Source organism: Pinus tabuliformis, chromosome Q (genome assembly GCF_031772625.1).
Source record: "Pinus tabuliformis cultivar Carrire ecotype Pingquan chromosome Q, CPIR1, whole genome shotgun sequence".
Lineage (NCBI taxonomy): Eukaryota > Viridiplantae > Streptophyta > Pinopsida > Pinales > Pinaceae > Pinus > Pinus tabuliformis.
Window position 1 is genome coordinate 883,323,954 of NC_142296.1, and position 144,179 is coordinate 883,468,132.

Consider the following 144,179-nt stretch of genomic DNA (forward strand, 5'->3'; position numbering starts at 1 on the left):
ATTACCTCACCTCATGGAGGCTCTACATGCAATGGGGACTATTGCTTCCTAAGGAGGGAGGACTAATCTAGGTGGATATTGGTGGCCACCTGCCTATTCCACCTAGACCTACAATTGGTTTCATTTGTTTCCTTATTTATTGCATCATTTACTATTTTTAGTAGTTTTTAGGTCTGGAACTTCCGGAGCAGTTTTTACCCCCTAAACGACATTTTTTTGAGGTCCGCAAGAATGCAATAACGAGAGAATATGACCAAGTTACGACCCCGGGAAGTTGGCTTCCCAACTAACCCTAATGGGGCCCACAAACTCTTTGGTGTTCCATCTCCTAGGGTTAGGGTTTTGGTTGTTTAGGGTTTTCCCTTGTTTTTTAATAATAAATAGGCCATTAAGCCTCATTGTAACACATTCAGAGGCATGTAGCCGCCACATCTCTTCTAAGAGATAAGCTACCATCACCCGAGCTAGTTTATTTTTATTTCAGTATGTAAGCATATTTAAATATTTACTCCTTCATGGGTTTTGAACCATTCGAACAAATCACAATGATTAATGGCTTCAATATGGAGATTCTTAATACAACTAGATGGAATAAAAACGCACTTTCAAGGATATTCCATAGATGAGAATCAGCCCACAATTACACATAGTCCATAAGCAAACAATGATAGGAGCCATGCTTCATCACACGATATTTGGCCCGTACGCATAGGTAAATATATATTCATCCCCAAAATACATTTAATCCAAAGCATATTTATTTGATATAAAAGCATACAACCATGATACATTTATTAGCACATTTCATATTCTTAACTAGTGAAAACAAACGACTTACTTAATAATAGACAGACGGATAAATTACCAACACAAAGGCACATAAAGATATTGTTCATTAATCAAATTCCACATACATTAGACTAGCCAAATTTACAATTTGGGCACGTGCAGCCCAGACCTGTCATCCTCTGCCTCTTCTCCTAACATAAGAGTTTCTCCTCTCTAATGTTGCACACCTCCTCTGTTGCACAAACTTCTCTTCTCAACATTATTCCTCTTTCAAAAGAGATCTATATGGGATAACCAAGAGTCACAAGTGATGATTCATCTCCCCTTCTCTCAAATTAAGGGAAACTGAAATTACATTTACATTAGGAAATACTTCATCCAACTTATTTTAAAAACAGAACTCACATCCTAATGCAAATATCTAAAAAACATTCAAAATCTCTCCTAACATCATCATGTGACCATCCCATCACATTAGAAAGCTTTGTTCTAGTCTTCATCGAACTTTGTGCTCCATCTATACACCTGCATCATATTGATTTTAACAAGGAGTCTCATCAATTTTTTCTTGAATCTTCAATGTGGATATATATATATATATATATATATATTCCTTTAAAACACCTTACTAAAGAAATAATAATTTAAACCAATTAAAATAGGTGTATAGCGCCATTTCCTTCCGAGGACTCATCCCTTCGATTCTGGTATTTTTGACTTAGGAAAAAAAATATTAGCTCAGACTTCTTGGACGTCAAAATTGAGAACCGCCCACGGATCCTTTCCTCCCAAAGAACACAAAACACGTCATCGGCCTCTTGGGCTTTTGCATATTTAATACCTACTTTACGTAAACATTGAACTAACTTGCTAAGTCTCCCACCCATCTTATAACCTAATATTATAAACATATATAATAGGTGTTACACTTAATTTGATTTTATTGTATTTGAGATCCGACAATTTTAAGGATAAATATAATTTTAACTTTTCATATTGATCGTTTGATTTTTAACATTAAAATTATATTATTTGAATTTCCTTAAATTTATGATGATTATAATTTTATTAAATTGATAATATTAATAAATTATATTTATGATTATGAATTTACTTAAATTTATGATGATTATAATTTTATTAAATTGATAATATTAATAAATTATATTTATTTATATTTATGATTATTACAACCTTAAATATTCGATAGGCATGGAATAAAATCAAGTGTTAATAATTACCTTTGTTCCATAAACAAAATCCTATCGTTTACATAAAATAAATATCCAACACTAATCCTTATAAACTATAGCATTGGAGATTCAAAGAAATAAGAAATTAATGCAACTGTGAATGGGAATTCAACTATGATATCAAAAAATCACATGATAATGCAACTGTGAATGGGAATTCAACTATGATATCAAAAAATCACATGAGATTCAAACAAATAAGAAATGATGTTGCTAGGATATCAAGTAATAATAATTTGGTTGATGAAGCGAAGAATTTACCGTCTCAATTTATATAACAAACATTGAATTATTAATTGCTAATTGAGGGAGACATGGCAACTAAAAGCCAATTTCACAAAAAAAAAACTATGTACTGTGATCCATATTTTGAAATGACCCAGATACTCATAGCTAACTTCAATGACATTTTAAACCATTTCATTTCCACATGGTAACAAAAAGCCAATTTCACAAAAATAACCTTATAAAAAACTTGTGTAGTGTGATCCATATTTTCTAATTACCTATATCTTTGAAGAAGAGAGTGGCTTGAATTTCAAACTCTCTATGGACAAAGAACAAGTCATGGCGCAACTTCCAGTTGTGGAGTCGGTGCATCGCATCGTTCTCAGTTACTAGATACGAACACTCTGCTCCCTCGCCAAAGATCAACACCAACACCAAAATTTGCTTCTTTCTCTTTGTTTTGAAAAACAATTGAAGGAAGGAAAGACTGAGAGAGAATTTATAACTTATGAAAATTACATTTAATTCTGATTTCAAGAAACCCAATTTTTTTCCATTTTCTGGAATCCCCTTGAAGTGATTTTTCAAAACTGGATGGCTAGTAACACAGTTTTCATCACATTGGATCCTTAGTTTCTGCTGTTATATATGGACTGCACACATCTATTGATAAATGTGTCTTTTTGCATTTTTTATAGGCTCATCATAAGTTGTTTCCTCAGGATCACTAGATTATAGGTGATGATTTTAATTTAATTCATTCTCTAGATGAAAAGAAAGGAGATTTACAATGACTCGAGAAAGAATTGATTCTCTTTTTGCCTTTTATGGATCAACAAAAATTAGTGGATGTCCGAACAAGTAATGGTATTTTTAATTGGAATAATCAGCGAGTGATCTGGAATTTATCCAGGACAAAGAATTAAAGGTATTACAAACTAATGTGCATGGAAGTGCCTATGTTACTTTATGCAATGGATCGATAAAATTGCAGAATACATAGACACTGAGGCAGTTAGAGAAAACATAACAGGAAAACATGTAAACACAACAAGTTTAATAAGGAGTTCACCTAATGCTCCTGGGCTACGTCTCCTGGTCCAACCTTCAGTGGTAGCCTCTCTATTATGTTTTCAAAGCATAGTTTTACAACAATGAGCTCAATTCGAGTCTCACTAAACAGATATAAATCAGTAGGATTGGACTTGGATCCCCAAAGTCTCTGGAGTACACAGACTCTCCTTACTGGAACTCGACCTCTATTGGTCACAGTAGTATAAGCCCAATCTAGGACTCATACATGACAGGACTATGCCGAGGAGTTCGCTTGAACCTCTCAAGCCTTCTCTGGAGTACACAGACTCTCTGACTCTCTCTGGCTCTGTTTGGCTCGATGTTGCCTTCAGGTCAGCTCGGCTTCTTCTCTCTATTTTCTGCTCTTAGCTTTCTTACTGCCCTCTCTGCCTTCTCTGTTAGTTCATGGCTTTAAAGCTAGTATGTTCTTTGACTGTCCATTTCCGCTTCCCGGCTTTCTGGTTTCCCTGCCTTTGTCCGTTTGAATTCCTCTGCTTTGCGTCATCATCACAATGTAACGCCTCACAGGGAGGTCATATTCGAATGGTCGTTATTTCCATTTGCTCCAATATCGCCCGCGAAATATAATTCTTTGCCAACTCATCGTCCACGTCGAACTTCAAATCCCTTGTAATCTCGCCTTATAACCTTGTCAAATCTGGTCATTTATCGGGACATGCCTTTGCTGTTGATCTGGGTCCCCCAAATCCTACAGTCTTCGTTCATATTGGGCGGGTAAGTAGCATGACGTTTACCCATCCGATGTGAGTGGTTTTCTCTCTCTTCCGTTAGATGCGTGTCACTCAATGTGTGGCATCGGGTGGGACTCGGTTGAAACTGCTTACCGCCTCGAGGCCTTCCGATATCCTGCCGGTTTTGTGGAATCCCGCACTACGGAACCAAATGAATTACTTTTCCGCATTTCATATTCATTTCGGGTCTGGGCGCTTCGAGGATTTCTTTCACTAAGGGGATGCCCTGCAATATGCAATTAGCGCTAATCACGTATCAGAAACTACCCCTGTTTCTTGAATTAGCCTCTGGTTTTGCCAATTTTCGCCAGCGCGCGTTACCATGAGCCAACGGTCTGCGCGCTCGATCGAGGGTCCTCATTGCTCTGCACTCATCACAAATTGCAACTGTCACAAGGATTCCTTCTGATAGCTTGATCTCTCTAAGATTTGAATCTTTGGCACAATTTGAAAGAATTTATGGAAACTGAGAGAGCGTTTAGGATCCAATTCGGATCACAGCCTTCCCACTGAAAAAGCTTTTGGACCACCAAAAGTTGGTTTTTAAGCATCAATCAAGTGAGGGTATAGATTCCTCGCTTGCCCAATTTCTATCCATTTCACACTACTTGGTTTTGAACCTTTGAGTCCAATCCTGAGGTACTCAACATCCCCTCTGCATGTGGTTCCCACCTTCCTATCCAAAACTGTGTCTTCCTGTAATTCGTTAAGATATTCAGGCAACAGATCATCAATAGAAGGAAAATGACTCTGCTCTTCGATATTTTCAATTAATGAAGGTTCAAATAGTCTCAAGCTGTCTACATTAACAACTAAGTAGATGTGCATGTAAGCTGATAAATCAAGGCGAAAAGCATTCTCACCAATTTTCTCAAGTATTTTGAAAGGTCGATACCTTATTGGCTTTAGCTTTTTATCTTCACCTTGCATTTTGCCTTTGCTGATATACAGCCAGACTTGATCACCAACTTGGAAACTACGCTCCAATGCTTGTCATGCCTTACCTTGTACTTGGCTTGGCTCTTTTCTAGCTGTTCCTGTACTGCCTGGTGAATCTCTTGGATTTTTTCAATGAACTTGGTTGCCTTGTCCATCAACTGCTATGTCTTTACCAAAGACAAAATCCAAGGGAGACCTTGGTGTGAAACCAAAACAGGTCTCAAAAGGATATCTCTGTGTAGAATAATGTTTGGCTCGGTTGTAAGCATGTTGCACATAACATAAATGTTCATCCCAAAGCTTGGGATGCTTGCTACAATAGCCTCTGAGCAACTAGATCACTATCCTGTTGACCACTTCTGTTTGGCCATCTGTTTACGGATGAAAAACCGTGCTCTTTTTTAGTATGGTGTCCATTAATTCCCACAAACTTGACCAAAATTTCCCAACAAATCGGGTATCTCGATCAGATATAATGGAAGTGGGTAATCCAAAATGAACCCATACATGCTGAAAGAACAACTTTGTAGTTTGTTCAGCTGTAATCTGTTTGTTACAAGGTATTAAAATACACATTTTGTTGAACCTATCCACAACAACATATAGATAGTCATGACCTTTCCTAGATTTAGGCAGTCCTCCAACAAAGTCCATGGAAACACTTTCCCAAGGATGAGAAGGAACTGGTAGTGGAGTGTACAAGCTTAGTTTTCTATTATTGGGCTTGCATTTAGCACACATGGTACACCCTCTTACATATCTAGAAACTGTCTCATTCATTTTTAGCCAATAACAAAATCTTTGCAGCGGTGCAATTGTTTTACTTACACCAAAGTGACCTGATATTAGAGAAGTGTGTGCTTCTCAAATTATCTTTACTCTTTCAATTTGTGGAATGCATAACTTCCCAAAATGATACAAGAGTTGGTCCTTAACATGATAATCCAATTCTCCTACTCGTTTTCCTTGACTTAAAGTTGCATATACATCTTTAAAATCTATATCTTGAGCATATTGTTCAATGTAGCTTTCATGCAATACTGAATTATGCTTAAGTATAGTAGATGCATTTATGATTGGTTTGGACAACATGTCTGCAACTTTATTGTGTATGCCCTTTTTATATCTGATGACAAGATGAAACTGTTGTAGAAAATCCATCCACCTATAGTGTCTTGATTGCTGCAACTTAGTTTGGGGGTGTAAATATTGAAGTGGTTGATGATCAGTGTGTATAACTGTCTCTTTGCCCTTAAGTAATGTTTCCACTTTTTCACACTCTGTAATAATGCATACAATTCTTTATCATATGTGGGATAGTTAACTACTACAGAATTAAATGTCTCAGAATGATAACATATGGGTTTATCGTGTTGCATCAACACTGCTCCCATGGCATAGTCATTGGCATCCGTTTCAATCTCAAATGGTCTTTGAAGTTCAGGCAGTGCTAGTACTGGTGTTGTACTAATATTTTCTTTCAAGGTGTCGAAGGCTTTCTGCTATTTGCCTCCCCACTGAAACACCTTGTTCAAACCTGTTAAAGCATGTAAGGGAGCTACAATTAAGGAAAAGTTAGAAATAAACTTTCTCCAATATTGTGTTGCTCCTAGGAAGCTTCTAACTTCTGTAGCAGATTTGGGTTTAGGCTAGTTTACAGTGACTGCAACCTTAGAGATATCTATCTTCAATTCACCACCTCCTACAATATGACCCAAATATTTCAAAGATGTTTTTCCAAATTCACATTTTGAGAGTTTAACATAAAGATTTTCTCTTTTCAAAACATCTAGAGTCTGCTTAACATGTTTTAAATGTTCTTCCCACGTTTTGCTGAATATAAGAATGTCATCCAAATATACAATGACAAAATCATCAATAAAAGGTTTGAGTACATCATTCATTACTCTCATGAAAGTAGCAGGAGCATTAGTTAATCCAAAAGGCATAACCAGCCACTCATACAATCCCTGTTTTATTTTGAAAGCAGTCTTCCATGCATCTTACTATGCAACTCTGACTTGATGGTATCCACTATGCAAGTCCAACTTGGAAAAATAAACATCTTCTTTCAACTGATCTAATAGATCATCTATGCGAGGAAGAGGATAACGATTTTTTATCGTTATTTTATTCAGTGCTCGGTAATCAATGCACATTCTCCATGAGCCATCTTTCTTTCTCACCAAGACAATTGGAGACCCACATTGCAATGTGCTAGGTCTTATGAACCCTTTCTCAAGAAGCTCTTGTACCTACTTCTTGATTTCTGCATTCTCTAAAGCGGACAACCTGTACATTCCTATGTTAGGCAATGGAGCATCTTGTTGCAAATTAATATCATGTACTATTTCCTTTTTGGGTGGCAGACCTTTAGATTCTTGAAATAATATATCATATTCTGAAACAACTTTTTCTAAATCACCTTGTTTTTTAGCATCACAGCCCTCAAATACATTGGTTTTATCAAGTTTATTTTCCTTTACAACCATCAGTAAAAATTGTTTGCATGAATTTACAATTCTTTTCATCTGCCCTGAGTTTATGAGAGTATAATTATTCTTGAGCTTATGAGCTCTTACAATATATTCGATTCCATCTTTAATGAGTAGAAACTTGTTCTCAGCTCTATAGAAAATATATTTTCTATCATACAAATAAGGACTTCCTAAAAAAATTCCACATATATCCAAAGGAACTATATCTAACTCAACCTCATCTACAAATGATGACCCAAAAGAAAACTTAAGTTTGCATTATCTAGTCACTTGTAGCTTTGTTTTATCACATAACCAACCTAATGGATATAGTTTCTTGTGAGGTGTGGTTAGTAATCCCAACTTCTTTACAATTACTTCAGAAATTAAATTTACTTGTGAGCCACTATCAAACAAAGTATCAATCTTTTGATGATTGGAAATAACTTGAATATGAAAAAGCTCATGTCCTTTTCTCTCATTTTCTTCATTATCAGTAGATTGTGCAGAATTACTAGTAGATGCTTAATAATTTTTACCTTGTATACTTGTGGCTGCGATTGTTGTTTCATCCCCTAAGTCTGACCCCAAATCCTTTTGAATAGCCGCAGCAACCTTCTTCTTTTTTCCCTCGTTTTTCTTGGGTTTCAGCTTTGGATGCAGAATCCAGCAGTGTTCATCATCATGCCCATCCTTCTTACAGTGAGTGCATGAAGACTTGCTCTTCTGTACAGTGTTTTTCTTCCTTTCTTTCCATTTCTGTTTTCTTTTCTCCTTATTCTTGCTTGCAATGGGTTTGGATGTTCCCCCAACTTCTAGGTTCCCATTCTTACCTCTAGCCTCTAGATGTGTAGCCTGAACGGATACCTCATCTATGCTAATGGGATTAAACATGAGAATAGTGTGCCTCATGTAGCTATGTAGACCGCCTATATACTTCAGTAGAGTTTCAATTGAGTCTAAAAAAATTCCTAGAATCAAAGCTCTCTTCCTAAATTATTGAGTGTAACTTTGTACACTTTTCCCTTTTAATTGGTGAAGAGTTTGCCAGCTCATCATGGCTTGCTGCATATAGGCTAGTGGATAGAATTTCTTTTTAATTGTAGAAACAAATTCACTCCAGACAGAAATAATTTTACCATGTTTCTTCATGTCAGCTTGTGTCCTGCCTTCCCACCATACCAAGGCAATGCCTCCAAGGTGTAGGCTGGCCAGCTGAATCTTACTCTGGTCTGAATTGATGCTCTGCACTCTGCAATAAACATCAATCTGTCTAATCCAATTATCCAACTTCTCTGCATTCAACTCTCCATCATAAATCGACAAATCAAATTTAACATCTAATTTAATCAAAGATGTTTTCTTTTTATTTTCAGGGCTATTACGAGGTGTGAGAAATTTTTCTTCTTTCCCTTTGCCTTTAGAGTGGTCATGGAGGAGATATTCTTCTACTCCTTTGTATTATTTGGAGTTTGATGAATCTTCATCTCTACCTTTCTTAAATTCCCTATACATTTCCTCCACCATGGCTTTCATGGTCATAAAACTATCCATGAACTAGGAGTCTGATTCCAAAGGACTTTCTTCTGACATTTTCCTCTTAGGATAGACTCTTCCAATTTCTGGGTTAGCTTCAACCAACTCTCCTCCTAATTTAAGCTTTGATGTAGTTAGCATTCAACAATGAAATCCAACACAAGCTTGTCTAACCTTAGTAACCCAGAGCTCTAATACCACTTGATCTAGAATTTATCCAGGACAAAGAATTAAAGGTATTACAAACTCATGTGCATGGATGTGCCTATGTTACTTTATGCAATGGATTGATAAGATTGCAGAATACATAGACACTGAGGTAGTTAGAGAAAACATAACAGGAAAACATGTAAACACAACAAGTTTAATAAGGAGTTCACCCAATGCTCCTGGGCTACGTCTCCTAGTCCAGCCTTTAGTGGTGGCATCTCTATTATGTTTTCAAAGCATAGTTTTACAACAGTGAGCTCAATTCGAGTCTCACTAAACAAATATAAATCAGTAGGATTGGACTTGGATCCCACAAGTCTCTGGAGTACACAGACTCTCCTTACTGGAACTCGACCTCTATTGGTCACAGTAGTATAAGCCCAATCTGGGACTCATATATGACAGGCCTATGCCGAGGAGTTCGCTTGAACTTCTCAAGCCTTCTCTGGAGTACACAGACTCTCTGACTCTCTCTGGCTCTGTCTGGCTCGATGTTGCCTTTAGGTCAGCTCGACTTCTTCTCTCTGTTTTCTACTCTTAGCTTTCTTACTGCCCTCTCTACCTTCTTTGTCAGTTCATGGCTTTAAAGCCAGTCTGTTCTTTGACTGTTCGTTTTTGCTTCCGACTTTCTGTTTTCCCTGCCTCTGTCCATTTGAATTCCTCTGCTCTGTGTCATCATCACAGTGTAACGCCTCGCAGGGAGGTGGCCACCTGTTTTGTAATGAATTGAGTGTGTCAGGTTCCTTGAATCATATTAGAATGGCCATTATTTATGTTTGCTCCAAGATCGCCCGCAAAATACGATTCTTTGCCAACTCATCGTCCACGTTGGACTTCAAATCCCTTGTAATCTTGCCTTATAACCTTGTCAAATGTGGTCATTTATCAGGACACGCCTCCGCCGTTGATCTGGGTCCCCCAAATCCTACAGTCGTCGTTCATATCGAGCGAGTAAGTAGCATGACGTTTACCCGTCCGATATGAGCGGCTTTCTCTCTCTTCCGCCAGACGCGTGTCACTCAATGTGTGGCATCGGGCGGAACTCGGTTGAAACTGCTTACCGCCTCGAGGCCTTCCAATATCCTGCCGGTTTTGTGGAATCCACACTACCAAACCGATGAATTACTTTTCCGCATTTCATAGTCATTTCGGGTCCGGGTGCTTCGGGGCTTTCCTTAACTAAGGGGGACGCCCTGCCATATGCAATTAGCGCTAATCGTGTATCATAAACTACCCCCGTTTCTTGAATTAGCCTCTGGTTTTGCCAATTTGCGCCAGCGCGCGTTACCATGGGCTAACGGTCTGCGCACTCGACTGAGGGTCCTCGTTGCTCCGCGCTGATCACAAATTGCAATTGTCACGAGGATTCCTTATGATAACTTGATCTTTCTAAGACTTGAATATTTGGCATAATTTGAAAGAATTTATAAAAACTGAGAGAGTATTTAGGATCCAATTCGGATCAGCAAGGGGAAATAATCAGGTGGATAGTCAACTTGATCACTTCTTAGTTTGTGAATCCATTGTAGACAAGGATATCTTCTTTGAACATGCTATCTGTCAAAACTAAGAATCAAATTTATTAAATCAAACATGAGAAGCTCACATGTGTGGAACATCACTTGTAAGACAGCCTCTGTAGAACACGCTCTACCTTACATGCTTTACATGAGAGATATATCTAGTTTATACACATTTAGGGAAGTTGAAACAACACCCTAGAAAAGAAGAACATAATCTTAATCTAAGGCTCAGTTTGAACTGTTACTCCATTAATACATTTCAACATTAATCTCAACACTCCTCCTTAATGGAGAAATGGATTCAAACATATGCCTAAGACTTCCCTAACAATTCAAATTTGATTCTACCAAGAGGTTTGGTAAAAATATCAGCAACATTGTCACAACTATTACAATACTCAATATGGATTTCTTTTGACTGAACTTTCTCCTTGACAAAATGAAACTGTGTATCAATATGCTTTGTGTTCTTATGAAATATTGGATTATTTGCAAGTTTGATGGAGCTCTGGTTGTCACATTTTATCACTATTGCAACCTTCTATTCTTCTGCAACATCAAGGAGAAGTCTCCTCAACCAAACTGCTTCACATGTTGTTGCACACATAGCTTGATATTCAGCTTCCGTAGAAGACAAGGATACTGTGTTCTTCTTTTTGTTGCTCCATGTAATGACCCCGGATCCAATGCTAAATGCATAGCCTATTATGGATCATCTGTCATCTACATTTCCAGCCCGATTGGAGTCTGAAAAACTTGTCAATCTAACATCACCCAAATCAGTATAAACAATACCAAAATCTAAGGTTCCCTGGAGATACCTCAAAACACCTTTTGCTGCAACCCAATGGCTCTCAAGGGGCTTTGACATAAATTTGTTCAATGCACTAACTGCATAAGAAAAATCAGGCCTAGTTGTAGTCAAGTAGATTAGACTCCCAACCAGCTGTCTATACAAAGTCGCATATGCCTCCTTAGATCCATCATCATTTTGAAGTTTTAAGTTCTACTATAAAGGTACTACTGCAGCATTACACTGATCCATTTTGAAATTTTCCATAAGCTCCTGACATACTTACTCTGTGACAGAAAAGTTTGTCCATGATCCCTCCAGACTTCCAAACCCAAACAATAATGTAGCTCTCTAAGGTCTTTCATCTCAAAGACTTGTGACATTTGCTCCTTGATTTTTTTAATGATATTATTAGCATTCCTTGTAATGATTAGATCATCTACATATAAAGAAATCAAAACAATCCTTCCCTCTTTATCAAACATGGTATAAAGATTAGGGTCATTTTTTCTCCTTTTATAACCATGCTGCAGGAAAAATGAATCAATTTTGTCATACCATGACCTGGGTGCCTGTTTTAGTCCATACAACGCTTTCTTCAACCTGCAAACTAAATGTTCTTCACCATGTTTGACAAACCCCTCAGTTTGCACTAAGCAGAATTCTTCTTTTAAGTCCCCATTTAAAAATGCATATTTAACATCTAGCTGGTGAATCATCCAATGGTGTTTGGTAGCTAAAGCAATTATCATTCTGATTGTGTTTAATTTAGCTACAGGGGCAAATGTTTCATCATAATCTATGCCTTATTGCTATGAATACCCCTTTGCAACCAACCTAGCTTTATACTTATCTATGCTCCCATCTGCTTTAAATTTAGGCTTATACAACCATTTGCATTCGATGGGTTGTTTTCCTTTAGGTAGTTTAACTAAATCCCAAGTTTTATTTTTGAGGATTGATTCATATTCCTCTTCCATAGCAGCCCTTCATTCACTATATTGATTGGCTTCTTTATAACTAGAGGGTTCAACAACATTCATCATACTAGTTATAAAAGCATTTTCCCTATATCATGCTGGAAAAGTTTCCTACCTGATCTCTTGAGTGTGGAGTAGCTTCAAACCTTGTCTGATCATCATTTTCTAGACTTGGTTTGACAGCTACATCATCTTCTTTCCCTTCTTACTACTGATGTTGCTGCTCATTGCTGTCACTTGATTCATCACTTCCTTCTTCCATCAACAAGGGCATGTGCCATTCTTCATTAGCACTCTCATGGCTTCCATCATTAACCTACTCATTAAACACTACATCTTCGCTCGCAAAAACTTTATGAGTAGAGGGATTAAACAGTTTGTAAACCTTAAATTCTGTACAATACCCAACAAAAATACATTTGATGGCCTTTGAATTTAGTTTCTTTCTATCTTCCTTTGGGACATGGGCAAAGGCTTTACTGCCAAAAACTCTCAAATGCTTAACTGCATACTTATAACCAAATAAAGCTTCAAAAGGAGTTTTGAAATCTAAACTTCTTGTTGGACTCTTATTCTTTAGATATACTACAATATTAATTACTTCAACCCAAAACCCATTAGAAAGATTCTTACCTTTTAACATACTGCGAGCACACTCCACAAGGGTTCTGTTCTTCCTCTCTACAACCCTGTTTTGTTGAGGAGTGTGGGGTACTATAAACTGTTGTTGTATCCCATTATCTTTACAGTATTTGAGGACACAAGCTTTCTTGTACTCTCCCCCTTGATCCGAGTGGAGAATCTTGATGCATTTACCTGTCTGCTTTTCAACCATACTTTTGAACTCCTTGAAGTATTCAAAAGTGTGGCTCTTCTTCCTGAGGAAATACACCCAAGTAAATCTAGTACAGTCATCAATAAACAGTAAAAAATAGTATGCACTGCCTAATGACCTTGTCTACATAGGCTTGCATAAATCTGTGTGTACCAGCTCGAGTATATCTCTCCTCCTTCTATCAACATTCATAGGAAATTCATCTCTGTGCAACTTTCCCAATGCACATGCATCACAATCAATATGAACAGGTTTTAAAACAGATAGACCTTCTACCACACCTCTTTTCTATAATAGCAGCAGATCATTGAAGTTAACATGGACAAACCTCTGATGCCATAAGTCCACTATATTCATGGCAGATGATGTCAATGCCTGATGTGGTGTGCTTTTGACATTTAACTTGTACAATCCTCCCACACGAATACCTGATGCAATAGGCTTCATACAATCCAACAGGTCTTTAGTGACACAATACGATTTATAAAACTCTACCTTAAGATTCTGATCAGTTATAGTATAAAAAGAGATCGGATTCTTTTTTATCTCGGGTACATACATTACATTATGGATATGTCTAATATTTCCATCAGGAAAAACAACATGAATATTACCATAACCTTTGATTTGGTACCCTTTATCATCGCCAAGATAGATGTTTGCTCCACTCCTAGTCTCTTTAAAGTCTTCAAACCACTGTTTGTTCCCTGTCATGTGGATGGATGCACCTGAGTCCACAAACTAGGTATCTGCTTCATCATCCTTAGCCGAAAGCGCAGAGTCAGATATGAACAGTCTGAGGTTCTGACTCTGTTCCTCATCAACAAAATGACCTGCATGTTGTTTATGTCTCTTCCGACCTTCATCAAACTTCTTCTTCATGCAATATCTGGCTATATGGCCGGTTCTACCACAATAAAAACATTTGGTCGCAGAGTCATTTCTATTGAAAGACGTACCTTGAGGTGGGGGCATCTTTCTCTTGGGGCTGCACTTTGCTTTTGCGCTGCATTTGGCTTTCCTCTAAAAGGCTTCTTCTTTGCCATTAAGGCCAGATCTGAACTCTGAGGTTTCTGAGTCAGGTACCTTTCCTCCTTTTGCATGAGGATCCTTGTCAATTCTTCAAACACAGGGGGCTTTTTCTCTTGCATTCAATCTAATGATGAACATCTGATACTCGTCCGTCAAATCATTCATGGTAATCATGACCAAATCTGTATCTAACATAGCTTCACCGATGTCACCCAACTTGTTCTTGAGCTCCTTGATCCGCGAAATAAATGCTACAACTGTCTCATTCTCCTCCATCTTGATGGAGAGAATCTTGCTCTTCAAGAACAACAATTGATTGGTGTTCTTGACCTCATAGAGATCCTTGAGCATCTTACAGATCTCTGGTGCAGTCTTGCAATCACAGATATGGGGAATAACACAATCTTTGACCGACAATTTCAGGAGCATTCTCGCCTTAGTCTCGTGCTTGTCCCAGTCTTGGATTGTTGCTGTTGTTCCTCCTGTAGCTAGGTTTGGCTTCACCTCATCATTATTCACAATTGTCCATGCATTATGTCCCTCAAGTAAGGTCTGCGGCTTAAATTTCCAACCAAAATAATTGGATCCATCCAGCTTATTATTCTCATTGAGATATGCCTCTGCTAATTGATTATTTATCTTGAATGAATAAAAAAACTTTAACCCTAGCAATTTAAAAAAAAACAACCCTGGATCTTTTACAAAAAACTGCCAAACACCAGATCCAAAACAAAAAAATGAACCCAAATCCTCCCCTTGAAAAAAAACAAAATATTTCAATTCCTTCTTAAAAAAAATTAATCGCCCCCGCTTTATCAAATATAGAGCCACTCTTATTTTATTTTTATTAAAAAAAAAAAAATTAATCGCCCCCGCTTTATCAAATATAAAGCCACTCTTATTTTATTTTTATTAAAGAATTAAAAAATTTTGAGACTGCCACCACGTCTGGATGAAGAAACCGCTTAGCAAACCACCACTTTATTTGTTTCCTCACACTCCTCGAACTCAACATCCACTCGCTGCTCTTCTCGTCGTAGTGGAATAATACGATCATGAAATTCTCTGAAAATCAGAAAACGCATTCATTCACAATACCCTTTTGCAGTTTTGCACAAACCTCGAAACGATCAGTCCCAATGTATCATATGGGATAGGTTGACCGACTAACGCAAGCTTTGCAATTGTCGAAGAAAACCTAGGCTAACATCTTGTATTTTCCAAACGAACCAGCTAGATGTTACAACATGACTCGATCCTGCAGCAGTGAAGAAAAAATCTGAATCTGTTGCTCATCTCATGTTACACAACGGCCCCGTTGCTCCCTCTGGGCCTTCTCCAAATCGCATCTCCAGCAAAGGCAAATACTCGATCCCGCGGCCGCACTTGCAGTTTGTTCCTATGATGTGGCTGCTGTCATCTTGAAGGTTAAATTCACATTCCCACTTTCCTACACTTGATTCACATGCTTCTACGACCCGTCTCTTTGGATCCCTCATATATCCACTACGCAGCTGCACAGGCGGCCACGCTATCATTCTGCCAACATGATTCAAGTTATTGACTTCAAGCTCACTGCAAATCGATTTCCACCAGAAACCCAAAGCGCAGAGGGTCACCTTTCCGATCAGGGTCGGATCGTATGCCGAGGAGCAGTTTCAACGTTGTTCGATCCACCCTTCATGCGTGCAGTGAGAGCTGCGATCTAGCTAAGCGATCGAATACAGATCCTCCGCAGCGATCAATGCTTCTCAGCGACACGGATCCTCAGCAACAACTCCTCAATTGATCGGTGCAGTGGCTCAGTCGATCTGTGCAGTGGCTCAATCGCAACGACATACTCTCTCCTCCTTGGTAGTCCCACAGCCTTGATTCAACTCACACGCTGCACAGAAAATGGCGACCTCCTGCGGCCTCCTCCACGGCCACCAATCACCTCAGCGGCCTCCAAATGAATTCATCTCACACAGCAGCCCCAAACGTACTTAACTCGGCAGAAATTGGATTTAAGTCGAAATCCACAACAGCGTTTTCACCGCAGACAGCGGTCGACTCGGCAGAAATTGGATTTAAGTCGAAATCCACAACAGCGTTTTCACCGCAGACAGCGGTCGAGACGCTTCAAGAATGGCTCTGCCTAAGGCCAGAAGTGAATCGGCGCAACTATCGCGCCAAATTCCGTATTGACCTCCCTTCAAACACGTCGGCGTCTCTCTCCACTTAGGGTTACAAGCCGTCCTCAAACTTGTATCTCTGATACAATGTAAAAAATAAGAATTAAATTTATTAAATCAAACCTGAGCAGCTCACAGGGTGTGGAACACCACTTGTAAGACTACCTCAGCAGAACATACTCTGTCTTACATGTTTTATGTGAGAGATATATATAGTTTACACACATTCAGGGAAGTTGAAACAACACTTTAGAAAACCGGGACAAAATCCTAATCTAAAATTTGGTTTGAACTATTACTCCATTAAGACATTTCAACATTAATCTCAACACTCCTGCTTTGTTTGGGCTCAGATCATTGGCCCATTAGGTTGGAGATTGATCTCAAAAAAGGTCCCCATAATCCTCCTTTCTGTTTTGAAAGTTTTTGGTTACAAGCCCTAGATTTCTTGGACAAGGTGCAATCATGGTGGAACTCATTTTGATTTCAAGGTTGTAATAAAATGCACATGTTATAGCTTAAGCTCAAAGCCTTAAAAGCCTAAATTTGTTTATGGAACAAGACAAAATTTGGAAACATTTTTGTGGGCAAACAAAATTTGGATAATCAAATGGCACATATCCAACAACATATGATCACTGACGGATGTTCTAATGACCTCATCATACAAGAAGGTATTATTCTAAATCGGCTTGAAATGTGAAGGAAGCAGGAATAGACTCTATCCGGTCATGAATCTAGAGTTCAGTGATTGAGGGTGAAAGGAATACTAAGTTATTTCACAAATACATGATACACTATCGCCATATAAACCATATTTTTTCTCTAATAGGTAGCGATGGACAACAGAAAATTCAACACCATGAAATTGAGGATGAACCAATTACCTATTTTAATGGAATTTTGACTGAGAAATGTAGTAGTAGACAAAACTATATTAACAAAATTACAACTTGTATTTTGAAACTCGTTATCCAGAAGCAAAATTTGGCTCTTGTGTGAGTGATAACTTTTTAAGAGGTGGATTCTGTAGTTATGTCCATGCCGAAAAATAAGGCACCTAGTCCTAATGAGTTTATAACAGATTTCTTCAAAGCTTGCTGGAATTTTGTGGGTAAGGAAATTGCCGAACCAATTGAGGAATCTTGGTTTTTGCAATCCATTTGGAGTGGTTTAAATTCTATCTTCTTTACACTGATTCCTAAAGCAGGTAAATATGAAGATCCTAGTGGATTTAGACATATCGCTCTATGTAATGTCATTTATAAGATTGTCTTATAATTATGATTAATCGAATAAAACTTTTTATGCCATTGATTATATCCCTAGAACAAACTGGCTTTGTCGAAGGAAGACAAATTTATGATGGAATAGTTATTATTTAAGAATTTCTTCATCCTTTAAACTTTCTTATAAAACCAAATATAGTTAGATCTTTCCAAGGCTTACGATTCTGTTACGATTCTGTTAGCTGGAAATATCTTCTACAGTTATTAGATGCCTTTGGGTTTTCATGGCATTGGATTTCATAGGTTCGATCTTTAATTTCTACTACCTTTTTCTCCATTATTATTAATGGTTCTCCTTCTCGTACCTTTCCCCTTTCTTGTGGACTTCATTAGGGTGATCCTTTTTCTTTGTTCCTTTTTATTATCACTCTGGAAGGTTTGGGTCAATTATTGTCTCCTTCTAGTTGTGTAGGCAAGATCAAGGGACTACAACTATTTGGGTAGGATCTTACAATAACTCATCAAAAATTTGTCGACAATGTTTGTCTTTTTTCCTTCCCTTCTCTACAAGAAGAGAAGAAATTGAATTCTCTCTTGTCTTTATTCATGCAAGCTTCTGGCATGTTGGTCAATAATGAAAAATATCATATTTTATTTTTTAATTTTAAGGATTCCATCCAAAGACATTTGGCTCGAATTCTCCAATTTCAAGCACGCCCATGCCTCGCAGTGTTATGCAAACTTGTGTGTAGAAATGGACTGAAGTTTTATGGAGAGGGTCTAATCATACTAAAAGGCATAGCTACCAAATTCATCCATATCGGATTAAAAAATACGAAAATTCGCGAATTCGATTCGTACATCGAATAATTCGATGAAAATTCGATTCGGTTCATGTAGCTTCGCTTTCATGTAGATTTACGGTTTTTAGTTTATTATAGGGATTTATTAATTTGCGTGTCTGAGAAGAGTAATTGCAATGATCCCTGAGCACAAAATAGATAGTTGCGGGGTTGCCTATGGGAAAAGTAGCTGGAATGAGAAAATTTCCTTAGTTTTAAATTTCAATGAGTTTAAAAAGCTAAGAACACAAGAAAATAAATAATTTGAGCAAAACTTTGAAGATATAACTGCGTGATGATAGGTAGGAATGGAAAGGTGGTTGGATTGTGAAAATTTCTTAATTTTAAATTTCAGTGTTGTTTCAAAGAGTTTAAAAAGTTGGGATATTTTAAAGATGAATTGAAGAGTAATTTTTTTAATAATTAATTGATTTTTTAAATATTATAAAAATAAGTTTTGAATATTTAATTTATAAATATGTATTAATTATAAAAGTTTTTAGATGAAATTTGAAATTAAAGAGAGATAGTTTTGAGTCTTGAATATTTAATTTTTAAATAAATATTAATTATAAAAAGATTTTAGATTAGATTTGAAAGTAAGAGGGAATTTTGAATTTTGAAAAGAAGAGAGATTTTGGAGATGAGACAAGTGTGGTTGTCATTTTGGTAAATAAACAATGATTTTAAAATTGTTTATATTGATTAAAATTTCAAAATAAATGGGAAGAAAATGTCAAAGCATTGTTATAAGAAAAAAGATATATATATGTTTAAGATATATACTCTCGAATTTTTTCCCATTGAAAATTTTTCATATGAATTTTTATCCTATCCTATCACCTTCAGAATTTGGTAACTACGCGAAAAGGTAGACCTTGGTTACTTACGAGCATTTGGTTTTTGCCAAGATGGGTTGGTGGACTATGTTTTCTCGATCTAACTATTATCAATGCCTCTTTTGGAGCTAAGTTGTGGCAGTGATGCATCAATGGTGGTTCTGAACTGCTTCGGCTATGACACAGGATGATAAATTAAATTGGAATTTTCATGTAGAAGGATCTTGTGTTTGAAATTGGGCTCGGGATAATATATATGTTGTCAAAGATCATGTATTCTGAGAGATTCATAATGGAATTACGACACGTTTTTGGGAATAGAAGTAACAACAACTCCCCAAACTCTCAGAAACATGGAACTTTCAAGGAATTAGATGCTTTACTTCTTCTTTTGGTGGAGTGAAAGTAAACGATTTTTGGTGTTTGAATGGTGTTCATGGAAGACTGAGAATCATTGGCCTTCTGCTCTTTTACGAATTGTTGGAAAGGCAATTTCAGTTTTCTCAATCCTCAGATATACTGTGGTGGGGCGCTACATCCCTCGGTATGTTTATACTGTGGTGGGGCGCTACATCCCTCGGTATGTTTATACTGTGGTGGGGCGCTAGATACCTCGGTATGTTTATAGTTAATGAAGCATATTATTTTCTTGCAGGTCATGATTTGTTAGCCCGTAGAAAAATTTGGAGTAAGCTTTGGTCATTGAAGTTGGCCTAAAGTCTCTTTATTCATTTGGTTAGCTCTTTGGCGACACATCCTTGCGTGAGATCAATTGAGACAAAAACGTATCTATCGACCTCCTTATTAATTTCTCTGCTATTCAGGAGAGGAGGATATGGATCATCTATTGTCTTCATGCTCATTTGCAATTGAGGCTTGGTCCTTCTTGACAGACATATTTGGTGTAGAGAATGGTTATGAAGGCTCGATTCTGGTATGGTTAAAAATTTGGAATGTCAAAGCCTTTACCAACCCTATTGTGAATCGAGCCTAGGTTCTAAGTACTAGATTCATTATGTGGCATTTATGGAAAGAGAGAAACTCTCAAATTTTTCGAAATCAAGAACTTTTGATCCATCATATATGTGAGCTCATATCCCAAAACATACATGAAACTATCTTGGCTTCTGCTTGGGTTGAGGATGATTAGAAGGTTGATGGCTTGGAAGCATAAGATAATTCTTGTGACTTTTCTGAATATTATTTTATTTAATTCTTATTTTACATGCCCTCTCTATGTTTTTGTTAAATTAAGTTTTGATGGTGTGGCTAAAGGGAACCTAGGTATTGCAAGTTGTGTGGGATTTTTCATGATTTTACAAGGACCCTTTTCCAAATTTTTGCACAGAGCTACGGGTCTAAATCTAATAATTTAGCAGAATTTTTAACAATGGAAACATGACGGAATAATGTTTTTTCCACTGGAAAAATCGTAATCTTTCATTAACTTGAAAAATTACATGTTGTAGATGCACTATGCATATGCTATAGAGTTCATCTGCCTCATGAGGGCTCTGTTTAAGGTCTATTATGTCTGTTATAAAACCAAAATCATCACGCAGGATGTTTGTTGTTGTTCTATTTATATATACATATTGCCACGCAGGGCTTCTGATAAGTAGTGCTGTCAACTATATACAAAAAGCTGTTCAAAAAATATCATTTTCCCGTTTTGTATCTCATGGGCTGGCTGCCCTATGATAGTGAGTATCTATGTAAGGACGATGGTAGTATTGATATGCGCTTATTCCTTACTGCTCCTGTATCATCCACTCTCCTCTGGGAAGTGTCGTAGCCTCCTTGGATAGTTGGTCGGCACTGCTATTGTGTTCCCTGTAGATATGATTGCAAGTAATGTCAACAAATTGTGCCTTCAGTATATTTATTTCATCCAATATGTTACTGAGTGTGTGTGTGTGACAAACAGTAATGTTGTTGAACCAATCTATGATGATCTTCGAGTCTCCAAATATATGAATATGCATGCAGTTGTGCCCCAATGCAAAATGCATGAGATGACGAAGAGTGATAATCTCTGCAAAATTGTTTGAGCCTATCCCCAGTCCCATTTTGACTTTATAGAAGTGATGATCGTTTATGTGTAATATAAAACCTCCCCCGCATCCCTGCTGCTGGGCAGCGCCATCAAGAAAGGCCCATGGGGTGCTTTTGTCGATATGCGGAGGATCGCGAGGTCTTCGAGTACGAGGTTGCGAAGGCTCAGGCAGTTCATTATAGGCAGATATGATGAGAGCAGTTAAATGAGGCCAGCTCATTGGTTTATCATCAAAGATAGCCCGATTTCGAGCCAGCCAGAGGTACCAGCTAATAATAATGGGCAGGCTTTGTAATTTGGAGCTTTTGTGACAATAATACCATGATTCCCAGGCTCGGATTATATCGTCTCCTTCTCGTTTGCCTGTGTATTGTATAGAGGAGGATACGGATTGCCACAGGGTCGTTAATGATGTGCAATTTAGGAACAAACGGAGGCTCGATTCGGAAGTGCATTTACACAGGGTGCACCAGGTAGGTCCATAAACTGCTCGGCGCATGAGATATTCCCCTGTGGGTACTACACCTTTAAGGATACACCAAAAGAAGAGTTTCTGCCTGGGGGGCGCGGTGAGCTTCCATAATGACTTCCACCAAACTGAGATCAAATCCGGAACCTTGTGCAATATCAGCGATAGATAAACTGTCTTTAGTGTATATATTCCATTCTCGGAATGATGCCAAATTAGCTCGTCCAGCCCCTGTTTAATCCTGATGTGAGACTCTGATAAAGCATTAATATATTCAGTCCATTCCTGGTGCCAGTGAGGTGGAGATTAATCTGTAATGCAGATTTCTAGCGTTGATCTAATATGGATGAGTTTTGAGGATCAGCAATGTCAGCCAGTATTTTGATCTCTTGTGAGTGTAGGTGCCGAATGAGGGCCTCAGGTAGTATATGTCTGCCGCCGCTTCCATTCCATGGGTCTGTACCAATATGAGCCAAAGATCCATCATTGATTTTCCAAACCAGATTATCCCTGATGAGAAGCATAGATTTTAGAAGTGCTTTCCATACAGATGAGATACCAGATTTGGGCCAGGTTGGAAGTCGGATCCATTCCATGATTTGTAGAGCCCAGATATATTTGTGGTATGTGATGCTGGTGCAGAGATTATGGCCTCTGAGTAAAGTCCACCCCATTTTTGCAGCAAGGGCTTGAGCAAATGTAGGCAGGTCTTTTAGTCCCCAGCCTCCCCATTTTATGGGAATAGCGATCTTCTTCCATCCTACCCATGCAAATATGTGCTTGTCCTAGTTCCCATTCCACAGATACATGTTGCATATTTGATGTAATCTTGCCAAGATGCTCCTTGGAATCCAGGCAAGAGCCATCCAAAAGACCGGTGTGGCCTCCGAAATAGATTTAACCAATACAAGTCTGCCAGCTCTGGATAGATATCGGTGGCTCCATATATTGAGGCGTTTCTCCAATTTTGCAACTAGCCAGACCCAATCAGCAATCTTTTGGCTGATAGGCTTGATCCAGAATCCTAAATATTTGAGGCCTCGGTCTAAGGGACAGATGCAGAAAGAAAATAGTTGTCGAGCCAAATGGGACTCTCGGATTGAGGTTCTGGAAAGAATGATGGATGATTTTGAATGGTTATCAAGCATCCTAGTAGCAGATGAGAATAGCGTGAGGATTTTTGAGAAGGAGCGAGAATCCCTGATGCTGCCATCAAGGAAAATCATGATGTCGTCCACAAAAAGAAGATGGGTGAGAAAGCAGTCATCAGATATTTTGAGTCCACTAAATTCCCCATTTCTCTTTGTTGTATCGATTAGTCGACTCAGGCCATCCATGACAATCAGGAAGAGAAGAGGAGACAGAGGACAACCCTGTCTAAGGCCGCGTTCAGAGTGAAAAAACTTTGATGCCGACCCATTTATCAGAACACTAAAGGTGGGGGTGGAGATACAAGCCATGATCCAAGTGATGAAGTTGATGGGGAAGCCCAAATGGATGAGTAGCATCTTGATGTAGAGCCAGCTGACACGGTCAAATGCCTTTGCTAAATCTATCTTTAAGATAATGGCTTTGTTGTTCTTGGTCCAGATGGTGTGGAGAGCTTCCTGAGCAGCACCCATGGCTTCATGAATCTGACAATGTTCCAGGAAAGCAAATTGATGAGGGGCAATATTACGGGACAGAATAGGACGAAGGTGATTTGCTATGATTTTGGAGATGATCTTGTAGAGCACATTACATAGAGAGATGGGGCGATAATCATCGAAGGAGGAAGGGGAGTCCGATTTGGGGATCAGAGCTATGAAAGTCGAGTTGATGGCATTGTAAAGTGACCCAGAGACCCTGCATTCCTCCACAACCCTCAGTAAGTCATTGCTAAGCAGTTCATAGAAAGTAATGCAGAACTCAATGGTCCACCCGTCCGGCCCCAGGCTTCTATCCCTCTTGAACCATTTTAGGGTGCTCTCAAGTTCCCCAGGTGTCACTGGATCAAATAGTGCCTCCGCCTCATCCTCATTTACAAACCTGGGGAAGTGACTAGCAATGTTAATGATATCAGCAATAGTTGAGCCTGGGGGTTGTTTGTAGAGATTCCTGAAGTGTGATGATCCCAGGTGTGAGAGCTTGTTGAAGGAGTCTGCTACTCCACCTTCTGGCAATGGGAGATTCCAAATTGTATTTTTAACCTTTCTGCCTTTAGCATAGTTATGAAAGAATCGGGTATTGTCATCCCCAACTTTTAACCAGGTGGCTCTGCTACGAAGACGGATGGATTCCTCTTGCTCTCTTAGAATTTTAGACTTCTGATTTTCTAGTTCCACCAGATGGGCTTTGTCTTCAGCTGTAGCGAACCCCAGTCCTCTTTCATCCGATAGTGAGGATAGTTCAGATTCTATATGCAGTAGCGTTGAGTTATCCTTTTGATATTTCTCTCTAGCCCATTTAATAGAAAGGTGCTTGAGCTGAGACAAGTTAGAGCAGAACCCTTTTGCCAAGGAACCTGACCTATCAATTGGGTTTTGAGTCCAAAAATCCTTAACCATATTGATATATGAGGGATCCTGCCATGATTGAACTTGAAGGGGGCTTTTGGTTTTTTATGAGGCCCCAATATCTCCAGGTATATTGGATAGTGATCCGATATGCCGCCAGTACCCACCCATTGTTTGTAATAATGCAGCTGTTGTATCAGGGTACCTTTCATTATAAATCTATCTAGTCTGCAAGCAAGAGCAGCATCTCCAATTCTTCTGTTCCTCCAGGTGGGGAGCGGTTTATGCATAGGGACATCGATCAGGTTATGATGCTCCAGAAGTTCAGTCATATACCCAGTAATCGAGTCAATCTGAGCCATGGTTCCTGTAGAGCCTTGAACCTGTACCTCCTTACACACCCTCTCAACCCTCTTTTCCCATTCATTTCCTCCTTTTCCCACTCATTTCATCCACCAAGTTGATTAAATCATTGTATTTTAGGACTTTTTACATGGTTTTCTAACTATGCTGATGACTATTGTTTGGTTTAGAATTTTGGTTCAGAGTGTTGCGTTTCCGCAACCAACACAAGTTTCCGCAGCTAATCCAGGTTTCTGCAGCCAGCACAGGATTCCGCAACTGTTTTATTAAACGATATGTTACAGGTGTCCTCTGAGAAGATGAGCCACATGGGCAAGTTCCAGGGGTCAAGGACATGGCATGTGTCCCTCCAGATCACCCAGAACAACCATAAAAGCCCGCGGTCAACGAGGAGACAAATACCGGTCAACCGAAGTGTTCAGCGGTGGCACGGCTCTGCGTTGCTTTGTTTTTGGGCACGTGAAGCTAGGTGGCATCATCCTCAGCCACGGAGACAATCTAGAAGCACGAATCCAACAGCCATACTCTCCAGATTGAATGAACACGATGACAGTTACATAGATCCGGGGACGCAGAGGATTCACGTGTTTTTAAACAGCTGGTTGAATAGCATAGATCTCGTTAAAGTAGTTTGCTTTCTCCTTATAAATAAAGCGTCCTTGAACGCTGTAGAGTTAATCGTTTTTGTAATCGTTTTGTATGTAATTTTGAGCTCCCCACTGTACTTTACATTTGATGTTCAATACATGAGAAGACTATTTTGCATTTAAGCGTATAACTACTCCTTGAACCGGCTGAAGTAGGCAGAGGGCCCCTGTTTGATGAAGCCCTATACAGTAACCTTTAATTTCTTGCATTTCTTTTTCTTGTTTCATGTATATTAGCTGTACAGATATCTTTTAAATTGTTGCGTTTTTATTTCTTTTCAACATGTATATTAGCTGTACATAAACTTTGATTTCTATTGATTTACATTTCTGCACTTTTATGTTCATGACTGATCAGTGTGTTATGCAAGTTTCTTAGCCAAGCCCGGGACAGTTTTCCTTCTTTTCTTTTCATAACTAGTGGCATGCGTGATCATCTTGTCTATGTTGCTGACCTTCATTGTTTTGCAGTTTTGATTTTCCTTACTGTCATTTCTTTAACTTGCATATTTACTTTCTGCTCTTAGATACAAAGTTGTTCATCTATTGATGGTTCCTTTTCCATAATCAAATAACTTTATTGGGAGCCAAAATATCACTTAGTATAACTTGATTTAGTTTGCTTTAGAACTCACATTACTTGATTTATTCATAACTGTTTCTTACATGATAAATTCAGCTGAAAGGCAAAAGGTTAAGAGAAAGTTAAAGTAGTGTGATTAGTTTCTTTTATGTAGTTTAACTTAGATTTCACATTGCTTAACATTTCATGATATCTTTTCATATAGAAGATTAAGTTGAAGAGTTGAAATAGTGTGAAATAGTTGTTTTTACTTTTTAGTTGAATTTAGTATAGATTTCATTTTCATTTTCATTTAGCAGCAGAGATACTGGGCCGATGTCATTAGTCCTTTATTTGATGTCTTTACTTTCCTTTAAGAATTGAATTTATTGCAGTTGTTTTTTCAAGCTTTCTTTTAGAATACTTTTTAAGTTTTGAGAAATCATTTAGGGATCACCACAATCATCCACATTTCACTTGCTTTATTACATTTCCATCACATCACATTAGAAAAAAATACATTCGAAAACAAACTTAAAAAAAGCTAAAAACGACAAAAGACTAAGAAAAGGTTATCTAAGTACATATAGTACACCTCACTTCATCAGCTTACGAGCCCCGGGTTGACATTTAAAAGTTGCAATTTAGACATCACTAAATTGACCAAACATTTTGGCGCCGTTTCCGGGGAAGTGAAATTAGGTAGCCAAATTCTTAAAAAAAAAAAAACAACAACAAGAAAATTTCAAGGAAGGAAAATTGATAACCTCTCAAAGTATGCTCTCCTCTTGCACTTAATGTGATCTGGAGGATCAGAAAAGAGAAAGTTATTGGTTTAATAGTTTCTTGAGTATGCTCTCTTCTTGCACCTAGAGTGACCTGGAAGATCAGAAAGAGAATTATTAGCCCGACTTGAAGAAAAATAAAAAAAAATGACATGCATAGAGCAAGAGATTCTAGGGGAAGGTTTTTAGCTAGAGCCAAGAGTTCTATTTTTACAAGTCCATATACTTCAAGGAATAGACAAGAGACACCTCCATCATCTCCAACTTCCACTCCTAGCCCGAGGATTCCTGGAATTCAATAGGCAGGAGTCGACTCTCCCATACCTTCCATTGAATCTGAATTAGAAAGAGATCCTTTCCTTCCTTCTACAGAGAGACAAATTGTAATTGAAAAAGTAGAGTCATCTGAAGAAGAAGAGGGAGAAATTCCTTCTCGTTCACCCTTAGTAGAAGAACCAGAAGACTCTGAAGTCTCCAAGGAAACTACCATGACAGAGGAAGGAGCAACTGGATTTGGTAGAGGTAGAGGTAGAGGAGGAGGAGGAGGAAACAATGGTGGAGGTAGAGGTAGCATTGGGGGAAATAGGGATGGAGATAACTCATTCGGATTTCCTATAGTCGATGAGGACTCCCGAGCCACCATGAAAAACATCTCACCATCTGTCCTCCCAAACTTCCATGGGTTAAGGAATGAGGACCCTGAAACATTTCTATTTGAGTTTGAAGTCGTGTGTCGAACTTATGATTATCTGGAAGACTCTCAAAAACTCAAACTGTTTCCTTCAACATTGAAAGGAGCAGCCTTGAAATGGTTCATGGGATTACTCACTCAATCCATTAGGTCTTGGAATGATATGAAACAAACATTTTTGGATAGGTACCTAGACTACTGTATGCCCACCAATCACAAGGATGAGGTATTCAAAATGATGCAAAGAGAAGATGAAAACTTGGAGGATTTACTTGAAAGATTTCAATACAACCTGAAAAGAGCAAAAATGAGTAATTTAGATGAGGAGACCTTGAAATCCCTTCTATTAAAAGCCATTAGAGATGAATGGATAGATATTTTGAACATGATGGGGAAGGGAGATATATCTCAACTTTCACTCAATGATATATCAGAGCTATGTGTCCATCTCTCAAGGGGGAAATCTAAAACTCAAAAAGGGCCTAGAGATCCTTCTCTCATCAGAGCAAACAAATTTGCAACTGGATCAGTAAGTAGGGCTGAGATTGGCAACATGCTTGACGAGTTCAAAACTGACATCTTAGGGAGTCTTAGTCAACAACTAGACACCCTTAAGATTCACAATAAACAGAAAGCAGAAGCTGAGGCTTTGGCCATCTTTTGCCCAAAATGTAGGAAGAAACATGCTCTAAGGGAATGTCCCTTGGATGCAAAAGTTGTAGAAACATGTGTAATTTTTTCAAAGAATCATGAGACCAAGGATTGTCCTTCAATTCCTGGGCTCAAAGCTGTCTTTCAAGAAGATCCAAATACAATCGAATCTCTCTGTTTTATTGCAAGGAGACCTTGGCAGGGGCAACAAAATCAAGGGTTTAGCAACTCTATGAATTTTCAACCCCCACCAAATTGGAATCCTTGGCAACAACCTTGGTCCCAACCTCAAAATCCTTTTCAATCATGGGTACAAGGTATGCAAAATCCTTATGGGAGATTTGCTCAATTTTACCAATATCCTCCATCTTTTCAAAACCAACAAGCTCCACAACTTCCAAATCAAAATCCACAACTATCATTGCCATTTCCACAACAACAACAACCTTCTCAACAGAACCCAAATTCTCAACTCTTGCTTCCATTCCAACAGAAGTCAAATCAACTTCCTTCTCAGCCATTGCCAAACCCCAATAATAAAAACCCTCAAAATGCTTACATGATGGAAGGTCAACAATTTCCTACCTATATGATTGTTCCTCTCAATGAAGTACAACTCAGATCAGGTAGAGTTCTAGATAAACCTTCTATAAATGCTCAAAAGCAAAGCATTTTTGAGGAAGAGTCTCTTGAAGCCAATAAGGGTTCTGAAGCATCTCTTCAAAACCCAAACACTCAAAAAGAAAAAGAAAAAGAATTAACCCCCACAACTCCCATAGTTGAGCAACCTACATCTCTATCCACACCTCCTTTTCCTGAAAGATTACAAATTGATAAAGGAGTGGAAAAACAAATTTGGTTGCCTGACTATAATTTTCTAGATGAATTGAAGAATGTCTGTATCAAGATTCCCTTGTTACAAGCCATTAAAGAGATTCCTATTCTAGCAAAAACAATAAAGGAGTTGAGTCTTAAAAGACCAGGAAGGAAACCAAGAGATACCAGAAGAATCCACCTGGTAGGGAAAATTGTAGATATCATGATGGGAAAAATTACTATGCAGAAATATGTAGATCCCGGTAGTCCAATTGTCAAAACACATATCAATGGGGTAGAAATACCAAATACTTTGATTGATTTAGGGGCTGCTATCAACATCATGAGTAGACAGACTATGGAACAGCTAAAACTTCCTAATCTTCTTTTTACACCTACTTTATTGCAACTTGCAGATCGATCAATTATTAAACCAGATGGTGTATTAGAAGACATTCCAGTCTCCTTAGACTCTTGGGAATATCCAGTAGATTTCATGATTTTAACTCCCAAGAGTAATCTAGGAGGACATCCTCTTATTTTAGGAAGACCTTGGCTAGCCACAGCTGATGCTTTCATAAGTTGTACGTCTGGGGATATGTATATTTCTGATGGTAATTCGACAAAGAAGTTCAATCTGTATTCTCCAGCAAAAGCAATTACAGAAATAGGAGATAATGAGTGGGTTGATGATGAAGATACTATACAACCTGACTTTACCATTTCTGAGATTAGTGAAGATAGTCAAATTCTGAACACATTAGAAAACTTTGAACCATCTTCAGAATATGACCACACACAATTTCAGTTGGATTCTGATATTGAGTGTCTATCATCTAGACAAATGTCTCTTTTCTCTATGGAAGAGTTTGGTAGTTCTGCCATTGAGATTTTTCCAGGAAAAACATTGAATATCAACAGAAACTTGGAAAAATCACAACATGAAGAGCTAACCAAAATCTTGCAAAAAAATTCTACTGCATTTGCATGGGAGTATACTGATATGAAAGGTATTGACCCTAAGACTTGTATTCATCACATCTACATTGAGGAAAACAATATACCAATCAGACAACCTCAAAGAAGGATGAATCCAAACCTTAGGGAGATAGTGAAAGAAGAGCTCCAAAAGTTACTTAATGTAAACTTCATTTACCCCATTTCAGATAGCCGGTGGGTTTCTCCTTTGGTTATAGTACCTAAAAAGAATGGTAAATGGAGGGTTTGCATTGATTACAGGGAATTGAACAAAGAAACCTTGAAGGATCACTTTCCTTTACCCTTTATTGATCAAGTATTAGATACTTTAGCAGGCAAAAAGTATTTCTCATTCTTGGATGGTTTTAGTGGTTACAATCAGATTCAGGTAGCACCTGAAGATCAGGACAAGACCACATTTACCTGTCCATGGGGAACTTTTGCTTACCGAGTACTTCCTTTTGGATTATGTAATGCACCCGCCACATTTCAAAGGGCAGTACTAGGAATCTTTTCTGATCTAATTCATGATTGTGTAGAGGTCTATATGGATGATTTTACAGTTTATGGTAATTCATTTGAAGAGACACTAGAAAATTTGGAAAAAGTTCTTATAAGATGTAAAGAAACAAATCTTTCATTAAGTCATGAAAAATGTTTTATGATGTTTACTGAAGGGATTGTTTTAGGACATCATATTTCAGGAGATGGAATTAAAGTTGATAGATCAAAAGTTGAAGTCATCTCCAAGTTACCTATTCCAAATTGTCAAAAAGATGTTAGAAGTTTTCTTGGATTTACTGGATATTATAGAAGATTTATTGAAAACTTCACCAAGATAGCATCTCTGCTCTTCAAATTACTTACAAAATACTGTGAATTCAATTGGGATCCTGACTGTCAATCTGCATTTGAAACTTTGAAAACAAGAATATCTGAAGCACCCATTTTGAGAGGGCCAAATTGGAAACTTCCTTTCCATATTTCTGCAGATGCTTCAGATACAGCTCTAGGAGCTGTGTTGGGTCAAAAGGATTTAGTTCCTTATGCCATTTACTACACCAGTAAAAATTTGACTCCTACTGAGTTAAATTATACTGTGACTGAAAAAGATTTCTTAGTCGTTGTTCATGCAATCAACAAGTTTAGACACTATATAATTGGCTATGAAACTTTTGTCCATACTGATCATTCTGCAATTAGATATCTCATGAACAAACCTGTTACTAATGGCAGAGTTACAAGATGGCTTTTACTTTTACAAGAATTCAATAGTACTGTGTTAGATAGACCAGGGAAACAAAATACAATCGTTGATTTCTTGTCTAGAATCCAAAATACTAACGAAGATTCTCCTGTAGAGGATAAGTTTCCAGATGAATATTTGTTTGCAGTAACTACTAAAACTCCTTGGTATGCAGATATTGCTAACTATTTGGTTACAGGGAAGCTACCTCCACACTTATTTCCTAATGAGAAAAGGAAAATTATTCAGGAGAGTTCAAATTATTCATGGATTTCTAATGAATTGTTCAAAACAGGGCTAGATTGTGTGATCAGAAGATGTGTTCGGGAAGATGAAATGCCTGACATCCTTAAGGCATGTCATGATGAACCGTGCGGTGGACACTTTGCTGACAAGAGGACGGCCTATAAAATCCTTTCTTTAGGATATTATTGGCCTTCTCTCTTCAAAGATGCAAAACAATATGTTAGAAGGTGTGATAGCTGCCAAAGAGTTGGGAGACCAACTCTTTCAAATGAAATGCCATTACAGCCACAGGTACTCATCGAACCCTTTGAAAAATGGGCTTTAGATTTTATTGGACCTATTAATCCACCATCTAGACAAAAGAAGTATATATTGGTTTGCATTGATTATGTTACTAAATGGGTAGAAGCCAAGGCATTGCCTTCTGCCACTGAAAATTCAGTTGTTCAATTTCTTTTTGAGGATATTTTTACTCGTTTTGGTGTCCCAAGAGAAATTGTGACAGATCAGGGAAGTTAATTTACATCTAACTTGATGGAGAAGCTGAAGGAAGAATACAAAATCAAGCACAGAAAATCTACTCCATACCATCCGCAAGCAAATGCTCAAGTGGAATCTACAAACAAAGTTCTTGAGAGCATCATCACCAAAACTGTTCATCTCCACAGAAGAGATTGGGCAGAAAGGCTTCCTGAAGCCTTATGGGCCTATAGAACTACATGGAGGAACACAACAGGACATTCTCCCTATGAACTTGTTTATGGGAAAGAAGTCCTGCTCCCCATTGAGTTTCAAGTCAAGACCTTCAAGATGGCAGTTCAGTTGGGGATGAATCTATCAGAAGCCCAAAAGCACAGAATGGAGCAGCTGAATGAGCTAGATGAAATAAGACAAGATGCAATTTTAAGGACTGATCTAGTTCAACACCAAAGAACTAAGTGGCATGACAGATATATCAAAGAGAAAAAGTTTCAAAAGGGAGATTGGGCGTTACTGTTTGATTCCAAGTTTAAAGACTTCAAAGGAAAATTTCAGACTCATTGGCTTGGACCATATGAGATTGATGAAGTCTTTAGCAATGGAGCAGTTCGAATCAAGACTATTGATGAGTTTCAAACTCCTCTCATTGTGAATGGCCACCGATTAAAAATTTATCATAAACCACTCTCAAAAGAGGACTTTGTCAAAATGTTTCAAGAAAATTCTGCAATGAGGCTGGTGGAGAGGAATCCTTCTCCTCCATCAGCCTAGTCTTTGTTTCTTTCAGTTGAAAAAAAAAATAAAAAAAATCCTTTGTATAAGCCTAAAAACCAATCGTGGATTGGCAGTCTTATACAGAAAATGTAGAGTGAAAATCAGGGGCACATGACACTCTATATTTTCCAAAAAAATCTCTCTCCCTTTCCATCTTCACTCCACTTCAATTGTCATTTCATTTCACCTCCATCTCATTTTCATCTCCATTCCACTTCACTCCACTCCATTTCCATCTCATTCCACTCATTTCATCTCATTCCATCAATAAAAGTTCCTCTCAGGACTATTTTATTCAGTTAGTTCTTTTCTAATTATCTTTGTGCAGTTAAAGGGGTGTTGTCTTAATTTCCGCAGCTGGAAACCGTTTCCGCAGCTAGAACGAGTTTCTGCAGCCAGAAACGATTTCCGCAGCCAGCATCACTCTGTTTTAAAAAAAATCACAGTCAAAGGTTAGCATCATCATCACCAAAGGCATCAAAGATATGAGGCATCTGCAAGATCAAAGAGCAATAATGGGTCAGAAGCGTTAATCAACAAATGGCAAACTTCCAAAGGTATGATCAAAATCTCTACCAAATAACAATTTAATGTCATTGTATGCATAGTTATTAGATCATGGAAATTCCACTAAATACAATGATTTGATACGGCAAGATCCATATCACTCCTCTTCCACGATGTCATTCCATAACACCTTATTCATTTCTAACGGTCCCATAATCACTATTAATTCAAACTCGAAATGGGGCTGCTCTTTCATTTATTGGCCGTACTTTGAGACGTGACCTATTGTACTACGGCTCTCCTCCACCATAATTTCCGCAGCCAACATTGAGACGTGGCGTAAGTCATCCGATCCCAAAAGGACTCAGCCGTTATTCTGCCATTATCACTCCACTCCCGCATGCATTGAACTTGTTTCTGTTATTTATCCTTTACTCCCTCGTACTCATACTATTTCCTACTCTCCATTTCCGCTGCAACATCCATAGCTTTGCTCTAAACCCTGATTACAGTCACTGCATACACTTTTCATTTCGATTACGGCCACTCCACTTACCTTAAGAATCTCGTAATCAGCTCGTTTTTCCCTTGAACATCCACACACAGTAAAATTTTCATCCGGGGTTGAAAGCCGAGAATGGGAAATTTACTCAGAGCTGAACCTGAGGGCCCAAAATACCTGGAGGGGTATCCGCAGACGAAGGAGTCATTGAAGAAAGCAAAGTGGCTGAAATTTATTCAAAAGTTCAGAGGTTATAATAAGGAAGTCACTAAAACCTTTGCTCGGTCCTTTAATGGACACGTAGTGGAGGCAGGGGACTTGAAATTTACAATAACAGAGGCCGCAATAGCAGCAGCAACCAGTTTACCACAAGAGGGAGACAGATGGTTTAAAAACAGAGGTCTGGATGATCAAGGATGGAAAGTCATGCTCAAAAACCCAGGTATGGATACTTCTATATTACTAAAGGAATTCCTGTGCATGTAATCAAAGAAGAATGGTCTACGTTGTTATTACTTGTTCAGAAGTTTATTACATGCGAGGGTCGTTTTGGTACCATGTATATTTATCATGCCAGGATAATGATGAATTTCATGGAGGGTTGTACCCTTAACTTGCCTTATTTTCTGTTATCAAGTTTGAAGAAAATGAGCTCTGCTGTCCAAAAACACGTAGGTAGTATTGAATCCCATCTTTACCATCACGGGTTCATAAAAATCCTTATTGAAGATCAGTTGAAAAACACTAAGGATACTTGGGAAAAGTTTTTGACAAGAAATCACTTCCAAGAACTGACTGAAGCCTCTGCAAGCAGTTCCCCAAAAATTCCAAAGAGAAGTAGGAGAAAAGAAAAGAATGTTACAGCCCAATACTCTCCTACAGTAGATATTCAGGAAATTGTTCAGAAAGAAGAAGAGGAGGGAACTAAAAACAAGAAACAGAAAAAGGACAAAGGCAAGATAACCATTCAAGAAACCTATCCATCACCTGAATAATCTGTAGAAGAAGATTATCAACCTCTGTTAGAGAGGTTAATAGATCTTCAAGCTGCTGCCATGACCAAGAAAAGGCAAAGAGGAAAACAGGATGCACAAGAGAAAAGCACTAGTCCATACCTGAGAAGGAGCACTAGGCTAAAAGGGAAGGGGAATAAAACCAAAGAAAAACAGTCTCATTCTATTAATTTGGATAAAGAGACACTTGAGAAATCTCCAACTCAGCCAATCATTGAGCCAAGTCCTCCATGAGAGGAAAGCCCTTTTCAGCAGGAAAGAGAAAACAATCCTCCTTCACCAGAATTTGAGTTCAGGCCGAGAAAGACACCTGAGGTAGATTCCAACCAGCAAGAAGCATATAACTACCTAGAGTCCTCGGAACAATCAACTGCAGGACCAAGCACCACCTTGCCACTTGATGCACAAGTGTAGTCTTTAAAACAGGAAGTCTTAAATAGGCACATCAAACAGGAAAACGAAACACTCAAAGAGCAGAGCAAGGTAGACAAGATTGTCCATGAAAATACTATGCTCCATTTAGGACTGTGGCAGAAGAAGAACAGGAAGCTGAAGAAGAAGTGTAAAAAGTTGAGCAGGGCATTGATTAATCTTAAGTTCAGGTGTCTAGTCAAGAAACCAAGGACCATTTTGGCATCAAGGAGAAAGAGAAGAAGGCTGGATGTTCTTGCAGAAGCATCAGAGCACATGGATTGAGGAAAAGAACTAAGTTTTGGTTGCATGAGGACATGCAACACCCTCATAGTGGGGGTATGTAGAGCCTTGAACCTGTACCTCCTTACACACCCTCTTAGCCCTCTTTTCCCATTCATTTCCTCCTTTTCCCACTCATTTCATCCACCAAGTTGATTAAATCATTGTATTTTAGAACTTTTTACATGGTTTTCTAACTACGCTGATGACTGTTGTTTGGTTTAGAATTTTGGTTCAGAGTGCTGCGTTTCCGCAGCCAACACAAGTTTCCGCAGCTAATCCAGATTTCTGCAGCCAGCACAGGATTCTGCAGCTGTTTTGTTAAACGATATGTTACAGGTGTCCTCTGAGAAGATGAGCCACATGGGCAAGTTCCAGGGGTCAAGGACATGGCACGTGTCCCTCCAGATCACCCAAAACAACCATAAAAGCCCGCGGTCAACGAGGAGGCAAATACCGGTCAACAGAAGTGTTCAGCGGTGGCACGGCTCTGCGTTGCTCTGTTTTTGGGCACGTGAAGCTAGGTGGCATCATCCTCAGCCACGGAGACAATCTAGAAGCACGAATCCAACAGCCATACTCTCCAGATTGAATGAACACGATGACAGTTACCTAGATCCGGGGACGCAGAGGATTCACGTGTTTTTAAACAGCTGGTTGAATAGCATAGATCTCGTTAAAGTAGTTTGCTTTCTCCTTATAAATAAAGCGTCCTTGAACGCTGTAGAGTTAATCGTTTTGTATGTAATTTTGAGCTCCCCACTGTACTTTACATTTGATGTTCAATACATGAGAAGACTGTTTTGCATTTAAGCGTATAACTGCTCCTTGAACCGGCTGAAGTAGGTAGAGGGCCCCTGTTTGCTGAAGCCCTGTACAGTAACCTTTAATTTCTTGCATTTCTTTTTCTTGTTTCATGTATATTAGCTGTACATATATCTTTTAAATTGTTGCGTTTTTATTTCTTTTCAACATGTATATTAGCTGTACATAAACTTTGATTTCTGTTGATTTACATTTCTGCACTTTTATGTTCATGACTGATCAGTGTGTTATGCAGGTTTCTTAGCCAAGCCCGGGACAATTTTCCTTCTTTTCTTTTCATAACTAGTGGCATGCGTGATCATCTTGTCTATGTTGCTGACCTTCATTATTTTGCAGTTTTGATTTTCCTTACTGTCATTTCTTTAACTTGCATATTTACTTTCTGCTCTTAGATATCAAGTTGTTCATCTATTGATGGTTCCTTTTCCATAATCAAATAACTTTATTGGGAGCCAAAATATCACTTAGTATAGCTTGATTTAGTTTGTTTTAGAACTCACATTACTTGACTTATTCATAATTGTTTCTTACATGATAAATTCAGCTGAAAGGCAAAAGGTTAAGAGAAAGTTAAAGTAGTGTGATTAGTTTCTTTTATGTAGTTTAACTTATATTTCACATTGCTTAACATTTCATGATATCTTTTCATAGAGAAGATTAAGTTGAAGAGTTGAAATAGTGTGAAATAGTTGTTTTTACTTTTTAGTTGAATTTAGTATAGATTTCATTTTCATTTTCATTTAGCAGCAGAGATACTGGGCCGATGTCATTAGTCCTTTATTTGATGTCTTTACTTTCCTTTAAGAATTGAATTTATTGCAGTTGTTTTTTCAAGCTTTCTTTTAGAATACTTTTTAAGTTTTGAGAAATCATTTAGGGATCACCACAATCATCCACATTTCACTTGCTTTATTACATTTCCATCACATCACATTAGAAAAAAATACATTCGAAAACAAACTTAAAAAAAAGCTAAAAATGACAAAAGACTAAGAAAAGGTTACCTAAGTACATATAGTACACCTCACTTCATCAGCTTACGAGCCCCGGGTTGACATTTAAAAGTTGCAATTTAGACATCACTAAATTGACCAAACAGTTCCCCATGATTCACTATATCCCAAGGAGAAGTTAAGATCACCCCCAATAATGATGTTGTCTACAGTGAGAATAGATAGGCTCAGTAAATGATTCAAAAAGTTCTCTCTTTGTTGACAGTGGCCATATATGTTAATGACTCTAAGACTGGACCCCAGGTCAGCCGAAAAGAGGTCGCATCCCATGAATCCCTGTCCTCCCCAAGTAGCTACAGCTCTGATGGATGCTGGGTTATACCCAATCGCAAGGCCCCCCGATCTACCAGCGGAATCCATCGCTGAAAATTGCCATCCCGGGATGATGGAGGATAAGGAGGTGGTAATAGAGTCTTCCGGGCCAAGGGTCTCTTGGAGGAGGATAATGTCAACAGGAACAGATTCTAAAAGTCTGCGCATAGCTAGTTTCTTGGAGGCACTAGCCAAGCCTCGACAGTTGAAGGAAAGACACTTCATGGAGGAAGATTTCCCTGGGTGTTCACTGCTCTAAGAACCCCATCAATGGTGGATTGTCGCCCAGAGGCAACCTCCGCACCCGCCCTCCTGATAGCTTTTGACAGATTTTATTTTCTCCCCCGGGCAGACAAGGGAGTCGACCCAGATGTTACAATACCCAAACCAGCAATCTTTAGATGAGAACCTAGTGAATGTACTCGAGGACGCAGATTATAGTGGTGTTTAGACCCCCGGGATGAGGAAGGTGAGGAGGATGGTGAGGGGTGTGTATGTAATGAGGGAGCAGATGGAGCAATGACCGGGGATGAGGGAAAAGTGCAAAATGCAACTGACATAGATGGAGAATGCATTGAGGAGCAAGGAGAGTAAACAGATAAGGGAGTAAAGAGAGATGTACCCAAAGCGGAGGCAGATGCTGCAGCAGCCCGAGATCTGGTGACCGGCAGAGATAATGTTCTGTGAGCTGCTCCAGGAACATGTTGAGGATTGCTGATGGGGGGACCCGATGCCGGAGTACGCAGTGACCGGCGATATAGTCCTCGTGGGCACATTTGATGGCGCAGGGGATTCTTCTTGTTTCTTGTTTAGAGGACAATCCTTGAAATTATGCCCCACCCTGTGGCAGTAGCGACATCTGAATGGCACCCCTTCGTAATCCAGTATCTGAACCCTAGAGTATTTGCCCCAGTGTAAAGTAATCTTCTCCTCCAATCCTTCGCGGGTGTCCAGATGTACCAGGATGCGAGCTAGAGTTCTGTTCCTTGACTCTACGAAGGTACGGTCATGGTCAAGATATGATCCCAGTGCATTCCCAATGCGCATGAAGACCTCTTCACTCCAGTACTGAAGGGGTAGCCCTGGCAAACGAACCCACAGCGGACCAGCTCCAATTTGTTCTCTCTCCGGGTCAAATAGAGGGCTCCATCTTTTTAACAGAACCAGCGCCATCTCAATGTGCCAATACCTCGCCAGCACCAAGTCTGTGTAGTTTTCCTTTGCGAAATGTAGGGCAAACCAGCCTCTGGGTAATACTTGCACCTCAGGTAATTCCTTAAGAACCCCTCCCCAAATCTCCTTCACCCAAAGAGTGAGACGGGTCGCCGAATATGCTCTCCCTCGAACATGCCCTACAAGAATGGTGTTCGCCATTTTGGCTGCTTCCCCAATAGCAGAAGAATCTCCGAAGCGTATAGATATGTCCCTTGAGGTAGCTTTGACACACTTGGTCCTTTTCTTCCCAGTACGCGGAGCAGAAGGGTGATCCACTAATGGATCCGGGGAGCCATCCAGGTGAGCTGATTTTGAAGATCTAACCCTGATGGCAGGGGTCTCAAAACATCCCGAGGGCGAGTGAAGGGAGGCAGAGGGCACGACAGCTGCCGAAATGGGAGGACCCGATGATGATGCAGCAAAGAAAGTTGTATTGGGTGGATGCGGGTCGAATGAAGGCGACGGGGGGATAACAGTCGACAGAAAGCGAAGGGTCCCAGGCGACAGAGGAGGGAGGTCTAGGGCAGGAGGCTCATGGGGGGAAGTTCCGGCAGGATGTTGAGAAGGACGGTGATCCGGAAGTGTTACCACCGGGGAAGTATGCGGCGACAGAATCGGAGGTCGGCTAGGGCCAGCTTCAGAAGAAATGAAGTTAGGGCACCCAAAAATTACCTGTTCAGGATGCGGGTCGTCTGAATAGTCTACTGCCTCCTCCGTTTCCATAACATCACCGACAATATCAGAAGTCATCCTGAAAGCGACAGATGGGCCTGAAAAATCGGGCCGGGTTACAGGCAGAACAGGTGCGCGGTTAGGGAGCTTCAGGTGACAGAGAAAGGGCTGGCTGAAACCCTAGCCGAAACCCTTATGGTCTATCGCTGAGCGTGCCATCGCAACCTCTTAAGTGACTGTATATTCATCTGACGGAATAATGTTATCTATGAAGTTTATCATTTTCTATAGGTTGATGGAGATTTGATGGTAGCCATCAATTGCTTGAAACGACTCCTATATGGACAACCACCCTCCACATTGATTCATAATTAGAGATTGATATTCATAGTTAATTGTATAAAGGAATTTTTGTTGCAGTTGGATTATGTTGTGGTTATTCATTCATGTCCGTCTACAAATGTAGTCATAGACTAATTAGAAAATATTGTGTTCCAGTCTCGACAGATATCTATTGATGATCATTGGCCTCACCTTTCTCCAATGATTAATACAAACATATTTGATACATTGTTATATCGTGAGGGCTTCATCCCCGATGGGGGTGGGTATCGTGAACAGGTAGATGACCTAGTAAGCTTATAAAATGATGTGCTCATTTGTATTTCATGCTCCGTATGTTTGTGGGGTGGTGTTGCATGGTTGAGTGTCCTCGGGAGGTACAACCAGCGACAAGGGCTATTAAATTCCCCTCAATGGGAAAGGAGGAAGGTTGGATGATCCATTGCATGGTACATGTCATTAAATTTGTAATCATACAAGCATTTTGGCTCAGAACTGAAGGGTGGTGTTTCATTAAGGAGACACCCCTCTCCATCTTTGGCTATTTTAAACTCGGCCCATCAATGTGTCTTGTACTTCAGTCCTTCCATTTTTGGGGTTGTATTGTAGCATTTGAATGGTGATTTGGGTGGTAATGGTGTAGTTTTTGATCTTTTGTTCCTATTCTTATGCTTATCCTAGTGTATGGGACTCATAAGTCTTTAGATCCATGTTATTTGTCTTATACATTCACAATACGTATTTGGGGCGAAATTTTGAATTGGTGGTGGTCTTTACAAAGCTTCCTTCATCATATAGTCAATTTCAAGGCATCTTTGGGATTTTATGATTTATTTCTCATGTCAGTACATGGAGCATAGGTTTCTTTCTCCAGGTTTTTCTGTGTGCTTTACCATCTACAACATTATCAGATTTGCCTTAGCAATTATCTGTTTCTATCACTGTTAGTTAACAAGTGGCATATGTTAGTGCTTATGTTCTTCATTGTTCTTAGGTCATTATTGTCAATGTTTTTTTGTCTTGGTTTGTGTTCTTGTTGTATACGTGGTGTATTGGGGATCTTTATGAAAAAACTGGGTCTGGTTCTCTAATTTTGGACAAGTGAAGGCTTATGATGTAACATTATGTTAGAGGCTTGGTGATCTTGATGTAATATTTTTTGATATAGCAATATAATTGCTGATATATACACACACACACACACACACACACACACACACACACACACACACACACACACACATATATATATATATATAATTTGAACGCAAAAAAATTGTCTTGGTACACCATCCAACTTTATTTACTAATTTATCTAATGTTTTCATATATCCATTTCTTGTAATATAAAATATATCCATAAGCACGTAAACAAATGTGTCAACATATTTTGTGAAGATATTTAAGATTGGTGACATTGTAATATCCCATAACCTATATGCCAAAATGTTGCAAGAATTGAGTATCCCACATATATGTAAGGTGATTTTATCTTCGTTTTCTTTAGCAATTTAAATTTATATATATCTCAAAAGCCATGACCAAAATTGTGATGATTTTCCTTACACATTATCTAAACTTGTAAAGAAGAACAATACTTTTGAGTGAACATTTTTATTTTTAAATATTTTATAGATATTGTCCATTCAACTCTCATTCTTGGGTACAATAACAAGAAGTGAGATCCTCTTACTATGAGAAACAAGATAAATAAAATATACACTCAATAATCACTCATTTTCCTTTATATATATATATATGATTTTGGATTTAATTGGGAGCACTTGTTCTATGGAATTTGATGACTTTGATTAAGTTTTTGAGATCAAATTGTTAAAGGGTATCTTGTTGGAATATGTAAGGGCATAAAACATTGATGGTTAATATTAGTGAAGGGCATTCACATTTATCAAGATTTGATAAAAATATTTGTGATTGAAATATTTATCTTTAAAATATAAATTTAATATTATTAAAAAAAGACAAAAATAATGAAAAATGTTATATATGTGTTTATGTTAATAATAATATTAAACAAATTAAATTAAGATAATAAAATTAATATTTTAATTTTATTGAAAATATTATAATTTTTTTAATTAAAAAACATTATGTTAAAAAACTTTGGAGTAAAATTACCAACATTTTGAAAGTCTATAATATTGGAGATATGGAATTTAAACTAAAAATATGCAACATATTGTGGCATTGATAAATTATTATAAATTTTTACTGAACAATAACAATAAATTTAATTTTAAATATACATTATATTTATCATTAAAAAAAACTATAAAATACCATTATTCTTTAATAATAATAATTATAATAAAGAATATTAATATGTGTTATATTTTATGTTTCAAAAAATTATTATAATAAAATTAGATAAATTTAACAATAAAATATAATTATCCAATAATCAATAATAATAAAAAATGCAGAAAGAGTAAAGTATTAATAAATAATAATAAATGCACACTACTTAGTAAGAAAGACTAAAGACTGTAAACACGTGTGTTGTATTGTAGTCAAAGTTATATACATGGTTATGCCCTTTCATCTTTATCCGCCATCCAAGAGCAGGAAATGAAATGGAACCATGTTACTATGCATACATGCGCAGGCGGAGTTGCCCGTAAAACCTTGTGAGAATTGGAAAACGGAAAACCGGATTTCCATTTCGTAGAATGGTTACAACTCATTTTGATATAATCATCGGTATGCTAGTATACATTAGGACCATGGTTCTTGGATGAAATTTTCTTCATAAAAATACGTATGAGCTTTTCAGGGGTCCCAGTCATTTGGCTGAAAATTTATTTGTGGCAGTAATAGGTTTTGTTTTTCAGAGTTACCAGTCACGTGGTCGTGGTTAACTATTCTGGTTTTTCAAAGTAATCAGCCATACGACCATGATTAACCTTTTAAGTTTTCTTGGTAAAAAAATAAATTAAGGCTAAGCCGAAAATCTATATCCATTTCCATAGATTAAGTTTTCTTTTTTTAAGTTCAAAGGAAAAATATAACAAGAATATTATTTTATTTTATCATCACCATTTTCTGTAATGATGTTCCATTGTTTTCTTTCCCATGGATATTATTTTGTAAACAAATATTAATTTTATTTTTTTGATTAATTATAATGTTATTTTAATAATAAAATTCTGATATAGAAGGTTAAATACGTTAAAGTTTTGATCTTTTAAGATCGGTCCTTCTTGTTAGGTATTTTATTTTAGTTTTTTTAATTTAAAAATAGGTTTTTCGGTTTTTTTAATTAAAAAAATATTTAAATATTTTAAAATATTATTATTTTGATTTATTTAATATCTAATAAATAAATATAAAAAATAATTAATTAATTTTTATTATATTGTTTTATGATTAAAAAGATTTGGAAATAATCATAAAAATGCATTTTTCATTTTTGTTTTTTTTTTGGGAAGTTAGCTCATTAGTTTTTTGGGAAGTTAATTAAAATTTAATGATTTAGAAATAAAGACCCATTTTATAAGAAAATTTGGTGCTTAGCTAAAGCTACTAATTTAAAAAATTAAATTATTGACCATCGAAGTTAATTTTTTTTGTAATGCTTGGTAGGACCATCCATTTTCTATTATATATATAAGGCAAATTTACACCACACAGTTTTACCAGGTGGCCTCAACTCGCCCTGAGGGGAAACCGAGTCTGTTGGCCACTGGTCAACATTATACGCCATCCAAAAACAAAATTGCTTCAGTCTTTCTAACAAGGCTAGGTAAGTCTCAGTCTCATGTCCAAATACTATATAACATTTGACATAAACAACAGAAAATTTAAATGCTATCCGCATAAACAAAAACTAAGCATAGAGGAACTAATCCTTCTTGACATTCTGCTCCTCAAAGTCTGAGGCAACATGGGCGGGATCTTTAGCAGTTGCCTCTGACATTCCATACAGCTACACTATGCAAGCGATGTGACGGTCGATATGATCCATCTTGATATCTTGTTTGTGTAGCTGAAATAGGATTTTCTCCATGTCTTTTTTGTAATTGGGCAGGCCCTGCAGTGTGACTGCCATCCCCACAGAAATTTGTTACATCGCTTTACCATGCAGACTTTTCATCAAGAAGTACAGGTACACGGTGTGTTTGAATTGCATAATTATACCTCGTGTATTCCCTGGGTCAGGAATCATCGTCCTCTAGACTTCTATCTCGTCATTCGGTTCCCTTTCTTGTTTTATCTTGGCTTCCTAGTCATCAATCAACTTACAGATACCTTCATCGATTTCATCCCTATATGTCGCATCTACCTCTGCTATGAGGTGCTCAGCAGGCTTACAGCCCCTGCGGCCTTCCATCGGGCTGGGTCTCTTGGTTGCCCGGGGGGCTGGGCCCTTACTTCCACGACCACGTCCTCGTTTTGCTAGTGTCATGCCCTGTAGACATTCAAACATCATTAGATTCATCATTTCATTCGCATCAACCTGTCACGCTTGGTCATGCCTTGCTTCTCTGCCCTGCCTGGCCTGCGAAGGGTTAAGGTATCCCCATGCCCACAAGTGGCCAGTGGAATCGGGTTCCAAGCGTGGTTCCCAATCTCTTCACTGTGCCGCTCCCCCTTGCCATGGTGCAGTTGTTGGTCACCCCCCTGCAGTTGGAGCCAGGCCTTTAGGCCCGTCTGGACCCAAATTTTGCAATTGATGTCATACCCGCATGCCCCTCCCTCGGCTAGTAGTTTCCTATCAAGGTTGTGCTTGCTCCTCTACCAGTTATGCCACCCGGGGTCCCTAGCTATGCTCTTGCTACCATGCATATGCAAATGTCAAGGTTTTCTCAGCGAATTGTTGGCTTTGTTAATGTCTCGTCCCCCTGCCCGTAGCGCTTTCTTGCCTCTCTTGGCATCACTCGACCCCCCAGACATGACTTGCCCACTATCCCCAATGCCCCCAGTCTGAGCCAATAGGAAGGGGCCTGCATCTCGGCTTGACCCCATATTATCCGTGTCATTGCCAAAGCTTTGGCTTAAAAGCAGTATGAATGACACGTAGAGCCGGGCCATGGCCCTCCCTTTCCTTCCCTGGTTTCTACCTAACTGTGCTAAGCACCATTGGGACGGCCTCTTGCCTCTCCCTTCCACCCAGCAAAACCCCCACTAGCGCATGTAATTGTCGCAGGAACCTGACGAGAGCATATAAATTAAACAAGAGCGAGACCGGACTACATACCAAAGAGTCGTCGCTAGCTCGCAGACGAAGTTCCTTTGCCTCTCTTCCGCTCTGAACTGCCTTCCTTCTCCTCTGCGAAATTCACTTGCCCAGCATGTTGGGCGCGGGATCCCCCAAGGGCAGTTCTGGGGCTAAAAGCCCATATTTTGGTCCAATTTTGTAATCCAAATGTAAAGACTCCACATTTTGTGGTCGTAGAGCGCATAGGTGTTAAAGAGTCATAGGGTTGTCCACCCTTATTTTGGAAATGTAATGTTGGTTGTAAAAGATCTACCCATGGTCCATGGACCATGGGATTGTGTAAATAGAGCTAAGCTCTAAGTAGTTAGAAAAAAGGGAAAAATAAGATCGAACATGTATGAGAGATAGCTCTAAAGTAGAAGTCTAAGTTTTGGGTCGTAGCGTAGGTACAGGCTTTGCAGCTGACTGCGCAGAGGCCTAGAAGTTCGCAGCTAAGTACGCAGGGCGAGTCAAGTCTGTAATTGTCCGGAATTATCAATAAAGAGAAGTATTCTACAATTTCTACGTCTTTATTTCCTGCTTATGCATCTGTTATATTAGCTATGAATTTCACTGATAATGCTTATATGATGCGCGAATGTATGTAAATGTATCAGTTAAGTGAACACAAGTAAGAACATCTATTTATGCGAAGCTAACTAAGATCTGTAATAAGACAAGTACGATACTTAGCGTAGTTTGGGAAATATCACAGTTCGCTACCCTAGCAGCGCGAAAGCATATCAGCCCCAGGTTAGGGCTATGCAAAAGCTGATTGTATCCTTTTGTGAAGGTACTGAAGGGTGGAACAGAGGGCTAAGAAACCTGCGCACAGGCAGGTATAGCCAGGATAAACCGACATCACAACCATCTCAAGGGTGTGGAAACTTGGTTCCAACATCCCCCCATACTGCTTCGGGTGAGACTTTAGTCCACGCTGTGCATGCTAATGCCAAAAGGGCCAGTAGTGTAGGGATTTGTTTGGCTAACTAATGTTGAACCTAGGTCAGGCCCCCACAAGCCAACAAATGGTTCCGTTGTCGGGACTAGAATCTGCATAAGAGATATGTGATGTTGTATCACTGGAATCTAACTAAGAAACAAATCGAAGGCTGGTTGGACAGAAGGATTCATGAGTTCGTAGCACAAGAAAACATAAACCCGCGACTGTCAAAAGAACAGTGGTTGGACCGATACCTGTATACGGATATCCACGAAATCTTTTTTTCCTCCTTTCCTACTGAGCTATATGAGTGGATCGTGAAGCTAGCTGATAGCCAACGAAGGTTGAAACTCGACGATCCTATTGTGTGGACCCCAGAGCTAGTGCGAAGGTTGGAAGCATCAGAGGATAAGATCGCCCGCACTGTCGATCATTGGCTCGATCACATCATAGGAGGATTTGTTACTGAATTTGCGGTTGACACCTCAGTCAGCTATAGTGAGGCAGAGTGATGCTTTTTCAAAGGACCGCGAGGTAAGTACATAAAATCGTTAAATACTTGGATTAAGATATTATTGTTCGAAAAATAGGTTATGCAACTACCTTGATGTTCGGGACTACGCGAAGCGGAAGATTTTACAGAAATGAAGGAAATAAGGGCCCAAAACATAGTCTGTTGATTTCACCTCCGTGAGGGGGCGAAGAAGGGATTGTGAAGGTCTCTCCACGAAGTGCTATTCAGTTGATAAGACAAGGATTTCTGTGAATACCACCTCCGCCCACACCACCTCCGTCTTCACCACCATCGCCTCCAACTTCACTCGTACCACCTCCACCTCCACCGCGATTCAGTATGGCGAATACAGTGAAGTTGCCTTTGTTCAAAGGCTTGGGAAATGAGGACCCGGACCAATTCTGGTTCGTTGTAAGGGTTGTATGGGAAGCTCAAGGTGTTACAGATGACCATATAAAGAAGGCAACACTGGTTAGTGCTCTGCAAGATTGCGCGCTAACCTGGTATATTAAGTACTCCAACGATAACCCAAATGCTAGAGTAACAGACATCCAAGCAGCACTGAATAGGGAATTTAGCAGGCCTAAATCTGAAGTGCAGTTGATTGTGGGATTCAAATAGATCGTGATGCTACTAGGCAAGATGCCTTGGGAACTAGATCAGAGGTTGAAATGTACAATCCACGAAGCCAACATGAATTTGAGAGATGAACAACATCGCGAGTGGTTTGTGGCTTCGCTACTACCACACTTAAGGAGTGCGCTATCGCAACAGAAGATTGCCATGAGACTACATGAGACTCTAATGCAAGATCATAATCTAGGAGTTCAGCAAATCCATGAACAACTGAAGAATTTGTGCCTTGAGATGCAAAGCTTGAAGCAGGATAGTACAGTTCGGCCAGAGGTACGCGAAGAGGTATGGTGTTTGAAATGAAAAAGTTAGGGTCATGACAAAGACCACTGCCTATTCTTTACAAATTACCTTGCAGGAGGAGGACCGATGCCTTTAAGGCTGGAAGCTCAAGCAGGACCTAGTGTGGCGCCTGCTTTATTGTGCGCTATCTGTCAGGTAGCCGAAAAACATGCCACAGAAACTGCCACTTGTTACAGAAGTATGTGCAAACACCGCAACATTTGTTTTGCAAATTTTGTAGATCAATAAGACATAATGAGCGTACTTGTAGGAGATATGAATTGATGATGGATAGAACTCTCGCCTACAAGGTTCAGGCCGAAATGCGGCCCATTGACTAGAATGCAGGGATGACGCAGACAAGATTTCAAGGGCGCGGACGAGGCCGAGGCGGAGGAGGACCTGGTAGAGGTTGTGGATAATTGATTTGCTACAATTACGGAGGGCCAAGACACTATGCCCGCAATTGCACTAATCCAATGCGCTCGTCATGCAAGTATTGCACGCTGTTTGATCATGAAACAAAAGATTGTCCTATGCTGATAGCTAGGATATGTGACAAAGGAGCGCTACCACCTTCCTCAACTTAGAACTTGCAGATGATGACATCTGAGCCGTGCGAGGAAGATTCGAGCGTAAATATAGTGCTCAGAAGTGGAATCGTGACAGGAGATGACAAGGGGAAATAGCTGGAAGACAGTACATGGGTTCGCAAAGCCTCGGTGAAAGAGGCTGAGTTTGATTTGGAGCGCGCTCGTGAAGCATTCATGGAAGCTAAGAAGAGCTTCGCTGAGGCCTCCACTTCAGGAAGCAAGGATAAACCGGAGACGGATATGGACCCCTCTATGCTCACAACTTTCCTAGAAACCTGTATGAAGTTACTGCGCACCAGTAAGGTTGTGAAAGGGTTACAAGAACTCATCAATAGATGTGTTGGGACTACGCCAGGTGAACCGCGCGTAGTCCGCAAGATCAGAAAGCATAAGACAAGGACAAGGCATGAAATGAGACTTAGCGCATAGATTGGAGAATACGGAATGGATCAAGTCATTCTGGATTTTGGATTAGATGTGAATGTTCTATCGAAACAAACATGGGAGCGAATGGGACTTGTGCTGCAATGGTCTCCGATTCAGCTGAGGTTGGTGAATCAGAAGAAAATCATACCCATGGGGCGGCTGCAAGGAGTGATAGTGGATATTGAGGGAGTGAGCACGCTGACAGACTTTGAAGTAATAGAGATTGTTGATGACAACAATCCCTACCCTATGCTTCTGGGAACTGATTGGGCTACTGATATGAACAAGGTAATCAATTTGAAGAAGCGAAAGATGATCTTTGAGAAGAATTCACTGTGCGTAATAATACCCCTCGATCCTGGAAAGGAATCGTGCTATACATAACCAATATGCAATTATGAGAGTGATGATGATCTGGACTGCATCTATAAGATAACAGTGAGAGACCAAGACTGGGTGAATCCCACCGCGGATGGATAGATTACATGGCAGTGTGAGAGTTCCTGCACCTCGAATTCTGACGATGAAATAGAACACTGGCAGAATCGGTTACATGAAGTAACTACGTTGAATTGCAACATGATGACCTAGTCGTTGCGCTGTGTGTCATTAGAGGAAAGAAATTTGCCTACTTATGATGGACTAAATGAGGCAGATACCTTTTTGGATGCATTTGAAAAGGAGGTGCCTGAAAAGAAATGCTTCTAGGCCTTAGATTGGGCATTGCGCGCTATGCCCGCAAGATAGTGGGGTATGCACAAGGGAAGCTTTGATGATTGATACGAATGTAGGAGGATAATGCGAGCATGACTTGGGAAGCCTAAGATGCGACTAACAAAAAAGTACGATGGGCAGAATGATCCACACGAGCATCTGGCCAAATGGACACAAGCTTGTGGAGAAAAGCCCCAACCCTGTGCAGGTGCACCTATACTTCACATTGAAGTACCTGGTCAATAAGCCTATGTTGGGGGGAGAATATGTAGATGGCTCTTATTGTTCCAAGAGTATGATTTTGAAGTGGTTGTGAAGCCTGGACGATTGAACGCGGGACTTGACCACCCGTCGCGCATTGAGACAAGGGAGGAACCCACTAATTTGGAGGAAGGATTACCTAACGCGCAACTTTTTGTTGTGCGCGTTGTGGATGGACATTTTGAGGATATAATACACCTCCTAACAACTGGAACTGTGCTAGAAGGATACTCTCTCGAATAAAATAAGGAATTAGTGGTGCACGCGGCAAACTTCTCTATCATTGTTGGGCATCTATACAAGATGGGGATTGATGAGATACTGCGAAGGTATGTACCTGAGTTTGAATGAAGCAACATCCTCTCGGATGCTCATGGGGGCGCCGTGGGGGGACATTATGCATGGAGAGCAACTGCATAGAAGATTCTACGTGTAGGGTTGTGGTGGCCAACCCTTCATCAGGATTCAAAAGCATAATGCAAGGCATGTGATGTATGTCAAAGAATAGGCAGGCCATTGCGGGGAGATGAAATGCCTTTGAATCCACAAGTGACATTGCAACCTTTTAAAAAGTGGGAAAAATATTTTGTAGGACCTATTCAGCCCCAAGGAAAGACAGGTGCGAGGTACATTATCACTGCGACGGAGTACTTGACTCGTTGGGTAGAAGCGCAGCCGGTGAAGGATTGCATGGGCGCGACTACCGCGAAGTTCCTATTTGAACATGTACTGACGCGATTTGGATGTCCAAAGATCTTGATGAGTGATTGAGGTACGCACTTCCTGAATGAGATGATCAACACACTAACAGAGGAATTTCAGGTGTATCACCAAAAGAGCACACCTTATCACCCACAGGCTAACGGGACAATGGAGGCATTCAACAAATTTCTCAAAAACCACGCTGATCAAGGTATGCAATGCTCAACGAAGTGATTGGGACCTACACATACCTGTAGTATTGTGGGCTTATCGGACGACATCGAAGAAGCTGATGGGACAAACACCCTTTAGGTTGGTTTACAAGGTTGAAGCAATGATGCCTATGGAATACATCGCGCCTAGTCTACGCATAGCAGCACTCACAGGTATGATGGATCACGAAGCCCAAGAAGAGAGGCTCGCGCAGTTAGATGAGCTTGAAGAAGAGAGATTTTGGCTAGATTTCATCAATAGGTCCAAAAGCAGCATGAAAAAGCATGGCATGACCGACATATTATGTTGTGCACCTTTAAGGTGAATGACTTGGTGCTGTTGTATGAAAGTAAGTTTAATAAATTTCCATGGAAACTCAAAATGCATTGGCTGGGGCCCTATGTTATTAAGGGGATTATCGACAGTAGTGTGGTCCAGCTGGTTAAGTTAAATGGAGATCCCTTCCCAGGAAAGGTGAATGGCAGTCGATTGAATCCATACACAGGTGGCCCGACCATTTGACTAGCCGACAGAAGCACAGTATTAGTGCTCTAGGCAGCTAAAAGGAGGCGCGGGACTATAAACTACACTGCCCAAGTTGGGGAGTTGCGCGATGTCAGGACTGCGCGAAGCAGCGAAGTATCACAGGGTTCGCGATAACATGAAGACAGCTGCGCTAGCACGTAGGTTTGCTAGAAAGTGACCGTTAAAGTCACTATTCACGATTTGATGGTTGGTTTGAGGCCAAATGGAGCGGGCGACATGCATTAAAGGCGAAATTTATGGATTAGATTCTTGGAAATCTATCGCCAATCTAGCATTAATGGGCCGAATGTGGGGGGAATGGTCGAATTTGAATTCAAAAAGCCCTATAAATCACAGGTGGCTGTCCAGCGAAAAACACTTGGCATTTTGAAAATCCAATTGTTGTGCTATCAAGTGTGTATGGACCTTTTGAATTTTGAGGCTTTGAGAGCAAGTTCAGTGTTTGAGACCTTGCCGAAGGAGATGCAGGACCTCCTGACTAGAATGGTGTCAACACTAGAGGAATCCGCACAGGAAATTGCGATAGTAGAAGCCCCATAGAGCGTCGGAGCAATAGTTGAGGTCCCTAAATCACCCATAACACTAAGAGCTAAGAAGGATAAGCAGGCTATGATCCCGATGCGCGTCTCACCAAGAAACCCATATAGGACCAAGCTCACCTTGCAGGAAAAGGAGAAGGCCATTAATCTGGAGGCCCATGAGGAGGAATTTGAATAAATCCTGGTGGATGAGGAGGACGAGGAAATGGAAGTTGAAACCCAGGGTGCGAACCCTATTACTCGGTTACCAGAATATGTTCCTCTGTGCAAGGGTAAAGCCAAGGTGTCGAAGGACATAGACGAGAGAAAGAGCTCCCTGCAAACCCCATTGCTCCCAAATGATATTGTTTTTGAGGGGCCGCACTTAGGGTGAGTTCCTGTATTAAAATTCGAAGATTGGGACCTCGCAGATCACGAGAAATTCCTGCATCTAGCGACTAAGTAGCTAATGCGCCAATGGATGGACGCAACAACTAGAATGATTGAATTGGAGCGATGCAAATGGATCAAGGGTGTAGAGAAAGCTGGGTTTCTAAACCTGCTCTGGGTGCTACATTAACATTGTGCCCCAGTGACCGTCTTCATCATCAAGCAACTGCTTTGCTTGGTGCATGATGGGTGTTTGTGGTTGGAGGAGCCCATTCCCATCATAGATCACTTGATTCATAGAATCAAATGGTTGCCTTACTCAGGGGTGGATCCAGCTAATATATTAGAAGGAAAAGGTGGCGAGTTGGCCCTCATGGAAGAAATGAAGAAGAAGTTCAAGTTGGAGAAGAAGAAGCAAGGATATGCCATCTCCAGTGTTAACAACCCTGCAGTCAAGGTAGCGATGCAAATACTATCAGGGAAAGTGATGCAAAAGCGCCACGCAGATGAGATGCTCGCGCCTGTGTTTGCACTAGCGACCCAATGTGCGGAAGGAGTCTAGTTCAACTGGGAAAACTATCTATGTGGCGAGTCCCTTATGAACTGTCGCGAGGCACAAGAGCAGGGAAAAACATTTCACTATGCATGGCTCCTGCTCTTGATTGTACTAGTGGCATGGGAGTTGCCCGAAGACAGCCAATTCCCTTCAGTTACGCCGAACCTTCCAGAGGTAGCGAAGTACGCTTTGCTGTGGGTGACCAAGGACATGCAACATATCAAAGAAAGCAAGATCTTTTGGATCTTGATGGAGATGAATATCCAGATGGGTATTAATCACAAGCCGTGGTTGTCGCCCATAGTATACGCCAGTTTGCAAATCTTTGCAGAGTTCAAAGCGGATTTCCACCATGTCTTTATTAGGGCGCAGAAGGACCCTATGAAGACATGGCATAACCAACCGTACCTGGCGACCGATGATGTAATTTTCACAGTCCTTAAGTCTTGGACACCGGAGTGGCGCGCTCCAGCAGGCTCCGTGGTGGAAACAGACAAGTCTGTCGCATAGTGCAAGAAGGACGAAACAAAGCTCCAAATGGCACAGCTGGTGAAGAAGCGTAGAAAGGAGGAAGCAGAGGCTAAGGCCTATGTAGCACGCGACATTGTGAAATTGGCGGAATAACAGAAAACAAGAGGAGAAGAGCGCGAAGGACAGAAGTCACCTTCGCCTGGAATTGAGGCAGAAACAGAGACAAAACAAGGTGGTGCGAACCTGCAGACAACATCCACCCAACTCAAGCGTCCGCCACTACGAGAGAAGGCAGTGCCACGAAAGAAAACCAAGGCATCAATGACGTCCTTTGACCTAATCACCCTCACTGAGGGGGATTTGCATGATATCGGAGAAACGGTGAGGGATGTCACCATGGAGGCCCTCCAACAGTTCGAAGAGCAGCAACAGTTGGTATTGGGGCCTCTCCAGACAGAGCTGTAGGAGTTGAAGCTATGCACACCATAGGCTGGCATAGTGTCCACCATCCTCACGATCAGCACTTCAGCTGTCGAGGAGATGTTGTGCACAGGGGTGACCAACATGATAGTGCTACCAGATGGGGCAGTTACTACTGAGAAGGAGGTCGACAGGCCCACGGTTAGCAGTTTGAAAGGGGTAGGAATGAACATGGTTGAGATCCCTCGAGAGACACTCTACCTCTTGCAAGATGGAGTCACCGCAGAACTCAGGGCATGGGAGAGTTGCACTCTACAGGTGATGAGTGAGCAGCGCATCAACATTGCTCAGTTGGGCCTGCAGTGCAACGAGGCAGTAGAACAAAATAAGAAACTCATGCAGGTAGTAGAGGAAGCCTACTGGATGGTCTCGGAGTTGGACATTCATGTAGAAGAACCAGTGGAGGCGTGCATCCATAAGTTGGCCACAGCGGTGCGCGACGCTCGAGTAGAGATGACTAGGGTTTAGCTGGAGCTGAACCTGCAGATCGCAGAATTGCAGTTGAGGGCTCAACCTTTGACTCCACCAGAAGTCCAGGAACAGTGTACCACCGCGGTTACAACAACGATAGCTGCGGTTGACAGTGCAGTGCAGACTACATGCAACTTTTTGGACAGTCATTCGAGGTCCTAACCACCCTGCAGGAGGATCCGAATGTAGAGTGCCTGGAGACAGAGGCACACAAGCTACAACAACGATATGATGAGGTCAAAGGGACTGCGTAGACGGTTGCCCTTATGCAGAGGCTTACATGGATGCAGAATGCAAAGGCGCTCAAGGAATAGGTGGATGTCACTCGGCAAAAAGAAGCGGTCTTAAAAGTGTGCCTATAGCCATGGATAGATGAGGCTTATGCGATCACAACCTCCATTGAAGGAAAGCTCACGCAACTGCAGGCAGCTCAATAGAAGATTCAGGGTAGCAGTTCAACAGCAGTCACCGAGCAGTGAGTGGAAGAAGTCTAGCAGGCAGCCGCTCAGTGCGCTGCTAAAGTTGTTGTGATCCAAACGAAGCTGGGAGGTCTTCGCACTAAGATCTCCACACCTGCAGAGTGACTCGAGGGCGAGTCATGATGTTTGTCTTGGGGGCCTATTAGGCACGGGATGCCCCAAGGGCAGTTTTGGGGTTAAAAGCCCATATTTTGGTCCAATTTTGTAATCCAAATGCAAAGACTCTGCATATTGCGGTCGCAGAGTGTGTAGGGGTTAAAGAGTCATAGGATTGTTTGCCTTTATTTTGGAAATGTAATGTCGGCTGTAAAAGATCTACCCATGGTCCGCGACCATGGGATTGTATAAATAGAGCTAAGCTCTAAGTAGTTAGAAAAAAGGGAAAAATAAGATCGAACATGTATGAGAGATAGCTCTGAAGTAGAAGTCTAAGTTTTGGGTTATAGCATAGGTAGGGGCTCTGCAGCTGAGTTTACAGAGGTCTAGAAGTCCGCAGCTAAGTGCGAGGACCCCTGTAGCTGAGTGTGCAGGGCGGGTCGAGTCTTTAATTGTTCGGAATTATCAATAAAGAGAAGTATTCTACAATTTCTGCATCTTTATTTCCTGCTTATGCATCTGTTATATTAGGTATGAATTTCTCCGATAATGCTTATATGATGCGTGAATGTATGTAAACGTATCACTTAAGTGAATGCAAGTAAGAATGTCTGTTTATGTGAAGCTAACTAAGATCTGCAATAAGACAAGTAAGATACTTAGCGTAGTTTGGGAAATATCACAGTTTGTTGCCCTAGCAGCACGAAAGTATATCAGCCCTAGGTTAGGGCTACACGAAAGTCGATTGTATCCTTTCGTGAAGGTACTGAAGGGTGGAACAGAGGGCTAAGCAACCTACGTGTAGGCAAGTATAGCCGGGATAAACCGACATCACAACCATCTCAAGGGTGCAGAAACTTGGTTCCAACATCCCCCCATACTGCTTTAGGTGAGACTTTAGTCCGCGCTCTGCGGGCTAATGTTGAAAGGGCCAGTAGTGTAGGGATTTGTTTGGCTAACTAACGTTGAACCTGGGCCAGGCCCCCACAAGCCAACACAACACGTCGAATACCATTCTCGTCTCCACCACCCTTCCTTATTCCTCCCTCTGCCACCTTGCCAGCCCACATCCCATACATTCATGGCTAAGGTCACCGCACTCTCTGCCTTAAGCATGTGGGAGGCGGTTGTAATAAATGCCCTAGTACTAACCATGTCACCTCAAGGCTTGTCGCCTCTTACACCCTCTCTCATCCTGATCGGGAGGACCACTGAAGTTATTTAAGAAATTAGTATTATAAACATTTTCTAAAATTTTATTAATTGCAAATCAATAAAGCAATGAATGATTTTTTTATTCAAATTATAGAAATATGGAAAGTTTCTTGCATAAAAAATGGTGGGCACCTATCCACATGGCATTCTCTCTTGTGAAGTTATAACATAGTGAATATATATATTTTCTAGTTTTTAATATAATTTTGATATTCCATAAATCAATTTAAAACCACATAAGATAGCCATCCACAATTAGAAAAAAAAATTACATTTAAAAAAATTTAAAATTATTTTTTAATTTTCAAACTATTCAGTTTAATATTTTTTTTTTGAGAACCTTTAATAAATTTCATAAAATTTATGAGAGATTTTTCGGCGTAAATCACATGATATTTCATTTGTCAATGTGTTTCGAACCAACCAGTGTGGTTCATCGTCAGGACAAGTTGAAGAATCAAATCAAGCATTGCATGTTAAATAGTCCCAGCAGAACCTCCAACGGCTATAATTCTTGACTAACGGCTAAATATGACTGGGGGACAGCTAGATGGACCAAGGTCATAAAAATAAGTTAATTTCATAGCTAGTTAGTTATATTATTATTAAATTAAAAGTCAAAGGGACATATGAATTTTCTAAGAGGTTTTAAATATATAAATATATAAATATATATATATATATATATATATATATATATATATATATATATATATATATATATAATAAATTAATTTTAAATGATTATTAAGTTGATAGTTAGTTATAAAAAGTATTAACTATTTAATAAAAATATATAATATAAATATTAGAATAAGTTAAGTGTTAGAAAAAATAAGATTTTAAATATTCAGATTTAATTAATTGTTTCTCTAATTGTCACATTAACCTAGAGGTATTAACTAATTTAATTGTTTATATGAATTTACCTAAAGGTCTTTACTATCTTATAAAAATTTTATTTATATATATGTGTGTGTGTGTGTGTGTGTGTGTAAGAATGATATATATTAAAAAAAAATTATATATATATATATATATATATATATATATATATATATATATATATAATAGTTAGTTATAAACAAAAATATATTGATAGACTAAGTCAAGTGTTGGAAAGAAAATAGTATAATTAATCGTTTATCTTGATTATTAAATTAACATCTGATTAAAGTTAAGAAAAAAAAATGCCAAAGGAAACGGGAAAACAAGAACAAGCCAAAAAATGAGGGAGGGGAGGAAAGGAAGAAAACGACTAGGAAGAGAGTGCTGGGACCCAGCAACTACTAATCTTCCAACCATCTTCTCTATTGAGATTGCTCGGCCTTTTTTCAATCTCAAGGGCTTCCCTAAATTTCCGATGATGGAATTGTGAAACTCTAGCAATCACACTAGCCTCCTCAATACACACATGATGCTTGGTTCTTTCCGCATGTTCAGCTAAAGCGGAAGACTTGGTTCTCCTATGTTTAAGGTCAGCTGCATGCTCACTAATCCTTTGATTAATGGAGCGACCAGTCTCACCAATATAGGGGGTCCCACAGGAACAAGGGATAATATATACCCCTTTCATATCCTTAGGGTCGATAGGATCCTTCACTGATTTGAGGGACTTACGAATGGTGTTAAGGGGCCTAAAGGTCGCGGGGACATTATGCTTTTTAAGAATCCTTGCAATCTTATCAGTGGTCCCCTGAACATACAGAAGATGGACACCTGGAATCCGCTCCTTCGGTTCTCTTTTAGTTAGTGAATTCTTGGCAGCTTTGAGGAAAGCTTTCTGACCCAAGAATCTACTATAACCATTCTCAACAAAGACATCAAGGAGATGGGATTTCTCCCTCTCGAAGCTCTTTTCATCAGAGATCCTTAGGGCACGAGTAGCAAGGGTGTTGAGAACACCCATCTTCTGAGCCGGGAAATGGTGGGAACTAGCATGAAGATATTGCTCCGTATGTGTTATGCTGGGACTATTTAACATGCAATGCTTGATCTGATTCTTCAACTTGTCCTAATGATGAACCACACTGGTTGGTTTGAAACACGTCGACAAATGAAATATCATGTGATTTACGTCAAAAAATCTCTCATAAATTTGATATGGATCACAGAAGCCTCAATTCATAAAATTTGTTTAAAAATTTCAAAACTAATTGAAAGTCAAATTTCTTTAACCAAAATAAAAAACAATATATACTCTGCCTCTGCTAGTATAAGAATATGACTATGACCTTAATTTTCAACATGTGCATTAAATTTAAAGTAAAGTGCATTTATTAATGAACTAAAAAGTCTTAGGTTTATGGGCTTTGTTCATCATTCTAAACTATTTGGAGGAAATAAATTAAAAGAGGACACCACCTATAGTAAACTATTTTCACCCCTACATTATTCATTTGAGTGTTTTGTTTAAATGACTTCACTTATTTGAGTGTTATATATATATATATATATATATATATATATATATATATATATATATATATATATATATATATATATATATATATATATATATATATATATATATATATATATATATATATATATATATATATATATATATATATATATATATATATACAGAAGAATCGTCAACTGGAGCAGCCTCGCAACTCGCGTAACATGGGGTCAATTCTGACCGCTACCACTATAACCCCTAGGAACTATGCCCACCCCTTTCCACAGCTCCGGGCTAGTCCAGGGGATTTGAACTCGTGACCTTCAGTACAGAGCCTGCCTTTCTAATGAACTTCACCGCATTGTGATTACCTACTCGCCTACCCCCGCGGGGCTATATATATATATATATATATATATATTATTTGGAGCAAATAAATAAAAATAAGCCACCCCCTAGAGTTAATTATTTTCACCTCTACATTATTCATGTGAGTGTTTTGTTTGTATGGATGTACTTCTTTTATTTATATATATATATAGTGAGGAGAATCATCAAAGGTTGTTATCTTTGAATATAGGATGACTAGTAATTTCTATTTAAGGAAAACATTGTCACCTAAAATAAATCCTTAGTGGTCCATAAGGGGATAGGCTTTCACTCTTGCCATATGCCTTTAGGTTTTGGGCCATTAATCTATTTCCTTACATTAAAAGAAGATGAGTTATTAGCTAATCATAAGTAGTTTTAGGTCTTAAGGACCATTTGGGAAATTTCATCCCTTATAGTATCCCCAAAATAGCTAGTATCCCTTGTGCTCCATCACTGATAATGCTAAATAGAGCTCATGTGGTATGAAGTATCCACCTCAACCTAGCTCCATATATGAAGCTAGGATACTATACTCAATTGTAGTTTTAAAATGTGAAGCATTATCATAATTAATTTAAAAAAAATATGTGGAGCAATAAGGAGATTAAGAATAAAATAGAGTTGAATTACTAAAAAGAAATCATCAACTTCAAGTTATAGGGTTCAAACTATCTTCTTATGGTTGAAAGTTAGAACAAATTACTTCAGTTTATAAGAAATTAGGTATTGGAAAAGGCATAATACAACTTTACACAAACAACTCAAATTAGTGAGATAAATAATGTAGAGGATGAAAAAACTCTCTTCAAGTGGTAATGTGCCTTGACATCAAATGAAATTTTCAAAACATTTGTAATAAAATTAAACTCCATAACTTATTAACCTATAATGATTCAAGTTAATTCAAAAATTTCATTTTTAAGTTACTCAATTTTAAAAAGAATATGTTAAATCAAAATGATTAAGAATAGTTTTATAGGTTCCATGAACTAATTTTTCTTTTAGTGGATGATAATCATCATTATTAATTAATTTGAAAAATGAAATATACCTTCTAAAAGTTAATTAAGGTTTTGCGTTGATTATATCAAATTACAACTAATGTCAAGCCCATTTGTGCTCTTTGAGATTTTTAATTTCTATAACCTTATTTGGCAATTTCTTGTCACATCCATTTGGGCTCTTTGAGGTTTGCAATTTCTACAATCTCATTTGGCAATTTCTTGTCACATGGAAATGTATGCAATCTATTTCATTACTATATATATATTGACATATAACTTCTTCATAGTCATCACTTATGTGATCAAATCCATGATTAATGTAGTGCTAAAAGATATTAATTATTACTATAATATTAAGAGGGATTAACACTCTTTAGATGCATAATTTCTTATTGGTCATTCAATTTGATGATGATGACGATGGTGATGATGATCACTGTTTTCCTTCCCATCAATTTAGTATATTAGAAATATTACAGGGCATAGTGCCTTTCAAAGTTTAACTAGTTTGTTTTGTTTTTTTAAAGTGACAATTTATATAATAAAAGTGTTTGGAAATTCATTATACATACAAAATAAAATACAATTTAAATAAAAAATAGTTACAATCTTATGAAAAAATTGTTTAATTATATTATGATAAAATAAGTGAAAGAGAATGCCAATAATGTTGAATATTAGTAGAGATTCCGTGATAAATTTGGGCCTTTCAAGATCCTAAAGAGATCCCAACATATCATACCTCAATTTAAAAAACCCATTGGCCTTTATATAAATTTTATAGATCAATTAATTGATTTATGGTTCAAATTTTATGGAAAAAACAACACAAATAAGTTTATTATTTTTGGTCTGTATTATTTCTTTATTATTTTAATATAATATCCCCGAACGGGGGTGCGTGCTGGTGGTAAATAGATCTAATAATTAATAATAATAATAAATGCACACTACTTCATAAGAAAGACTGAAGTATTAATAAATAATAATAAATACACATTACTTATCAAGAAAGACTAAAGAATGAACCAGTGTGAAAAGGAAGACTGGTTGCGTGTGTTGTAGTCAAAGTTATATACGTGGCCATGCCCTTTCATCTTTATCCGCCATCCAAGAGTAGGAAATGGAACCATGTATCCATACATCCGCAGGCAGGGTTGCCCGTAAGGCTATTGCTATTTCCACCTCTATAGCTCCATAAATGCCCGTCCTTACACCCCTCCTTACGTCAACATTCGATGGATGCGTGGTTGGGAATATGCCATGACACAAGGAGGATGGGTCTCTGGGTTGTAAAGGATGGGTATTTATGGAGCTATAGAGGTGGAAATAGCAACAGCCTGCCCGTAAAACCTTGTCAGAATTGGAAAAAAAAAACAAGATTTCCATTTCGTGTCTTAAAAATATTAAGTATCCAATAGCATAAAAATATAACTTGCCCTATCAAATATCAAATACTATCTCAGAGAGAAACATTAAATACCCAATAACATAAGAAATATGGATTGCGATTCTAATATGCGCGCAAACTTAACTTGGTAAACCTTAATAATAGGATCCACCAATGTTGGATGGCTATCACTCTTGAAGGTCAACATCATTGATCGAACAACGCCCATAAGAGGATCATGTTGGGTTAACGGTTAAAAGGAACGTGTTATGTTAGGTTAGTTAAGAATATGATTATGTGTTTTCACATGGTCAATTAATATAACATTTTGGTTATATGTTTTTCATATTAACATTAATCTATTCATATATATATATTGATATTTGATTTTTAACCGGTATATTATATTATTTTAATTTATAATTTTTAAAATAGTAATATTAATAAATTATATTTATGATTATTATAACTTTAAATATTCGATAGATATGGAATAAAATCAAGAGTTATAATCACTGTCTTTGTTTCATAAGCGAAATCTACAATATACATAAAAATAAATATCCAATACTAATCCTTACAAACTATAGCATGGAAGATTTCAGGAAATAAGAAATTAATGCTTGTGAATAGGAATTTAAATATGATATCTCTCTAATATTTAAAAAAACATGTGAGATTCAAACAAATAAAAAATGAATGTGAATCTAATTATGATGTATTTTGGATGTCAAGTAATAATAATTTGGTGGATGAAGATTTGATGACAAAACTTTACTATAACAAAAATTGAATTATCAATCGCTAATTGATTCGATTCCAAGCTTACATATAGGAAAAAAAATTCCTTATGATACATAAAGTTGGAATTGACACTTATTTTAAGTTAATGGTTCATGACAAATTTACCCCCCATCACCAAGAATTTGCTATAGTCAAGTCTATTGCAATAATTTTAACTTATCAAATAAATGGAGTTCATTTCATGATAGAGCATTTGTCCAATGGTGGTATAATTTAACTCTCAAATAAGTGGAGACGATTTTAGAAATCATTTATCAGATAGTGGTACCCTCCAACTGTAACATTTCTCAATAACACATACTACCCCATTAAAAAAAAAAACAAAATTAAACTTGTGCACAGTAATTCTTGAGCTATTACTACTTGTGAATATAGTAATAAAATTTACTTTGTTGTCCCTGTCACCATAATTATTTAAGTTTTTCATGTTCATTAACATGGTTATAATTATAGAGACCAAGTTGTTTTTTTTTAATATCCTGCAACGATATATGAGTTATTTACCCACCCATGGCTTACTACTAATGGTTCCCTTAGTATCTAGCCCTTGTACCATCAGTTCTCACTTACTGATTTAATTTGCATACTTGTATTTACTATGCTTTACTTTTAATATACATGAGGTGACTAATGAATAACCAAGGGTGGGTCACCTGGATCGAACCCTCCATAACTCACAGTTGGTGCCCATCCATGGTTGGGTACAAGTCCTTGGGATATGAACTGTGATCAACAGCTGTAAGCATAAGCGAATAATCCTACAGCTAGGAGAGCGAGCAAATGGTTAGAGTAACCACTGCGTCATTGCTATGATGCCTCTTCTAGTCATTGGTAACTTCTCTGGTTAGGGTTTTTTCTCTGCAACTTTGTGACAATAGATTGCTCTAGACAAGGAATTAGATTATGGGCTTGAATAAGGTAATTGTTATTTCTCTTCACACTCATAAATTGAATTTTGAGTTGAGTATTTTGAAAGTTCTTGTAATATTAATTTATTTTCATGTGCAACAGTTGCATTGTAGCTGTAACAATTATGGTATTTTCCTTTGTTAGGTAGGGTTGTAGCTCGCTCCATGTAGAAATTCCCACTGTAGATCACTTGGTAATGCAATGTACTAAAGCAAAACACTTGATCTACTTCTACAAACAATTTAGCAGAAGCTTAATCGAACATGAGCAACATCAATAAGAACACATATAACTGATAACAAGGAATCAATCACACATAACACAGAAGAATTTACTCGGGGAAAGCCTCAACCTAAAACCCCAACTCTGTATTATCATACAAGTGGAAATATAGCCCGTATTACAAAAAGAATCAACTCAAAAGCTATCCTACTCTCGTTGCAATACCTCTGCTACTCATAGACAATCAAAGGCCTCTATCTAACCTCTGGTCTACCCTCCAAGCCTCCTATTTCTTTGCACAATTTTGATTGGGGTCCAGTGCAGCCACTTGTGTGAATTGGCCTCTTAACACACTCACTAACCTCTAATCCAACTACGCAGTCTCGAAGGAGATAAATCCTCATCATGGATGAGCTTCCTTTATAGGAAAAATATTCATCCAACTGATAGTACACTGTCCCTTCTCTGATCTCAACTGGGTCTTTGTTTGAACTGACATGCATGAGTTATCCATGAGTGAATACTCAGTTATCTGAAATACAATAGTTACATGCATGCAAGCATTAACTAACTGAACTCTCATTAATTTAAGAATCTGTTAAATTAATCTAACTGGACTTGACTCAGTTAAATTAATAGATAAATTGTTGCATGTCCTCACATAAACTTCAAGTTTGATTTGCCATAACTAATTAACTCAAGATGAATTAATTAATTAATTTACAAATTGTTATTAATATCAAATTCGAATTTTACTTCCTATTTTTAGTCCAGGGACTGACTAAAATAGGAATCCATCCTGAACTGCTAAAAATAGAATGATATTTTTAGCACTTCCATTTTTCATTCCCTGTTGCCCAATCTAGCACCGGTACCCAAACTGCTATTTTTAACAGTGTTATTTTTAGCATTTCTTGTTGCCATTTTCAACACTCCCTCTTAACAAGAAAGGTTTCCTCTCGAACCCGATCTTGTACCTTCGGAATGTTCTGCATGCAACACTTTTACCAAGTGTGGTTTCTCGAGCAACTCTTGGAACAAAAAAAACTTCCAACTGACCTCTCTATTGGGCTAGAAACATACTCTGATGTTGAAGCTCTACCTGCTGCTGACAAGTGCTCCCTCTCTGACCTCTGTGCTACTGCAACATCTCCATGCATCTCGCACCATTGCACACCTCTCTGTGCCATCCTGCACTGGTGCAACACACTTGTGCCTCTCGCATTGCTGCAGCCTGCTAGCTCTGCGCTGTCTTGGGATTCCTGCACTGTAGCTCTCTCTGCCGCTTCATCTGCATCTGTCTCTACCCAATCAGTCAGTCCTGCTACTCCTCATCGGGGTTCCTGTAGCAAAGTCGAATCAAAGAGGTTGGGTACCTCAAGGATCCTGCCCCTCCTCCTTGGGACGATCACTCCACATCGCCCCACCTCTTACCTAGAGGTATGGCTATATGTGATCCCTCAGGCCACCTGGCTCGAAGTTTCCCCCTACTGGATGTCTCTCCATGAGTAGATGTCTCTACTCGATCTCCTCTCAGCTTCCCCTGTTGTGGCTGCTCCACAACCTCCTGAAGCTGTTGCACCAATTGTGGCTCCTCCATAATCATTTGAGACTTCCTCTGGCACTGCATGTTGAGAGGTAATATACTCTCCCTCTCAACCACCAAGTCTCATCAGTTGCCTTGCTGCTCAAGGCTTTGCATGCATCTTGAACCTCAAGAGCATATAGGTTCTTGACTCGTGAACCGATCTACTTCACCTGTCTAGTGATGATGTGTCTAAGGAAAACCTTTCCCTTACTGAAGATTACATCATAGCCTCTGTCTTCCAGCATCGCGATGGACACCAAGTTTCTCTTCAGTCCTAGTACATACTTGACATTGGTCAAGGTAAGGCGAGCTCCATGCTCCCTCTTTAAAATAACCGTGCCTACACCTAAGACACTGTAATTTTCATCATTACCCATTGCTATGAGTATTTGGAGATCTTTCTCCTCCAAAGCACCGAACAAACTCTTGTCGCCGGTCATGTGGAAAGAAGCTCCATTGTCAAGAAACCAACCACTTCCCACCATGGATGAAACCATGCATGCGAAGAGTGTGAAATCCAACTCGAATTGTGAAGCAAGTGCCTCACCTTCTGATCCTTCCCCGGATCCCTTCTTGGATTTCCTCTGTGGACAATTTGTAGCAAAATGGCCCACCTCATGACAACGAAAGCATCGCACTTTTGATTTGTCAAACTTCTTCCCACCATGGGAAGAACTGGATTTGGAAAGAGAAACCTTCTCCTTCCCCTTCTTCGCCTTACTCGCTAAGGCACAGTTTTCTTCATCCTCCATGGATGAAGAACCATCTTTGGTGCTTCTTCTTATCTCCTCCTGCATCGAATCCAACCAAAGTCATTCCCAATCTGGCAGTTTTTCTCTTCCATTAACCGAGTCCTGGTAGCTATGCCAGCTCTTAGGGAGATTGAGGAGTGCAAGACTCACCATGTCATCATCAGCTGTCACGATCCCTACACTTCCAAGCTCATCCCTGCATGAGGTGAGCTTGTTCAGATACATAGAGATTGTGTCACCCTTTTCACACTTGATATTTCAAAGTTTGTCCTTCAGTGCTTCCTCTGGTCACTGCTATTCTGATAAATATCTTTCAATATTTTCCACATCAAAAACGGAGTCTCCTTCCCATGGAGGCTCGAGACAATGTGATCTCGAACTCCCTCTAGGAGGATTCTCCTTGCTCTAGGCACAGACTTTTTCCATTCCAGCAGTTGATTAGCATCAGTCGGCTTCTGGACTTCTTGATCAATGAAGTCCTTTAGACCATTATCTTCTAATACTGCCTCCATGCGATCCTTCCAGGCTATATAATTTGAACTTCCATCAAGGGCATATTCGAGTCTCAAACCACTGAATGCCATCAGTGAAATAGATGTGATAAGAACTCAATTCAATATTCAGAAACCACAAACTTCAACTTCTCCCTTCTTGTATATTGTTCTTCCTTGATCACTTGTGCTTTGATACCATGTAGAAATTCCTATTGTAGATTACCTGGTAATGCAATTTACTAAGCAAAACACTTGATCTATTTCTACAAACAATTTAGCGGAAGCTTAATCAAACATGAGCAACATCAATAAGAACACATATAACTGATAAGAAGGAATTAATCACACATAACACAAAAGAATTTACCCGGGGAAAGCCTCAGCCTAAAACCCCAACTTTGTATTATCATACAAGTGGAAATATAGCTAGTATTACAAAAAGAATCAGCTCAAAAGATATCCTGCTCTCTCTGCAATACCTCTGCTACTCATAGACAGTCAAAGGTCTCTATCTAACCTCTAGTCTGCCCTCCAAGCCTCCTATTTATTTGTGCAATTTTGATTGGGGTCCAGTGCAGCCACTTGTGTGAATTGGCCTCTTCACACACTCACTAACCTCTAATCCAACTGCGCAGTCCTGAAGGAGATAAATCCTCATCATGGATGAGCTTCCTTTATAGGAAAAATATTCATCCAACTAATAGTACACTGTCCCTTCTTTGATGTCAACTGGGTCTCTGTCTGAACTGACATGCACGAGTTATCCATGAGTGAATACTCAGTTATCTAAAATACAATAGTTACATGCATGCAAGAATTAACTAACTGAACTCTCATTAATTTAACAAACTGTTAAATTAATCTAACTAGACTTGACTCAGTTAATTGAGCCAACTAATTACAACTCAATATTACAACTCATCCTTATCTCTTTAACTGATGGACAAATTCCTCAATTAATAGATAAACTGTTGCATGTCCTCACATAGACTTCAAGTTTGATTTTCCTTAACTAATTAACTTAAGATGAATTAATTAATTATTTTACAAACTGCTATTAATATCAAATTCGAATTTTACTTCCTATTTTTATTCCAGGGACTGACTAAAATAGGAATCCATCCTGAACTGCTAAAAATAGAATGCTATTTTTAGCACTTTCATTTTTCATTCACTGTTGCCCAGACCAACGCTGGTACCCAAACTGCTATTTTTAGCACTTCTATTTTTAGCATTTCTTGTTGCCATTTTCAACACTCTGAAATTTCTAATATAATTGAGCAATCTAGGTTTATCTGGGTTCAAACCGTTTGTATTTATATACTTATTTTGTTCATGCCTTGTATTATAATCAAACCCTCATTCTACCACAGTTCTAACATTGGGTATAAGACTCCATAAAGGCTATTACAAGTAATTACCTAGACGGTTTGCAGTGAGTCACTCATTTTGCTGATTTAGAATTTAAACAAATCCTAATTGGGGTTTTGGGTTATTTCAGGTTTGATTTCATCACCCTATTTAGTGTGAACCCTTTGCTCTCTGGTTCTCCCGCGGCTCGATTTCATTGTTTGAATTCCACTTATGCTGAATTTTCCAGGTTCCCACTACATTTTTGTATTATTTTCATGGAGTAACCCGCGTTGGTTACTAATATTACCTCTTATCGAGTTTTTCGATGTAAGATGTAACTTTATAATGTAGGTCAAACTGTACTTGTGTCATTATGGATTGTAAATGTATTACTATCAAAAAATTTATGGAATAGTTTATTTCTTTAGGACGAGTTTCGTTTAGTAAAGACCCTAGTCGGAACCACGAAAAGATGAGTTGTCAACTGTATTTCTTACCAGGTTGAGTTATTCGAGTTTAATTTCTTGGATCATGTCTTTTTTAGCATGAGTTTATATACATATGTTCAAGTAAATTATTGGTAAGTTTCAACTCTGTCTGTCTGGTAAAATTAGTATAAATACAATGTATGCTATGTTATGATTATTTCGGTCAAAAATAACTTATTAGTAGTTGAGTTAAATATTCGGTCCTCCTTTAAAACCCTTTAGGTTTTTAGCATTATTGAATTACATTAATTTCTATGGCGATGTGTAGGTCTAATACTCTTCCAGTTATAATTATTTAGATTTACCTAGTTAGGGGTGAAAGTAATTTATGACTTTTGTTTAATTATTAAAGACTCTTCATTTTCTTCATCTTGTTCTTTTATTCTCTTGGGAAGAATAGGGTGTTCAGTGGTAGTTACTTAAATAAAAGATTGTTCCTTTTAGACTATGAGATGCAAGGACTGCTCCGGGTTACTAGTATCCGGATTGGTCCAGGGGCTAACCCCAAATCTCCCAAAAGGCCACTATTGTCTGATTTATTACCTTACTAGATTTTTTTCATTTTATTAATGTCAAAATTATTTAGGTTCATGGCCCATCTTTAATATTTCTATGCTTCTGAAAAAAATAAAAAATGAGATTCTTTTATATTGCACTAAAATTCAGTGCTTTAACATTTTCATTCTTTCTTATATTTCAGTAATGGTATTCAGATTCATTAGAATTTCTTTCATTCACTATTTTAATGCACCCTTTGATTCGTACTGGACTTAGTGCTCTAAAGCCAAGGGATTGTTCCATGGTTGTTGCTTCAGCCACCAGCCTCGAACCAACCCAAGATCCTAATAGAGTACCGCAACCACTTGTTAATAATTCATTGGTTCACAATACTCATTCATTATGCAAATAGTAAAACTCAACACTCATAACTACTTATTTGGATTTATCATTGTTCAAACACATAAAGTTAAACATTAGAATTACAGTTTAGGTACTGAGTTGTACTTGTTGTTTTTACTGAATCACACAGTTATTGAGAATTCTAATGCTCCACCCAACCAACGAGACTAGTCTGTATTACTGCATCCCCTACCTAAGCCTTCTTCACACCCAAAATAGTTCCAAAACAACGATAAGTTCAAACTAATCTTCCAATGATCCCAACCAAACCTGGTCAAAATTTCATAATCAGAGCATTCAATCCTCAGAAAGACACCACTGGCCAACCAGTTCTGGAATCCTTTAATAATAGTAATTTTTCAAACTTCCACAATCTTCTTTCCTCCTTCCTGCCTCAAGTTCATCATTACCCTCTTGGATTTTGTTTTGAAAATTTAATTTCCAAGGAGGAACTTATGCAAGTAAATGGCTTGCCCATAATTGTTCAACTACCTGGGTTTGAGCCTATCTATCGTTTTTTCCCATTTATGATTCCATGGCCATCAAATAAACATTATGAAATTAGTAAATAAAATAGAAAAATAAAATGCATGTCTATGTCAAATATTATTTTGGCATTCCCCATGGACCACAAAGTAAAACAATTTCTTTTAACTATAGTAAACCAGTATTTACCAACTTTACAAAGGGGTATTACATCCTCCCCCCCATGAGTGAAACATCATCCTAGTGTTCTCTAAACTCTTAGAACAGGCTAGGATAAGCTTCATTCATAAAACTTTTGTCCTCCTAGGTAGCCTCATCTAGGCTAAAGTGTCTCCACTGCACTTTAACCTGGGTGATAACTTGTTACCGCAACATTGCTTCTCTTTGATCGAGCATACATAGGGGCTCAACCAAGAACTCATCATCTAGTTCGACCTAAAAATACAACTAATGAGTTACCATTAGTTTTTATACATGAAATTTTTTATAACATACACACATATACTTGTCACATGAACTATTTTACCTGTATATATCCTACCAATCAATAATGAGTCTGGGGTCATAGATATACTTTTCCAATAATGAAACATGAAATACATTATGTACACGTATGTGGTTGGGAAACGTTAGTCGATATGTCATCGGCCCAATTTGATCTAGAATCTAGAATGGGCCACAAAATTGGGGAGCCAACTTGGCATATCCCCCACAACGTAAAGTTCTTTTTTTAGGTTTTACTCATACATACACATGATCCCCAACTTGAAATTCTTGATAACTTCACTTTTTTCAACATAAGCCTTTTGTCTGTCCTATGAGTCCTTTAGATTCATCCTTAATTTTTTCACAGTACCTTCCATTTCTTACGGGGATTCACTCAATGAACCTTTTCCCTATCACGTGCATTCATGGCATATTAAACAATACCCTTAATTTAACTACATATTGGAAAATACCCTTAAAAATCACATTATTTAACCCCCTACCAATATGAACCCAATACAACTTCCTAATTTTAAAATTCCCTACTTCCATTAGATATTGTAGGTATCCATTTTTTCATTAACATTTTTTATACCCCTTTATATCTTTTCATTAACATTGAGCTCCATTTTTAATACCTACCAATAAAAAACCCTTTACCCCCTATATATCCCCCAATATATTATGCCATTTTTTCCTTAATATATATCCCCCAATATGAACCCATGTGGTGTGGTATTGCTCCCCTAATGAAGCCCCTGTTTCATTTCCTTCAACATATCGGGCCCTAACATCAGTTTAGCTTTGGGGCTATTCGAATTAATAGGTTTTCTACACTTACATCCATATAATATCTCAAATGGACTCATTTTTAAGGAAGCATGATAACTGTTATTGTTGGAAAACTCCACCAAGTGAAGGTAGCATTCCCATCTAGTCAATTTCTACATCACATACATTATTAACATACTCTCTTGTTGACGGTGATGGACCTACCAACATGTCAGGGGATCTCCTCGGTAAGAAGTCCCAATTAGACCTCAGATCCTTTGGTGTAGGAGTTCCAGCAGTGGGTCGTACGGTAATGCCTTGACCGCAATTTCGCACAGAGGAAAGTAAGATGTCCTTGTTGGTAGAAAGGGTGTGACAACTGTAGTAAGTCAAGAAAGGTGCATGAGAGGTTCTAACACATAGAGAGTGAGGTGAGTGCACCCCTTGAAAACCTGTAATCGTACGTGGCTTAGAAGGGAACACACGAGCGAAGATGCATCACAAGATGGAAAGCAAGATAGCGAGCAAACCAACGTGATGTTTAAACCAACAACACATCTGCAACAAGATTTATACAATTGCATACAAAATAGTTCATACAAAAATGTGTAAGTTAAATAACATACATTGCTACAACAACCAGAATGGTCCAACTACAATAACAACTTATGCATGAAAACGCGATGGCTCTGTTATATTAAGAAGTGTAAGTTCCAATCATACAATACATCCATGTCCAACCACTAGTTCCAATAGTGGAATGATATAGCCACAACCAACTACTCCTCCAAAGAGATATACTAACTCTGCGCAGTGGATAAGCCAAGGTGCATTACAATAATGTCCAATTTTTCTCTAAGATACTCCTATCGAAGCTTGGCTAACCAAAAAGCCCCTACAATGAGTTATGAGGGACTATTTATAGCAAAGGGTGGGGTGGCCCTTGACATTCCCCTTTGTGACAATTCATCTACCCTCATGACTCTTCATCTACTCTATGACTATTACATCCACTATTGACACTTGAACTTACACTTGACAAGATGTTACATACAATATTGACATGTACCCATGTGAGACAAAATGGTGTGAGCAAGCCATGCAAGACATCACTAACACTCGGACCATTGTGGTGAGACCAACTCTTTGACATCCTTGTGATGGTCGATGGCTGCGAACTGATGCCAAGCTTGGTCGTCCATGATGGTGTCCGTGCGCTCAATGGTGACATCTTGATGAAGTGAACTCTTGCCTTTGTTGCATTCGAGTGCACTGATATGGATCCTCTGTCCAACTCATCTAATAGCATGCACATGGTCATCCTGGTGCGACTGGACCAACAACATATTGATGCATAATGTCTACGTTGCTCTCCAAGCATGTGTTGGTGGTCATGCGCATTGACTTGTTGAGGTACATCTTCAGCTCCAGTCGGACTTGCTTCTTGTCCTCGCCTCAACGAGTGTGCCAAATGGGTGGGATCACATCAGGGAAAATTTTAAGAACCCCCCCCTAAATTTATAAATATAATAAATGGGCGAATCTCCATGGTATATAGGAAAAATGGAAGGCGATTTTATCAATAATATAATATGTATATATAATTTTTTGGCGAATCTCTCACCAGGCATGGCGAATATTTTACTCAATTATAAAATCTTGTAAGGTCTTGGCGAGTCTTTCACTAAATAATAAAACTTTGTAAAGTCCTAGTGAATCTTAGCATAAGCTACATGCTGGTTTAATTCCCCCATTTAAATAGGCTACATTCGAGGTGAATACCATGGGCCAATACCATGTGCCATTTTGGTGAATACCATGGGTCAATACCATGTGCCATTTTTATTTTTATTAATTCTAATATTAGGGTTAATAATGGTTTTTTTCATGGTATTAATAACAATCTAGTCCATGGTATTTGTCCCATAGTATTTTGGCCATAGGTTTCACCTAAATATAACCCATTTTTTGAGTGTTCGTAAATATAAGGTGACTTATGGAGTAAATATAAAAAAAATGTTTTATATGTTTACCATACCTCTCGTTTATTTATATTTTATTAATTTACCATACCTCTTTTACAAATATGGTATTTGGTCCATAGGATTCACTTAAATAAAACCTCTTTCTTGAGCCTTCATAAATAGAACGAGGGTTATGGACTAAATATAAAAATAGGTTTTATTTATTTACGATACGTCTAGTTTATTTATATTTTTATTTATTTACCATACCGTTTGAGTAAGTATAAAAAGACGTTTTATTTATTTACCATACCTCCACTTTACTTATATTTGTATTTGTTTACACCGTTACATGTATATAAGGTGACTTATGGAGTAAATATAAAAAATGTTTTATTTATTTACTATACCTCTCATTTATTTATATTTTTATTAATTTACCATACCTCTTTTATAAATATGGTATTTGGCCCATAGGATTCACTTAAATAAAACCTATTCTTGAAAATGGGCGAATGGATTCACTTAAATAGAACCTATTCTTGAAAATGGGCGAATGGAATGTTGTAAGTCCTAATTTCAAGGGCTAAATTTACTTTTTTTACCCTCTCCCTTAAAATAAGGTGGGCTATTTGAGGTGATTTGTAAAAATGTACTATGATACAAAATATTCGCCCACTAAAAATTTAAAACCCCTTAATTTCGCCAAAGGGCGAACATTCGCCCCTAAAATTATCCTTGGATCACATGCGTGCGCACAATGACATGCATGCTGCTACATTCCCTTGCATGCGATCAAAAACACTGCTCACCTTGTCTGCTTTGTGCGAGCTGCTGGGATGGATCTATAACTTGTACGAGTGTAGTTTCATCCGTGAGTGCATGTTGCGCCCCCTGCTGTACCTGTTCCTGCTGCAACTCATTCTCTCGTCTATGCAGCTCCTGTTATTCCTTGAGTTGTTGCTTCAACACATGAAACTCCTTCTCTGTTCCATTCTCTTCCTTCGTGTGATCTTCATGTCGCACTGTCACCTCATAGGTCGAGTCTCCAAAGTTGCTTTCATTACAAGTGGATATGCTTGAGCTTGCAACTTTGTTCCACCGCTGTGTTGTCAACAAACTTCCTCTTGCGTTCGTTGCATCCGTTATGTTGCCTTCAGTAGCTGTTGCTGGTGCTGCTTGCTGTGATGCTACTGCCATCATATCTTAATGTCCTTGTCTATAAACAACTCGATGTCTTCGTGGGTAGGCAAGTTCATAGACACTTGATCGTCTACATCCCCAAGTGTTCTTTGAACGGTGTCTTCAACTCTTCTCTCTTGGAAACCATTATACCTGTGTTACTGAGAGGCAAATGAACACCTGTGATACCTGGAGACATGGCAACACTCATGGCAAGAAATCTGTCAGTCAAAAACCAAAACGAACTTGAGAACTGACTTGCAACATACCTGTGTGACTGATCATGAAGATTGCGCAATTTCTGCCAGCATGTCGGGAGACTGACTGCCAAAACTACACAAGGCACAGTCTGGGCTGTCAGTAGGTTGACTGACTACTGGGATTGTGCAATGCATAGTCCAACCTGGCCTGTTGAGGGCTGAAATTGTGCAATGTGTAATTTCAGTCAACAGTGACATGCAACTAGAAAACTGCATTGTGTAGTTTCTGGGGCCAACAGGACACTGCCTCCAAGAATTTCAAAATGCATGCCTAGAGGTCAGTGCTTGGCTAGAATTGCACAATTTTTGGAGGGAAGGGAGAGCCTTCACTTCCAGAAATGCGCAATGCTAGTCGGTGTTGTGGTCACCAACAACCCCCCTTTTTGTTTGATATTAGTAATAACATCAAGCAAAGGGGGACCCTTAACCAAAAATCCAAAAAATATTTTTGTTTGAAAAATCTTTTGTATTAACTCCCTAAGAAGCTATATCGCGTCGCAAAGGAACAAAGGAGCGCTTTCCCAAAGCGCATAAATACACTGAGGATGAGCGACGCGAGAACTCATCGCATCGCGTGCATTAAAAGTGCTCAAAAGGGGAAAGCCTAAAGAACCGCCGACGGCCGATATGCGACATCGCACGTCGCAATGTCGCATAAGCAGCACAAAGTGACAAAGAGAAAAACCTTGCGATCTTGCGATATGCGATCTGCGACCATGCAAAGCTGTGACCTGCGATCTATGGTGTGCGATAAATGATACTATCAATTGCTGCGATGCCACCTATTTACATCGCAATCTTCGATGTTGTGATGCAAATCGCAGAAGCCATTCATCGCAGGCATTCCTCGGCATTATCTGTGAGCCCAAAATTAGGCGCGCACCTTATGGGAAATTAATGATCGTACGCCTGTGTATCCAAAGATGATTATGTTGCGTTTTTCGAAGAGTCAAGTCATAATGGGTGACATGATTATGCATTCATTAGAACTTAATTTCTTTCATGTCAATCTTTTCTTCTGTCTCTTTTCGTTTACGTGAACTATAAGTCCGCAACTGATTTAAATCTATATGCAGGAAACATCTAAGGAAAAGCGCCAGAGCTAGAAGAACAGAGAGGAGATGACTTCGCAGATGGATACTGCATACAGCAGGACCGCGGATCCCAGAGTATCACTCAACAAATGCTGATGGAAATAGGCTATCTAGGACTCAGAGTCAAAGGCGCACAAAAGCAAAGCGTTTATGAAAGATCCTGAGTCCCAAATTGGGTAAAGCAAAAATAAAAATGCTTAAAGGGAAAGACGTCTCAGAAAAGCCTGGAACAAAGAATGGAAACAAGTTTCAATTGAGAAAATTATTCAGGCAACAAAATCCCCAGCTCATTGAGTCATTCGCATGGCCGGAAAAAAAAATAGCAACATCACAATCAGTTTGAAAGAAATCTGAGTTGTACTAAGTATACACGCCATGAAGACTCTCCTCCAGAAGAACACGTTCAAAAATATCTTCTAGTTTGTCAGAAAGAGGTGCCAGCTCTTGTTATTTCTAATTTTCAAGCTCGAACTAAAGGAAAGGACAAGCAGCCGACTCTTTCACGGCGAACAGCGCATCGCTTACAACACTAAGGAGCAGATACAAAAATGGTTATAAATTAGATTCAGTTTTTAGAAATAAATTTGTTTTAGTAAAAGGGCGGTCATTTGAAGCCGTTCCCTAAATTTGTGTAATTAAAATTAGCCGGTTAGTAGTATTTAACCCTTCTCGTTGCATTGGAGAAGGGTCCAGAAATTTGTCAAAGAACTTGTCCTCAGAACATGCACTTTTGCACCCTCGGAGGGGGTTTTTGATGAATGGACGGATCAAGATTTATTTATGTTTGCATTTTAATACCTGCTACTGATGTTGCACTTCTGTACTCTTAGTAGGAATTAGAAGTAAGTAGAAATAGATCATTATTGCTTAAGGTCTGTGAGTATAAAATCAGTCATAAATGGTACTTTTATCTTTTGACGAGTTTCTGCTTGCATTCTTAGAGTAATATACAACTGATGTTGTTTATATGTTAATGTATGAATGAGTGGACTACCATTTGGCACTTTTGTATGGTGGAGTCATTGATTTGTGCTTAATACATGAATAACTGATTATGCGATATGCTGTTCACAACCGTTTTGCTTAACTTTCTATGCAGGATGGTTCATCTTAATTGATTTATATTCTCATAATAGCTGAATAATCTTCATTACCAGTTATTGTGTGAAATATTTCTAGATCGCATAATGGAAAAAGTTCTATCCCGGGTTAGCGTAGATTAGATGTGTTGTTCTTGATCGATTAAAGTAGTATAAAATTCAATCTCAGAGTTTAGAATTAAATTAGCTTAGAAATAATTCCAGATTTTCATTATCATATTCCACACACACACACATCACCAAACTCTACACACACACACCCCCTTAGAACGGGAAGCTGGTCCTGTTTTCCCCAGTCGGACCCGCTACACCAAACGGGCACGGAGCCGCCAACCAGGTTCCCGACCGGGTGGGTATCCCCCTTGTTGTTGACCCGATTTCAGGGCCCTCAACATATTTGGCGCTAGAAGGAGGGTCCGAACTATGAATGGCACCTAAAGCAACATCTAAATACCATTATGAGAGTAATACACCCTCATCAACTCCCTCAACTTCTCCAACACGGTTAAACCCGAAATTTGAAGTCGCTCGAGTATCTACCACTGCTACATATTTGAATATATCAGACCAATCTATCATTGAACCCCCTGAAATTCGAACTTTGATTCGTAAACTTCAGGGATTCTCTATTTTTAACCAGAAGTCTGATAAATCTAAAAGCAGTGTGACTTCGCAGTACAACCCTGCTCATCCCCTTACCGGATCAAAGAGTGAAAAAATTGGCATACAACCAAGTGAACTCCCTCTTCCTACCAGGAAAAGAGCAAGGAAAAAACCACCAGAGTCTGACAGTCAGACTCCTTCATCCACTTCTTCCATATCAACTTCTTCACCGCGAAGTCAACCACCCACTCTTTCATTTCAACTCACTCACCCACCTTCTACAAACCTTCCTCTTCAAACATCAAAGATCTTAATATCTTCATCTTCTCAGCATCAGAGATCATCTTCTGCACTTCCATTAACTAGCAGCTCAACGATGGCCCAGTCTCCATGGAACAATCCTGGGGCGGTTTTAATGCCTCCACCCCTGAGCCCTATACCGGCCCATCCTGAGAAATGGCTGCCTAAATTCAATTCGGAAGCAAGCATGCTAGCCGAGGAACATATCAATAATTTCATGCTTTCTGTTAATCTCAACGGAGTCACTAATGAAGACGCTGTTGTCCGGCTTTTCCCTTATACAATGCAAGGAACAGTCGGGTTGTGGTACTTTTCGTTACCTTCCGGATCCATCACAAGCTGGGACATTTTTCAAAGTCAGTTCCTCACCAAGTTTGGTGATGACAGATCCACGGCGACATTGATCAATGACCTATCTAATCTTAAGGCTGAGGCTAGAGAACCCATTAAAGATTTTAACTTACGGTTCAATAAGATCCTCAACAAAATCCCCGCCGCCTCACAATCCAGCGAGGAAGTAAGATGTGAATGGTACATCACGGCTTTACCTCCAAACTTGGCTATATTTGTAGATAGGGCAAACAAGACCACCTTAGTCGACAACTTGACAGAAGCGTTAGCAGTAGAAAAACGCGTGGTAGCCCTAGAAAAGAGATCTGCTATAGAAGAACGCAAATCTAAGAAGATCTCTTTCAAAGAAGACACCAAGAAGAAGCAAACGAAAGACCCTTTCGATTTGGAAGGATTACAAAAAGTGTTAAAAGCCATGTCCAATGAGATGATTGATATTAAGAAACAAGTAGCAGAGACTTCTTCGAAAAAGCCCTTTAGGACTTTTAAAAGAAATCCTCCCATGGAGGTAAGACCACCTAGTGTTGTCTCAAACGTTGAATCTGAAGAAGATGAAGATGAAGAGAATACCACTGAAGGGCAGACCGACGAGGAAGAGGTCGTAGAACTACAAGGAATGTGGGACTTCATCCTCCCACAAGAAGAGGATCAAGAAGCATTTCCTGTTAGCACGAGAAGCAAAAATCAACTTGATCCTCCCCTAACTACCCCAAAACAAAAGGGTGCAAGCCCTGCAACAAAAGAAAAGGTCGCAACAAAAAAGACAACTGCTAAAGCGACCCAGCTTAGCCCAGTTCAATCTGATCAAACGCCTCCATCAAGAACACTAATAGTGTCGGATGAAATGGAGTATAACATCATTGATGACATGAAGAAGACTAGGGCTAATATCACTCTGTATGAATTGAGTAAATTGAAACACCAGCAGAAAATAATGATGAAAGAATTACATGCTGTGCCTACTACATCTTTACCTACAACTGTATCTTCCCACAATTTGGGAAGGCCTCCAACCAACACGATCAATAAAATTGATCCAAATGACATTGCCTTGATTGGAGGAAGATCAAGATCTCATACTCCTCCTTTTCTTCTCACATATGAAATCTTCAACAAAAACGTGCATAATTGCTTGGTCGATTCTGGTGCTTCAACGAATATTTTACCCAGGTCAATATGTGCCAAATTGAATGTGCAACCTCAAAAATCCGTGGTACGTATAGTTCAACTTGATCGATCCCAAGTCGAAGTGATTGGTGAACTCAATCAGGTGACCATAAGACTGTTGTCTAACACAAAAGTGTGTCAGGTTATCGACACTCTAGTAGCTGATATCCCTGAGTTCTATGGTTTAATTCTTAGCAGGGATTGGTCGGAAAAACTCCACGGATATTTTTCAACCGATTGGTCGCACATGTGGTTACCATACAATGGTAAACCAAATCAGATAAAGGTTGAACGAGAGTTGCACCAAAAATACATAGTGACAGAACTGGAAGGAGAAAATGAAGCCATAACATACAATAGCAACATTGTAGGCAATTACGCAATAGATTCTTTCCTAGGTAATTTCAATGCTCATATTTCACCATACTTAGAGAATTCAGTTTTATCCCAAGTTGAAAATTTCTCCCAAACTGATGACTCAAAATATTTTAGTTTTTTAGATAATTCTGTAAATACATCTTTATTTTGGAAATTATATTTTGACGGATCTAAATCCAATGAGGGAGCAGGAGCAGGATGTGTTCTGATTAACCCAGACGGGAACAAAATTATGCTCACATGCAAACTTGAGTTCGATTGCACAAACAACACAGCGGAGTACGAAGCCTTGGTTCAAGGCCTATACAAAGCGATCGGATTGAACGTTAAGTATCTTCAAGTCTTTGGAGATTCGGAGATCGTCGTAAAACAGGTACGTAACACCATACATTGCCTGTCAAGTCATTTAAAGCATTATCAATCATTAGTTCAAGATCTCACTGCACATTTAGTAGCATTCAACATCTCGTCGATTCCAAGAATTCAAAACGCGAGCGCAGACCTGTTAGCTAACGTAGCCTCTAGACTTATCCCTTCTGAAGATTTTAGTCCTGATAGGTTTTCAATAGAATTAATCTTTAGACCCTCCATCCCTGACAATATCACCAATTGGAGAGTGTTCAACGACGATCCTGACATCGTAAATTTCCTTACTTCTGAAGGATCCTACTCAAATCAGATAATCGACGAAGACCATCATGATCACCAAATACAACAAAATGGCTCTGACAATGCTATACCGAAATCGGTGGTCAAGTTAGAAGATTTATATGATTTGAAAAGTCGGTTTAAAAGGTTCGCCAATGCTAAACTTTGCAGTTCTACCCTGAACTATGAATTAGTAAACCTAGGGACCGATCAGAAGCCACAAAACGTTAACCTAGGTCACGGCCTAGCCCCTGAGGAGAAATCAACATATATCCATCTTCTGAGACAATACAAAAACGTTTTTGCCTGGAATTACGATGAGCTAAAAACATACAACACTTCTATCATTCAACATGTTATCCCTATAATTGACAATGAAAAACCTGTCCAGCAGAAGCTCAGAAAAATACACCCTAACCTAGAAAATTAGATAAAAACTGAGCTTAATAAGTTGTTGAGAGCCAGAATAATATTCCCCGTAAGGCATTCTAAATGGGTATCCAATATGGTACCCGTTAGGAAGAAAAACAGAGACATTAGAATCTGTATCGATTTCCGAAATCTCAACAAAGCCTGTCAAAAAGATAACTTTCCCCTCCCACCTATGGAGCAAATATTACAGGCAGTAGCAGGCTCAGAATTAATGTCATTCCTGGATGGATTTTCAGGATACAATCAAGTACTGGTGCATCCCGATGATCAGTTAAAGACTACGTTCCGAACCAAATGGGGCACTTATGCATATCAGAAGATGCCATTTGGTCTGATCAATGCCGGAGCTACCTTTCAGAGAGCCATGGACATCGCGTTTAAAGGGTTAGTCAATAAATCAGTATTGATTTACCTGGATGATATAACAGTGTACTCCAAAAAACGAAACAACCATCTCAAAGATTTGAAGCAAATCTTTCAAAGATGCTTGAGGTATGGGATTTCGCTCAACCCAAAGAAATCTTTCTTTGCATTAAGCGAAGGGAAATTGCTCGGATTCATAGTGTCGAAATCTGGTATTCATATAGAACCTGACAGAATCAAGGAAATTTCCGAAATATCCATACCCCATAACAAGAAAGCCATGCAATCCTTCCTTGGAAAGATCAATTTTGTCAAAAGATTTGTCCCGGATTTTTCACGTATTATTTCTCCCTTACAAAATATGATAAAAAAGAATTCAAATTTCAAATGGGATCTAGATGAGCACGAAGCGTTCAACTTAATCAAACAAGCTATCATTGATGCTCCATCTTTGGCCACCCCAAATTTTTCGGAATCTTTTATCTTGTACACTTTTGCCTCAGAGAAATCCTATGCCGCGATTTTGACCCAAGCAAATTAAGAGAAAGCGGAAGCTCCAATCGCATTCTTTAGCTCGAACTTACAAGGTGCTGAAATTAATTACTCAGACGTAGAGAAACAAGCATATGCTGTTTTCAAAGCGATCAAATATTTCAGACCTTTCTTGCTTAAAGCCCACACTAAAGTCGTAGTACCGTTTCCGGCGGTAAGAAACCTTTTGGTGCAGAAAGACGTGGGCGAAAAGAGAGCTAATTGGATTAGCGCTTTACAAGAATATGATCTTGAGATCAAACCAGCAAACATCGTAAGAGGTCAATTCTTCTGCAAGATGTTAGCCGGAGCATCGCAAATCTCGGAGAACTCATCTGAAGAGGTACAAGTGTATGAGGTAAGCCTAAACGATGCAGAATCACCATATGCTGACATCATTTATTTTCTTAAGAACGGGTATGCTCCATCACGTCTGGATCATACCAAGAAAAGAGCTCTGAGATTAAAAGCTAAACAATACCAGCTCATAAATGATGTCTTGTTTAAAAGGAATTACGATTCTGTGCTTCTTAGGTGTCTTGAGAAAACTGAAGCCGAAAAGGTTTTGCAGGAACTCCACGATGGACCAGCGGGCGGACACTATGCCGAAGATACGACTGCACATAAAATCTTGCGTGCAGGATATTATTGGCCCACGCTGTTCAAAGACTCATACAATCACGTAAGGAAATGCCAAGTCTGCCAGACCACTGCAGGAAAACAAAGGAAACCGTCCATACCGCTACAACCAGTCATCATCGACCAACCATTCAGTCAATGGGGCTTGGACATAATAGGTGAGATCGTTCCTCACTGTTCTAAGCAGCATAAGTATATCCTTACGGCAACTGATTATTTTACCAAATGGGTAGAAGCAGTTCCTCTCAAGACAGTTCATTCTAAAAATATAATTGAATTCATAGATCAATTTATCATCACTAGGTTTGGATTGCCAACAGCATTAATGTTTGATAACGCTTCATATTTTTCTGGAAATACTATGACTAAGTTTGCGCTTAAAAGAGGTTTCAAACTGAAATATTCTGCAAACTACTATCCGCAAGGTAATGGATTGGCTGAGTCAACAAACAAGAACCTAATCAGAAATATCAAAAGAACAGTCGATCAAAACCAAAAGAATTGGCACAAAGCACTGGTAAATGCTTTATGGGCTGATAGAATCACAAAGAAAGCTTCAATCGACAGTTCTCCCTTTAATTTAGTTTATGGGAGAGAAGTGGTTCTTCCGACTCACCTAGTCATTCCCTCTTTGTCTTTAGTGCAATATATCGATGAAGTACCTACTTCCTATTTACAATTAAGACAAATGGAAATAATCAAACTAGAAGAACAAAGAGAACAAGCTAGGAAAACCCATGCTCATCACCAAGCGCTAATAAAATCTTCTTTTGACTCAAGCATCATAACCAGAAAAAATTTTCAGATGGGCGATTTAGTTCTAAAATGGGATAAGGCTCATGAAGAAAAGGGCAAACATACGAAATTTCAAAAGTTGTGGCTTGGCCCTTTTCAGATTGTAGAAGTCGTAGGCCCGTCTACATTCGTGTTGCAGGATCTGGCAGGAAGGAGAGATTCTTTACCTGTCAATGGATTGATTCTTAAATTATAATTTCCATAGAAGAGAAATCTTCTAATTTTTGTAGGATAGATTTAGTTTTTAGTATTTATTTTGTTTTGTCTTTCTCTTTTTATGAATAAAACCCGTTGTAAATGATCATTTAAAAAGGATTCATGAAAGAGCACGCCAATTCTCTATCAGATTTTGATTTCGCTTGTACAAATAGCAAAATTTTTGAAAATCTGAATTTTATTATTGACAAATAGAGTTAACTTCACTTTGATTACGATACTCGTTTCGACCTCTAAAAAACTTTGACAAAAGCAACCTCTGGTAAAAGAATTATTTTGTATCAGCACCATGAAAGGTATCATCAATAATAAAATAAGCATTCTCTGCAAAACTGTTGTTTTCAAAAACTCTATTATTGTCGTCCAGAGCTTTCTTAAGGAAAAACAATGATATCCTCCCTGCTAAAAGGAAATTACAGCGTTCAGAGAAACAATCCAAGGAAAACACTATATCTCAAAGAATAAGAGGTCTCATCACGAGCCGGCTTATCATGATCACATATATTATAACTTGCTGACTTTGCCAATACTGTTTATCAAAACAGGGCAACGACTTAAGATTGTTGCAATCAAAAGACAAGAGGTCTCATCACGAGCCGACTTGTTCAGCAAAAGTGTAAATCAAGTGAATGACTGTGTCATAATTTGGCCACCAAACCAAGACATTGTTCTTTAGAGAATTAAAAAAGGAAAAGTGTGTCAAAAAGGATTTTTCTCTGGAATGTTGCGAGTAACCTCAAGCAGGAAAAAGGATCATTGCTGGATAAAATGGTAACCCTGTCGAGGCTATGGATGCTTGCAGGCAGCAGAGGCTCTACCTATGACAAATGAGCATACTTTTAAGCCAGTACGCAGAGAAGACCTTATTTTATCTTTTATCAAGACCAAGTAATGTCTGGTGCGAATGAAAGAAAAAGCCCGAGGAAGCAAGAAATTGGGATATAAAAAGGGTTGAGACAAAATATCGTCGACAAGGTGAGGGGTAATCTACTCTATCTGTCCATAACAAAATTTAGACATATAAAAATTTTGCTGTTTCGGAAGTGAACGGTCAATAGAAATGCAGAGATAACTGGTTCTTCACAGTGAATCGCCAATGTTGTGGTCACCAACAACCCCCCTCTTTGTTTGATATTAGTAATAACATCAAGCAAAGGTGGACCCTTAACCAAAAATCCAAAAAATATTTTTGTTTGAAAAATCTTTTGTATTAACTCCCTAAGAAGCTATATCGCGTCGCAAAGGAACAAAGGAGCGCTTTCCCAAAGCGCATAAATACACTGAGGATGAGCGACGCGAGAACTCATCGCATTGCATGCATTAAAAGTGCTCAAAAGGGGAAAACCTAAAGAACCGCCGATGGCTGATATGCGACGTCTCACGTCGCAATGTCGCATAAGCAGCACAAAGTGACAAAGCGAAAAACCTTGCGATCTTGCGATATGCGATCTGCGACCATGCAAAGCTGCGACCTGCGATCTATGGTGTGCGATAAATGATACTATCAATTGCTGCGATGCCACCTATTTACATCACAATCTTCGATGCTGCGATGCAAATCACAGAAGCCATTCGTCGCAGGCATTCCTCGGCATTATCTGTGAGCCCAAAATTAGGCGCGCACCTTACGGGAAATTAATGATCGTACGTCTGTGTATCCAAAGATGATTATGTTGCATTTTTCGAAGAGTCAAGTCATAATGGGTGACATGATTATGCATTCATTAGAACTTAATTGATTTCATGTCAATCTTTTCTTCTGTCTCTTTTCGTTTACGTGAACTATAAGTCCGCAACTGATTTAAATCTATATGCAGGAAACATCTAAGGAAAAGCGCCAGAGCTAGAAGAACAGAGAGGAGATGACTTTGCAGATGGATACTGCATACAGCAGGACCGCAGATCCCAGAGTATCACTCAACAAATGCTGATGGAAATAGGCTATCTAGGACTCAGAGTCAAAGGCGCACAAAAGCAAAGCGTTTATGAAGGATCCTGAGTCCCAAATTGGGTAAAGCAAAAAGAAAAACGCTTAAAGGGAAAGACGTCTCAGAAAAGCCTGGAACAAAGAATGGAAACAAGTTTCAATTGAGAAAATTGTTCAGGCAACAAAATCCCCAGCTCATTGAGTCATTCGCACGGCCGGAAACCGAAATAGCAACAGCACAATCAGTTTGAAAGAAATCTGAGTTGTACTAAGTATACACGCCATGAAGACTCTCCTCCAGAAGAACACTTTCAAAAATATCTTCTAGTTTGTCAGAAAGAGGTGCCAGCTCTTGTTATTTCTAATTTTCACGGCGAACAGCGCATCGCTTACAGCACTAAGGAGCAGATACAGAAATGGTTAGAAATTAGATTCAGTTTTTAGAAATAAATTTGTTTTAGTAATTTGAAGCCGTTCCCTAAATTTGTGTAATTAAAATTAGCCAGTTAGTAGTATTTAACCCTTCTCGTTGCATTGGAGAAGGGTCCGGAAATTTGTCAAAAAAATTGTCCTCAGAACATGCACTTTTGCATCCTCGGAGGGGGTTTTTGATGAATGGACGGATCAAGATTTATTTATGTTTGCATTTTAATACCTGCTACTGATGTTGCACTTCTGTACTCTTAGTAGGCATTAGAAGTAAGTAGAAATAGATCATTATTGCTTAAGGTCTGTGAGTATAAAATCAGTCATAAATGGTACTTTTATCTCTTGACGAGTTTCTGCTTACATTCTTAGAGTAATATACAGCTGATGTTGTTTATATGTTAATGTATGAATGAGTGGACTACCATTTGGCACTTTTGTACGGTGGAGTCATTGATTTGTGCTTAATACATGAATAACTGATTATGCGATATGCTGTTCACAACCGTTTTTCTTAAATTTTTATGCAGGATGGTTCCTCTTAATTAATTTATATTCTCATAATAGCTGAATAATCTTCATTACCAGTTATTGTGTGAAATCTTTCTAGATCGCATAATGGAAAAAGTTCTATCCCGGGTTAGCGTAGATTATATGTTTTGTTCTTGATAGATTAAAGTAGTATAAAATTCAGTCTCAGAGTTTAGAATTAAATTAGCTTAGAAATAATTCCAGATTTTCATTATCATATTCCACACACACACACATCACCAAACTCTACACACACACACCCCCTTAGAACGGGAAGCTGGTCCCGTTATCCCCAGTCGGACCCGCTACACCAAACGGGCACGGAGCCGCCAAGCAGGTTCCCGACCGGGTGGGTATCCCCCTTGTTGTTGACCCGATTTCAGGGCCCTCAACAGTCGGGCAAGGCACGGTCTGAGCCAAGGCAGCCCAGTTCAGCTGACAGGCGACTGAAAACATGAGAAGTGTGAATGCATGATGAGATGAGTAAAAACAAGAGTGAATGATCATTCATGCAAACAACAAGTGCATGATTCAGAAAACGAGAAAGCATGCATGTGTGTGAAGCGAGTCGCCGCAACGGTGACCATCCATGCAAAAACGTGTCATGCATGTGACAACAATGAGATGCGAACGAAAACTGAAACGATGCTTCTACAAGCTAACATACATCAAAACGACAGCAAGCACTCACTGAAATCAAGAAGACAACAATCACACAAAGCAAAACATAAAAAGCAACATAAATGCAGCACAAGACATAGAATGTGGGCTTACCCGAAAACAACTGAGCTGAATGTGTCGACGACTCCTAGATGCAATGTGGGATGTCAAAGATGCAAGGTCGATGTGAGGAATGAGATCTGCAGCATCCGGTTCATGAGTTTTGATAAAATCGAAGATGTGACGTGCATGCCACAAATCTAGGAAGAGCGACACTTGGTGGGAGGTTTCTGAAATGATCCTTGCATGCAACCTCCAGTTGCTAAAAGTAGATCCTTGAATCAAGGGATTCCTTTGCATGCTGCCTTGGGAGAAGTAGCCCATGCATGCAAATCAATTTTGCTTGGTCCCGAAGGGAACCGATCAACTCAATTGCACATGCAACAGTCTACTCAGTTGGGAGGAAAAATTGCACATTTTTGGGAGGGAGTTGGGTTGGATGACCAGGGGATTGCACAAATTCTGAGAAAAGAAATTGACTGCTGCCTAGAATTGCGCAATTTCTGGTCTGAGCAATCCTGCTGGGAGGAATTGCGCAATTTTTCCAGTGAACAGTGACAGGAAAACTTGCACAATTCTGGAGCCCAACAGGCTGCTAGACAAATTTACACAATTTCTTGAGGGAAGGCTGGTTCCCCTCTAGAATTGTGCAATTTCTTGAGGGAGCTGCTCAGCCTGCAGCTGGACCAAGTCCGGAGAAACAACCCGTGAGGGGGGTGCAACAAGATCTGATGCATAGGCTATCATTCTGCAAGAAAACATTGAAACTTGTGTACTTCACATGGAAAGACATGATGTTGTGAAAGGTTGGTAGGGAGTCTCCAAAACGAAGCTAAGGAAACATTTTGGAGGGTAGTTGTAGCCGCTACAACACTTGGTGACACACTGGTAGAACTCCAACTCTCTGAATGGACCTTGTTCGTGAAAAGAAAGTCTAACACCTCTGAAATTATTTTTCAGCTCTCAGCTTGTCTTGGTTTTCACACTTGTTTGATTGTAAGATGCAACATCTTCCAAGCTCTTGGTCGATTGACACACATTCCAAGCCAAGTCAACATAGTTGTTTCAATTGGGGTTGAGGGGTATATTGGTGCACAAGTAGTATAGTCGCCAGAGTCTTAGTTTCATCTCTGGTGTTGCTCCGCTGCCAGCAGGTCTGGACAGTACCCCGACGGAGTCACGCAAGAACACAAGCATCTCTTTGCTACTAGCGAGCCTGGTCAATACCTCGGCAGAGTTACTTGCATCACCCCTTTGTGCAGGAATCCTTTCTCTTCTTTCGCCTTATTCATTTTTCATTTTTTTCGAAATTTTTTCACTTTTTCATTTTTTCATTTTTCATTTCATAATTGTGCATAGCACTTATTCATTCCAGAGGTGGAAGAGGGATCCCGACTTATTGAGAGCAGAAGAGATTGTTCCTAAAGAGAAGTGGTTTATTATATACCTCCTACATGCCTGTTAAGGTTTTCCCTCTCACCTTACTCTACTTGACTGAGCTGACAAGGGTTAACCCAAAAATGACCGACTAGAGTAGGTGACACTAGTTAGCATGCAAGAGTTGTGTTTTCACCAAGGTTCACTTCGAACATTATGCATTTCCCATTGATGTATCATGGAATGGAAGTAACAAGTTCTTCATGAGAAAGTGAACAACATATAACCAAATGTTAATAGCTGTACAAGTCCTCTTGTACTTTACCCAGTTTTTTTCAAGAGTCACACGCGGTCCATGCAAAACTAACCTATGGACAATAACAAGAAAAAAAACCAAAACCAAAGCAAGGAACATAAACAAATGCAAAAACAAAGTGAATAGGCAAACAAATAAGCAAGCAAACAAACACACAAGGAAAGAAGCAAACATGCATGCAAGCAACCAAATCAAAAAGCAAACACTACTCCTACTCCTAAGTTAACAGTGCATGGGCCTAATCATGTGAAGTGACACTTCCAATTTAGCCACCGAAGCATTGGTTGAACCATGTTGGTGAAGGCGTGGTTCGTGAAAAACACATTTGTGCGAACTAGCATACATGAAAGATATAACAATGAAGACATACACACTCCAAGCTTACAAGCGTCCACGGAACAAAAATGAGTGAAAGAGCATGACATGCAGTTCGTGGACATACCATGATGTTGTGTGACACTACGTGCAGATGTTAAGCACATGGATACTCTTGAATGTGACATGCAAGCACACGTGAGGAAGGTAAACCACTTACGTTGCGCAAGTGTGCTTGCTGAGTAAGATTCCTCCAATGCATGAGCGATGGGATCATGTAGTTTGAGTGGAGGAAGTGAAATTTGAGTGTTAGATTGATATTCAATGCATAAAAATGGGTGATGAGGAGCCTTACATGTTTGAAAAATTTCCTAATTAGAAGTGAAACCAACCTCAGGAAAGTGAGGGCCTGACATAACCATCAGCTTGGGTTGAAGTGCCTCGACAATCTGCGGGGTTTCGACTTTGTTGACAGATGGATCATCGTAGACCAGTGGCTTAGATGGATTAACAACGAGTGAATCAACATTGTGATCAGATGATGAGGTAAAGAGATCATGACAACCAAGATCAGAAAACTTAGGATGTTGGTCGGCATCCTCATGATTTGATGAATCACACAGAGGGGTAGATGAGAAGTAAGAATGTTCATCCTCTGTGTTTTCAGAAAAGATAGATGAAAAATCAAGTGGATGTTCAAAGAATGATTGGTCCTCTCTATTTTCAGATGATGGACTGACATTCGGTGTGTCCTGCGAATGATCAACAATGGGTGCATTCGTGGATGGAGATACACATGAAAAATATGGGATGGAAGGATCACCAAGGAGGTCAAGAAAAAATGGAGGAGGTACGATAGACAGGGATGGTCCTCTGTTGCCGGTGGATGTTCAAGCTCCTAGTCATACTCTTTGTGAATGACAACGCATGTTAGTTGTGCAACACCAACTCCATCGATAGACCAATCCTCATTTAAAACAAGTGTAGAGTCCAGAATGGAATAACACAAGACAGTGCAATCTGGAGGATGATCAGAATATGAGGACAAAGTTTGAGGTATGAAATGCATGTGATAACCCATGGGATTCCTAACCAAGCTTGCACAAAAATATGGAGTGATGTCAGGAGGATGTGACAGTTGAACAGCTGTGTGTTCATGCTCTCCCACATCACTCTGCGATGGTGGAGTTGTTTGATGAGGGGACAATGAACAATCACTTGTGACAGCGACTGTGTCCATCTGTGATTGCGCAGCTCCATCACCGAAGTATGCTGAGCGGGGTTTGAGCTTGAACTTCTTCTTGGGATTGACAGATTGGATAAGGCAATATTCAAATCTGTCCATGAGATACTGAAATTTCATCTAACTTTTCAGGGCTTCAAACATGAATAGACAGAAGCACTCTGAAAACTCCATAGGTGATTCGTGCGGGGCCTTCCGTTGTTTTAACAATTTTTTATCAAGTACTTCAGGATCAAAATGGTGGAAAACAAATTTGATTAGATTGTTGAACTGCTTGAATGAGTGCATGGAGTTATGAGGTAGTGTGCCACACCATTGTGATGGGTGGTCATGAAGTGTGTGTGCGAGTAGTGAACAGACCTCTATTTCATTAAAATCTTCCATGCCCTCCATGAGCGCATGGAAGTCATCTAAGTGCTCAGGCTAGGCCACTTTGCCTTCACCATCATATGTGATTTGTGACAAGTGATCCCAGAACTCCCTCTCGACGTGAAAGATATGTCCCTTGGACAAAAATTTCGGAGGGAGAACTATTAAAAACTCCATGATAGATGTGTGAAGACTCAAAATAGATGATGAGGGCTCAGCTTGTCGTCTAGCCCTCCTTATAGTGCCAAAAATTTTGACGGTGTTGTACCCACCAACATGTCAAGGGATCTTCCTGGTAAGAAGTCCTAATTAGACCTCAGATCGTTTGGTGTAGGAGTCCCAATAGTGGGTCGTACAATAATGCCTTGACCGTGTTTACGCATAGAGACAAGTAAGATGTCCCTGTTGGTAGCAAGGGTGTGACAACTACAATAAGTCAAGGAAGTTGCATGAGAGGTTCTAACACACGGATAGTGAGGTGATTGCACCCCTCGGAAACCTATAATAGTACGTGGCTTAGAAGGGAAAACACAAGAAAAGATGCATCACAAGCTAGAAAGAAAGATAGAGAGCAATCGAAAGTGATGTTTAAACCAACAACACATCTGCAACAAGATTTATACAATTGCATACAAAATAGTTCATAAACAAATGCGTAAGTTAAATAACATACATTGCTACGACAACCAGAATAGTCCAACTACAATAAAAACATATGCATGAAAATGTGCTGGCTCTGTTATATTAATAAGTGTAAGTTCTAGTCATACAATACATCCATGTCCAAACACTAGTTCCAATAGTAGAACGTTACAGCCACAACCGCCTGCTCCTCCAAAGAGATATACCAGCTCTCTGCAGTGGAGAAGCCAATTCACGTTACAATACTATCCAAGCTTTCTCTAAGATACTCCTATCGAAGCTTGATTGAACAAAAATCCCCTACAATGAGTTATGAGGGAATATTTATAGCAAAGGGTGGGGAGTCCCTTGACATTCCCCTTTGTGACAGTTCATCTACCCTCATGACTCTTCATTTACTCTATGACTATTACATCCACTATAGACACTTGAACTTACACTTGACAAGACGTTACATACAATCTTCACATGTACTGATGTGAGACAAAATGGCTTGAGCAAGCCATGCAAGACATCACTAACACTCAGATTGTTGTGGTGAGACCAACTCTTTGACATCCTTGTGATGGTCGATGGTGGCAAACAGATGTCAAGCTTGGTCGTCCGTGATGGTGTATGTGCGCTTAATGGTGACATCTTGCTGAACTCTTGCCTTCGTTGCATCCGGGTGCACTGATATGGCTCCTTTGTCCAACTCATCTGATAGCATGTGCATGGTCGTCTTGGTGTGACTAGACCAGAAACATGTTGATGCATAATGTCTACGCTGCTCTCCAAGCATGTTCTCGTGGCCGTGCTCATTGACTTGTCAAGGTACATGTTTAGCTCTAGTTGGAATTGCTTCTTATATTCACCTCGGTGAGTGTTTTGAATGGGTTGGATTGCATGCGTGCACACAATGACATGCATGTTGCTGCATTCCCTTGCATGTGATCAATAAAACTGCTCACCTTGTCTGCTCTGTGCTAGCTGCTGGGATGGATCTATAACTTGTACGAGAACAGTTTCATCCGTGAGTGCATGTTGCGCCCCTTGCTGTACCTGTTCCTGCTGCAACTCATTCTCTCATCTATGCATCTCTTGTTCTTCCTTAAGTTGTTTCTTCAGCACATGCAACTCCTTCTCTATTCTATTCTTTGCATTCGCATGATCTTCATGTCGCGCCATCACCTCATAGCCTGAGTCTCCAAAGTTTCTTTCATCACAAGTGGATCTGCTTGAGCTTGCAACTTTGTTATGCCTCTATGTTGTTAACAACCTTCCTCTTGCATTCGTTGCATCTGGTGTGCTACATTCAACTATTGTTGATGGTGCTGCTTGCTATGATGTTGCCATCGTCATATATTAATGTCCTTTTCTACGAACAACTCGATGTCTTCGTGGGTAGGCAAGTTCATAGACACTTGATTGACTACATCCCCAAGTGTGCTATGAATGGTGTCTTCAACTTTGCTCTCCTGGAAACCATTGTACCTATGCTGCTGAGAGGAAGATGAACACTTGTGATACCTGGAGACATGGAAACACTCATGGAAAGAAATCTGTCAGTTTGAAAACCAAAATGAACTTGAGAGATTACTTGCAACATACCTGTGTGACTGATCATGAAGGTTGCGCAATTTCCGTCGGGAGGTCAGGAGACTGACTGCCAAAACTGCACAAGTTACAGTCTGGGCTGTCAGTAGGTTGAATGACTGCTGGAACTACGTAATGCATAGTCCAGACTGGCCTGCTGAGGACTGAAACTGGGCAATACACAATTTCAGTCAGCAGTGACATGCAACCAGCAAACTACATTGCACAGTTTCTGGGGCCAACAGGACACTGCCTCCAATAATTGCGCAATGCATGCTTGGAGGTTAGTGCCTGGTTCGACTTGCACAATTTCTGGAGGGAAGGGAGGGCCTTCACTTCTGGAAATGTGCAGTGCTAGCTGGGCAAGGCACGGGCTGAGCCAAAGCAGCCCAATCCAGCCGATGGGCGACTGAAAACATGAGAAGTGTGAATGCATGATGAGATGAGTGAAAATAAGAGTGAATGATTGTTCATGCAAAAAACAAGCACAGGATTCATAAAACGGGAAATAATGCATGTGTGTGAAGTGAGTCTCCGCAACGACGACTTTCCATGCAAAACAATGTCATGCATGCGACAACAGTGAGATGTGAACGAAAACTAAAACGATGCTTCTACAAGCTAACATGCATCAAAACAACAACAAGCACTCACTGAAATCAAGAAGACAACAATCACACAAAGCAAAACACAAAAAGCAACAAAAATGCAACACAAGACATGGAAGGTAGGCTTACCCAAAACAACTGAGTTGGATGTGCTGACGACTCCTAGATGCAATGTGGGATGTAAGAGCTGCAAGGTCGATGTGAGGAATGAGATCTGCAATGTTCGGTTCATGAGTTTTGATAAAATCGAAGATGTGATGCGCATGCCACAAATCTAGGAAGAGCGACACTTGGTGGGAGGCTTCTGAAATGATCCTTTCATGCAACCTTCAACTGCTAAAAGTAGATCCCTGAATCAAAGGATGCCTTTACATGCTGCCTAGGGAGAAGCAACCCATGCATGCAAATCATTTTTTCTCGGTTCCGGAGGGAACTGGTCAACTCAACTACACATGAAACACTTTTCTCAGCTGGGAGTAAAAAATGCACATTTCCGAGAGGGAGCTAGGTTGGTTGCCCAAAGGGATTGAGATGTTTCCATGCTTTATCACTCTTTCCCTGTTTGTAGACTCCATTAGGAATAGAAATTCCTCAAACATGTCGAATTTGGAAGTTTCCCTACTTTATGTGCTGACATATGAGTGAATATAAGGATATTATTTGGTCAACCTACTCCTTTGACCTCCAGAAACTCAGTAAAGTTGACTAACGCACCCCCTAAGGCAACACAGAGAGTTACCTTAGGGACTAACGCACTTGATGCATGGCTAGGAAGCTTGCTAGTTCCTGGAGAGCGTTATCTTAGCAAATAGGCCTGTGAACTTGGTCAATCTTTCAGTCGTATTTCCCTTCTCCTTTGAGATGATGAGGATGTCATTTTCCTGTGAAACAGATTCACCCTAAAGTGTGAGATCAGAGGTAGAGACGATGGTTGAAATACTTTATAAAACTTTCTTCAGAAAAAGAGAGAGAGGATCAGAGCTTCAGGACTACGAGAAACCTGATACAACACATATATATAAACAATCTAAAATCATGTCCTGAGTCGAGCATTCCCATGCTCATTAGCTATGTCAGATTGATTTCTCAACAAAGAGATATGGCAATCGTTTCCACCGATAAGCACAATGTGAAACTTGTGTCATAATAAGATCATTTTGATGAGCTGTCTCCAAAAAATAATATACACAACTTGGAAGAGCAAACAAGGTTGATTGATGTAAGCCTCTACCCAAGGTCTTGATTTTCACTTCACCTTAACCGCATATTTCGATACATGTGAATAAAGGCATTGAGGTCAAACATGTATAGAATCGTCTGATTACCAGTCAATAATGGAGACTGTTAATAGACATAGGGATGGCAACCGATAATGATCATTGCCTCCAAGATGCACAATACAATATAGTGAGCGTGAATAATGTTTTTGTCACTGAATAGTTGTAGAATCATTTAACCAGGGGCCATTAATGAAAAACCTTGACCAAACACAAGGTAACCTACCACTGATGTTTGCAAGTTCCAAGGCACTGAAGTGTTTCTGGGTTTGCTTCCTATATAGAGGGTTTAATTCTATGGGAAGAGACCTGTCAAAAGGTAGGAAATAATGTTTCCTACATCAGTCGACACAAAACGAGACAAGAATGATTGTTTTTTGAAGAATAGTTTGAGCATTGGGTCAAATCGACAAAGGGCATGATGGAAGAATATGTTTGATGGTTTGATGGAGGAAACAAAAGATAAAGGGTATCCCTTGAACAATATAAGGCATGACACAAAGGGTTTAACCATGCAACACTATACTCATGAACACAAAAGAGTGTTAGGATACAGAGATGCAAGAACATCGAGGTATATAGGCTAAACTCATAGGATGGTAAGGTTCATTTTGAGAGGCCATCACAAAGAAGGTTTTGCTGAGGGAGTGCCATGTTCAAGGGAACGACTGCTACCAAAAAACTCTTTCCAAAATACTGACATAAAGAAATTGTATTGTCCAATTTCCCCATTTGATTAATTTAATGAGTCCATACGGGTAAACTCGGTGGTCTTTTCATATTTCGAGAGTCTAAAAAGATCGTAAAGAGCGACTCCAGGGGGGTCCCTTTGTCATAGTTGTTAATCGGGTGTGATAAAGGTTTAATAGTATACTTGAAAAGGTTCCTTTTCCGTAAGTTAGTCTACTAAGTCCGGATAAAGCGATAAACCTATGCTCAATAGACGTTTTCCTCATTTTGTTACGAGTACGAGGGGATGGAGTAAACTCGATATTTGTCGTGAAATTTTAATGAGTCACACGATGACAAACTCAATAGATCTTCATCAAATTTTAACAATTCAAATGAAGAAAACTTGAGGTATCTTTTTTAGTTTAATGAGCGAGGAAAAAGAGATAAAATAACTGCTTATGACTTCTTCATAGATTTAACAAGCCCGAAGAAGGGAAAAACTCAGGGGATTTTCAATCTAAGAGTGAGAAAGAGTCCCAAAAAAGAAACTGCTCATATCGTTGTCATAGGAGTTTTATGAGCCCGATGATGAAAAATCAAGGATTTTTCAATTCAAGAGCGAGAAAAGATCCCATAAAAGAAAGCGCTCATAGTGAATCGAACATGGTCATTTCTATAATTCAGCCTTGAAAATCCCTTCAATTCAGGACAATGAGGATCCCTCTAGCCCAATGAGTGGGTCTAGAAACTTGAGAAGACAATCACCTAGACATCTTCCTAGATTATGAATGAAAAATAGAACAAGGGAGGAGGCCTACCTTGCTCTGATGCTAATCTGATTCCCTTTGTTGAAATCCTTGAACTGCTTGTGTCAAGGTCTTGTTCCTACTTCTTTCAATGCTTATGTACCTGCACAAACAACCAAGACACAAAAAAGCATACCAAAACCAATAGAAAATCCAATAATAATCTATTTAGCTGATCAAGGAATTCCAAACAAATACATACAAAAAACATGTATATTGGGAAGATGAACCAGTAGTTGTATTATTATTTAAATAATAAAGGGGAAGCTTACAACCATAGCCTTGATGTTCAAAGGCTCTCCTTGAGTGGTAATCCCAGTCCAAGCCAAGAAACTCTCTAACACTCCTTCTCCAAGTCTAATGAATTTCCTCTAGCATAAGCTCATCATAAGGGTGCAAATGGACATTGATTAACCATTTGGGAAAGTTAGAGGGGAAATTTATAGACAGGGAGAGGGAGTTGGGCCTCCTCCAAAGATAGGATTAGGCCCAAATTTTAAGGAGGTAGCTCATAGGGATGAGACCGAGAGGTAAAATTAGGAGGATTCGACCTCATCTGTGCGAAACCACTTCCATCTCATCACTCTGGAAGCTTCTAGATCATGAAGCTTCTCATCCTCTTTGGGAAAACTTCCTTTTTGAGACCATCGCGAGTACGGGAGAGAACAGAGTGATGCCATCATTGACTTAACAAGGTGCAATGGGCGATCATCGCAGTTTTGAGCTCTATAAGTGCGATGATTCTCAGTTTAGGGTTTCGTGAGCTATTTCTTTCGGGAAAGCTCTAGATATTTTCTAGGAAAAGTTAAAGGAGGGATCTGAGCTGTATACATTGATGTGTATATTGTATAATGATCATGTTTTAGGCACTTCAAGGCATGTCACAGGGAAGTGAAGAAGACATGAAAAAATACTATGTAATAGGGGGACATGGTCGTAGACAATATGTTGTGTGGGTAGGATACCTAAGTCCCCGACCCAGCTCCGATATCCCCGAAGGGATCCCCGATATACATAATACCCAAAGGAGATGTAATTGAAGGCAGGCTACCTTAATTTACAGTCTGATGTTGTCTTGCATTTAGCTCCACTTTGACTGGAGTGGTCCCAGATAGTATGAGTGTAGAAGGATTTCCCTCGTTAATGACACTAGTTTCGGTGTATGATCTTGGGCAGTTAACTCACAACTTCCTAACCCAAGATCCTAGTCTAGACCAATATGTGTCTTTTACTCATAAAAGAGTTACTGATTGATTTTATTACGATGTAAATTTTAAATGTACTTTGTTAATGTATTCGGTGGGGGTGTTATGGAGTTATGTGAGACTCTGACACAAACCATGTAGTAAAATGCTTTAAATTTCACTTTGATGAATGAGTTGCTTTTACAAGGAAAGGGTCATTTATACATCAATATATACCATGCATCCAATACAATAAAACACAAGCATAACCGACATAAATAAAATTCTTTTTAACAACTTTTTAAACCAAATAAATGCAGATCTAACCAACTAAGCAGAAAAACTATATAAAAAATGTATTTTATTTTTTATGAAAAACTTAAGTAGTAAAGTTATTTTCATAAAAAGAAAAAATTGTTCAGGAAACAGATATCAATCAAACATGCACAGTTGTAGATCCCTTATCAGCCTACAAGAAACTCTCCCAACCCACGAGTTTGCAGAATTGGTTGCTTATCAAGACTTGGTCCGCTAACACACTGTAACAGAGGACATAGAGAGTTAGTGGTTGCACTAACACTTTGTTTTCAAGGCCACGGTGCTTTATAAAGCACTGGTTTCATTGGTAGGGTGCGTTAGTGTGGAATAGTCTCTAAAACAAGGATGTTGTGATTAGATCAGAGGCTAAGCACTGTGAGAACAATGTTGTATAGTCCTGAGCAGTCAGAAGGGGGATCAAGAAGTATAGGAAGGCCTGTAAGAAAGAGAGATCTAGGAACTTTCTGGGAGAAAACCAGGAACAAAGTGTAGTCCCCAGTGGAGTCACCAATTCTACAATAGGGATTAATGCACAGGTGATTGTGGTGGTGATACCCTCAAGGATCTTCTTGAGATCCTTGGCAAACAGTCAGATTAGCTACAACTACCCCATAGATAAATGCACATATATGTATTAGTGAAATGATAATCAAATTAAAAAGAAGGATTATTACCTCAGATCTTGGTGTGGTGTTGCTGGAGAATGTAGAGTAGTGGAGTGGAATACCCCTTAGCTAGCTCCTAGATCAATACCTGCACATAAACAATATGAGGCATAATACCACAACATATAACTTTAACAATCAATACAAGAATACATAGGGATATCTAACTGCATACGTCTAAGCTACTCATAATCATTAACATCGCATAAACATGTAAATAAATCACAATACTAATGCCATGGAGTGGACAACACAACTGCAGGTCTATATTAATGATATGAAAGAGTGATTACAACCATCAGTTGCATCAATCTTCCCTTACTCTTCTAGCTCCTCTCTCTCTCTCTCTTCTTAACCTCTTGAAGAGCCAATGTCTAATACAAGCTTTGACAGTCAATAGGCAATCCTTTCAATACTTTTGACCTCTTTCACAATGGCCCTAGCCTCAAATATATAGCATGAGAGGATAAGCCTTTCCAATTCTTTCATGAGTTCTTTTGGGAAAAATCTGAGATGTTTCCATGCTTTATCGCTCTTTCCATGTTTGTAGACTCCGTTAGGAATAGAAATTCCTCAAACAAGTCAAATCTGGAAGTATCCCTGCTTTATGAGCTGACATATGAGTGAATATAGGGATATTATTCAGTCAACCTACTCCATTGACCTTCAAAAACTCACTAAAGTTGACTAACACACCTCCTAAGGAAAAACAGATAGTTACCCTAGGGACTAATGCACCTGATGCATGGATAGGAAGATGTATAAAGCACCTTGATAGTTCATGGAGAGTGTTAGCTTGGAAAATAGGCCTGTGAACTTGGTCAATATTTCAGTCATATTTCCCTTCTTCTCTAAGCTGATGAGGAGGTCATTTTCCTGTGTAACACCAACACACTAAAAACCCTCTTAATTATAACAATTAGGGATGAATGGATTGATCTCCTTGATCTCATGAGTAGAGGTGATGTATACAATTATGATTTGAAAAAATTTGTGACACATACAAAAAAATATCAAGATGAAAGGAAAGAGTACGTCAATCAACATCAAGATCGGTAAGTCAAGCTAAACTTGGAAATTTGCTTGATAACTTTAAAAACATAAATTCTTAGAAATCTAAGTGAACAAGCAGAAATGTTAAGAATAAAAAATGAGAAAAAAGAAGATGTTGATATTTGTGTTTTCCATGGAAAATCACATGATGTTAAATATTTCCCCTCATTAGCAAGGTTTAAGGAAGTTTACCAAGAGGACAATGGAGCAATTAAATTGCCAATGAAACTATTTTATGTAGCTCTAAGAGGACCATGGCATCCTATTCAACTTGATATGATACAAGAGCCTAATTCACAATTTCAATCTTATGCACATCCATCTCAAAGTAATTGGAACACACCCTTTCCTTGACAACCTTGGCCATCTCAACCCCAAAACCAATCTTGGCAACAAGGTTGGCAAGGAACTTATGGGAGTCATCCACAATATCTTGAATATTTTCCTCAATATCCTCCATACCCAAATCCATTATATCCCTACCATTCACCTCCACCACAACCACAACCCCAACCACATCCATCTCAAAGATCCATTCCCACTCAACTACCTGTACCACCATTTCCAAACCCACACAAGGAAGTATCTCAACCCACTTACAATGTTGAGGCACAACACTTCCAAACATCTCCTCTTGATCTCAATGGTATTCATCTTAGCTCAAGAAGAGCATTGCAAAAAATATATTCTCTTGATGTCATTGAAGGAAAACATTCAGAAAAAGAAGATTCAAATGAGAAGACCAAAGAATCATGGGCTACACTTGATGAAGAGCAGACATCAAAATCAGAGATTGAGAAAGTTCCCTCATGTTTACCATCAGATCCTCCATGTGTTCAAGAGAATAATCAGCAAAAAGAAGCAGATCTGAACTTCATGGAAGAAGAAGACATCCAAGATGATCCAAATTAGCAAGTGGACCAGGGGCATCAAAACTATATTGAAATATGGTTCCAGACAATCAGTAATTTGCAGCCACACACTCTTCTTCAAAAATTCTTGATCTCATCTCAATAAAAGCATTTGGTCTCTGAAATTCAGGTACATGTCAAAGCATATATTTCAATCCTACACATCAGTTTATCTATCATATTGATGTGCACATAGCTCCATTGGAATTATTCTTATACTTGAAAGAGATTTTGTTTTTCAAGTGGAGTAAGATAGAAAAATTAAAAAAATGCAAAAAAAGAAAATAAAATAAAATCTCAGATGAAAACCTCCTTTGAGGCACCTGATATTGCCTCATTGATTGAAAACTTCCATGAGGCGGTCAATGAATTGGGAAAAAGAGAAAAAAAGAGAAAAATAAAAAATCCTAGGTGAAAACCTCTTTTGAGGTGCCTAGGTAGACCTGCTAGTTGAAAACCTCATTGAGGCGGTTGGTAGGCCTAGAAGAAAAAAAGGAAAAAAATATTTGCTCCATGTATCTATCTCTCATGAATGCAGGTGTTCTCCAACCTATATAAGCAACAAAAAAAAGTTAGCCACCAAAAGAAAATTTGATCAAAAACTTGGTCAAAGGAAGTCAAACTTAGACTTTCTCCTCCTTTGCCCAAATGCTCCAGAAGGACCAAGGCCATTCCAATCCATCACCCTTATCTATTTCCACCATCCACTAATCATTTCCAAGATTTTACCACTCATTTTCCTTGATGTCCTAAAACACTGCAAGAAGGCTTTGTTTTCTACAAGAAGTAAAAATACATATAGAAAATTATTTTTGGCATATCATGAAAATTGTGCATCCATTTTCCAAGTTGTTTTAGGGGAAGATGCATATGGATGATAATTAGACGCCCAACTAGTTTCAGCAAATTCCAATGCACACTTTTTGAGAAATTGACCTCCATCACCTACAACCATTTTTAAATTTTCTCGATATTCGTGCATCCATTTGCCAAGATGTTTCGTGGGGAGATGCATATGGATGATGGTAACATGCCCAAGCAATTTCATAAAATTTGAGTGTATATTTTTCGGGAAATGTACCTCCATCACCTACAACCATTTATAATTTTTCTTGATATTCATGCATCCATTGGCCAAGATGTTTTTATGGGGAGGTGAATAAGGATGATGGAAACATGCTCAGAAAATTTCAGTTCAATCCAGTATACCATTTGGGAGATATGGACAAAACAAGTCTGCTACAAGTTTGTTATAGGAATTGGCTGAGGGGTTTTGTAGGAAAAGAATGCTGATATGAATTGTTGGAAGAGTGTATGACAATTGTGAAAAGTGTGGGGAAGGTGAACATCACCCATGGCTAATCCCAACACTCCAAGAAGGTCGGATTTGATTAAGGCAACTTCTCCCAGTAACTGGAAGATAGAGGCTTGAAATACGGGATGGCATCCATCAACTCCAACAACAATACATTGAATGCCAAAAAGAGGTCTGCACAAAAAAAATATTACATCAGTGAAAAGAAAACATCATGTTATGAATACCTATGCATCAACAAACAAAGGAAGTCAACACCTCCGAAATCATCATGTTATGAAGCTCAGTAACAACATTTTAACCAAGGATGTGAAGCAACAACAACAACAACAAAAACCTAGGAGACCTCCACATTCAAGGTTATCATCAATATGATCTCTAGAAGATTATCACATGAAACTTCAAGATCATTAGCAGCATCTTTAAGACCACCAAAGGAAACTTCAAAATTCATATCAGCAGCCTCAATATCACCTGCAAAAACACATCAAGAGTAAGGCTCAGGTATGAAATCCTTTAAACCTTTCTTACGAACTTATTTTATCTTGAAAAACATTGCAAGTGTATGAAGGAAAAGTTTTTAATAGCCAAGATTAGTAGTAGAGCAACCTCAGCCTTATCTAGCAATTAACTTCACTTTTCCACCAAGACACCCGCACATGGGGGAGAGGACAAGACAAAAGTGAAGAGGACTTGAGAAAGTGGGATGTAATCATTTAGTCATAGACAAGAAGTGTGAAGGGGTAGGTGGGGGCCAACCTAGTTAACTCAAATTACTTTGAGTTTATTTTGCATGCAATAAATAAATAGAGAAAAGTTGAAAAAAAAGAAAAAAAAAAAGAAAAAAATAAAAAAGAAGAAAGTGAAAAAAGAAAAAAGAAAAATAAAAGAAATAAAAGGTGGATCCGCCACCTCTTTCCATGAAAAATTTAGTTTCTATAGGATTCAGGTTATGTGCATCTCATTACAATTGAAGAACCACCTAAGGGAAAGAAGCAACCTCAACCTATAGTAGGGATTCCTTGTGAAACTGAGATAGAAAAATGCAGTAGCAAGAAGAGTAGCAGAGAGAGCATCAAATAGACTAGAAAACTAAGCATGAAACATGATAGCATACATGAAGAACAACAAGGTGAGTAGGATGAATAGGTTGCTCAAAGGATGAGAAACAATTTCAGTAGGGGAGTATGATGGGCCTCCAAATTATACATAGATTAAGGCTCATCTAATGTTTCTTAGACACATGAAGGCTATATTAAACCTCTCCTTATACACTTAATAATGTTTTTTAGCTTTAATATTTTCTTTAGGAAGGTTTATGGATAATTGCATATTTGTGCCTAATATTATTTGTTTTTGTAGAATATTGTGAGAATATTGGGCAGATTATGGAGATTTAGAGGAGGAGATAATTTAGGGACTTGCTCCCTACTGTAGAAGGATCAATATTGGATAATAAGTCAACAAGATATTCTGAAATTATTGAACAGATTCTGGAGCTCCAATGATTGAGAAAATCTAGGAATGTGTTCCCTATCATTTAATGCAAATTCCTAATGTTGGGAACCAAATCCACTATTTGAGGGATTTTGGAGGTGAAATATTCCTCCTTTCACGGGGAATTCTTCCTAATCATTTTCTATAAGTACCAAGTCGAATTTTTCTCTAGGGGTTGATTTGTATTAGTCTTCTTGTGGAGAGAACTCATATTTTTGTAGCTCCACTTTCCTTTCTTGTAGGGATGTAATTGTATTGATGCAAATAATGAAGATTGGTGTCATGTTCAGCTTCTAAATCTTGGTCTCCTTCATGGGACTTTGATTTTCCTTGGGCTTGGCCATCCCATGAGCCTCAAAGCCCTTTTGTATCATTTAATTTTCTTTTTTCACTTCTTATTCACATGCATCTCTTGTTCTTGTCTTTCTCTATTTATGTATTTAGTATTGATGATTTCTTGTTATAGGATTGGGTTAAATGGTTGAAGTAAGTTTTTTTGCAGGATCAAACTCATGATTTCATCCTTTGAACAGCTTTGGAAGGTCATAGTAATCATTGAGCTACTTAGATTAGTTTTCTTATTCCCAAATCTAAATTTTTGGAAGTCCCTTGTGGCAAATAGTAGTAAATTTATGCTATTTTTAAAACATGCTAATGAGATTCAATCAAGTTGATTCCACTTGAATTAGATCACAAACAAATTTCAGTTAACAAAAAAAATTACCCCATTGAATTCACACTTTATTAGGTTAGGCATTTGATAGATTAACTAGCTCAATGGTTCTCGAATTTCTAGATTTTAGACTAGTAATTTTCTACTATTTTTTAGCATGTGTTAATAGGAATATTTTGAGTGATTCCACTTGGAATGGAGACCTAAGACATCCTAGTCAATAAATAAAAAATTCCCATCCAATTTGGATTTTATTTGTTTGTTCATTCGGGGAATTATATCTTCCTGTAGCAAACCTGTTTCCTATAGCACTCTTCCAACATGTATATAGTTGCCCAGATTTTCTCCAAAAGGTTGGCTTTTGTCCCTTAGGCTTGAATCATGAACCCTAGGATCTAAATTGGTTAAGGAGGAATAAACACCACTTAGGACTTGCCTTTTTACCCATGCAAAACATCTCAACGAATTGGGTTAATGGATAAATTTATGAATTGGATAATACAATAATGATTTTCTTGATTGCCACATCTGATGAAAATTTTCAATGGATATAAACTCTTTGAAATGTAATGATTGATATTTACTTAACAATATTACTTTATGTAATTACCTTGTATTTTCTTTCTTACAATAGTTTAAGGTTTCCATTTCGAGCATTTCCATTTCTGCAATTAGTTTAGGATTCAACTTCATTACATTCACTCTATTACATCATGACAATGAAGGAAGGAAACATTGTATACTACACATCTAGTGATGATATCTCTTAAGTTTGTACGAACCCCGGGTTGATAATTAAAGTTGGTAGCCTTAGGAGTTGCAACATTCTTGTTGCAATACCAAGGCTCATCAGTATGTTTGATGTGTTCCCATCGATTCCACTTCCTTAAGGTCACCTAGGAGGTTGAATCATATCATAGTAGCCTCTCGTCACATGTTTACCCCAGTTGGCCAGTCACTTGGGTAGATGTGTGAGGAGGGTTTTACAGTCATTCATCTTACCATTTTCCGATCAACACATCCAATGACATTTCTTTCAGACCCCTTGATCTTCATTGTTCAACATCTATCTATTCACTTTTTTTTTCAAGCAGGTGAGGCACTTCAGCCTTTGCTGATGGAGATGGCGGGTCCTCACTGTCTTGACATGACTACTGAATATGATCAGATTTATTTGTGCTCATATGACTCCCATCGTGATCCCACTCTTTTTATTGAAAATTCACTTTTTCCAAGGTTTAAGGGTTTTCAAGAGGGTCATCACGAATTTTATGATCCAATTGTTGAATGGCTGGAAAAATCTTGCCTGGAAAGCTCTGTAGCAAACAAAAACTTTTGATATTTCCTCGCACTTTCTAAGGAGCTCGGTGTAGATGAAGACACATCCTCAAGAAGCTTCAAAGGTTTGTTGAAAAATTGTATTTATAAAAAAGGTAAACAAGTGGATTGGATGAAAGTAGTCATTGTGACACACCTTTCAACCCACAGGCATGCCCTTCCTTCTCTTGTGAAAGTTTTTCTAGCTTTTATATCTTCTGTTGCACATCACTTTAAATTTGTTTAAATTTTTCATATATTTGTGAATGTAGGTCAGGAACGACTATGGTGGCTTCATAGGAAATTACATTACATGTGACCTCGACGTTATAGTTGTTAGGTTAGGAGTAGGATGAGCTAGTGCATCCTAGTTTTCCCTTTCTTGCACTCATTCTGCAATCATTCCCTATAGTTGATGAGCACCAGTATTGTAGCAAGAATGCTGCAACTCTTGGGCTACAATCTTTACTTTGTCAGCCCGGGTTCATACAAACTTGGAGGTAACAATGTTGTATACACAAGTAAAAGTGATGGTTCTGCCTTTTTTCATGGTTCAGCTGGTGAGAGATCACTGGGTTTTTCAAGAAAAACTTCTATGGATTTAGAATAACCTTGGTTTCTTGATGGAAGAAAGGGAAATCTTCTCTAAGGGAGAGCTACTCTACTACAATAATGGAAAAGACCGAAATTCAATGCTAAATCACACCTTTTCCTAATTAACTGCCAAGAAAATATGCTTTGCAATAATGTTAAATTAACATGAACCAAATGATACTATCTAAGCATGGAAGTAAGAAGCATCAAACATCACTAATGTGCAAGTAAAGGGACTGAAATAAATCTGTTTTTGTCTTTTTGTCTTTTCCTGTAAAATCAAGTATGAAAACTAATTTGTTTTGGTGATGTGGCAGGTGAATTAAGGATGTTGGAGGATGGTTGGAAGGGTTAGGAGATGGTTGGATGGTGTGGGAGAACCTTGGGAGGATTTTGGTGACTTCCTAGAGGGTTTCCTTAACTTCGGCCTCAAATCAGGTCATTTCAGGAAAACCTACAGGATGTACTAGAAACCTACAGGATTCCCTGTAAACCTACATGATACAACCGAGAGAAAAATGGAAGGTTTTGGAGGTGATGGAAGGCTTAAGGAAGGTGGTAGATGGGTGGAATGAAGTGAGGAAAGGTCTAGGATCACTCAAAAGTCAACAACAAAGATAGAAGATGGTTGGATTCGCTCAATGTGCTTGGAATAATTTCTATGAAAAATGATGAAAACTAGTGAAGGTAATGGTGAAAACAAGGAATGAATATGGTGGATGGAGTGGAAGGTGGTTGTTGGCTATTGAGTCTTTATCTCCTCCTAAAGCACTTTCTCTACATAAAACATGTATAATTCCCAAAAATATATGTAAACAAGAAGCATTCTCATAAGCTAGAAAAGCAGAATTAATGAACTAACTGCCTACATGATGCATGAGGAAAGTTGTTGAAGGGAATGAAAGCATGGATGAGATCTATTGCAAGAGTGAATATATAAGAGATGGAAATGAAATAATACTTTGAAAAATTGATCAAATGCTAACTTAAATACAATAAACTCTAAAGCTTATGCAAGAAATAGAAATATGTGTTTTTGGGGCTGCATAAAGGTCCCTTCCTCAAATCATGATCCCAAAGGGAGGAAATGAGGCCAAGACACCCACTAAAAACCTTGTGGTACTCCTTTTATCCCTAATAACCTACTACTTAAGTAGTCACAAATGGAAGCAAACTAATAAACAACCAATCCAATCTACACTACTTGCAATGAAAACACATCTAAAAGAAAATTAACAATGAAACTATGAGACTAATCTAAACATACAGATACAAGAAAGAGGAGCCTTGGCTACTAGGGTTGGGCCCTAACCTAATAGATTCAGCCCTCTGAGTTAACTCAGTGCTGGCTCAAAACAAAACTCTTTCTTATTACCAAAACAAAAAATTACATCAATAAAAATTTCACAAGTCTGGAGCTTGAAAATAGCTTAGAGTTTTACAACAAAAATTCGAATCCTAATGAGGCTCTAGGCCTCTCTACTTATACAACTAAAGTCCCCAACGACTTCCTTAAAATTAGGGAGGCTCGGCTCCCAAACTCGAGATAAACTAGCTCTTTGTCTCTCACTTGCTCGGCTGCCTTCTAATCCTCATGGCTTGGCTGCTTGCACTTTGAGCTGGTGTGATGGATGGAGGAATATTCGAATGGGGGAGAAGTAAATGAGGAGGATTTACCTCCTACAATCCCTCTCCCTTGTCCCATTCAAGTTTTAACCTTAGTATTTTCCAAAATTCCTTGATTTTCTCCTTCAATCTTGCATTCAATGCATATTAGTCCACTAGGCATAATATCCAACTCTAACTCATCTCATAAACAAAATATAATCAAAAACATGTAATAAGTTGTGAGAAAAGTTGGTTTGAATAAGCTAGGAGGTGAATTAAGGCCCATATAATTACCCAATCATGAGGCTCATCATCACCCCCGGCTGAGAGTGTTGCTCATCCTTTGAGTAACTCAATCAATATCCATATCCTTCATAGCTCTAGTGGCCTACCTGACATCCCATACCTTTGTTGTGGTTTCCTCTTCTTGTTCATAGAAGCCTGCTTTCCTTTCTACCTCCTCCCACTGCCTCTTTTCTTCTTCTTCCTTCCTTCCTTCTAGCATTCCTAAGAGTAGTGGTGGACTGAGTTTTAGGCCAATCCAATTGACTTTCAGCCTTTTCATAGATTGCATGTACATGGGTTTCTTGTTTAGTTCTTCTCTCAATATTTGAGGAGAGTGGTACTCTCTTATCTTTAAGCTGTATGGCAATGTGTTCCATCTCCTCAGGCAAGAATGTATGCTATCATCCCCTAACAGCTTGAGCATGTCCTCAAAATGTGAAATTTCTTGCTCTTGGGCAGCAAGATATCTAAGTGCAAGATGAGGATCATTTGCAATCAAATTATGAGTACTGATGAGGGCCATGGGATCTGACTGTTCAGCTCTGATGGTAAGAGGTTCAGTTTGTTCTCTTGCCAATATCTTCTTCATCTCTACAGCCCTTGATTCCTCATAGTTCGTCCATGATGTCAAAGCCATCAACTGTAAATCTCCTAGATTGGCATTAGGGTCCTATACATTCATGTCTGTTAAGGCCATGTTGTGCAAATAAAACTCAGACATCTTGGCCCTATCTTCTAGTGTGCTCTGATCACAAAGATCAATGAACTGCCTGTAGTCCTGAAATGGCATGGTGCCTCTCTGTGCTAGGGTCTTGATCTGGAACTACAGCCACTGTTCCTTGAGGTATAGGGCATAGGATTTAGTTGGAATCCTACACTGGATTGCTTCCAAAGAGAGATTGGCCATACATACCAATTGATTCTCTCTTTCTTGTAGTTGTCCTCTCAACCATGCATTTTTTGTTTCTAGTTGATTTTTCATTATGGCCTCTCTGTCTCTCAAGCTACTTAGCTCTCCGCCCTTATCCTTGAGCTTCTCCTCCAAGTGCCCAATGTCTTCCACCCCCTTGAATTTGGTGATCTGCATCCATATTTGAATTCTAGCTCTCTCCTTCTCAAGCTCAAAGAACAGTGGGATAACAAATTTTTGAGGAATGACCTTGCCTCCTTCAATAAACGTATAGTATGAGTCAAGGTTAGGTTGGGGGCTAGGTTCTTTTTACTCTGGGTCCTCTTCTTTAGTTTCTTGCTGTTGGCCTACCCCCTTTACCAATTTTTGTGTCTCCTGTAGGTTCAACAAAGTATCCTATAGGACTACTTCTGCTTCCTGTAGATTTTGATGTGTATCCTGTAGGATTGCTTTTCCCTTGGAGGAGGTGGATCTAGTCATAGGCCTTCTCACATAGGTGATAGAAGACTTAGGGGAAGGAATTTTCTCCTTTTGTTTAGGTGAGTCTTCAATCACAATGGGAATTTTGGTTGGTGTTTGGGGTTTCCCCTGCCTTATTCTTGTGCTTTTCCTTATCCTAAAATATAAGGGGATCTACCTCTGTCTTTTGCCTTTTTGCTTGATGGGGGTGCTAAGAGTAGTGAGGGTAGTTGTTTCCTCTCTCTCAGTGGGTTCTGGAGACACCCTAGGTGAATCCTCCTTGTCTTATACCCCCTCTTTCCCATTTCTTTCTTCACCTATGTCTTTCCTTTCTTCTTCCTCTTGTAGATCCTCAACTTCTTTATTAGTTTCCTCCTTAACGTCCTCCTCTATTTCTTCATCATCGTCCTTCTCTTTCTCATCTCCTTCTTCATCTTCCTCATTTTCTTCTGTTTCATCTTCTTCTTCATCCATATCATCTTCATCTCCTTTTGTTTCTTCTTCTTTCTACTCTACTTCTTCTTCCTTTGCTTCAGTCTCTTCCTCTTCCTCTCCACTGACAGTAGGACTAACATCATATGTGAGAGCTTTGATGTCTTCCTATGCCTGCATTTCTCTGAAAACTGACCATTGTATAGGAATTATGATGCTTTGGAGGGAATCTTCTATAAGGATTCTAATTAACCCATGGTGAGCTAACTGTTGGGAATTTCCCTCCTACACCTTGATGCTTGATTCTATCAATGATTGCAACAAGAAGTATGGTATGCTGAGCCTGCGGTGAAGGGGTGCTTTTGCTCCAAATCTCAATTCTTAAAGAAGCCTAAAATGATAGCCATAGACCACACTATACCTACCCTCACATGAAATGTATTTGATAAGTTGATAGCTCACCTCATTCCAGGGATATTGCATACTTGATCTCCTTACTCCATTTTTGTCCTCAATGGGTTCCTCACCTTCTAAAAAGAATTTACTTTTGGCAACCTGGCTATCTCCTTTGTCTTCCTTCCTCCATGGTACTCCTAAGGGAAGTGTGGTATCTTTGATGATGAGTTCAGGGGTGAGTTCTATGGAGAGTCCTCTTACCACAACAGTGGCATGGACTCTGTTAAGTGGAATGAGGGAGACAACAAAATATCAGGCTACCTCATTATCATACCCCCTTAATTTTTTGAAAAACTGCATCCAATTATTCCTTGTGAATATTTCTAGTACCTGAGGGTGTTTCTGGATTCCCATTATGTTAGTGGGTTCCGTCTTATTAAACCCTCCTGTAATCTTCGTTGGTGAGGAGATGAGATGGTTGATACAATTTTCAAATGCAGAAGTAAAAGACTGAGATGATTGTGTGGACAATTCTCTTGCACAACTGTCAAATTCACTCAAACTAGAGGATTTTTGTTCAATTTACTTGGAAAGAGGGATGTAATTACAGAGCCTACCTCTTCATAGTGTTTGTTGTGGTAAACCCCTGTGTTTTCCCCTCTGAAACTCCTCTTGGCCTATCCTGTAGGTTGTCTCTGTGTATCCTATAGGAATCCTGTGTGCAATCCTGTAGGAATTCCTGTGCAGAAAAACGATGGTGTCTTCCTTGTTGTATGTTTCCTGGGTATGAGAGTGACTTGTGAGAGCTAGCCTCGAGGAAGTGAATGCATGAATTCTTGGGGACAACTATTATTTCCTCTTATGGTCATTTGGGGTGAGGTGGTGTGCTGGCCCCCGAGGTACAATTTCCATTTTTGGATCGTTGGTCCCCACTACCACCTCATCATTCCCCACTTCCTCGTAATCAACTCCCACTTCATGCTTCCGTAGCCTTAACTACTTTTGTCCTTCTCCTTTATGTTTTTGAGTTGACTGTTGCCACGTGTGAGAGGACTAATTATTTTTTCTTTGTTGATTGATTGAAGGTGGCCAAGTTAACTAGCCACCTTTCGCTTATAAGCCAACTTACTCGTAACCTTTACCTATTTTGACAATATTATGCACATGAGAGAGTGAGTGGGATACTTACCTATGGTGCTTAATACCTTGCTGCAGTGGTTGAAGACTGGAGGTGCTTGCTGTGTGAATTGGCTACATGTTATTCTTCTTCCCTTTTTTGTTGTTCTCTAATGATTTTTTTGTGGTGCAGGTACCTGATGTTGAAGATGATGGTGTTGTTGTTGCTTTGGAGTCCCTTCTTCTCTTGGATCATCATGTTGTAAGCTTACTGTTCTCATGATTTGTATTATGTGGGATAGGCTACTATAGGATTTCCTACAGGATGTCCAGTAGCTACTTCTCCCTCAGAACTCTTAATCATACCTTCTGCTGGGAGTTTGAGGATGGTGACATGGATGGAGAGGGAGACTACGAGTGTGGAGAATGAGGAATACTTAGGTGATGCTCCCTCTTGCTCTTTGTTTCCTTATTTTTCGAAGACTGTGAAATTTTTGAAACTGATATTTTTTTAAGGGTGAATGCAGGGGTGTTGAAGGTGGACAAAGGTATGGTCATGGAATGATGATGTAGGGGTGCTATTTTATTGACATAGAAGGTCATTTTTTCCTTTAGTTTCGCTTCCTGTAGGATTTCTGGGTCACTGTGATTCCTACAGGATCATCCTGTAGGTTTTTAGGGGATCCTATAGGTTTACATGGGATCCTGTAGAAAACACAATCCCATGTAAACCTATAGGAATGCTATAGGTTTACATGGGATCCTATAGGTTTACATGGGATCCTGTAGAAAACACAGTCCCATGTAAACCTAAAGAAATGGTAGAGTGATGAATGAAAATGAGTGGAAAAATAGAATGTGAGTGAAATAGGTCCCTTGGTGATCCTCCTTTGCTCTGTGATCATCCTTCTTACTGACCTGCAAAATAGAAATTTTCATGATTTTTCTCTTTTCTCTTTTTTTTTTTGAAAGCAACTAGGCTGCCTCTGAGAGGTTTTCATCCTAGCTATTTGCCTTGGGTGCCTCAAGAGAGGTTTTCACCTAGGGATATTTTTATTCTCATTTTTACTCTCTCTCTCTTTTTTTTATTGACACCATTGGGCCTTTCCAAGAGGTTTTCAACCCTATAGTGGGACTCAGGTGCCTCATGGAGGTTTTCACTTGAGTCATTATTCTTTTTCTTTTTTTTTTCTCTCTCAGTGATTTGATGAGGTACGAGCTAAAACTTGCTCCACTACCATCATTGTTTTATTTATATCATCAATGAAATGTTGTTTTGACAATGGTCTCTTGTAAATTTTCAGTCAGTGTCCATTGAAAAGTAAAGGAATGGCCTCTTCATCTATGGTTCTGATCTGTACTGAACCATTGCCATGGCATCTTTCTACAACATAAGGTCCTAACCATCTTGTCCTTAACTTGCCGTTGAAGTCTTTATACCTAGAATCATATAACAAAGCCCAATCACCTTCTTGAAATTGCTTCTCCTTGATGTTTTTATCATGCCAGATCTTCCTATGAAGTTGAATTACCTCTATACGTAGGAGGGCCTGCATTCTGAACTCATCCAAACCATTCAACTGGAGCAATCTCTATTTTTGTGCACTGCTGAGATCTAGATCTAGTTGGGCTTCCATCCTTAATGTGTTATACTCAAATTCAATAGACAACAAGGCCTTTTTCCGATAGACCAGCTCATAGGGTGTGAATCCAGTGATGGTCTTCCAGGTGGTATTATAGGCCCAAGTGGCCTCAATTAGTCTATCTACCCAATCCTTCCTATTGCTGCTTACCAATTTGGTAAAGATTCCCTTCAGTGCTCTATTAGTCACCTCCACTTTTCCATTAGCTTGTGGATGATAGGGAGTGGAGGTTCTATGCTTGATCTTGTGCTGGCTGAGAAAGTCTTCAATCACGTTGGAGGTAAACTGGTTGCCTTGGTCTGTGACCAACTCTATAGGGTATCCAAATTGGTAAAATGCATGCTCCCTTAGGAACTCAACTACCTTCTCTTCTATTGCTACCTTAATTGCCTTAGTTTCAACCCACTTATTCAGATAGTCAGTGCACACAATGATGTACTTATTTTGTTTGGAAGGAGGGTCAATAGGTCCAATGACATCCACGCCCCACTTGTTAAATGGCTCAAAAGTCACCTGAGGCTGCAAAGGCATTTCATCTCTTGGAGTAGGCCTTCCCATCCTTTGGCACCGATCACATTGACTAGTATATCTTTTCACATCCTGATGAAGAGTGGGCCAATAATAGCTTGTTTGTAATGCTTTGAATGCTTTCCTATTTGCTGCAAAGTGACCTCCACAAGGCCCATCATGACAGGTCAGAAGGATGTCAAAGACTTCCTCCTCCTTGACACACCTTCTCAAGATTTGATCTGGCCCAAGTTTGAAGAGATTGCCCCCAATCCAAGTGAAGGGGGTGCTCTTCCTCACTATCTTGCTTCTCTCTTTGGAGGAAAATTTCGTTGGGAACTATGCAGATACTAATATTTTGCTATATCAGCAAACCATGGAGAGAGAAGTGAAATAGCAAATAAGTTCTCATCCGGTAACTGGTCATCAACCATTCCTTCTTCACTTGTAGGCAAATTTAATCTGGACAAAAATTTTGCAACAACATTTTCCTTACCAAGCTTATCAACAATAATTAGATCAAACTGTTGTAATAAAAGTAACCATCTTATAATACAAGCATTCACATCTGGTTTGTTCATTAAATATTTGATTGCAACATGGTGAGTATGTACAAATGTTTGATAGCCTGTAATATAATGCCTAAATTTATTCAATGAATGCACAATAGCCAAGAGTTCCTTTTTGGTCACTGTGTAATTTAGTTCAACCTTTGACAAATTATTACTGATAAAGCAGATAGCATAAGGAAATTTTTCATCTATCTGACCTAAGGCTGCTCCTATGGCTTTGTCTGAGGCATCATCACGAATATGAAAGGGAAGGGCCCAATTTGGGCATTGGAGAGTCGATGTAGTGGTTAACTTGTTCTTTAGGGTGTCTAAGGCCTCTTCATAGCTTTTTGACCATATAAACTTAGAGTCCTTGGCCAACAACCCGAATAAAGAAGAGGCCAACTTGTTGAAGTCCTTTATGAACCTTCGGTAGTATCTAGCTAACCCTAGGAAATTTCTGACATCTCTCTACTTTTGAGGAGGTGGGACCCTTTGGATGATAGCTATTTTGTTTGGGTCCACCTGCAGTCCTTGCTGAGATATTGAATGACCTAGCATGGTCCCTGCAGTCATCAAGAATTCACATTTTTCAGGACTAAGAGATAGGTTCATTTCAATGAATTTGTGCAGTACTTTGCCTAGGTTGGACAGAGCCTCTTGAAAATCATAGCCATAAGGTGTAAAATCATCCATATAAATTTCTACCGCATCATGGACTAACTCGGAAAAAATACTCAGGACTGCTCTCTGGAAAGTGGCAGGAGCATTGCATAGGCCAAAAGGAAGGATCCTATAGGCAAAAGTACCCCAAGGACAAGTGAAGGTGGTTTTATCCTGGTCTTCCGGGCTGATCTGGATTTGGTTGTACCCGCTGAATCCATCTAGGAAAGAGAAAAAAAAATTCCCTGCCAGGCCATCTAGCACTTGGTCAATGAAGGGTAGAGGGAAATGGTCCTTCTTTGTGGCTTTGTTCAACTCCCTGTAATTGACACAAATCCTCCACTTACCATTTTTCTTTGGAACTAACACCAAAGGAGAGACCCACTCACTGTCGGAGATAGGGTAAATGAATCCTACATCTAGTAGTTTTTGTAGTTATTCTTTGACTATATCTTTAAGAGTTGGATTCATCCTCCTTTGGGGTTGCCAGACTGGCTTGCAACCTTCTTTGATGTATATGTGGTGAGTACACACTGAGGGGTGTACTCCCTTCATTTCTTTGTAACTCCAAGTGAAGGCATCTAGATGTTCCTTTAGCATGTTGCATAACTTATCTTCTTGGGGAGCAGAAAGAGATTGATTGATTTTAAAGGTTCTCTCAAGGCCGAATTCTATGGTTTTGACATGGAGGGGGTTGGAATTGGCCAAGCATAGGTCAATTGGATGATTGTTCTGGGTTTCCTTTACTACATCTTCTAAGGGCAATGTACTAGGAGTTGGACTTTGGAGTAGGTGTTCAATAAAATCATCTTCATCCCACTGTCCTCCTCCCATGGTTGTTTCCAACGTATAAAGTTGGGTGGAATAAACTTCATCTTCTTCCTCCTCCTCCAACCATAAAGGTAAATCATGCTCTAGAGATGGCCGAGCAGGAGGGTATATGACTAACTTCTTAGACATATGACCATTATTGCTGGTCATATTCCAAGCTCTACAGCTAATGTAATCATTGACAGTGGCCAACCAGGGTCTCCCAAGGATGAGAGGGTAACCACTAAGCTTAGCCTTAGGCTGGAGAACTAGGAAATCTGCAGGATACTCCCAAGAATCATTGGAGACCATCACATCCTCTACAATCCCCTCAGGGGTCACTGTGGAATGGTCTGCAAGTTGCAGAATTGTTTTGGTCTTGTTCAATGAACCTTGGAGGTTGAGCTTGAGCATGGTGTCCTTGGTCATCACATTAATGGCAGCCCCAAGATTGATCAAAGTGTGTGGGACAATGGTGCCATTGATGTGCACATGTACTACCGGGTTTCCAGGGTCCAAATACTTTGGACAGATTACCTACCCCAGCATTAATTGGGACAGTTGTCTAATGACATTAATGGTAGGGGTATCTCTTCTTTGCCTCCCTGGATGCTTGAAGCACTTCTCCTTAATAAACTTATTGTAAATAGGAACATCTTTTATTGCTTGGAGAATTGGAATCTTTACACATAAATTTTTCAATTCTCCCAAAAGTTTAGTCTCTTTTAGGATAGGCTGGAGTGGTTGGGTTAATATCTCAGGAAAGGGTGGATTGAATTTAAGAATGATTTCCTCTCTTTCTTCCTCAACCTTCCTAGGTGGAAGTGGAGGTTGTTTATTCGGGATAACTCTCATAGATCTCAGGTTAATCTCCTAGATTTCCACAACATAAGCTGGATATGATGTCTCTCCACTGTATACTTGATGAGCCTGTCTATTGTTCAGGTTCAGATTTGGCTGGGCAGGCATCCGGGATTTCCTGGGTGGAGCAGAGTGTAATAGATGTGGTTGGCCAGGTGGTGGAGGCAATAAAGCTGGAGCATTGTTGTATTGGGGCCTCCACCCCTGGGGCGGTGCATTCCACTGAGGTTGTGGTGGAGCATATGGTTGAAATGGCTATTTGGTTGGTTGGGAGTGATACTGAGATGCAAAGGACCAAGGAAGGGGTGTATACCAGGAAGGATGAGCAGGGGGTCCCCAAGAAGGTATGGTTGTGGTCTGGTTGGGGTTGTAATATGCATGGGATGACCCTTGCATGCCTTGCTGGTATGGTCTAGGCCCATGAGGTCTCCTTTGGTTTATGTAGCAGAGCTGCTCAGTGACCCCTTCAGCTCCTTGATATACATCTTTGAGTCCAAGAAAATAAGGGCACTTGTCTGTGGAGTGGTTTTCTTCACAGACTGAGCAAATTTCAATAGAATTCAATGGACATTCATTCCTAGGATGCCTCTTGGTGCATCTAGGACAAAAAATGGACAAGGCTCTCTCTGCTTCCTCATGCTTTCTCTTAATGTGCATAGTGTCCATTTGCAAGGCAAGGGTTTGCAACATCTCACTTTTGAAATATTCCAGCATGTTTCCAATTTCACCCTTGATGGATGAGTTGGAAGAGGATGTACTGACCATAGGTTGACTACCCCTACCCTTTTTCCTAACTGCCCTAGAATGGTTTCTAAAGATAGTCTTGATATCTTCATAGGGTAACTGGTAGATATCTCCTCCTGCTAACAAGTGTAGGGTATCCAAAAGATCTTCCCTTACTCCCCTCAGCAAGACCATCTTTAGTGACTCAGGGTGAAGTGTGCAATTGGCCCTTTTGTAACTAAGCTAGAATATTTCTTCGTAATCCTCTAGGGATTCATCATTGCCTATGGTCATCCTAAAATTTTCCTATTTAGTATCCTTTGACCAACAATAGTCTCGATACTTGTTGTTAAAGGCTTGTTGCATCTGAGCCGAAGTTGTGATGTTATCCCCAGGTAAACCCATGAACCAACACAATGCTGCATCCTTGAGGGTAGATGGAAATAGTTTTAACTTCTACTCATCATCTGTATAGTCACAGGTTCGACATATAACAACAAACTCAAATAGGAAAGTGTTGGGGTATTCTGTGGTCAAGCCATGGAAATGAGGTAGGGCAGAGGGTCTTATATTTTTCATCTTAGTGTCCCCATTAGTTTCCCTGATGGGGAATGCACCCTCAACTCTCTCTCTATTCCCTATGTCATTTATGTTTTCAACCATTGGTTCAGTAGGAATGGGTTCTTCTTCTTCTTCTTCCCCTGTAGGTTCTTCAAATATGTCAGGTTGCTCACCTAAGGGTTTCTCCAGTTCACAGCCACCGAAGAAGAGGGAAGGTTGGTTGTTTGATGCAGTGGGGGTATTTGGCAAAAATTTCCCTAAGTTATCCCTATTCCTACGAGGCATGAAAGAAAATGTTTTTTTGGGTTGGTTTTGTGATTTTTTCGAACTTGGAAAGTACTTTGAAGAATTGAAATTGCTAATTAATTGAAAAATACTGACTGGATGAAAAACTACTTCCCGAATTGAAATCTTGCTTGCAAAATGGAAAGGAAAGCAGAAAATGTAGAATGAAAAAGGAAGCAACTAAATTAATTTTGCAGAAATAAACTAATGGCAGAATATTAGAGACAAGAAATAGAAGAAAGAAGCATTATTCACATATTACTCAGACACTTCCCTGGAAATGACGCCAAAAAGTGATGAGCGCCAGTATTGCAGCAAGAATGTTGCAACTCTTGGGCTACCATCTTTACTTTGTCAACCTGGGGTTTGTACAAACTTAGAGGTGACAGTGTTGTATACACAAGTAAAAGTGATGGTTCTGCCTTTTGTCACGGTTTAGACAACAAAAGACCACTGGGGCTTTCAAGCTAGACTTCAATGCAGTCAGAAGAAGCTTGGTTTCTATATGGAAGAAAGGGAAATCTGCTCTAAGGGAGAGCTACTCTACTGCAATAATGGAAAAGACCGAAATTCAATGCTAAATCACACTTTTTCCTAATTAACTGCCAAGAAACTATGCTTTGCAAAAATGCTAATTAACATGAACCAAATGCTACTATCTAAGAATGGAAGTAAGAAGCATCAAACATCACTAATGTGCAAATAAAGGTACTGAAATAAATCTTTTTGTATTTTTGTCTTTTCATGCAAAATCGAGTATGCAAACTAATTTCTCTTCGTGATGTGGCAAGTGAATTAAGGATGTTGGAGGATGGCTGGAAGGGTTAGGAGATGGTTGGATGCTGTTGGAGACCCTTGGGAAGCTTTTGGTGACTTTATAGAGGGTTTCCCTCAATTCGGCCTCAAAACAGGCCATTTCAGGAAAACCTACAGGATGTACTAGAAACCTACAAGATTCCCTGTAAACCTACAAGATACAGCCGAGAGAGAAATGGAAGGTGTTGGAGGTGATGGAAGGCTTAGGGAAGGTGGTAGATGGGTGGAATTAAGTGAGGAAATGTCTAGTATTACTCAGAAGTCAACAACAAAGATAGAAGATGGTTGGATTCTCTCAATGTGCTTGGAATAATTTCTATGAAAAATGATGAAAAATAGTGAAGGTAATGGTGAAAACAAGGAATGACTATGGTGGATGGAGTGGAAGGTGGTTGCTGGCTATGAAGTCTTTTTCTCCTCCTGAAGCACCTGCTCTACATAAAACATGTATAATTCCCAAAAAGCTATGCAAACAAGAAGCATTATTATAAGCTAGAAAATCATAATTAATGAACTAACTACCTACATTATGCATGAGGAAAGTTGATGAAGGGAATGAAAGCATGGCTGAGATCTACTACAAGGGTGAAGATATAAGAGATGGAAATGAAATCCTACTTTGAAAAATTGATCAAATGCTAACTTAAATACAGTAAACTCTAAAGCTTATGCAATAAATAGAAATATGTGTTTTTTTTGGGGTTGCATAAAGGTCCCTTGTTACACTAAAAAATGTCACCATGGCTATTTACAGTTAGTATGGCTCTATCAACAGTCATGCTATCCTCCTGGGCAAGTCTTATGCCTCTGCTCTCCATGTCAAACTCCAAAAAGAGAGAAAGTCTTTATAAATGTATTTATCTCTGGGTACGCAGGTTCTCTCAACCTTACCTGCGGGTATGCACCGAATGTTCACAAAAGCTGCGTACTTGTACGCTCTGTATGTAAACGGGCAGGTGCGTCGCCCTGTAAAGGTCAAAATGCGCAAGTTTCATCTTTAAAAGTTACTTGTGGTCATTTCTAGAGCATTCTAGAAGGTTGTTCGACGTGTATTGAGCGCCTCCAGATGGTTCATGTACCCCTATCAAAGAGGAACTTATCCCATCAATAAGGGAGCTATCCCATCCAAAGAGGGGATTATCCCATTGATGGTGGACCTGAATAACTTCCTCTAGAGCACTATAAATACAAGCATTGGGCCAGAAGGAGGGGAGGTTGGAAGCTAAACATTTCTAAGGGTAGATGCTGCTGGAATTAGGACTCCCATTTAGAAGCTTGTGAGGAGAGATTGCCATCTTTGCTTGTTCTATTTGGAAGTGGGTGAGCTTTGTCAAAGTAAAGGAGAACTCTTGATGGACCCTGGGAGGGACTTGCACAACACCAAGGCTCAGGTTGTAATTGTTCCTTTTGTTTCCTATTAATGCAAATGAGTCCATTCTTCTCAATAACTTGTTCTTTATGAGTTGTTTCATGTACTCCTTGGTCTATGTGTTAAATATGTTTTATTCTATGAGATTATCAAGTGCTATTTAATCGTTTGATTGTTAGTGGATGCAGGTTTCGAAGTGAAGGAGGAGCTCATCCGGATCAGCGAGGCTGGACTGCTACAACGGCGTTGGACTACAGGTAGGATCTAAACACTTGATTTCCCATATAGTAAATGCATGTTTAGAGAAGGATTGCTCTTATTTGTCTTGTTTGTCACTAGAGAGTCTTAGGCTCCTAGGGAGGTTGGTTGTGTCCGCACTATCGACTCTTTCCGCCTGACAAAATGGCGACTCCACTGGGGATTCCATTGATGTGAAAGTCTTTTCCTTTGTATGCAACTTTGATTTGAGAAAAGTCATTTATTTTCTGGTTTTTGGCTCTGTGACTTTGCATTTGGGTGGGTTAGCTTAGGGTTAGTTTGAATTTAGCTTTTCTTGGTTTTTTCAGTAGGACGCACCCTCTGAGTATTGCACAGTGCGTCTTTGTACGCACTGTTGCTGTGTGCACAGAGCGGGCCCGCACCTGGCTTAACCGGTTGCCTGCGTCCCCTGCTAAAAATTAAGAAATTTCCATTTTTTGCATTTTTTCTCTTGGATTTTGCTTTTTATTAGTTTTTACTGCCCAGATCCATTAGTCTCTTGTCAAAGATTCTCACCTGAACTTGTTTCGATAGCATTGAGTGTTTTAGTGGATTTCATAGAAGTTTAAGCCCTAGGGTTTGATTTTTGAGTAGGTCTTGTAGTGACTTTGGCGGTAGAAGTTGTCAAGCCTTAGATCTCTCTGGTTTTGTCAGTCTTATTAGAAGTCGGACCTGTCATAAAGTCTACCTGTGAGAGTAACTTACCTTTGAGTTATCTCTTTGGCAAATTTCGAAGTGCTTGTTGATTGAGTATTGAATTCCATTTTACAAAAAGAACAAAAAGATTTGAGTTTTGTTTTGACTGGTCTTTTGATTCTGCATTAGCTGGTCCTTGACTTGATTGTGGTCAAGTAAAACAACCTAGAATCATCCTTGTAGGCTTTTGCCTCATTAGGTTTGCTTAGAGTAAATTTCTTTTTGATTTGCTTGTGAGTCAAGTTTTCATAGATTTTATAGCTTTTGAGATTGATTTTCGTTAAAATAGATTTATATGCTTTATTAAATAAGAGAAAATACAAAAACATCTCCTTTGAAAAGTTTTGTTTCAAGTAGCTTTGAAGAGTTTTGAAAGAAAAAGAGTTTTTCGTGCACGTAGGGAGTGGTCATGTTTGTATGCTTGGAAAGATAAAGAGAATTGTTTCTTTGATTGTCTTTACTAAGAAAGTTGTTTTCTATAAAATTTGCATTTCTCAACTCTCTTAGTTAGGAATTTCATTGAAAGAGAAAAGTAGCGTAAATCATCCTAGGTGCATCTTTGTAGTGGTTTGAGTCGAGTCTACACACCATTGGTTTCACTTCCGCTACCCTTTGTCTTTAAGAAAAACCATAAAATTAACGCTTAAAGTAAAATCAACGTAGTAACTTTTATTTACTAGGGCTCTGAAACACCAATTTAGATCAGGCTAGTGTCTTGGAGTAGGAGAGTAATTAACTCTCCAAGACAACAAAACCAAACAAGTAGCTTATCTTGTGATAGAATAAATCCAATTGTCTCATTTGTACTCTGGGAAAGCTCCTCTTAAAGGAGAAGCACGAGCTCGTGTCCGAACCAGTGAGGGGATCAATCCCCCCTCGTTGGGAACGACGCCAGACACGCACGTATTACAAATGGTAAACCTCGGATTAAACATTGTCGAGGAGCCAGGGGTCACTTGTCGGTAAACCTTGGATTATTGTCAAGGAACCGGCAAGGGGATTGAGCTTGATACTCTGCCCTTGCGTGCTGTCGGAGTGTAGACTGTTCCCCCAGGTGCATTTGTTGCGGTTGGTAACCTTAGTGACCATTATCTTTAGGATTCTACCGAGGTGACGGTGGAGGGAAGATCCCACTGTACCTGGAGCAGACGTCGGCTAGACTCACTTTATTTTCCGGGGGTTCACTTCACTCGAGACGGTTAAAGTGGAGGAACTTGTGCCGGTCTATTCATTAAGCAGGTTGCCGGGGTAACTGTTCCACCCGCCACTTCTGTACTGAATCCGGCGATGTTGGGTTTCATCTCCAACTAGCGTTTTTGGTCTGGAAGGCTACTGTTTGTGCTTGGTTTGACGCCCTAGATTCTTTAGGCGTGTGATTCAAATTTGTTTGGTTCTTTAGAGACTTTAGGTGGTTTGATTTGAGATTTTACTTTGTTTTCGTGTGTAGTAGTTAAAAGTTTTTAGCTGTGGCGGAATTACCGAGACAGTCCCGTAGACTTCGGGGCCAGTCTCCTGAAGTTGTTTCTGTGGCCAAATTATTGAGAAGATCCCGTAGACTTAGGGGTGAACCTCCTCGAGACCACCCCAGTAATCTAGAAGGTTTGAAGGTCCTTGTAACTCCTCCTAGTGGCAGTAGAGTAGGTTCACCTGAAGAAGGAGAATCTTCCTTGGTAGTCCATTCAGATTACCAAGGTCTAGAGACAAGTTATAATCCTGAAACTGTTACAGTTTCTGAGCTTGTTGGTAGTTTTTCGTCTACTAGTGATACAGGCGAAGAACCTGAAATATCTGAACCTGTTACTCCAACTTCTAGTGTTCCGGATTCACCAAGAGTAGAACGAGTTATCACCGAAAATCTTCCTACTGGTCTGATTGCTATCGAAGAACTTGCTCCAAAGGAAGAAATAGGCATCTCTAACCTTGAAGATCAACTTACTATTGAGCTCAGGGAGCGTGAATCTATCTTTTACAGTCCTCCTAGAAGTACTACTTGGTACCTTTCGTTAACCAATTATTTAGACAACTCAGGGGTAGGTTTTTCTACACCTCGTGCACCCTTTCCACCTAGAGGTATTTATACTCCTGTAAATATGTCTGGTCAGTCATCCGTGTTTACTCAAACTCCTGAATATTTCTTACACGGTGGTCCTTCTGTTCCCACCGGGTATCAATCAGTTTTTGGTACCTTTGCGGGGGCATCTCCTCAACCCATTGATCATGGGTTATTAGCTAGAAACAATGGTAATATACCATTGGGTATAGGAGACATTTACATGATGTCAGGTTCAGTTCCCGTTTCCCAACCTCAAGGTGGCCAATTACCGCCTGGGGGGCAGCCTCAGTTAACGCCTGGGGGGCAACCTCAAGGTACACAAATCGTGTCTGGGGGGCAACCTCAAGGTCAGTATGTACCTATGGTGCAATACATGCCTCAAGGTCAACCCCAGCCTCAATATGTACCCCAAGGTCAACCTCAGTATCAACCTCAAGGGTATCAACCCCAAGGATGGCAACCTCAAGGGTATCAACCTCAAGGTTATCAACCACCTCAAGGTCAGTCATATGTTCAAGGTATGGGAACTGCACCTTTCAGTTATCAATCCTATCCTCAATCCGGTTAGGGATCTCAGTATCCTCAACCTATTACGGGTCAATACCCCGGAATGTTAGAATGGGATCCATCACAGGGTCAACAGGTGTTGCAGCCAAGTATACAGTTGGTACCTCAAGCTGGACAACCCGTAGTTTCTGGTCCACCCCAGCAACCGCAACCTGTCCAGTCAAATGTTCAAACTTCTGTAACTTCGGTAGTTACTCAGCCGCCAATTGCACCTAGTACTCCATCTCAAACGGCTGCTGCAACTACCGCTACATCTGCCACACTTACTTCTGGAGTATCGACAGCTCCGGTTTCTACTGTCTCGGCAACCACTCCTCAGACATCTTTACCGTTGTCTGGATCTACGATTCAAACCACGGTCCAGATGCCTACAGGTCAGCCTGGTATAAGTACGGTTGTCACTACTCAACCTCAATTTGTTCATCAACCGTACCAGGGACAGTACCAACATGGGCAAGCTGTCCAACAACCGGTTTACCAGTATCAACCGTATCCTGGGTACACTTATCAACAACCTCAACAACCCCAGTACGGTTCGGTTAATCCTGGTTTTCCAGGAGGATATAATATCCCTAATGCGACTCTTGTTCCTAGTTATCCTGGATATCCTCCTCCTAGGACTGGTCTTGTGACCCAGAGTTTTAGAGATCCTAACCGGCAGTTACCGTTTATCGCAACTTTGGATTTACCAGACTTGACGTGCCTAACGAACGATCCAATTCAATATCTTTCGTTCTGGCCGCCAATGCCAAATAAGTTGCCCAGTGATATACCCAAGTTCGAAGGTAAGTCTGGAGAGGATCCGTCTAATCAGGTGATGACTTACCATCTCTGGTGAACTTCAAATTCTATCTCAGATGATTCGATCCGCTTACGTCTTTTCCAGCGTACACTCATTGGTCTCGCGGCCAAGTGGTACATTGAGTTACCACGGGCCTCTTTTTATAATTTCAACCAGTTAGCTACCTCGTTCTTAACTCATTTTCAGTTGCCGGTCAGATACGATAACGGCACGGAGTTATTAACTTCACTAAAACAATCGACGTCCACGTATATTTCTGATCACATTCATGAGTGGAGACGTCGAAGAAGGCTAGTGAAAGTTTTTATTCCGGACCAAATTTTAGCTGAATGGTTTGTTAAATCATTATTACCGAAGATTACTGAAGATGTAGCTAAGGCCGGAGTAGTTACTGAGGAGCAAGTCATTGCTCAAGTGCAGTACCTTGACTTAGTTTACACTCAGTCGGGTACGTTACACGAGAAGATTCCAGATCTTCCAAAATCGAATCAAATCGTTGCTGCTCCTTCGGGATCTCATGCTGCTGATGGTATGATTGGTATCGTGAATACAAAGAGTAAGAAGAAGTCTTCCAAGGCTTCAACTACTCCTATAATCACTTTGCCCGATTCCCCGACAGGAGAGTCTTCTCCTGAACTTTCCGCCGATATTCACGCTGTAGAGTCATCTACGGTCAAATCAAAAAACGGTGGGAAGAAGAAAGGAAAGAAGAAGGCTAAAGCAGACAAGGCTCCGAAGGAGAAAACAGAAAAGTCGGAAACCAATGACGAAAAGCGCAAACCTCGATATCCTTGTCTTATTTGTGAAGAGGATCATTTTACAAGAGATTGCCCTCATCGGGCCGAGGTTGTGAAAATAGTCAAAGGTTCTCCCACTCCTACTGTGTTAAAAAATCCATTTCCAGAGCAGGAAAATAAGATGATAGGTTCTTCCTCGACTGCCAGTGAAGAACCCATTTTGATGATGTCTCATGTGAGGATTGCGACTCGATCGCAAGATTATGGTAGTAAGAATCCTGTTGATGGTAAAGAAGCAGAATCTTCTCATTCTAATCCATCAACCTCAGCTCCTGGTTCCGATCCACTATAGATCGAAAAACCTAACCCGGACTTAGTAATTAAACCGCCCGCCAAGGGTGTACTTCGAAGGTTTGCTTTCAATCCACATGCGAGAGCGGCCCAGAATTACAACATTGTTAAGGACTTAGCTGTTTCACCGTCAGCCATGTCGACGTTAGAAGTGCTGCAATCATGCCCAGCACAACGAAAATTACTTTTGTCGGCTATCGGAGCTGTTGATGTTCAGGACCCGAACCTGATAATCTTCGATCTAGAAAATAGTACACCGCGTCTACCCCATCAAATGGCTTTCCAAATTCTAGTGATAGTAAAAAACAGGCCTATTCATCGGACTGTGATTGATGAGGGAGCTTCTACGTGTATTATGTCGATTCAATGTTGGAGATCGCTTGGTTCTCCTTCGTTGAACCAATCCCCGACCATCCTTAAGGCCTTTGATGGCCGTGGGTTCCGTCCGTTTGGTATTCTACAGGAATTGCCTATAGGGGTAGAAGGTAAAACCGTTAGTCTGGATGTGGAGGTGGTTGATGCCCCTCTAGACTACAACCTTCTTTTGGGTCGAAGTTGGTCATATGCTATGACAGCGGTCGTTTCATCGGTCTTCAGAGTAATTAAGTTTCCACATAACGGTAAGATCGTGACGATTGATCAACTGACATACTTTTCATCCGACCCAGCCTCTTCAGAGAGTATCCAACATGTCGGTAAGACGACAATCCCTTATAAGGACGTTGGCGTAGGTTTAGTTAAAGATTCTGGTTTACTGGGAACTTTTCCTTTCCCTCCAATCAACGCAGACCCTTCATTTGCATCAATTCATATGATTACATCAGAAAACATTATTTATGATGATCCTTGGATCGTCCCATCTGAATCTGAGATAGACTCATTCGGTGATGCTATGCCTTTGAGTCCATATGCAATTGCTTATGAAGCCGTCATGTCTTTTACCGACTCGCGTTCAACCGAGATCGACCAAATGAATGTGGTCAGTGAAGAATCACTTTTCACATCAACCTTAGAACAGATAGCGTTTCCTGAAGTCGTGTCATCTGACGAACAACTTCGAGAAATCCTAAGTGTAGATGATCTACCATGGGAAGATCTCCATCACAGATCTTCGTTTTTACCTAAGGATGATGCTTTTGAAAATGATTTTTCATCTATCTTTACCGTTGAATATGTCAAAGACGCTCAGAATCCAACGAAACATTCTGATTCAGATTTGAATTTAGGGAATATTTCTCGCACTATTCCCATTGATATTTCAGTGAAGCCCGAAATTGAGGAAAACATTCATATAGGTGCCTCATGTACAGAAGATGAAATCCAAACTTACAAGGCCCTATTCCAAGAATTCCGCGATGTGTTTGCCTGGTCTTACGAGGAAATGCCGGGAATCGACCCTGCCATTGTTGTTCATGAAATAAAGACCTACCCGGATGCTAAACCCGTCCGGCAACGGTTGCGTCAGATTCACCCTCGGAAAGCATCTGCGATTAAAGCAGAAGTCGAGAAGCTGTTGAAAGCAGGTTTCATTTATCCAATCCCGTTAACGGATTGGGTATCGAATATTGTTCCGGTCAACAAGAAACAAGGAACAATAAGAATCTGTATCGACTATAGGGATATAAATCGAGCTTGTCCAAAAGACAACTACCCTACGCCTTATATCGATCAAATTATTGATGATTGTGCCGGAAGTGAAATGTTTTCCTTCATGGATGGTTTTTCGGGCTATAATCAAATCAATATTCTACCTGCCGACCAACCAAAAACGACATTCATTTGTCCATGGGGGACATTTGCTTATTGCAAATTACCTTTTGGGCTTAAGAATGCCGGGGCCACTTTTCAACGGGCGATGGCTTATGCATTTCATGACATCAAGCACATTGTGCAACCGTACCTCGATGATTTGCCTGCTCATTCTTTACATCGAGCTGATCACCTTGTCCACTTACGAGCAATCTTTATGAGGTGTTGGCATTATCGAATTCGGTTGAATCCCCACAAGTGTGTTTTCTGTATAGAGGTGGGTCGATTGCTGGGATTTGTTGTTTCAAAATCCGGCATTCGCGTCGATCCCTCGAAGGTCGAAGCTATCATCAAATTGCCTCCTTCTTCGAGTTTGCGCCAACTCCAAAGTTTGCAAGGGAAAGCGAATTTTTTACGCCGATTCATTCCAAACTACGCCGAGGTCACTAAAGGTTTTACACGGTTGTTGAAACAGAACGCTCAATTCTTTTGGGACAAGATTGCCCAACAATCTTTTGATGCACTTAAACACGCGTTGACCCATGCACCGTTGTTGCATCCTCCCAACTACAACCAAGATTACTTCTTATACCTCGCAGCTTCGCATTCCACCATTGGAATGGTGTTAGTTCAAGAAGATGAATTCGGAGCGGAACATGTGATATATTATCTTAGTAGGACATTAAACCCCACTGAGCTAAAATATTCACATGTGGAGAAATTGGCCCTGGCAGCCGTTCAAGCTGTCCAGCATTTTCGTCACTACATTCTTCTCCGTAAAACTATAGTTATTTCGGATTGCAACCCTATGATTTATATTTTGACAAAACAACTGCTAGGGGGCAAGTACTCTAAATGGATAGTTATCCTGCAAGAGTTCGACTTGGAATTTGAGAAGTCCAAATCTAAGAAATCCTTAGTTTTTGCGGAATTGATGCGTGATTTCCCGCATGCTGACACAGAAACTGTGGCAGAGGAGTCCATTGCGGATAAATCTTTGTTTCTTATCAGTACTTTAGATCTGTGGTACGGGGATATAATCATCTATCTCCAAACCCAAACCTTTCGGCCTGAAGCTTCAAAGTCAGAACGTCGAAAAATTCGGTTTCAATCCCAGCAATACAAGATTATTGGAGATACACTTTATCGCCGGGGGGCAGACTTAGTTTTTCGCCGTTGTTTAATTCACGAAGAGGCTGAGAGGGTTTTGAATGATTGTCACTCTGGAGCATGTGGCGGTCATATGTCTGGGTATGCCACAGCTCAGAAGGTGTTGCGTGCTGGCTATTTCTGGCCATCTATGTTTAAAGATTGTATCATTGCAGTCCGGAAGTGCCACAATTATCAAGTGTTTGATCACAAGATGCGCGCACCACCTGCTCCCCTCCATCCCATAATTGTCGTTGGTCCATTCGCCAAATGGGGTATCGATTTTATTACTTGTAACCCTCACTCGGCCGGGGGGCATGCGTATATCATCCTCGCGGTTGATTATTTTACTAAATGGGCCGAGGCGATGCCTACATTCGACGCAAGCGACAAAACAGCTGCAGTTTTCGTATTCAATCATATTATAACTAGGTTTGGTGTCCCACAAGTAATCATCACTGACCATGGGAGCCATTTTCGAAACATCATGATGACTGAGCTTACAAGCCAGCTTAGTTTGCACCACGATAGCTCTACTCCTTATTATCCGCAAGCCAACGGTTTGGTTGAGTCTATCAACAAAGTTCTGGTTATCATGATCCGACGAATCATTGGTATTCATCGGTCGAATTGGCACAACATGTTATTTTCAGCGCTATGGGCATACCGAACCTCAGTGAAAACTTCAACAGGGTTCACTCCTTTCCAGCTAGTTTATGGCTTGGAAGTTGTGTTACCCATTGAATGCGAAATCCCATCACTTCAAATGGCTGTCGAATTACTTCCAGCTACTTCCGAAGAGGAGAAGCATTTATTATACTTAGCTAAATTAGATGAGACTCGACGTGACACTGCATTGGCAATCGAGACTCACGCGAAGCGAATGAAAGCTCAGTATGATAGAAATGTGACCCCTCGAAGTTTTTCGGAGGGAGACCTAGTGCTATTATATGATCAAGCTAACGATAAGCTAGGTGCTGGAAAATTCGTTCCTATGTGGCATGGACCCTACATTGTAAAGCGAAAGCTAGCAAAAGGGGCTTATGAGCTGGTAGATTTTGATGGGGACTCTTTGGGTAAACCCAGAAATGGACTTTACCTAAAGAGGTATTATGCTTAAATGCTGGGTATAGAGAATTTTTAGTTAGGTTAGGTTTTCTTTCTAGCTAGTATGTTTGTTAGTTTAGTTAGTGTGCTTAGCTTAGAGAGTGTGTTTTAGTCGTTATTCTAGCTTATCTTGGTTTTACTCTTGATATCGCAGATGTCGACGCCTCTCCAAACATACATTGGATTTGCTGATGGTGCTTGTCGTAGTACACGGAATATCTCTTCCGTAGCTTGGGTTATCTATTCGCCCTCTGACGAGTTAGTCTCTATGCATGGGGTAAGCCTCGGTCAAACGACGAACAACATTGTAGAATACAGTGCAGTGGTTGAATTATTATCTGAATCTATTTCATTTGGAATTCGACGTTTGATAGTGAGGTTAGATTCTGAACTTGTTGTATTACAGCTTAATAGAGTATATGCCATTAGAAATCCTGTGTTATTAAGGTTGTTTTTGAGAGTGCGTCTCTTGGAACGTGAATTTGATTACATTGAATATCAGCATATTCCAAGGTCTTTAAATACATTAGCAGATGCAATTGCTTCTCGAATGTTGGATAGACATTTACGATAATCATGCAAGTAAATTTAAAAACATTTCATCACATATGTTAAACAAGATAAGCCGGTAATAATGATATATATATATATAGATAGGAGTGTGTCAAAAAAGTATACATCGTCTTCGATCATAGGTTGAAAACACCTTATGATCGGCAAAAATGATAAGTACAAAAAGCCAAAAATGTCATATGTGTCTAAAAAGGCGACTAGCCAATCACTGGTGGTGCTCTCTATACAAGACCACTGCCCGCGCTACCCTACACAAGAACCTCCTAAAAGGTCCTGGGACTGCGACCACATAGCGCTGAAGTCGAATGGGAATGTCATCTATGGTGGTCTCTGGTATATCCGCCGTCAGACGCTCTAGATCCTGTTCCAGCTCGGCTAAGGTCTCTGTGGCCGCATCCTGTGGGGGTGGTGCTGGTACAGCTGGTACTCTCCTCTCAAAAGGCCGGAGGTTGGCTGGGCGCTGTGGACCAACATCTGCATTTTGAAAATTTTTACTGTCAGTTTTGAGACGATATATATAAAAAACAAAAAAATATATATAATTTGAAAACTTGTGAAAAATAAAGTACCTCTGTCGTCCCATTGTTCTCCCTGTGGAAGAACCATGTCCGGATCACCTCGAAAATCCACTCCGCATAAGGAAAGTCCTGAATAGCAAAGACCTGGTCCTCTAACCAGTGAAAATAACCATCAGGGAATCGAACAACTGCCGCGCCCTCGTCAGGATGTCGGGCCATCACCGTAACCCATCGTATCAGCTTTGGCTCCCGAGGACCCAAGATATCAATAGTGAGTTGCTGAGGGATCAACATCGGAACTCTCTCTAAGGAAAAGCTCACAACTAGAGGCCCATATCCAAAGGTCTTCAGTTGTCCGTTCTTTTCCCTAGTCAGTTGGCCCTCATATTGGCCAAAACAACATCGCACCAGTTGAAGATGGTGCCTCGGAAACAGTCAATCGCCATCTGCATTTGGGACCCGGTGGCAATATGTAAAGCGGCTGCACCGCAAATTCTGGTAACCGTGAAAGCTATAACCTTGAGTTCACGCCGAGAGATGTATTTGATTTCTATGCCTTTCGCATGGTTTTGATTGGGTATGCACCAGTCTACCCGGAGACTAGCAAGGGATTGGCCACCCGGCCTAGTCCCGGCTAGATTGAGTTGCTCGCCCCTATTTGGCAAGCCAGTGAGAAAGTATATGTCAAAGGGCTCTATCTCGAGCTGGTGCCCTCCGATGTAAAAGCATTGCTCATGAATGTTCCATCTCTCAACCAGCCACTCCAAGAATCTCACCTGAGCCCTCATGCCAGGTATGGCCCAGTATTTATATAGTCCGCATGCTTTTAGGGCATCAATGGAAGGTTGGTGATTAATTGCGGCTAAATCAACGTCCTCGTGCTCTCTTTCTCTCCAATCCAACATGGTGAGTGCCCTACACACCAAGAAATAAAGATTAGAATTAGTTTGGGAAACTTTAAATGGTTATTTTTGGGGTTTGGGGTTTCAAATTCCGCCCTTCGCGGGGGACGCACCCCGCGTTTAGGACACAGAGCGTCGGGACGCAGCTGGCCTGAAGGTGGGCTGCGTACCCCGACCTTTTTCCTGTGTGGGAAAAGGTCGGGGGACACAGGTCACCCTTAGGGCACCTGCGTACCCCGCAGAGTGGATTTTAAAACCTAAAACCCCCCAAAAACCAAAACTAAAACCTAAAACAAAATTTTAATCGGATGAAATTGAAAAGGAGGATGTTGTGAAATACCTGGAAGAGATGGTGTTCGATTCTGACGGTCGGATTCTCCGCAATGACCACGGGAAGTTTCTTGCCAAAAGCCCTTTTTTCAACCTCAACAGTAAAATGGTAAAAATGACATGGTAAAAAGTCTTTTTATAGGTTTTTTGGATGAATGAATGCTAGGTTTGTTTATTTTTCACCATGGAAGGATATTTTTCAAAGTATTTTTGCCTATCTTAAACAGGTATGAGTAATGTGTCGTTTTTGTGCAGGACAAAGGGATTTAGAGGGAAAATTGTCATTTTTCACGAACCAAAATATCAGAGTCATCTTTTAAGCCCTTTTCTGACTCCTAAAATATGAAAAGATTGTCGAGCGTTTCTTTTACACTCGTTAAAACGAAATTAAAAGACGGTCCCCTTATAGCCCTTTTCTGACCGTAAAAACAGGAAAAGGTTGCCGGGTTTTTGTCGTTTCAAACTCGATACTGGAAATAAAACGACGTGTCCTTGATCGCTTTTTACTTTTCAGGTCAGTGACACTAATTATGAAAGTACTCCTTGGTCGCAAGATCAAGCGGTTCCCCTAGGTATTATTTTATACTTTTTCGGGTTTGAGGGACACAAATCTACGAAAAAGTTCAACTTGGAGTCTTCTTAAGTTTTTCAGACTCTCTAAAAATTGAAAAATGCCGAGTTTCTCCTATACTGGACTCGTTAAAACTTCACAGTAAAGGACCTGTTCAATTACAAACAGGAACGAACCACTCCTTCCTAGGGTTCGAATCAAAACTAGGTTGGACTCATCCGAAGGATGAGCTTATAATCAAGCATATGTTATCCTCCTCAAGCTTGTTAAAAATAAAGAGGTACTTGTCAAGCATATGTTATCCTCCTCAAGCTTGTTAAAAATAAAGAGGTACTTGCCAGAAATGGTGGGGGCAAAGAGAGAAGAATGAGCCTATTTGTTATCTTTTGTCTCAAAAGAAACTTTATTACCACTCTTGGACACGACACTTTTCATTCACCTGGGTTGGGAAATCCTTTACCTCACAGTTGATCAAACCACTTTGAAAGTCTTCAGCCGGGTTCCGGGGATTAACTTTGAGTCGTTTATCACCAAGCCATCTGTCGTGTTGTTATGTGTTCAAGAGGTCTGCAAGCAAAACTTTCATCTGCAAAATACCTTGTCATCCATTTTGACCATCCCTGAGTCAGTCCTTACAACAACATTTCTTCAACTTGATCAATGATTTCGTGTTGTGGGCTTGCCTACAACGGGTCGCTTTCTATTGACATCAACACATTATCTAGAGAGATGACTTAGAAATCGTCAGTACCTTGAAGTTTGCATGCATCAATGGCAGGTTTCTCGCCTTTGACGTCAGTTTAAATCATTGACTTTCGATCAAAGGACTCCGTGAAATGTTCGACATCAACTCATCTATTCACATCTCATGGATTGTACTAGGTACTTTGAGAACCATTGACATTACTGGTGGTCTCTCTCACACTTGTTAACAGTTTACATCATCGACTGGTAATCAAGTGGTTTCTACCTTGTTCGACATCAACTCATTTATTCGCATGGCTAGAATCGTACCAATTCGGGAAGTAGAAATGAAGACCCTGGATCTAGTTTCCACCATCCAGGCTGCGAGGAGTTTTGTATTCATTATCTAAGTAGACTAATCATAAACAGATGGCTGCGTCCATACTGTGTCTACAAAAGTCTATGATTATGATGTACTGCAAGATCATTCCTGTATCAGAGTAGTTAGTCTGTTAGTTAAAGTTTTGATCTGAGTATGGGAATGCCTACCTCAGTGATGATATAATCTTATACATGTATTTTATGTTGAAAATTGCAGGTTCTGACCAGGCTCTCCACGAGATAATCCTTGAAATGATAAAGCGCTTCACCCTTCCTAGATAATACAAAACCCTAATCTATTACAGGCTTCGCACTTTAGGGGGCAATCTGTTACACTAAAAAATGTCACCATGGCTATTTACAGTTAGTATGGCTCTATCAACAGTCATGCTATCCTCCTAGGCAAGTCTTATGCCTCTGCTCTCCATGTCAAACTCCAAAAAGAGAGAAAGTCTTTATAAATGTATTTATCTCTGGGTACGCAGGTTCTCTCAACCTTACCTGCGGGTACGCACCGAATGTTCACAAAAGCTGCGTACTTGTACACTCTGTATGTAAAGGGGCAGGTGCGTCCCCGTGTAAAGGTCAAAATGCGCAAGTTTCATCTTTAAAAAGTTACTTGTGGTCATTTCTAGAGCATTCTAGAAGGTTGTTCGACGTGTATTGAGCGCCTCCAGATGGTTCATGTACCCCTATCAAAGAGGAACTTATCCCATCAATAAGGGAGCTATCCCATCCAAAGAGGGGATTATCCCATTGATGGTGGACCTGAATAACTTCCTCTAGAGCACTATAAATACAGGCATTGGGCTAGAAGGAGGGGAGGTTGGAAGCTAAACATTTCTAAGGGTAGATGCTGCTAGAATTAGGACTCCCATTTAGAAGCTTGTGAGGAGAGATTGCCATCTTTGCTTGTTCTATTTGGAAGTGGGTGAGCTTTGTCAAAGTAAAGGAGAACTCTTGATGGACCCTGGGAGGGACTTGCACAACACCAAGGCTCAGGTTGTAATTGTTCCTTTTGTTTCCTATTAATGCAAATGAGTCCATTCTTCTCAATAACTTGTTCTTTATGAGTTGTTTCATGTACTCCTTGGTCTATGTGTTAAATATGTTTTATTCTATGAGATTATCAAGTGCTATTTAATCGTTTGATTGTTAGTGGATGCAGGTTTCGAAGTGAAGGAGGATCTCATCCGGATCAGCGAGGCTGGACTGCTACAACGGCGTTGGACTACAGGTAGGATCTAAACACTTGATTTCCCATATAGTAAATGCATGTTTAGAGAAGGATTGCTCTTATTTGTCTTGTTTGTCACTAGAGAGTCTTAGGCTCCTAGGGAGGTTGGTTGTGTCCGCACTATTGACTCTTTCCGCCTGAGTGGAAGGTGGTTGCTGGCTATGAAGTCTTTTTCTCCTCCTGAAGCACCTACTCTACATAAAACATGTATAATTCCCAAAAAGCTATGCAAACAAGAAGCATTATTATAAGCTAGAAAATCATAATTAATGAACTAACTACCTACATTATGCATGAGGAAAGTTGATGAAGGGAATGAAAGCATGGCTGATATCTACTACAAGGGTGAAGATATAAGAGATGGAAATGAAATCCTACTTTGAAAAACTGATCAAATGCTAACTTAAATACAGTAAACTCTAAAGCTTATGCAATAAATAGAAATATGTGTTTTTTTTGGGGTTGCATAAAGGTCCCTTCCTCAAACCATGATCCCAAAGGGAGGAAATGAGGCCAAGACACCCATTGACAACCTTGTGGTACTCCTTTTATCCCTGCTAACCTGCTACTGAAGTAAGGCACAAATGGAAGCAAACTAATAAACAACGAATCCAATCTACACTACTTGTAATGAAAACACATCTAAAAGCAAATTAACAATGAAACTATGAGACCAATCTAAGCATACAGATACAAGAAAGAGGAGCCTTGGCTGCTAGGGTTGGGCCCTAACCCAATAGATTCAGCCCTCTGAGTTAACTCAGTGATGGCTCAAAACAAAACCCATTCTTATTACCAAAACAAAAAATTACATCAATAAAACTTTCACAAGTCTGGAGCTCGAAAATAGATTAGAGTTTTACAACAAAAATTCGAAACCTAATGAGGCTCTAGGTCTCTCTACTTATACAACTGAATTCCCCAATGATTTCCTTAAAATTAGGCAGTCTTGGCTCCCAAATTCGAGATAAACTAGCTCTTTGTCTCTCACTTTCTCAGCTGCCTTCTAATCCTCATGGCTGGGTTGCTTGCACTCTGATTTGGTGTGATGGATGGAGGAATATTAGAATGGGGGAGAAGTAAATGAGGAGGATTTACCTCCTACAATCCCTCTTCCTTGTCCCATTCGATTTTTAACCTTAGTATTTGCCAAAATTCCTTGATTTTCTCCTTCAATCTTGCATTCAATGCATATTATTCCACTAGGCATAATATCCAGCTCTAACTCATTTCATAAACAAAATATAATCAAAAACATGTAATAAGTTGTGAGAAAAGTTGGTTTGACTAATCTAGGAAGTGAATTAACGCCCATCTAATAACCCAATGATGAGGCTCATCAATAGTCTATCCTTTTTTTCTTATTCTGGTTCTACATCATGTTTGCTTTAGCCATTTTGTTCTCTTGTCTTCCTGTTATGTTTTCTTGTTGTGTGTTTTATTTCTTTTTGTCTTATTTTCTTTCTTGTTTAGTTTTTCCTTTTGTTTTCATCATGCAAATAAGTGTTGTTCTTGAACCTGTTTTGGCTTCTTAGTATGTGTTTGGCTAAGGTATATAGAGTCTTGTGACACTGCAACATTTGGTTGAACCTCTAGCTAGTTTTCTCCTTGTTTTCTTTATCTTGGGTTAATGAAGTTCTGACGGAAAATATGATCCGTCTGTAAGGAGAGTTTTGGTCCAACCATGAACCTATTTCTGTTCAGGGAACCTTACACCTACAATTGATCCTGACGTTATGTTTTAATTATTATCCAACTAGTAGAGAAAGAGAAAGGGAAACATATAAATGAGGAAACCTAAATCAGAGGTCTCTATATACTTCAATGAAGGAACAACCCCTTCTTCTCTCAATAATTCGGGATCCCTCTTTCACCCCAAAATAAATAATTTCCAATGCACAATTCTCTTTAAATAAATAAATAAATAAAGGTGAAATAAGAGAAAGGGTTCCGGTAGAGAGAGGTGAAGAAAGAAACTTCGTTGGGGTACTATCCAGGATCGCTGGTAGCGGAGAAATGTTTGTGTTCCTATGTGACTCCGCTAGGGTACTATCCAGGCCTACTAGCAATGGAGCAACACCAGAGATGAAAGCTTATACTCCAAAAATTTTAAGCTCACGCGTTACATTACCTTTCCCAGCTCAAAACATTGTGATATTGCCAAACCACATGTTGTGTTTAACCGATAAGGTAAAAATGGTACCATGGCTAGTCATAAGGAAAGTGGAAAAGGCCAAAGTGATCTACACAATGAATCAATACTCCCAGAAGAACCAAGGCCTGGCACAAAGGAGTGAACCAAAACGGAGAAGCTAGATTCTACCAGTGTGTTGCCAAGTGTTGTAGCGACTGCAACACCCTCCAAAATTTTAGCCTACATTCCAATTTTGGATCCTACTGTGGATCCTGTTATGGGTCGTTTCTTAGACACTTATTGGCCAATTGATGATTTCAAGCTCCCTTCTCGGATCTCAAGTGTCGTTCACACTTTTGTCTTTATATAGCAAGTGTCATCTTCGGGCATGGGAATTATCGCTTATCATGCAAAGGGGAGTTTTTGTTTGCTTCAAGGGGAAATATTTGTGGAAATTATTTTTTCTCATCATATAGACATGTTTCACACTCATTTCCAAAGTTTCAAAGACTATTACACAAGTGTCGTCATTATCCTCGCAAAGTCTATTGTCAAAGCCGCACTTGTCGTAACTTGCCACAAAGGTTGTTGCATTAAGCGAAATATGTTTTCATATGTTTTGGATGATATATGTTGTATCACTAAGTTTCCAAGTGTGTGGTGACAGAAAATTTCTATCACTGCTCACATCGGTTCCATTGATCCCACACTTAGCCAAATTATGGAGGATTCTTAGCAACCTAGCCTCATCCAGCCTTCCCAACCTACGCACTTCACATATTCAACATTAAATATTTTCCTTTGTCTGCTAGAACTGAAAAATGTGCATAAATCCCAACCTCCCTTAGCCTCCAAAACTGTGCAGATGATTCCTTTAGTGTCCTTCCCTCATCTAGAGTGTTGGCTTGTATGTGCCTGACCCAGGTTCAAAGGTGATTTAGCCAAGCAAATCCCGGTACTACTGGCCCTTTCGTCAACAGTCCACGGAGCGCAGACTAATGTCTCACCCAAAGTAGTATGGGAGGGTCTTAGAACCAAGTTTCTGCACCCTTGGGATTTTTGATGGGATTCTGGAGGTCCGTGGTCTGACCTGTCGCTATGCGCACTTGCGATCCCTTCGCAACCTGCGATGCGGCTTCCGCGCAACCCTACTCGGGGTGTGACCTGTATAATATCCAAGTCTCTTGCTACTTAACCAATTACTTAACTTGTGTGTGTAAGATTTATGGTTATTACAGCATATTCAGCAATCATATCAATTTTTGCGATACATAAACTAATACAAACATAAAGAATATAATGCATAACAAATACCCAGAAATAAGAATCAACTTCTCTTTATTAATCTTTAATCCCGCTTACAAAATCGACACCACCCTGTGCACTCAGTTGTAAGGGTTTGCGCACTCAATTTCGGACTCTACTAGGCCTCTACACACTCAACTACAGAGCCTCTTCCTACCACTATGACCCAAGGTACTTAGAATCCTACTCTAAGCTCGAACCATTCCTTCGCTACTTACTCTATCATCCACTATCTTTACAACTTAGAGCCTCGCTCTATTTATATAATCCCATGGTCCGCAGACCATGGGTAGGATGACATGACTTTACATTACATTACATCACTTTAGGGTGGACAACCCTATGACTTTAACCTCTACTTCGCGCTCCGCACCTGAAATTCGTGGAGTCTTACAAAAAATTTGACAAAAACTTGGGCTTTGAGCCCTAAAACATGTTGAGGGGGGATTCCATACCCAACAGGCCCACAACACAATCATCGTGACTCATCCTGAGTCACTCTGCTGGTGCAACGATCTTGGCATGGAGCCCCTCCAACTGTTCCCGTACTACCCGGAGGTCTGGACGCATTATTCTGTTGTTTGCTGGACTTGCTGCATTCCTTCTTCTGAATCATCCGTGTCTGACTCATGTCCTTTCTTTGGTACCGACTTCTAGTGCTTGTGTTTATAGTCTCGCGCCCTTGTCCGGCTCCTTGGGCTGCGAAGACTGTGCTTCGGTCGGTTAGTCAGATAGTTGGCCCACCCGTGTAGGGCTTTAGGCAACTGTCGTTTACTTTTCTTGGGAAGGATTCTCCATTAAGTTTGACTAGCTGGACCGCTCCTCCGTCTGTGACCTCCTTTACCACGTATGGTCCCAGCTAGTGCATTCTGAATTTTCCTGGAAATTTTTCAAACTTACTGTCATACAGTAGCACTAAGTCATTTACCTTGAAAGTGCATGATCCGAATTGGATCCATGAAGAATAATCAAAACACCATGGCTGTACCAAAACAGGACAAAATTCAAAGAATTATGAGCATAGAGCGATCAAGAAGACCTCTGAACAAGTGGTAGTTGGCAGCCAACGAGGAACGACGAGGACCTCGGTCAAAGCACGCTGACCGAGGCCCATGGAGACCGCACAGGAGGCAAAACTAGCACCTGGGAAGCCTAGATCGGGAAAAGGAGGCAGTTTCTAATGTGTGAGTAGTGATTATTGCACATTGCTAGGCAAAAACCCTCGAGAAGGAGAGGCCCCTAGAGCACGGTCGCATGGAAGCGGGGAAAACTGTGGGGAAAAGCACTAAAGGCTAAAGGTGATTCCATTCAGCGCCCGACACGTGGCAGGTGGAGGAGAGAGAAAATCACCGCTCATCGCATGCTAATGGTTGAGCAAGTCAACCGCGCGAAATGAGCGAATGACGTCAGATCTAGGGGCTCCAGATCTAACAGCTGAGAACGCGCCCGATGAAAGAACCGAATTTGACAGGGGATTGGGCTGCGATGTATAAGATTTGAGGTCCAATTTGACCGTTGAGGTGGCAGATGAGTCATTTCCTGATGTGACCAAAGAACTGAACCAAAAAGGAAAAGTTGGCACAGTTCGTAGGAGGACAAGTGGCCACTCCCTGTGAGCCATTGATGATGACGCCGAGACAGGGAACTCCAAGCGAGCAGCAGCAGGCAATCCGACAGGGGTGGAAGAGGAAACGAGCAGTCATGAGAGTGGCTGGATTTAAAGCCATGAACATAGAACAAAAGACAGACAAAGAACACCGAGAGGAAGAACCAGAGAAAGGAGAAGACGAAGACAAAAAAAGGAGAGACAGTGAAACAAAGAGCAGAAAGACAAAGAGTCGAGCTGAACTGTAGCATAAGGTAGCATCGAGCCATCCTTGAGAGGATCTGTCATGGAACTGAGCACCACATTGGGCTCCTCCCATTAAAGACCAGAGAGGTTAAGAGCTGGTAAGGAAAAGAGTCTGTGCACTCTAGTGGCTTGGGGGATCCAAGAACGACCCTGCCAAGCAATTCTATTTCAGGAGACTCAAGTTAAGCTCCTCATTGTAATTCTCTGATTTAAAGACACAATAAAATAAGGCCACCACTGAAAGCTGGACCGGAGACGTAGCCCTAGAGGATAGGGTGAAATCCTTATTAATTGTTGTGTTCTTGTCTTTGCTTACTGTGTTTATCTATTGTTTTCCATATTTCCAGTGTTTGTGTATTTTCCAATCTAATCGATCTGTTGCCTAAAATGACATAGACACACACTAGCACATGAGTCTGTAATACCTTCATTCATTAATTAATTAACTGAGGTAACTCAAGGGTGATTTTCAGATCAAGTGGTATCAGAGCTCTAGGCTGTAAAGGTTATATAATCTTGTGTTGGTTGAACTGTTGAATGCTAACTAGATCAAAGATCAAATTAGGAGAAGGGGAGTTGGTCGAAACTAATCTTGAAATTGGGAGAGTCTATCCTCGGAAGACAATGTCAGAGGAAGGTTCTATGGGGCCAGACCCTCAATTCATAGAAAGTTTCCTAGCCATAAAGTCCATGGTAGAATAAATGTATAGGGACTTTAGAAAACATAAGGATGAAGACTCATCAGGCTCTAAACAAGACAAAGAAGAAGATGAGTCTCATTTCCATGACCACTCCAAAGGAAAAGGGAAAGAGGAAAGCTTCCTCACACCTCCTAATAGCCCCGTGCATAACAAGAAAGCATCTTTGATCAAACTGGATGTTAAATTTGATTTGCCTATATATGATGGAGAGTTAAATGCAAAAAACTTGGACAATTGGATTAGACAAATTGATGTTTATTGCAAAGTACAGAACATTGACTTAGACAAGAGAAATATTCAGTTGGCAAGCCTACACCTAGGAGGCACTACCTTGGTTTGGTGGGAAGGCAGAACCGAAGCTGATATGAAAAGACATGGTAAGACTATCTCTATTTGGGGCGAATTTGTTTCTGCAATCAAAAAGCAATTCTATCCATTGGCCTACATGCAACAAGCCATGATGGGTTGGCAAACTCTTCGACAATTGAAAGGAAAAAGTGTGCAAGGGTACACTCAAGAATTCAAAAAGAGAGCATTGATTCTAGGAATCTCATTAGACTCACCAGAAACTCTTTTGAAGTACATTGGTGGTCTACACAGCTACATGAGGCATACCATCCTCACTTTTAATCCCACTAGTATAGATGAGGTATCTGTACTACTCATCTAGAAGCTAGAGGAAAGAATGGAAATCCAGAAGTTGGGGGACCATCCCAACCCATTGCAAGCAAGAGCAACGAGAAAAGAAAGCAGAAGTGGAAAGCAAGGAAGGCTAACACTACACAGAAAAGCAAAGCTTCATGCACTTACTATAAAAAGTATGGGCATGATTATCAACATTATTGGATTCTGCATCCAGAGCTGAGACCTAAGAAGTTCGAGGGGAAGAAGAAGAAGATTGTTGCAGCTATCCAGAAGGATTTGAGGTCGAACTCGGGAGATGAAACAACCATTACAACCATAGGTATAAAAGGTAAGAATTCTGAAGCGTCTACTAGTAATTCTGCACAATCTATTACTGATGAAGAAAATGAGAGAAAAAGGCATGAGCTTTTCCATATTTGAGTTATTTCCAAACATCAAAAGATTGATACTTTTTTTGATAGTGGCTCACAAGTAAATCTAATTTCTGAAGCAATTGTAAAGAAATTGGGATTAGCAACTACACCTCACAAGAAACCATACCCATTAGGATGGTTGAATGATAAAGCACAACTACAAGTGACTAAACAGTGCAAACTCAAGTTTTCTTTTGGGTCAACATTTGTAGATGAGGTTGAGTTAGACATAATTCCTTTGGATATATATGGAATTGTTTTAGGAAGTCCTTACTTGTATGATAGAAAAGATATTTTCTATAGAGCTGAGAACAAGTATCTACTTGTCAAAGATGGAATCGAATACTTTGTAAGAGCTCATAAGCTCAAGAATAATTATACTTTCATAAACTTAGGGTAGATGAAAAGAATGATAAATTCATGCAAACAATTCTTACTGATGGTTGTAAAGGAAAAGAAACCTGAAAAAACCAATGTATTTGAGGGCTGTAATGCTAAACAACAAGCTGATTTAGAAAAGGTTGTTTCAAAGTATGATATCTTGTTTCAAGAACCTAAAGGTCTGCCACCCAAAAACGAAATAGTACATGATATTATTTTGCAGCAAGATGCTCCATTGCCTAACATTGGAATGTACAGGTTGTTTGCTTTAGAGAATGCTGAAATCAAGAAGCAAGTGCAGGAGTTGCTCGAGAAAGGGTTCATCAGGCCTAACACATCACCATGTGGGTCACCAATCGTTTTGGTGAGAAAGAAAGATGGCTCATGGAGAATGTGCATTGACTACCGAGCACTGAATAAGATAACAATAAAAAAATTATTATCCCCTTCCTCGCATAGATGATCTTTTGGATCAATTGAAAGAAGCTGTTTATTTCACCAGGCTTGACTTGCACAATGGATACCATCAGGTCAGGGTTGTAGAACAAGATGCATGGAAGATTGCTTTGAAGACAAAGCAGGGATTGTATGAGTGGTTGGTTATGCCTTTTGGCTTAACTAATGCTCCTGCTACTTTCATGAGATTAATGAATGATGTACTCAAACCTTTTCTTGATGATTTTGTTATTATGTATCTGGATGACATTCTGATTTTTAGTAAAACGTGGGAAGAACACTTAAAGCATGTTAAGCAGACATTAGATGTTTTGAAAGGAGAAAAAATTCATGTTAAACTTTCAAAATGTGAATTTGGCAAAACATCTCTAAATTATTTGGGTCATATAGTAGGGGGTGGTGAATTGAATATAGATCCCTCTAAAGTGGCAGTCATTGTAAACTGGCCTAAACCCAAGTCTTCTACAGAAGTGAGAAGCTTCTTAGGGGTAGCACAGTATTGGAGGAAGTTCATTTCTAACTTTTCCTCAATTGCATCTCCCTTACATTCTTTAATAGGATTGAAAAAGGTGTTTCAGTGGGGAGGCAAACATCAGAAAGCCTTCAACTCCTTGAAAGAAAAGATTAGTACAACACCTGTACTAGCACTGCCTGATCTGCAAAGACCATTTGAGATCAAAATAGATGCCAGTGACTAGGCCATGGGAGTAGTGTTGACACAACATAGTAAAACCATATGTTATCATTCTGAGACTTTTAATCCTGCAGTAGTTAACTATCCTACATATGATAAAGAATTGTATGCATTAGTTCAGAGTGTGAAAAAGTGGAAACATTACTTAATGCGCAAAGAGATAGTAATACATACTGATCATCAACCACTTCAATATCTACACTCCCAAACTAAGTTGCAGCAATCTAGACACTACAGATGGATGGGTTTTCTACAATAGTTTCATTTAGTCATCAGATATAAAAAGGGTATACATAATAAAGTTGCAGACATGTTATTTAGACCCATTATAAATGCATCTACTATCCTTAAGCATAATTCTGTACTACATGAAAGCTACATTGAACAATATGCTCAAGATATAGACTTTAAAGATGTATATGCAACTTTGAGTCAAGGCAAATGAGTAGAAGAATTAGATTATCATGTAAAGGACCGACTCTTATACCATTGTGGGAAACTCTGCATTCCACAAACTGAGAGAGTAAAGATAATTAGAGAAGCACACACTTCTCTGATATCAGGTCACTTTGGGGTAAGTAAAACAGTTGCACAACTGCAAAGATTTTGTTATTGGCCAAAAATGAATGAGACAGTTTCTAGATATGTAAGAGGGTGTACTATGTGTGCTAAAAGAAAGCCCAGCAATAGAAAACTAGGCTTGTACACTCCACTACCAGTTCCTTCTCACCCTTGGGAAAGTGTTTCCATGGATTTTGTTGGAGGATTGCCTAAATCTAGGAAAGGTCATGATTATCTATATGTTGTTGTGGATAGGTTCAGCAAAATGTGTATTTTGATACCTTGTAATAAACAGATTACAGCTGAACAAACTACAAAACTGTTCTTTGAACATGTATGGGTTCATTTTGGACTACCCACTTCCATTGTATATGATCAAGACACCTGATTTGTGGGAAAGTTTTGGTCAAGTCTGTGGGAACTGATGGACACCAAACTGAAGAAAAGCACAACTTTTCATCCACAAAATGATGGCCAGATAGAAGTAGTTAACAGGACAGTGATCCAGTTACTCAGAGGATATTGCAGCAAACATCCTAAGCTTTGGGATGAAAATTTGTGTTATGTGAAACATGCTTACAATAGAGCAAAACATTCTTCTACACAGATATCTCCTTTTGAGACCTGTTTTGGTTTCACACCAAGGTCTCCTTTGGATTTTGTCTTTGGTAAAGATACCATAGTTGATGGACACAGTGATGTGGACAAGGCAACTAGGTTCATTGAACAAATCTAGGAGATCCACCAGGAAGTACAGGAACAGCTGGAAAAGAGCCAAGCCAAATACAAGGCTAGGCATGAAAAGCATCGGATGGAGCATAGTTTTCAGGTTGGTGACCAATTCTGGCTGTATATCAGCAAATACAGAATGCAAGGTGAAGGTAAGAAGCTAAAGCCTATCAGGTATGGACCTTTTAGGATGCTTGAGAAGATTGGTGAGAATGCTTTTTGCCTTGATCTACTAGCTGACATGCACATCTACTCAGTCGTAAATGGAGATTGCTTGAGATTGTTTGAACCCTCACTGATTGAGGATCTTGAAGAGCAGAGTCAATTGCCTTCTATTGATGACCTGCTACCTGAATATCTTAATGAATTGTAGGAAAACACAATTTTAGACAGGAAGGTGAGGACGACGCGCAGGGGAGATGTTGAGTACCTCAGAATTGGACTCAAGGGTTCAAAGCCAAGTAGTGCAAAGTCGATAGAGATTGGATAAGTGAGACAATTGTACCCTCACTTAATCGATGCTTTAAAACCAACTTTTGGTGGTCCAAAAGCTTTTTCAGTGTGAAGGTCGTGATCCAAATTGGATCCATGAAGAATAATCAAAACACCATGGTTGTACCAAAACACAATAGACTTCAAAGAATTATGAGCATAGAGCGATCAGGAAGACCTCTAAACAGTGGAAGTTGGTAGCCAGCAAGGAACAACGAGGACCTCGATCAAAGTGCGCTGACCGAGGCCCATGGAGACCACGCAGGAGGAAAAACTAGCACCTGGGAAGCCCCAATTAGGAAAAGGAGGCAGTTTCTGATGTGCAATTAGCGCTTAGCGCTAAACGCACATCGCTGGGCAAAACCCCTCGATAAGGAGAGGCCCCGAGCACTTGGTTGCATGGAAGCCGGGAAAACTGTGGGGAAAAGCGCTAAAGGCTAAATGCGTGACCCATGCTCCAAAACTGGCGGAATATCAGGGGCACCCCTGGGCAGTAAGCGGATTTCGCTGAAACCTAGCGATTCCATTCAGGGCCCGACGCGTGGCAGGCGAAGGAGAGAGAAAACTACCACTCATGGCATGCTAACGGTCAAGCAAGTCAACCACGCGAAATGAACGAGTGATGTCGGATCTAGCGGCTCCAGATCTAATGACTGAGAACGCGCCCGATGAAAGAACTTGATTTGATAGGGGATTGAGTAGCGATGTATAAGGATTTGAGGTCCGATTTGACCGCTAAGGTGGCGGACGAGTCATTTCCCAATGTGACCAAAGAACCAAAATGATGAGGAAGAGCTGGC